The sequence below is a fragment of the Cyprinodon tularosa genome, unplaced genomic scaffold, assembly GCF_016077235.1.
Source record: "Cyprinodon tularosa strain WSP-4 unplaced genomic scaffold, ASM1607723v1 ctg228, whole genome shotgun sequence".
NCBI classification, from domain to species: domain Eukaryota; kingdom Metazoa; phylum Chordata; class Actinopteri; order Cyprinodontiformes; family Cyprinodontidae; genus Cyprinodon; species Cyprinodon tularosa.
This window is the reverse complement of record NW_024038851.1, coordinates 1661074-1805000: the sequence shown is the minus strand read 5'-3', so window position 1 is coordinate 1805000 and position 143927 is coordinate 1661074. Positions and strand designations below refer to the sequence as shown.

At 38.7% G+C, this 143927-nt stretch overlaps 4 protein-coding genes and 1 long non-coding RNA gene across 7 annotated transcripts; 3 read left to right on the top strand and 2 right to left on the bottom strand.

Annotated features, from left to right (window-relative positions):
- The first annotated feature begins 2247 nt into the window (after window positions 1–2247).
- pmt (phosphoethanolamine methyltransferase) lies at window positions 2248–11090 on the top strand. Of its 3 annotated transcripts, XM_038286539.1 has the most exons (13): window positions 2262–2400; window positions 2473–2567; window positions 3692–3863; window positions 4330–4485; window positions 4748–4884; window positions 4997–5148; window positions 5273–5461; window positions 7871–7960; window positions 8048–8137; window positions 8252–8374; window positions 8521–8652; window positions 10605–10721; window positions 10809–11090. In XM_038286539.1, the coding sequence occupies exons 3-13, from the start codon at window positions 3703–3705 to the stop codon at window positions 10917–10919; spliced, it is 1458 nt and encodes a 485-aa protein (XP_038142467.1). In that variant the 5' UTR covers window positions 2262–2400; window positions 2473–2567; window positions 3692–3702; the 3' UTR covers window positions 10920–11090. The 3 variants fall into 3 exon arrangements, with proteins under 3 accessions (XP_038142466.1, XP_038142467.1, XP_038142465.1); XM_038286538.1 differs by lacking the exon at window positions 2473–2567 and having other exon boundaries at window positions 2248–2400; XM_038286537.1 differs by lacking the exons at window positions 2262–2400; window positions 2473–2567 and adding an exon at window positions 2629–2787.
- Window positions 11091–22363: 11273 nt separating this feature from the next.
- zgc:152774 (uncharacterized protein LOC553526 homolog) lies at window positions 22364–59603 on the top strand. The gene is made up of 17 exons (XM_038286631.1): window positions 22364–22480; window positions 22587–22659; window positions 31242–31374; window positions 31525–31745; window positions 33436–33583; window positions 34002–34155; window positions 39858–39986; window positions 40722–40841; window positions 40949–41052; window positions 41232–41360; window positions 45577–45693; window positions 45893–45970; window positions 53078–53117; window positions 53196–53578; window positions 53715–54195; window positions 54440–54543; window positions 58324–59603. Exons 1-17 carry the CDS (start codon window positions 22442–22444, stop codon window positions 58478–58480), a joined length of 2610 nt encoding a protein of 869 aa, XP_038142559.1. The 5' UTR covers window positions 22364–22441; the 3' UTR covers window positions 58481–59603.
- Window positions 50181–53556, bottom strand: LOC119784538. The gene is made up of 3 exons (XR_005280942.1): window positions 53388–53556; window positions 53181–53283; window positions 50181–50360 (listed from the first exon to the last, which is right to left on the bottom strand). It is a non-coding gene; the product is annotated as an uncharacterized LOC119784538 (long non-coding RNA).
- Window positions 59604–69935: 10332 nt separating the features above from the next.
- f8 (coagulation factor VIII, procoagulant component) lies at window positions 69936–92924 on the top strand. The gene is made up of 27 exons (XM_038286540.1): window positions 69936–70145; window positions 70268–70368; window positions 74573–74695; window positions 75577–75789; window positions 75948–76130; window positions 76229–76332; window positions 76518–76638; window positions 76709–76967; window positions 77053–77218; window positions 77296–77377; window positions 79493–79710; window positions 79800–79944; window positions 80035–80244; window positions 82112–82791; window positions 82885–83027; window positions 85591–85756; window positions 85957–86187; window positions 86264–86492; window positions 86577–86759; window positions 87012–87128; window positions 87502–87573; window positions 87763–87848; window positions 87965–88120; window positions 88217–88361; window positions 88452–88600; window positions 91043–91225; window positions 92396–92924. The coding sequence occupies exons 1-27, from the start codon at window positions 69988–69990 to the stop codon at window positions 92573–92575; spliced, it is 4803 nt and encodes a 1600-aa protein (XP_038142468.1). The 5' UTR covers window positions 69936–69987; the 3' UTR covers window positions 92576–92924.
- A 16213-nt stretch (window positions 92925–109137) lies between these two features.
- slc16a2 (solute carrier family 16 member 2) lies at window positions 109138–134982 on the bottom strand. The gene is made up of 7 exons (XM_038286565.1): window positions 134021–134982; window positions 120068–120212; window positions 119063–119555; window positions 116980–117123; window positions 112221–112449; window positions 110491–110757; window positions 109138–110401 (listed from the first exon to the last, which is right to left on the bottom strand). Exons 1-6 carry the CDS (start codon window positions 134382–134384, stop codon window positions 110507–110509), a joined length of 1626 nt encoding a protein of 541 aa, XP_038142493.1. The 5' UTR covers window positions 134385–134982; the 3' UTR covers window positions 109138–110401; window positions 110491–110506.
- Between the last annotated feature and the right edge of the window lie 8945 nt (window positions 134983–143927).

The following is a 143927-nucleotide window of genomic DNA, read 5'->3' as shown; positions in this document are numbered from 1 at the left end:
TGTATCAAAGTCTACATATTTTATCATGTTGCAAACACAAATCTACTTTGTTGAAAATTAATGCAATATAACAACACAGAGACATATGATATACACTATATTGCCAAAAGTATTTGCTCACCTGCCTTGACTCACATATGAGCTTAAGTGACATCCCGTTCCTAATCCATAGGGTTCAATATGACGTCGGTCCACCCTTTGCAGCTAGAACAGCTTCAACTCTTCTGGGAAGGCTGTCCACAAGGTTTAGGAGTGTGTTTATGGGAATTTTTGACCATTCTTCCAGAAGCGCATTTGTGAGGTCGCACACTGATGTTGGACGAGAAGGCCTGGCTCTCAGTCTCCGCTCTAATTCATCCCAAAGGTGTTCTATCGGGTTGAGGTCAGGACTCTGTGCAGGCCAGTCAAGTTCATCCACACCAGACTCTGTCATCCATGTCTTTATGGACCTTGCTTTGTGCACTGGTGCACAGTCATGTTGGAAGAGGAAGGGGCCAGCTCCAAACTGTTCCCACAAAGTTGGGAGCATGGAATTGTCCAAAATGTCTTGGTATGCTGAAGCATTCAGAGTTCCTTTCACTGGAACTAAGGGGCCAAGCCCAGCTCCTGAAAAACAACCTCACACCATAATCCCCCCTCCACCAAACTTTACACTTGGCACAATGCAGTCAGACAAGTACCGTTCTCCTGGCAACCGCCAAACCCAGACCCGTCCATCAGATTGCCAGATGGAGAAGCGCGATTCGTCACTCCAGAGAACGCGTCTCCACTGCTCTAGAGTCCAGTGGCGGCGTGCTTTACACCACCGCATCCGACGCTTTGCATTGCACTTGGTGATGTATGGCTTGGATGCAGCTGCTCGACCATGGAAACCCATTCCATGAAGCTCTCTGCGCACTGTTCTTGAGCTAATCTGAAGGCCACATGAAGTTTGGAGGTCTGTAGTGATTGACTCTGCAGAAAGTTGGCGACCTCTTCGCACTATGCGCGTCAGCATCCGCTGACCCCGCTCCGTCAGTTTACGTGGCCTACCACTTCGTGGCTGAGTTGCTGTCGTTCCCAAACACTTCCATTTTCTTATAATACAGCTGACAGTTGACTGTGGAATATTTAGGAGCGAGGAAATTTCACGACTGGATTTGTTGCACAGGTGGCATCCTATCACAGTTCCACGCTGGAATTCACTGAGCTCCTGAGAGCGACCCATTCTTTCACAAATGTTTGTAAAAACAGTCTGCATGCCTAGGTGCTTGAATTTATACACCTGTGGCCATGGAAGTGATTGGAACACCTGATTCCAATAATTTGGATGGGTGAGCAAATACTTTTGGCAATATAGTGTATGTTTTTCAGATATTTTCAACATAGAAATTTGCAAAAGTTTAGCATGCTTCTGCTCCTTCTAGCCTTTTTACTCTTGAGGAAACTTTAGTGTAACTAGTTTGTCAGTGTCCCTAATGTCACCTCAGCATCTATTTTATATATATATATATATATTTTAGAGGACTACAGCAGGATATATAAGTGTGCATTTGCAGCCTGACATGAAAGATGTCAAATACTTCACAAACAAAAGTTGGGCAAATGCCTTGTAGAGGACACAGCAAGGATAAAGCAGAAGACACTCTGGTCAGGAGAGATCAAAACTGAACTGTTGATCTAGTCTATATACAGAATTCTATAGCTGTCAATAAACATATTGCCAATTATCGTGAACTCACCATCCCAAATATGAAACATGGTGATAGCAGCATTATGTTATGGGCAAGCATTTATTTGGCAGAGCCAGTAAGAGTCTCCAGAACTGATTTGATGATGAATAGAGCTAAAAAAAAAAAAATAAAAAAGATGGTTTTAGGAAATACTGACTCAAGAAGAGAGTGTCTTGAACAAATTTGAAAATCAAAAAATAAATTTCAAACGTTGGGAATGTTGTCCTTCTGTTTCAGATTTTTAGGCAAGCTTCTGGTGCTCTTGCATATAAAATTCTAAAATAAATACATTTTAAAACATATGATTTGAGGTTGAAATGTGAAGAAGTGTCTTAAATCTGTATGTATTGTTTTTATTTCAGGAGAAAAACTACAATAGGCATTTTCACAATCTGGTAACTAAATGAATTTTAATATCTATAAATAGAACAGTTACGTTCAACAGTTTGTGTAAACGATCCTTTGAGCTGAAAATTATGAAATCTAAAGATAAAGAAACTTCTGCAGCTTTAAACCTCACACGGCTCAGTGCAGCAGTCCTGGCTCTGAGCCTGAGCTGGATGAGGCAATGTTGCGTAATTCACACATGCCACGAGACATTTCCTCTGGTGTCAGCACAACCTCCATGAGGTGAGACAAAACCAGTTAGGCAGAACATCACACAGATCTACCGACGGCAAAAAGAGAGGTAAGTTTTCATCACAGGGACTCTTTTTTTGCCTTAGGCTGACAGCTATCACAGGTGTTTTTTCTTTATTAGAAAGTCTGAATCATGGGCACTACAGGAACCCTTGTCCTTGTTTGATTATTCATATGCATCCCCTCCCCTGCTGTCGCATTGGGCGCATCCTAATGGTCAGTTTTCAAATGCAGACCACCTCCTAGTCGCGCCACTTGACCTTTTTATTTAAAGAGCGACCACACAAACTGAAATCTGCACTTTGTCTGGGAGGGGCTGCAAGTAGTAAAAAAGTCTAGTTTGAGACTACATTATTCATTATCTGCCTTATTAAATGGACATTGGGAATTAATTTTTATCCTGCACCATATCAACCACAGACCACCATGGAAAAAGGTATGAGGAGATTATAATGGTCTGCTGTCTTTGGATGGAAATGATGACACCAAAGTTTGGATACAGCTGGAGCTGCCTCTTGTGGTTTTGGAGGAATTGTTCATTCAGCTGGTGGAAATAATCCTCCTGGGATCATTGAGCTGCCAAAACATCCTTCCAGCTTTGTCAGGTTTAGAGTGGTAACAAGTAGTTGTCCCCTGCTCTCTTAGACAATGAATTAATCTGATTTTCCTGCTAATTAAGGATGATTATTAATTAATAATTATAATTTAAGAGGGGATCTTATGTACAAAGTAAACAATGGTCAGAATTTCATGTCTATTTTCAGTTCATTTTTCATGCATTTGTTTATCTAATATTACAGACATGCTGCTGTAAATCTTCCCTTTGAATTAATTTCACAAATTTATTTTATGATTTCTGAAAGCGTCTTCTATCTTAGTAAGTTCAAACATGAGAACTTTGTAAAAAAAGTCCAGATGGATTTCCATCTGCGAGTGCAGCGCACCACTGTACTGCTTTAAGATTACCTAATCTATTAATGGTTAATCTGTGTGCTCTACAGCGTTAGGGTAGATTTATGGTTAAAAGATTCCAGCTCATATCTGCCTGTTTAAAAATATAGTAATTGAATTGAAGACATAAGCTGGTTTTAATATGAATGACAAGATTTTAACAAGTAATTATTTTTATCCCCATGCCGACAGCCTTTGACACATGAAAGAGTTCAGTAGTTAAAATTACTACTTATTACTAACTTATTATTGATGTGGCAGTAAAATAATTTACATCTGTCCAAACATGTTTTTGTTGATAGTTTTTTTTTTTTTCCTAACCTTTATTAAATCCTTAGGTTCCACACTAACAGTTGTTTTCCTTCCCTATTCCCCTATTTGCTTTACAGTACGTAGCAACATGACAGAGTTTTGGAAGGAGCACTCGAAGGCTGCCACTGTGGAGGAAATGATGCTGGATACTCGTGCCAAAGAGCTGACTGAGCATGAGCTGCCCGAAATCCTCTCCATGCTGCCTCCCCTGGATGGATGCAGGGTCCTGGAGCTGGGAGCAGGAATTGGGTCGGTGAAAGTGCACTTTAAAACTATTTTACCTCTTTGTTTGAGCATTGTAATTGTACCAAATAAAATGAGTTTATTTGTAGGGTATATCATGAGTAATACACATGATAAATGTTGGTGTTTTTCTTGGAAATAAAGGAACAAAGAGGTAAAAAAAAATAAGAAAAATAAAAGAAATAGGAGAAACACAAGTGAGATTTTGAAAAGCAATCATTAAACAGAAATGGATTTAGGCCAAGACTGTTAATTTCACAAACACAGGCAGGACAATCATTTAAGAAGTTGTGTGATAATATCCAATCTCCTGCTGCGAGTCAGCATGCTTTCTTTTGTGAGCTTGTAAGAATCTCAGATACTATTTTAGATTGTTTTGATAATAGTAATCACGTTACACAAAATTTTGGTCTTGATCTGTGAAGAAAAACAAAATAAATATAAAGATAAAGTTTTGTATGTGCCTCTACAGCCGCTACACCAGTCACCTGCTGACCAAAGCGACCCACGTGACCGCAGTGGACTTCATGCAAAGCTTTGTGGAGAAGAACAGGGAGACCAACGGTCACCATAGCAACGTCACCTTTATCCAAGCTGATGTCACAAAGCTGGACATCCCCCAGCACAGGTGTGAAAAGAACAGACAAGTTAAAGGTTAAACAAGTTGGATTACAAAAAATCTTGTCTCAAACTGTGAATCAGTGGTGAAACAAGTGATCCTTTACTATTACTGTTACCCAAAAAAAAAAACTCATCTCTACCGTTTTCTGTAAAGTGTACTGATAAGTTGGGAATCAATTTTAGTAAATTGAATTGTGATCACCTCAATATATTCATAATTTCTCACCAAGAGGCTAATTTTTTAGTAAGTTATTTAATTGTTTCCTCAGTGTCAACTTTATCTTCTCAAACTGGCTGCTGATGTATCTAAGTGATGAGGAGCTAAAATCCTTTATGGAGAAAATGCTGAACTGGCTGCAGCCTGGTGGCTTTCTCTTCTTCAGAGAGTCATGCAATCACCGTTCAGGTGCTAAGCTAACAGGATTATGACTTTTCTTATTATTTGAATTTACATTTATTTTTTTTTAAAAATACATATGGTATTCAAAAGAAAGATAATTTTTACATTTTTTGTACAGGTGACTGCAAGAGAGATTTCAACCCCACCTGTTACCGCACTGAAGCACAGTACACTCACCTGGCCACCTCAGTACAAGTGGAAGCACCAGAGGGGGACCAAAACTTTGGTTTCGACATTGTCTTTAAAAGGAGAGTTCGGACTTATATTGAGGTACTTCTAGAATCTTATCTACAGATAGTTCCTTAATTTCATTGTTCCTTCATTTTAAAGCAGTAAAGGGGTTTATGATATGGACATATCCTTCTTCTTATCCCCCTCACCTCCACCTTATCAGATGAAAAACAATCCAAACCAGATGTGCTGGCTGCTGCAGAAGCTCCCCCGCTCCTCAAACGCCCAGAGCGGCTACGGCACATTCCAGCAGTTCCTGGACAACCAACAGTACACTAGAAGAGGCATCCTGCGCTATGAAAAGATGTTTGGGTCTGGTTATGTTAGCACAGGTGGACCCAGCACTACAAAGGTAAGAAACAAAAAGGGGTAAAATTCATACACTATCAAGAACACATATATCTGATGATACAGTTCAGACATCACTCTGCCTTATATTTAAAGTAATATGTTAATTATTCCCTATCTTCTAACCGGATAGTAATGTTTTGGATGTGTCCAGCAAAGGCCCTGTTTAAATCAGAAAGAAAATACTTGTACCAAGCTAAAGGCAGAGGGTGATGGAGGCCTTTACAATACAAAGACATAGAAACTAATTTAAAAGAAAATTTGTCAAAAGGCCAGTGGATTCATGCTTCCAAAAAATACATATTCAATAATTACTGACAAGGGTATACAGGTGCTGGTCATAAAATTAGAATATCATGAAAAAGTAGATTGATTTCAGTAATTCCATTTAAAAAGTGAAACTTGTATATTATATTCATACATTACATACAAACTCATATATTTCAGATGTTTATTTTGTTTAATTTTGATGATTACAAATGACAACAAATGAAAATCTCAAATTCATCATATCAGAAAATTAGAATATTGTGAAAAGGTTCAAAATTGATGGCCCCTGGTGCCACACTCTAATCAGCTAATTAACTCAAACCACCTGCAAAAGCCTTTAAATGGTCTTTCAGTCTAGTTCTATAGGCTACACAATCATGGGGAAGACTGCTGACTTGACAGTTGTCCAAAAGACGACCATCGACACCTTGCACAAGGAGGGCAAGACACAAAAGGTCATCGCTAAAGAGGCTGGCTATTCACAGAGCTCAGTGTCCAAGCACATTAATAGAGAGGCGAAGGGAAGGAAAAGATGTGGTCGAAAAAAGTGTACAAGCAAGAGAGATAACCGCACCCTGGAGAGGATTGTGAAACAAAACCCATTCAAAAATGTGGGGGAGATTCACAAAGAGTGGACTGCAGCTGGAGTGAGTGCTTCAAGAACCACCACACACAGACGTATGAAAGACATGGGTTTCTGCTGTCGCATTCCTTGTGTCAAGCCACTCTTGAACCACAGACAGCGTCAGAAGCGTCTTGCCTGGGCTAAAGAGAAACAGGACTGGACTGCTGGTGAGTGGTCCAAAGTCATGTTCTCTGATGAAAGTAAATTTTGCATTTCCTTTGGAAATCAAGGTCCCAGAGTCTGGAGGAAAAGAAGAGAGGCACTTCATCCACGTTGCTTGAAGTCCAGTGTAAAGTTTCCACAGTCAGTGATGGTTTGGGGTGCCATGTCATCTGCTGGTGTTGGTCCATTGTGTTTTCTGAGGTCCAGGGTCAACGCAGCCACATACCAGGAAGTTTTAGAGCACTTCATGCTTCCTGCAGCTGACCAACTTTTTGGAGATGCAGATTTCATTTTCCAACAGGACTTGGCACCTGCACACAGTGCCAAAGCTACCAGTACCTGGTTGAAGGACCATGGTATCCCTGTTCTTAATTGGCCAGCAAACTCTCCTGACCTTAACCCCATAGAAAATCTATGGGGTATTGTGAAGAAGAAGATGCAATACACCAGACCCAACAATTCAGAAGAGCTAAAAGCCACTATTAGAGCAACCTGGGCTATCATAACACCTGAGCAGTGCCACAGACTGATCGACTCCATGCCACGCCGCATTGCTGCAGTAATACAGGCCAAAGGAGGCCCAACTAAATACTGAGTGCTGTACATGCTCATACTTTTCATGTTCATACTTTTCAGTTGGCCAACATTTCTATAAATCCTTTGTTTTTATTGGTCTTCAGTAATATTCTAATTTTCTGATATGATGAATTTGAGATTTTCATTTGTTGTCATTTGTAATCATCAAAATTAAACAAAATAAACATCTGAAATATGAGTTTGTATGTAATGTATGAATATAATATACAAGTTTCACTTTTTAAATGGAATTACTGAAATCAATCTACTTTTTCATGATATTCTAATTTTATGACCAGCACCTGTATATCTAATATGATGGCAATTTTAAACGTTTTTACATCTAAATACAAACATTTTCTTACTTTTTCCCATCAAAACTGATCATTAACAGTTTTTAATAAGGTTTAGAAATGCATGTCTAAATAAAAAGAACTCTAAATCTGCCTTTATCTATGTAAAGTAATGAGATTTGTAAGTTTCCTAAAACAATTGCATTGCCATCAGTTTAAGTATTGCTTTACTATTGCAAATGGCTTCCAGTAGTAATGGAAAGATGTTTTTTATGATCAAATATAATAATGTCTTAATTTTTGCCATTACTTAATAAAGTAAGAAGGGATGAATATTTTTAAGTGATTTGCACTTCATCTTGCCATGCGAATTATGTAGGCGTGTTCGAAAACATGTTAGCATAACATAAGGAAGGTGTTTTACAAGAGTGATGGGACTTTTAGCTTTAAATAAAGGAAATTATTTACGTATAAATTACCCCACCAGGAATTTGTGGACCTACTGAACCTTAAGCCTGGACAGAAGGTTCTGGATGTTGGCTGTGGCATTGGTGGAGGAGACTTTTATATGGCAAAGGTACATTTGGGACAGCCTAACATTGATTGGTTTTGATTTTTGGTTTAGGAAAACTAAAAGTAAGGCAACGATTCTGTTATTCTTTAGATGTTTGGGGTGGAAGTGCTTGGCTTGGATCTGTCAGACAACATGGTAGACATTGCCTTAGAGAGAGCAAAAACAGAAAAACTGCAAACAGTAAGTAGCGTTTATTTCCATTTCCTTATCAATTGAATATACACTCAGGTTGATAGAAGTTTGAACCGCTGAACAGCGATTATATGCATCCCTAAGCTGTCAGCTTTTCCTCAGGTGCAGTTTGAGGTGGCAGATGCCACCAAGAGGACATTTCCTGAAGGTTCCTTTAATGTGATCTACAGCAGAGACACAATTTTGCACATAGATGACAAACTTGCCCTTTTCAAGCGCTTCCACGTAAGCGATGTATTTATCTCATTATTTCAAAAACTGATTGATTGATCTCCTGTTTATTGTGAGAGACATATATGAAAAAACTAAATAACTAAATAAAGAACTGTTTTTCCTTATCATCAGTAATCTTTCTTCTTCCTTGCATCCAGTCCTGGTTGAAGCCAGGCGGTCAGCTGCTAATCAGTGACTACTGCTGTGGGGAGAAACCATGGACTCCAGTGTTTGAAGCTTATGTCAAACAGAGAGGTTACATCCTCTACACGCCGTCAGAGTACGGCAAGGTAAGCCAGTATGCTGAACCAAGCCATTTAGATATGACAATTTTCCACTGCATCTGGTTCATAGCGGGGCTGGCGATCTAGTTTAAATCTATTACAATTTTAATTGAAGTTTTTCCATTTTATTTGTCTAAGCTTCAAATAAGGTGGCAATAAATTAGTTACTCTGACACCCATTTCATAAGCTTATTAATGCATAATAGATTTGTTTTACTTATTTCTATGCCTTTTTGTCATTATCATTACCTATTGCACAAACAGCAATAATATGTTTGAACAGTTAGCTTTCCTGACAAACATCCACATATTTAAACGTGGTTTGAGAAAGAAAGATAAAGTATTGATTAGATAAAAGGTGAAAGGTTAAAAGGCTTTTCCAAAAGCAATGAGTGAAAAATTCAACTGAAACTAACATTCCCTGATAGTACATTAGTTTGTTGATCTGCTTATTGATGTGACTGGGACCAATAATATGACTAAGAGGAATAGCAGCACTTGGACCAGCTATTGAGGATATAGATCGATCTTAGCCAAGAGCTTCCCCAGCTATGTTCTCTCAGTAATATCAAAACCTTTGAACTGTAGGATTTAGTTAAATCAATTCATAATTAAATGACTCTATTAATCATCAGCAAAGAAGGAGCAATAAAGTCAAAGTTCAAGACACATCATCTGTATCAGTTAAAGCGACTCTTAACAGGGTAGCAACACTACAACAAATTTATTATACTCATGACGTAAAGCTTCCTTCTACCAGCCAAACCTTTTCAGGTTATTTGGTTGTTTAAGGTGATGAGAATATGACTGTATTTTTAAATAATTTTCTTCATAGTGGATTGAATATGAATCTGTAATACTAGTGATTACATTAAGGATGAAAATTCTGTAAATTTAAAAAGTCCTTAATCACTTTTTTAGGAAATGGGTGATCGACTGCTACTAGAGCTAAATGCAGAGGTATAAAAACATATACATGGAGTCAAATTATTAAACTAATTATAGAGGGTATGTTGCTAATGATTTTATAAATTGTTAGTTTTTGATGGTTGAAAAATTATTCTGTCTTCAAAAAATGTTGAAGACCAATGTTTTCACCTTTGAAGAGTAATGCAGTCACAATCCACATATGTTGAGTTATGCCAAAAACAGTTGAACAACGTGTGATTTATTTATTTATTTTTGTCTACAGTTCAGCTGTGGATATCTTGTATTGTATCTTATCTTACTGTATGCTGTAGGAACATATCTCCACCAAAGTGTAAGATTTATCCTGTTTGAGTGTGAATATCTGCAGTAATGTTTACCAGAAGCAGCAGGCATCAAAATAAGAGCCATGTGAAGATGGCCTAAAGGGATAATAGTGAATTTACAGTATTTAGCTTTTGATGTTTATATTCTATTTGCAAAATTGGCATTTCTATTTGATCTTTACATTATAAACTAGTAATGATTATTTGAACTGCGCCTTATTGGCCAGGTCTGTCGGTCAGTTAGATTAATCTTGTTATATCAAGGCTAAATTAAAAAATGAAAATTACTCTGACTGTTCCTAATGGAAGATCTGTCTGTCAGGGTTGGATGGAAGTTGGTTGAGGACCCAAATGCAGAGATGAGGAGGCAGAGATGAGTTCTTGCAGATTTATTTGGATGCAGATGGAAACAGAAACACAAATCTAGCCACCAAAAACAAGAAATCAAAACCGGGAGACGCCACGGGGGGAAGCACACATGAGGGGGTCAATGAAGCCAAAACTGTTTGGGATTACTGTGAGCTTAATCCAAAGCCTTTTGCATCTTTTGTGAGGAAAAAAAACTCTAGACAGACATGTGATACCACTATGTTTTACTAATAAAATACAAGTTTATTTTGGTTTCTTTAGGTGAAGTAATACTAAACAAATGCCAGCAGATGGCGCTCGTCACAAACTTTCTCATTCCCCCTCTCTCTAATGCAGTTCATTCAGGAGGCTGGTTTCTGCAATGTTCAGGTCCAGGACAGAACCTCCCAGTTCATCCAAGTGATCCAGACTGAGCTGCAGAGAGCAGAGACTATAAAGGAGGAATTTATTCAGGTTAGTTTGCATTATTTTCCTGTTTAAATTGACAACTAACATATTACCTGCATCACATACATATTTATTTTGTTATCTCTTTTGTAGGAGTTTTCTGAGGAGGACTACTTTGCAATAGTTAATGGATGGAGGGAAAAGCTGGAACGCTCTAAAAGTGGAGATCAGCGATGGGGACTCTTCCATGCTACAAGGAACTGAATGAATTCACAAGAATTGGAATTAAAATTTAAAGGAGAATAATTATAGCTCTTTTTTATATGAAAGACCCCAACAACTATGTTTTTAATTTTTAAAATATCTCTAAAGTGTCAGAGATGATTTTGAATATGATATGATGACAAAAAATAAAGAAACCTGTTTTAGATCTAACTATATGTTTTTTCGAGACATTTTTTGAAAAGTTTTTGTATGCTCAGCCAACTGTAGACACTTCTACCCAGGATTCACAAGCAAGACAACAGATAATCTTGCTGCTTTTTGGTGCAAGATTATTTTCCAGGCAACATTTGGCCTTGTTTATATAGAATTCATGAAGGAATGAGTAATTTTGGTTCCAGAACACAGATTTTATACAGAGATATAGCAAACATGTTTCTGCTTATGGAAACCTGGGAGCAGGATTTCCTTTTGTGACACATTTGTTGCTCTTGGCTTAACTTGTTTTTATCATCTATTCAAGAGTTTCACAGACCTCATAATGAGTGACAATTACCTTGTCCTATTTTTTCATTGCCTACATAAAAATGATTTAACAACTTTACTTTTAAGTCCAGTGTCCTCTAGGACAGCAGAATTGGGGGCAACTTAGTGAATTAGTGAATTTCTCCGCTGTGAGATCAATAAAGCTCATCTAACTTCTCAGTCTTTTACAGTAATTCCAGTGAGCAATCCTCAGGGCATCACTAGTTTCAACACAACCATTCTTGTACAAACCCAGCAGCTGCACCTTATAGAAATACCTCTGGCGGGACTGAAAAGCTTTTCAGCCTGTTTGTCATGGACATGTGGTTGGTTGTAGTATTGCTGTTGATACTGTTGTACCATAAAAAAAGGACTGTTTACAGATAGGGATAGGTTACATAATTCATTATTTAATGCTAACTATTTTTGGAAAATAAACAGAGGAAGTTTTTACACACAACTAAATACATTGATCTCAGCCTCAGTATGGTTTGCATTTAATTTAGTTCCTGTAAATATTACATTAAAAAATCAGTAGAACTGTTGTTACTTTTTCCTAAATGGGCTCATTATACAACCAACCAAGCAGTCAACTCCAAAAACATCGTATAAAAATAAAAATGCCACAGGCACTAGTTCAGTTGGATGAACCCAGAACACCCCCAGTATTTTATCTGTCCATCTTCAAAGGATAGGTGGGATTAACTCTGCCATAAATATCCACATTAGCAACTCATCTAATCATTTTCCATCCTACATTTTCTTAGGAAGCAGCTATAATACTCTATATCCATACAATTGCCTTTTGTTTGTATTTCAGAATCAAAACAAGTTTATTACCAAGTAGGTTTGTACTTACAAGGAATTGGACTTGGTGTTGATGCTGCAGACAAATTAGATATATATACAGAATATCGAATCTATAGCTATATCCAATATAAAACATACACGATGCTATATACTGTATACTGTACACAGTAGGCTGTGCGTTAATGTAATACAGAAGGTCTGGAGATGGTACGTTAGTGTAGCTTCTAGGTCCTGAACGGGGGAGCCAGTGTCAGTGTCACTGGGGTCTCTGGGCCTTATTGATAAGGCTGGTAGTGGATGGGAAGAAACTGTTCTTATGGCATGAGGTTTTGGTCCTGATGTGCCGCAGCCTCCTACCAGAGGGTCATGACTGAAGTTTGTGGCTGGGGTGCGAAAGATCAGCCACAATCTTTCCTGTACAGATCCTGGAGAGATGGAAGATTGCAGCCAATAATCTTCTCTGCAGACTGGATGAAACGCTGCAGTCTGGCCCTGTCCTTGGAGGTGACACCAGTGTACCAGTTGGTGGTGGAGGAGGTGAGTAAGGACTCAATGATGGAGGAGTAAGGGGAAAGACTCCACAGTGTCAATTGTGAAGTCACAGAGAGTGACGGAGATAGCTGCTGATGGATTTACTAACAAGGTGGGCCCTACATTGCAAACTTTGCAAAGTGTACACATGAAAAAATATAATCTATTTGTAGTAAAAAGCATAATTACAAAATCATTTAATAAAAATATGTTTTTATTATCACACACAAACACGTTTACACCATATATGAAAACAGATTCAAAGTTAGCAGAACTATAAAGCCCAATGTGGAGAAGCTATATGATGCTTTGCACTAAGGTTTTGATTGTGTGTTGTGTCTGTGCAATACATGACACACCAAAATATAAAGAAGGTGGAATTAAGTACATATAAAAATAAAAGTGATTTTAAAAGTACTTCATGAATTAAAATCTGAAAAGTGTGGTGTTTTCATGCCTCAGGGAACCAGAGGAAGATGATAACCAAAAAAGCATGTATATAAACATTTTAGATCGTATCAATCATCAAGTTGGTGACCTGGCAGTTCAGTTCTCTAATAGAAATTAGCAGGATCCTGGAGGACGGCCAACAAAGTGGCAGTAACTGAGCAGAAAACAGATGTCCTAACAAACAATTTGTAATGTACCTCGTGGGTGTGTGGAGGAATTATAATTGCTAAGACAAATAAAGGAAGTGAAAGAGATACTCAAAAGCAAGTAGTCTTTGATCAAGTCAAACTTCTGATCAACCTTCACAACAGAGGGTGTAGTAGGAGAGGCCTCCTCTGGAAAAATATCTAAGAACTGGTTCCGCAGGGGAAAATCATGGTTCCACGGAATATGATAGAAAAAGAACAACATCCAAAATGCAAATGCTTTTATGAAGCATCTGGAAAACAAATCAAACTGTGTCTTGAAAATAACAAAGGCAATATTAATAATTGGCAATGCTTTTGGAGAAAGCCTGGTCTGATTTGAAGAGATCCCACAAAAAAAAAAAAAAAAAAGAATTTTAAAGACAGCCATATCACAGGAGAGAGAAAATCTTTCTATGTTTTAGGAAGATGAGTCCAAAAATGATCATGTAGCTAGATTATAATAAAATACATAATGCTGCATTGCTGATATTCTGGCTAGGTCCTTGGAGTTCTTCTAATTTGTTTCCCAAAGATCTCACATTGCCCATGATGACAGATGGAGGCGATGACTTACATTTCTTGTTCATCTCCTTCTTCCTGCTCTGCATCCTCAGGGCCTCCTTTTCAATTCAGCTGGTACTAGTGACAGCTTTAGAGATGTTAAAGAGCTGCTCCAGTGTGTAAAAAGTCAATTTGCTATTGTTACTGTGGTTACCCATAATAACAACTATCCAAAAATTAAATATTAATAAAAATCCTTCCAGTTTCACAGCATTGAAAACCAGAAGCTAAAAAACAACAGAAAAAGGAAACTTTGATCCACAAACTGATAAACTTAAGTTCTCTTAAAAAAGAATATCAGTCCAGCTGGCAGAGCTACTCCAACCTGCAGCCACCTTAAGCAGCAATTTTGGTAAACGTGATGAAAAGATAAAAACTGTATGTAAAATGAACAGTTGTACCACAAAGCAGGTCTTAAACATTTAAATTAATACATACCTGTAACAGTTTCCTAAACTTTTGGTTTGAATGTTTCTAATTATGTTGCTCTAAAAAGATTTTGCAGTTAAGTGAATGGGTGTGTCCAAGCCTTGTTAAGTAAAAAAGTGTTGGATGTTTGTGGCCAGACTCCCTGTATTTGTCTTGTTTTTTTACACTCATGACCTTTGTCTGACAGTATTTTGGCAGATAATGGGGTTTTAGAGTGAGGTGAAACATATTCAGCTAACATCCATCGGATGGAACTACAACGCCTGTGTCAAGGACCAAATCCTCCAAACAAGGCGTGCGCTTCTATTAATGGTCCTGGTTGATAAAAAAAAAAAAAAGTTATAACTGTAAATTTACAGTCATATATTTATATTACTGTTTTTATATATTCATTTTTTATCTATTTATTTTTTAACTATTTTTCTAGGCTGCACTTTAAAAAAAAGATGAAATTGTCCAGAGAGCTGTTCCAAATGGAATTTCTTTTTGTTTTACAATTGTGTTCACAAAATGACAAATAAATCTGTCTATATCTATATATCTATTTATAATGTTGTTAAAAATGATTTTCTTCATTTTTATTTGCATTGATTTTAAGGTGACCTAACTATTTTTTTAAATTGTACCTCATTTGTCATGGAGAAAACAGCCTTATTTAGGATAGTTTTGTGTTTTTTACACTGAAGTCTTTACTGGTATTCTTTAACACAACAAGCAACTACAGTATATTGAACAGATCTGTCTATGAAAAGCATAATATTCTTTAATCTTGTAGGTTAGTACAACCTTTAATTGTTATTTCATTCCTCATTTTTCATTTAAAGACTTTGTAGCGACTCTTTTAAAACTGTGGTCTCCAAGAAGCCATCATGAGCCCCACTTGCATTTTCTTTATCTTTTCGAAAAGGTTAGAAATTAAGATCAACTAACAAGTTTGCCAAACCTCCTCACCCAACTGCCTTGTTGGGTACAATCCTATCTCCTACAATATCAAGGGACCGCACCCCTAACTACTCACCCCAGATGTGGGGGAGATCTGAGCACCTGTGCCACCTGTCATGATTTGGTTATGGATTGTTGGCCCAAAAGCAGAGGAAGAAGGTCAGAGGTGAATTACTTGGTGATTTAATGAAGGTTTACTTAAAACAGAGGCAAGTAATCCAAAAAAATCAAAACAAGAAAACGAACCAGAAACCATGGAGATATCAGTGGATTACTATCACAAGGTGGAAGGCTCAGAGAGACGGAGTTGGAGGAAATTTGACATTGAACCAGCACTGAAGAACTGCACAGAGGGAGTATTTATAGGAGACTGAAACAAAGGGAGAGCTAACTAGCTGATTAGGAGCAGGTGTGAGCAGAGCAGAAACAAGAAAGGGGCAAGTGAAAAAAAAAAGAGAACTCAAGAGGGCAGCAGAGGGCAACAAATAAAAACCTGAGAACTGAAAATAACCAGAAAACACAACAAAATAAGAATTAAACCACTAAAGCTAGAAAACATGGAGCAAAGTAAAACCGAATACTCAAAAGAAAACATAACAGAACCAAAACTAAGACAGAAACTGAGAAAAAAAAACCCAAAGAACACAATAAAATAAGTATTAAACCATAAAAAACTAGAAAACAAGGAGCAAAGCAAAACTGAACATCCAAAAGAAAAAACATCACAGAACCAGAACTCTAACACCACCAAAGAAAAAAAACAAAATACAAACCGTTTACTTTGGCTCTTACAGTCTTGTTAAGGGTTCATTTGTACTTTTTTTTTCAATATTTTCTTGTTACCCACACACGTTTCATGTTTTTGAACAATTTCAGTGGGGTAGACATGCTCAAATTTTCTCTTTAGTTTCAAACTTACGAACTTACTATGATTACTGTGGTTGAACTCTTCGGCTCTGTTTTTGGTGCAACAGCTCTATGGACCTGTTGGATTTGTAGAACTGTTCCTACAAGTAGTTCCAGCTCATTTTAACGAGTTAATCCAAGTAGTCTGCGATGGGGTCTTTATTGAAGACACAGAGAAAGGATCTGGACATTTTTTTGCTGTGATCTTACAGCAGTATCCATGTGACTGTTTTCTTAGCTTCGTTAACACCTCTGTGTTGTATTCCCCCAGCTCTGCTGTAAAGTCTGTGGCTCAACTATATTGCGTTTTTTTTTTTTTTTTTTTGTTCCTGAAGTTTCTTGTGGTTTTCTAGAAGTTTTCAACCAATGGCTCGTCTTAGAGATGGGTTTTCAGGTGTAATTTAAGTTAATCTTTAAATGTGGAGAGCTTGTTGCAGCTTCAAATCGTAAATGTCATCACTAATGTTAGCAAAACTTTCAGAGCTTCGTTTTCTCACATTAATTTCAGCTTCACTTCTGTCAGAAATGGCTTCTCTTTAGGGTTCTGTTTTTTGGAGGGTTTTGGTATTTTTTTTAATGGGATTGCCTTTGTGAATTATTTAATTCAAGCAGTTGTTACAGTTTGTTTTCATAACAATGCATTTCTGGTAATGGAAACCTAAAATTCAGTTTTAGATTCTCCAAATGGTTTATGTCTGGCCAGTATGCTGACCAGGTAAGCACAATAATACAGCATATACAGTGGAAATCAAACAATGTTTTTTATTTTTTGTTGTTTAAGCAGGTGTCAAATCCAGCTAAAAAAAATTCTGCATTAAAGGCGCTAAGAGCTCTTGTTAGATGGCTGTGTTGACTGTGGATTTCATGCGCAAACAAATAACATGGCAGCCCAGATCATTGCTGACAGTGGACACTTTGCACTCAACCCTAAACAACTTGGATTATGTCCCCGGTCGTCCTAGGACCTTGATTTCCATAGGAAATGCAAAGTTTGCAATGGATCACAGATAATAACCGAATCCCTTCCTTGCTTCACCCAGGAAAGTTGAGAGAAGCATTGTACCTGGGATAAAGAGTCTATGTTGTAAACTAGGCTTAGATATGTTTGTGTTTCAGATTTCTTGAGCAGGGCAAGGTAATTTTCTTTGTATAGCACAATTCAGTACATAGACAAAGTGCTTTACATAAATTTGATTATAAAATAAAAAATAAACAACATAATGAAAGCAAAAACATTTTTAAAACAAATGAGTCAATTAGACCAAAAAAAAAAAAGCAGAACAAAAGCGAGTAAAAAAACACAAAGAAAGTAAAACAGTTGAATCACAACCTTAAAGTATTATCCAGTTAGCTGTTTAACTTCTGGGAGTTTGTTCCAGATCAGCAGATCATACAGTAGGAACTAATACTGCTTCTCCATGTTTGGAACGAGAAGACCTTAGTGGTCTGGGTAGTTGATTCACTGACAACAAATCTGTTATGTGTTGAGGTCCTGATCCATTCAGTGATTTATTGACTAAAAGAAGGATTTTAAAGTCTATTCTCTGAGCTACAGGGAGCCAGTGTAAGGACTTCAGAAGCAGACTGATGTGCTTTACTTTCTTAGTTATAGTGAGAACACTGGCAGCAGTGATTTGGATCAGCTGCAGCTGTCTGATGGACTTTTTAGGCAAACCTGTTATTAAGGTTGAACACCTAAACACTTATCAAATAACCTGGGGAAGAAGGACAAGAGACGTTAGATTATTTTTACCCGTGGGAAGTGACCCTTGCAAAGATGTCCTCAGTTACAAACTCCTACCGCTCTCTGAAGCACCTCTGCTGTCTTCAACACTGTTTATTGGAAAAAGGGAGTCCCTAGTTACAATGGATCACGTCGAAACACTCAAGGAATTTGTGGGGAGTAAGTTGCAGCGTGATACAATGATGCACATACATTTCTTTATGCAGACAGTGACCTTGAGTTATGAAAAACATTCAGTTCCTGGCACCTGCAAAGAAATACTTTCCCCAGAGTCTAATAAAGATCATAGAAAGAATAAAAAAGGTTAATGTAGGATAAGATAAAATAAAAAAGCTCCAACACCTAAGAAGACACTGTTGCAGTAATCAGTTATACTAAAGATAAATGCATGAATAAGATTTCCTAGATCCTGTTAGACATTAATTAGACATTTAATTCTAGAGATGTTCTTCAGGTGATAAAATGTTGCCTTTGTGTCTCTCCCAAACTCTCACATGGTCTTTATTTTACAGCCAAGGCTGCTTTTTTTCCTAATAATTGTGAACATTATCTTTTACACATTTTGAACTCAAGATTAAGCTAAACATTTCAGTTGTTTGCTAGTTTATTAACATGTTGTTTGGGGTCCTTCTATTTATTGCATTAAAAAAATGAAAGATTATCCATAATTGTTTTGGCAATCCCAATTCAGGTTCTTAAGTCAGGTAATATAACAATTTAATTGAATAGAAGAGTTGGGTTTTAACTTCAGGGGGCCTCAGGGGACTTTATCCTATGACCTTTGGATAGGGATAGGAAGCCACCATAACTGAGTTATCTGGTTTGTGCTTTGACATTTGTGGAGTTTAAATCTAACTAGGGACAAGGTAAACTGTTGTGTGAAATTTATTTTCCCTTAAATATTCTGTTCCCCTGACTTCTTTAGTTTACATGTTGTGATGTCATATTGTGATGTCAGACTGGTGAGGAGAACACGCTTTTACTGCAAGCATGTAAACCGATGGTGCCTGCTCTGCAAACCGGAGAATATGACTAGTTCTGAAACATATTTTTATACTTATGGTCCCGTTTGTCTCTGCATACAAATCAACATAAAGTTTGAGCACTTTCTTAATGCAGCTTGCCTCATGCCTTATTTTCAATTTTAGGATAACTGTTATTTTAAGGAAAAATAAAGATAAGATAAACCGAATATTCTGATATGCAAGTTTTTATATTATCTGGTAACTACACAATTTAATAAAGTTCTCAAAGTACATGAAAATTAAATGTACAAGATATGCCTCATAGGTCCAACTGATTTTTTTTATATCTTTATCTACACATTATTATTAAATTCTCTTTAAGACCTTAAACAGTAGTGTAACTTAATATGCCTCAATAGATCCAAGAGAAGCCATATCTATTTTTATCTGTATAAATCAAAAGTTGCCAACATTTAATTTTGAACTTCATGTCGCTCAGTCTGTGTCTCTTTTTTATTTATTTATTTATTTTAAATCTTTGTAAGCATGTCAGCTGCATTTCTAAAATATTCTATAGCATGGGCAGCTGTAGACAGGGGACAACGGGGGCCAGTGCCCCTGTAAATCATGTCCTGGCACCTGCTATGGCCCATAGATATCCATAATAAAGGCTAGATGTCTCGTCCGCGCTGCTGGCCAATGGGGGTCGACGTCCGCACGTGGCGGCCATCTTGCCACAGGCAGCTCGCTCATTCGTAACATTGTGTTTTAAAGGCGCATGTACTTAAATAACCATAACTTCCTCAATTGTCTAACTGTTTGGTTTGTTAAACAAAAGTCAGACATGTAGTTATGATACTGCACACTTATGAATAATTATAACCATGGTATTTCATATGAAAAGAACATTGAATAGAACATACAGGTGCAATAAATATACACATGCACAAGGTATTTATGTTAAATCAATATATGCTATTAAAACTCAGTGTACTGAATGGCAACATGATATATAGATATATCTATAGATATCTATATAGATATAGATACCTATATATATAAATATGTGTGTGTATGTATATATGTATATATGTGTATGTATATATATATATATATATATATATATATATATATATATATATATATATATATATATACACATACATATAAATAAACACTTTTATTTCACAGTCCTAATTTATTTATATTTACATACATACTTTTATAATATGAATATTATTGTTATAATAAAATATGAAATACTGACAAAAAAGGCTTATTGTGTGGCAACCTCTTGGTGTAGAAGCATAATCCAGGTTTCAAATTAAAGGTAACACTGAAGTTTCATGTAGACTATTCGGATTATATATCAGGGGTAATTACACAAAAGTTCTTATTTTTAAACCATTATAAAGGTGACATTTATTTGCTATTAAAATTGGTACAATAGTCCCCTTCACAAGTATATACAGATGTAGCATGTTGAAATCCCCACCTACACTACTGTGATGGTATACACATGGAAGACAGAGATTTAAAAAATGACCCAAAAAACATAGCTTGGCTAATGCCCTTTGAAAAGGACAGTTTTATTGAGCTTCTGTATAATGTACAAGAGAGCGTTGTCCACAAGGCCATCAAAGCGGACAGGAAGGTAGCTGTGGTCATGTACTAGTGCAGGAATGTCAGCAAACGGGGATGGAAGATCTTCTCCTCCTGCTTACACATTATATAACCTGCAGAAACAAAAACAAAAGTGACCAACAACAATTCACAGTGTATAAGATTGGTATATCAATATGTGATTAAATTTCAATGATACACATGCCCTTTGAAGATGAGCTGGAAAGTTGAAAATGTTTGGCACAACACCATCTTTAAGTTGTCCAAATGAAACTAATACAAACTTATAAAAGCTTTGAGTCAACAACAGTCTTGTAATACAATTATGGCATAGCAAAAGTCTGGCATCTTCCTTTTAATAAACCCAGCAAATTCCTGTAACATAATGTAAGATGTGTTGACAGACCAAATCGATTGGAAATCATGTTAAATTCTGCCTCTTCCACTGATGTAAAGTTGCTGGTTAACGTTAGCAGCTAGCTAAACTGTAACGTTAGCTGCTAACTTACTAACGTTAGGTCTCACTTTGCAGCTTCTTGTTATTAGCCAGCTAATGTTAGGCTAATAATGAAAATACAACAACACTCAGATTATTGTTATTAGCCAACTAATAACTACAACCACATCCACAAATATTGTAATTTACACCAAAGATTAATTGTCATACAATCGTTATTGGTGTCAGTAAAACCTATATAATTGACTAATAATCTCAGCCTTGATAACTTGCGCAAGTAGCCGTGATGCACAACTATGCTGCATGATTAAGTAATTTTTCGACAAGAAAATCTGCAGTTTCGACATGTTCAAGCATCTAGAATTATAGCCACGTTCATAATGTTTGTAAGAAACCAAACTGTTTGTAAATCCGTCAAGAATTCAGTGAGGTAGGAGTATTTGTGTTCGTGCTGATCACTCACCTTACATTAGGTACCACAGAGCACAACAGAAAGCCTGCCTGAGGTAAGATGGCCGCCGGTGATGACGTTTGAGACTCCGCCGTAAGACATCTAGCCTTTATTATGGATATCTATGCTATGGCCCCTGTACTGAAGACATAATACTTAAAAGAAATTCTAATGATGACATGCACTGGGACAGACACAGTTACTGATAGGTACTTTGGATCTATTTAATTTTTTTTCTGTACAAATTATGTTTTACCAATTATTTAAAAACAATAAGGTGATAGCTTCAAAGGTATTGAGACAGGATCCCAGTTTTCATCTACTAAATGTTTTTTTTTTTTCAAAACAAATAAAAAAATTCTTTAACTTTTACAGCTGAATTTATCAGTTAAAATACTAATATTGTATATTGTATATTGACCTCATAAGAATTTGAATTTTTATTAAACCTAATTGAAAAGAAATTTCACTTCATGCAGCTATATTAATATATCTGAATTCTTTGCCCTGATTTTTATTTCATGCTTTTCTGTGCCCCCATGAAAACACTCTGGCCCCCTCCTACATTTGGTCTAGAACCGCCCCTGTTCTATAGAACTTTTATAACAGTAAAATCAGTTTATTCTTGTGGTATAAGTGGTAAGTTTTTTCTTGTTTTATCTTCTGTAAATGCTGCTTCCAGATTTACTTTGTAGCAGATAGGAAAATAAGGTTGATGCCCCCAAAGCGCACTCATAAACATCAGATCATTTCAGATCAAACAAGTTAAACTATTTCATTCATCTGCAGATACATCAAAAGAAAAGCAAGGGAAAAAAAACAGCAAAAGATGCTTTAGGATTTGGAAGATGAGTCATTAGTCAATTTAAAGTATGCTCGTGCAGCACTTCCTTGTGTGGAGGCAGCGCACAGGACGCGCCCACTGCGCTGCCGTGTGAAGTTACGTACCTGCTCCCACAAGCAATATCATCACAGAGAAAACATGGCGAGGTTAAGCGAGCACGGGATTCGCCTCAGTTCTGTAAGTCTTTCTAATATACAATGAAGCATTTTTCCTCTCTAAAATCATTTCTGATTTAGACAGAAACGATCCTGGCTGATTGATTATTCTGCTTTTGTTTTATCAGATGAGCCCTTCTTTCCTGAACAGCAACTCCACCAGTCACACCTGGCCGTTCAGCGCGGTGGCAGAGTTAATAGGTAAACTACCAGACACGATGACATGAGAAGTTTGCATAGAGCAGCGCACCTGCAGCCTGTGTTATTGAGCTCCTTGCAAACTATCCTGGTTTCATTTTGATCGCTCTTCCGCTGTCGCACATTGAAAGCTGCGCGTTTCACCAACTTTGTGCCAAATTAGAGCGTTGAACTTCCTCTATAACACTTCAGACTTAAAGCAAAATTTGTTTGCATCTAAATTAGTTTGAATCCCTTGTATTTTCTAAACATTGCCCTGTCCGTCTTTCAAGAGTTTCAAATAGGCTGTTATGCTGCAACGTGACTTTATAGAGTCTGTCTGGGCTGTCATGCCTCCACTCTGTGTGCTCTCATTGGCTCAGACCCAACCGCCATTATTTGCCTGTCTGGTTTTTAAACAGGAACTGTCACAGAGCAGCAAAGAAGATGTGCAATTACATCACTGCATTTCATATCAGTGCTGTGTGTTGTGGTCAGATAATGCATTGCCCATCTGAGGCTATTGGATGACTTTAGATAGAAAAGTGTCACACAGTCAAACTTATTTCCTGCAGTCCAGATGTGCTCTCCTCTGTAAATATTTATTTGTTTGTTTAAGGAAACATTTGTTCTTCAAAACTAACCCAATATCATATATCTCTTACCACTTTATAGGCACTCAGTGAAATACTTTGAAACTCAAAATTTTAAGCCATTAGTGTTATAGGAATCAGGACAAGATCTTACACTGCAAAAATGATCTAGAAATGAGTAATAAATGTCCTAAATTAAGTGTATTTACCCTTAATGTAGGTGGGTTAATAAGAGGATTTGCCAAAGGCATTAGAATTTTACTCTTAAAATAAGATAATTAATTACTTGAAATAAGACAAAAGGTATTTTTTCGCATTTTAAATGTAAATTGTCTTGTACCATTGATAAAGTGTCTTACTTTACTCCTCAATTCAAGAGAAAATGCACTTATATTAAGAAAAAAATACTTATTTATTAAATTCTATTTTTTCCAGTGTATTACCTTAGTAACATTTAAAAAAATATGGATATTTTGATGGCAAACATTAATGTCAATATAATAACAAGAAACGCCAACTTGCCAGAATATATTAGGAAAAATAACAAAAGGGCTTCTATAAGAAATTCATGAAAAACACATTTTTTGGTCCAACATTTTGGTCCAGTATCAGCATTAATACTGATACTTGAACTTACCTTTTTTAGTTTATATACTGTTATAAACTGTTAACTAGGGTTAGTAACTTTTTACCTTTTCAATTAGCTTTTTACCTTTTTTTCTTGACTTGTAACTTTTCCTTTTCCAGCTTAATTAAGTAGGTAATATATCATTTAATCTTTGCTGAATGGCTAGATATAGATCTTGTGCTTCTAGACCTCATTGAGGGATGGGGGGGGGGTCCATTTGTAAGGGGTATGCAAGTGATCAAAAACAGTAACTTGCCCTATAAGGGGTTTAGGAAGAATGCAGGATTTCTGAATGGAGGTTCTACTGAGAGTTTGCGAGTTGTTAGTATCTAACACTCCTGAGGACTTTTTTTATTTACTGTATACATCCAAACTAGCATCTATTATCTTAAAACAACTCTGATATTAAAAGTTTTGAAGTATATCATATTCTACTAGTTCCTTTACTGTTAAGAAAGTACCTTTATAGCTGGGTGTTACTCTAAATACTTTACATAAAACATTCCTCAGTAGTTCCTAACAGGAAGACCAAGGGCAGTGCACTGCTTGCAGCCTCTAATTTTCACAGGAAACATTTTTCCGTTTCTGAGTGAACACCATTAAATGCAAATATGTTGAATGTTTAAAGATAAAACAAACAGCAACAAAATCAAAAGCATTAAAAAATGCTGTGACTATTGAGTTTTACGGTGGTTTTTAAAACAGCATAGGTCCAATATGGTTGCATTGGTTTGGAAATGAGGTGATTTAATTGTTATAAGCATTGTTGTAAACAGTTGTAAGCAGGTAATCTCTTAGCTGCAGTTTAGGGGCCTCTTGGCACCTTCAGCCAAGAGACTGAAGCTAATGGCTGTTCCAAGAGCAGCAAAGACAAGGACAATCTTTTTCCATGGCAACACAGCTTTAATCAATTGGGGTACACTGATGTTATCTTAATCAATAGTTGTGTAATTTACACTAGAAATGGAGATAAGAAGTGGTACAACACTAGCAATGCTTCTGTGTAAAATGCTTAAAAGAGAATTCAAAAATACATAAAAAGCAAACATATATTGATTCCTGTGAATCTTTATTTAATTTGTTAAACGCTACCCTAGGAGTGACTCAGAAGAGCTCCATCCTCAGTTGTTTTATTGTAAGATATTAGGCACCTCACACCTACTTATACCAGTTAAATAGGACATTTAATTTTATTGTTAACTAGATAATTTAATTATTCAATCAATTTCTAACCAAATGGCAAGTTTAATTTATAAGGGGATATTTAATTGTTCCTTTTTTTTAGCTTAATTTAGGGCTAAAACTATTGATTATCGATTAGTAATTAATTAATCTGGTAATTCTTTTTTTATTTTATTTAACTGATCTAAAAAGAGATACCCTTAGTGAATAAATATACATTAATAAATAGTAAGGTATGGTTTGTAAAACAAAAAAGTTATTTCACATTTATATGAATAGTAATTGTGAAAAAAATATGTCTGAATTGTTTGACCAAAGGAGAAAATGACAAAGATAACCCGAGCAGGGTGTCGAACTAGCAACCCACCAGTAACAGGACAAACCACTACATTCAGAGCCACGGTCCACATAATTATACAAAGATAATTATCTCAATTTCCAATTTCTGTCATTAATAATCACTCCTCAATCACTTATTAAAATATTTTACCTCACTTGTTCTAGTCTACTCACTGTAAAATGTCCCACAGTGGAAGATCCAGCATTCCAGTCTATTTAAAACCTTCATGAATAAAAAGACATAAATATGAATTTGAAATGTTATTGACTTCATTTGTTTTAACAATTATGCTTCTATCAAAAAGGATAATATGTTTAACTGATAGAAAGTCGAATAAAAAAGCATTTGCAAAGAAAATCCTACAAGTCTTTAGCAGCTTGATCCTGGCTAATAAGGACTTTTAGGCTTATGTGAACTTATAAACACGTTCTGCAGTCAGATTTCCCCTTTAATAAAAAAAGAAACAAATGAATCATATCCAAATATACTTTACAGCTCTACAGTAAGATATAAGTTAGATATATTAACTATCCTGTTGGGTAGCTTCATATGTAGACCACTAAATATTATCTGACTAGAATATAACTACATTTACCTTCCATGATGCTAAAAGTCAGTGTTGGTTTCAACACACTGTGGCATGACAATGCAATGAAATCTCAGTTTACTTTTGCAATTTGGTGATCATTATGAACAAATCAGACTTTTCACGTTTATACTTCTATGTTCCTGGCTGAAAAATGTAAAACTTTATTTTTTGTCAGAGAAAAGACATCATCAAACTTTACTCAAAGTTTTAGCCCAGACTAAAAAAAAAAAAAAAATCAATATAATTTTTTTTTATTTGTAAAGGCATCACTTTCCTGGTTTTGATATTCTATTAGTAGTTAAAGATGAACAGAGTTTAGGACAGAAGGAAAATATTTTTTTTTTCAGAAGCAGATCATTTTGTTAACATAAAACAGGCATAGATTAGTGTCAAGCATACTTAAATAACATTTTTAATGTTCCCTTTCTTACGATCCTATTCTGTTTTCCGCCATCAGTCCTCCTGTAAAACAAAAGAACTAAAAATAATACATTAGCCAGACGTTTTTTTTCTGTGGTTATCCACTAGCATGTGAGTCAAATGTCCAGTCTTCACCATAAAACAGCTTTAGGAGAGAACAACTGGTTAAATTATTGTAGTTCAAACCTAAAAATTGTCTCGTATTGTACCTCTTTTGTCATCACATTAATAATAGTCCTTATTGAATGTATACATCTTAGCTTGAGTAGCAAGTGATAACTTTATTTGATGTATTCCATGGATGGATGGATGGATGGACAGACATATATGAAAATGTATGAATAAACCTTCATGTATATCTATATATATATTTCATGTATAGCTAACTAATTAATTAATGCTACAGTGAAAACCATTTTATCTTACTTTTGCATTTACTGCTTTGTTGAACTTACACCAGTAGATGCCCTGTATCTACAGAGCAATACTTTTGCTTTTTACAGGAAGACTTGTGCTAACTGCAGCAGTGTAATGAAATGGGGTGATGTAAAGTAGTTTTTAATGTGTCTAGCTATTTTAGGATAAAAGTTTTTTATTAAACTAAAGGACCTGATCACGTTGGGAAGCCAGCTGGGAGCTCATGGAGAGAATTTCTAATATTTATACCATTACAAAGACGGTAGTTTTGGAGAAAGAACCTCAAAACGTCCCTTGAACTATATTATTCCCCATTAACTACATCTCAATTTGATTTTACAAAATATCAATTAGAAACTATTTATGACCAGCTTGCTTTTGCTTCAAATCCATCGCAGTCAAATTGAAAACACCATAAATGTCGATCACCGATCACTTTGGGGGCACCATTAGTCACAGCTTATTTTAATAGCTAATAACTGCTGCCACTGTTAAATGATTTAATTCTGGGCTTATTGTGTATATAAGCACTTTTATTGCAAGATGGCAATAGGTAGCATAAGCTTATCTTCATGTGCTATAGCATTTATCCTTCAGTTTGATAAAGCATGGTTTCTTCCTGTCTTCTGCATACAGGTGCTGGTCATAAAATTAGAATATCATGAAAAAGTAGATTGATTTCAGTAATTCCATTTAAAAAGTGAAACTTGTATATTATATTCATACATTACATACAAACTCATATATTTCAGATGTTTATTTTGTTTAATTTTGATGATTACAAATGACAACAAATGAAAATCTCAAATTCATCATATCAGAAAATTAGAATATTGTGAAAAGGTTCAAAATTGATGGCCCCTGGTGCCACACTCTAATCAGCTAATTAACTCAAACCACCTGCAAAAGCCTTTAAATGGTCTTTCAGTCTAGTTCTATAGGCTACACAATCATGGGGAAGACTGCTGACTTGACAGTTGTCCAAAAGACGACCATCGACACCTTGCACAAGGAGGGCAAGACACAAAAGGTCATCGCTAAAGAGGCTGGCTGTTCACAGAGCTCAGTGTCCAAGCACATTAGTAGAGAGGCGAAGGGAAGGAAAAGATGTGGTCGAAAAAAGTGTACAAGCAAGAGAGATAACCGCACCCTGGAGAGGATTGTGAAACAAAACCCATTCAAAAATGTGGGGGAGATTCACAAAGAGTGGACTGCAGCTGGAGTGAGTGCTTCAAGAACCACCACACACAGACGTATGAAAGACATGGGTTTCTGCTGTCGCATTCCTTGTGTCAAGCCACTCTTGAACCACAGACAGCGTCAGAAGCGTCTTGCCTGGGCTAAAGAGAAACAGGACTGGACTGCTGGTGAGTGGTCCAAAGTCATGTTCTCTGATGAAAGTAAATTTTGCATTTCCTTTGGAAATCAAGGTCCCAGAGTCTGGAGGAAAAGAAGAGAGGCACTTCATCCACGTTGCTTGAAGTCCAGTGTAAAGTTTCCACAGTCAGTGATGGTTTGGGGTGCCATGTCATCTGCTGGTGTTGGTCCATTGTGTTTTCTGAGGTCCAGGGTCAACGCAGCCACATACCAGGAAGTTTTAGAGCACTTCATGCTTCCTGCAGCTGACCAACTTTTTGGAGATGCAGATTTCATTTTCCAACAGGACTTGGCACCTGCACACAGTGCCAAAGCTACCAGTACCTGGTTGAAGGACCATGGTATCCCTGTTCTTAATTGGCCAGCAAACTCTCCTGACCTTAACCCCATAGAAAATCTATGGGGTATTGTGAAGAAGAAGATGCAATACACCAGACCCAACAATTCAGAAGAGCTAAAAGCCACTATTAGAGCAACCTGGGCTATCATAACACCTGAGCAGTGCCACAGACTGATCGACTCCATGCCACGCCGCATTGCTGCAGTAATACAGGCCAAAGGAGGCCCAACTAAATACTGAGTGCTGTACATGCTCATACTTTTCATGTTCATACTTTTCAGTTGGCCAACATTTCTATAAATCCTTTGTTTTTATTGGTCTTCAGTAATATTCTAATTTTCTGATATGATGAATTTGAGATTTTCATTTGTTGTCATTTGTAATCATCAAAATTAAACAAAATAAACATCTGAAATATATGAGTTTGTATGTAATGTATGAATATAATATACAAGTTTCACTTTTTAAATGGAATTACTGAAATCAATCTACTTTTTCATGATATTCTAATTTTATGACCAGCACCTGTATATCCTGGTTGCTTCATGTCCACAGCTTTTCTTGGCACTGCTCTTTTAGTCTTAGTCTGACAACAGCCAGAACAGAAGCAGACTGAGAGGTCTTTCTGCAAATCACATTACTTTGGACCATAGAGCTGCAAGACTATTAGACATCCATTGTAATGGAAAAAGAATCATCATTCAAAACTCGAATCATGTAAACTGATTCGAGCTGTCCCAATAGAAAACAGACAGTAGTTATCTTTTAGGTTTAGCCTGGCACGTTGTGCACGCGAGTTCTTGTGCACTCCCTCTGCTTGTTTTGCATATCTTGTTGACTCTGTGGCTACTCTCACCATGCTCCCTATTGTAGCCCTGTTCAAGAATTCAACGTGACATTCCAGGTTTAAACAAGGCAGGTTGACATACCCATATGCCATGAGCTTCTATACACCGCTCTATACCAGGAATACTGCGCCCCCCTAATCCATGTGTGTGCACATTTTAATTGTATTAACGTCTTTTTACCAGTTTAGATAGAGCAAACATTGACTAGACTATATCTAATACAACAGAAACATAGCTGTTTATTTTTAATAAAAACTTCAAAGGTAGTTTTATTACCGAAAAGCGTCTTTTTAAAAGATGTGTTACAATAAATTGAGGATTTTTACTGTGAGTGAACCATTTCAAATTTGAAGAGTGTCTGCAGTTGTAAATTGACAGAAGCCCAGATCATGGGAAGTGCAGACAGAAGTCCTGTTTTTGCTTACAAATTTTATGTTGGCAAAACTGTCCTGCACAGCATATTTTTGACCTGACCAGATGGATGGACGGACAGATGGACAGATGTTATTATTGCATAGCCTCAACCTTAGAGAACACATATGGACCTGAAGCCCAGGTGTAACCATTTACCTGCTCTTGGCTATTAGCTCGTCACTCACCAGTAGAAATGAAGCTATATTTCTCTCTGGAACCACTTTGGTGAACTGCTTGTCATTTTAAGTGCCTACTACTTAAAATTAAGTATTGAAAGACACTGTAATGGCATTAATCTTTTTTAAGCAACGCTTAGACAGATGTCATTAATTAAAAAAATTATTTGCGTCATTGCATATTTATTTTTTAATTTCTTCCCCTTTTGGTCTTCCATACACCTAAGGGGTCACATCATAGTGTTTATTATCATGTTGTAACTCCCTGCTGGGTCTCATACAACCCTTTGGGGGTCTTCAACCCCACTTAGGGAACCCCTTTGATGGGTTGCAGAGGTTCTGGGTTAATTTATCGGTTCCCAGTTTGGTTACACCCTTTGAACTTTCACCCTGCCATTTAGTCCTAACATTTCTTTTTTTATGCATGTTGATTGAACATCCATCTCACAGCAGAACTCTACAATTTCTTTCAATACATTTCAGACTTCAGCTTAATTACCTCATGTCTTATTCACCTGCCAGTAAACTATATTATTATTGTAGCTTGCAAGGTAGCAAGTCAAATTTACGGTAGCAATACTAACCTCATAAGTTTTATCAAGGGGTATTGTTGAAGTTTCCGTCATTGGCCAAACCTGCTGAGCGTGTACACGCCGAGGAGGAGGGACAGAGATGAAGGCGTCTGATTGGTCATTTTACTAAATATAACAAAAAGGGTTTCGGACAGGATTGCTTACACTAGCTGTCAATTTCAGTATTTATTCACATTAGACATTCCAGTGGTTGCCAGCTACTTTCATTGTTGGGTCCAAACAACCTGAAAGAAAAATCTGGAACAGAACAAAATGAAACGTTTCCAGCCTCAGATGTGTTACTTTATATATAGAGAGCTTTATCTTTCCTTTCAGCTGGAGGTACAGATTAAGATGTTTTCCTTTAGGTTTTTACATCTCAATATAACCAAAAAGGTTGACCTTATCAATGCACTTCCATTAGTATGTTATGTTAAGAATTTGTATTCTGGCTTAAATACGCTACATGGTGAAATATGATATCTTTTATGCAGATTATTTCTGAGGGTGCACACCTTAGGACAGCTCTCAGGTTTAGCCTTTTTGCAAATTAATATTGTTTCCTTGTGTAACCTAACAGTTGCAAAAATTGTTTCTCAGCATCTACAGGTTTTTGTTTTTTTCATCAGTCTTTCCTCTGTAATCTTAGCAATCCCTTTCATGTCTTCCTGTCCTCTTCAACTTTTGTATTTCTGCTTTTCCTCCTCCAGACAATGCTTCAGACCCTGGTGTGTGTGCCAAACAGATCTGGATAGATGTAGTTAAAATCAGCGATGAGCTTTGCTTAACGTTCACTGATAATGGCAGTGGGATGACGCCTAATAAGCTGCACAAGATGCTTAGGTGAGTCAAAAACATTTAAACTGGAAATTGTATTTGTTAAAATAATATCCAGAATCCAGAATTTAAACAAAGAACAGACTATTAAAATAAATTACCTTAATAGTAACCCATGTCAGTATGTCTTTACTAATCTCCTCCGTTTTATTCCAGCTTCGGCTTCACAGAAAAGGGCTCAGGGAAGGCCAGTCAAAATGCCATCGGCTTGTACGGAAACGGCTTCAAGTCCGGCTCCATGCGTCTCGGCCGGGACGCTCTCATTTTCACCAAAAATGGCGGCTGTCAGACAGTGGGACTTCTCTCACAGACCTACCTCCAGAACATCAAAGCCCAGGCAGTCATTGTTCCCATAGTCCCCTTCAACCAACAAACTAATATCCTTTTTAAAAGAGAAAGGTGTTACACACTATGTGCATGTGTGTGATGATGGGTATCAGTGTGAGTTGTCTTTATGGTCATCAAGGTACAGTGATGATTGTTGGATAGATATCACCCTGAACCTATCCTATATAAATGTGTAATAAAGTATATTTTATGCAGCATTATTAGATGAACAATTTGACCTTTTTTATAATCTGAATTCTTATTGGATTTACATAGTTTTGTATTGGGGAGTGTTGGCCTAGTGTTAGAGCAGTGTACTTAGTGCTCTGAAAAGGTTGCAAGTACCTGGTTTGATTGCCACAGCCTGCACTTTGGGTCCCTTAGCAAAACCTTTAACCCCTCACTGCTCTCTGGGTGCCCCACAGTGGCAGCCCACTGCTCCCCAAGGGGATGGGGTAAATGCAGTGGTAAATTTCTCCAATGTGAGATCAAAGAAAAGCAAAACGATGAACTGGATGGAGCTTTGGAGCTGGACGGAGCTAAATGATTGGGTTAGATAATCAAACCTTTTGCAACATCAGATGAAACTTTCTTCAAATGTTTGTAAAAGAAGAGGTCCTTGACTTTTGAGATGCCTTTGCCTTTTATAGCAGGTAATGCATAAAACTGCTACATGGTTATCCAGGGAGGACCTAAAGGTTCAGACATATTTTTAGTGAGACGTCATCAGACCTCAGCCTTGTTTAGAGCCCTTAAGAAACAGGAAATTTGGGGTAAAATAAAACGGTGCACCACTGTCTTATAGCTTTTTGTTTTATATACACTCTGTGCTTACAAAATGACAATCAAAGTTGTTTAAGTCTTATACCAGCTTCTGTGAGGCTGAAGTTGCTTCTGCATGAAAAGTTGCAAAAAAAAAAACCATAAAAACAAAGCTTTCATTTATTATTAGTTTATGATGTTTTCAACTTTGATTTTTTTTTTTTTGTTATTAGATGAATAAAAAGCAGCTTAGCAGTTCATTAATTAAAGTCATTCTGGAGAATACCAGTCAGCTTGTAATAAACACCTGGTTTATTTGCCCCAATTCAGATTACTGCCTTTTTTGTTGTTAAGGTTTGATTTACTGTATTTGGACTAGCATTAAAAATCAATGCTCCCTACTCTCCCACCCCATTGTTGAATGATCCTATGATCAACTTTATATTGTGACATAATGAATTATTTTGTAAGCTGTTTGGTCCTATTTCATGTTGTCAGATAATTAGTGTTAAAACTATTAGATGAACAAACACAGTGTTGGAAAAAAGATAGGGAAAGATTTTAACTTTTTTGTTTGAGGAAACATATTTTTCCATTTTGTTGCATTTTATGTTTTGTTTAACTTTTAGGCTTTTACAGCAATAACAGTGAGGTCACTTACAGTTATTTCAGTTCCATTTAAAAAGATCAACTTTAGCGTTGGTTATTTCAGGTATTTAAGGTTCTGAATTGGAAATTATCCAATTCTTTGGAAAATATTGAAGCAGCTTTTTAATTTAGAGATGTTATCAACCAGCAACGAAGCGGGGAAAGTGTATCTCACAATGCTCAACCAGAGAGTTCTTATTTAGTAGACATGCAAAATCTGCAAGAGAAATCTTTTAGAGTTATGACATTTGCCCTGGGCCTTTAGCCAGGAGGCTACCACTGTCAGAGTGTATACTAAAATGCATGATGTAAGCCTTAATTCAGCATCAGGGTCTCTGGTTGTGACTGAAGATTCAGAGGCCAGCCTGGCGGCCATCCTGGAACACTCCATCATCAAGTCCCAGGAGGAGATCCTCACTCACTTCGACTCCATTCCTTCAAAAAAAGGCACCAAGATACTGATATGGAATATCCGCAGGTCAGAAACAGATTTTTATGTTGATGTTTTTAAGCATATATCTGTATCTTAAGATATTATCATCTTTTTGGGGGGTTAAAGTCTAGTTCAAATGAATTTCAGTGTGAATAACCATGAGGATTCAAACACAGAAACATACAGACGCAGAAGTGTCATGTTTGTTTAACCAAAGTTTAATTAAATGATGACATTTCTTATCAGTAATTATTTGTTCAAGTTTTATTTTTGCACTTCCTCTTTAAAGTCCTGATCATAATCACATTGGCCTCAAGAGTGTACCACAGCAGAGAACATATTCAATTAGAATTGAATAAGTAGTTCACACTACCTGCAGTATCGTGGACTTCTTTAGCCATTTAAAGTAACTTTAGATCTGGGAAACCTAATCTAAAAGCTATTTTGTTTTGTGCCCTCAAAGAGCCAAAGATGGTAAGACTGAGATTGACTTCGACTCAGATTCATCGGACTTTCGTTTGCCCGAGATTCATCTGGAAGAGCTGAAGCAGGGTCTGAGGAACAGTGGGACCCTTAGGCCTGAGCAGAACATCCCAGACATGTATTACAGTCTAAGGGTAAGCTATTATAACACGTCTGATTACAGATACAGACTTGGCATGTCTTAAGCATGGCTTCTGTCGCCTTTGCTGAAGAACTGTAGGTGTGAAAACATCGGGGGCCCATTCAGAGCTGTTAAAAGCAGTTATTAGTGTTGCAATGTGTGGTACAACACTAGATGGGCACTAAGGTGTGAAAGTATACTACTACTGCATGTAACTTAACTAACCTAGCATTTTTGGGGGAAAAAAGGTATTCATTGCCACTTGGACAAGATAGTTAAACAACATTTTTAGATTTAAACTCTCCATAATCTGTCATATTAGTAGGGTTGGGAATTGAAAAGATTTTCACGATTCCGATTCCCTTTTCGATTCTATGAAGCGATTCGATTCTTTATCGATTCTTTTTTCTATTCCAATTTGGGGGAAAAAGGAGAACAAACAGTTTGATTATCAGAATCAACTTTGTTTACTTAACTATTGCACAATCTTACAAAATCAACAAGATCAAGATGTCCACAGGAAATGTGAAACTGGAGTAACATCTGTGTTTAAATGAAAAATGAATACAAGAACAAACTTAATAACAAACAATGTCTAATAACAAATGATGGGATTATAACCTATTTTAAATAACAAAAAGTACCAATTATAAAACAGTAGTAGGGAAAATTAACAGTTCTTTTGCAGAAAGATGAGCATATCTGCTTTTTCTGGAAGGATACGGGATCTTTCAGGGCTTAAGGTGTCTCCAGCCGTGGAGAACACCCTCTCAGATGGGGTGGAGGAAGCCTGCACACAGAGGTAGTTTTCAGCCAGTCCAGATAGCAAGGGCAGCACATCTTGCTTGTTCCACCACCACAGTGTGGCGCTATCTCTGCAGGGGATGGAGGGCAAGCTTTTATAGAGCTGGATTTCCTGATCTACCCTCTGGGCTAAGGAAAGACGGGGCTTTGATTCACAAAGTGACCGCAGCTCGTTGTCTTCCTCCTCGAATAGTTCTTCCAACTTGCGTAACTTGCGTAAGTTGCGTAAGCTGCGTAACGTACGTAAAAAACGTGACGTAAGTCGTGCTCCCCAGAGCCGGCGCGCTAGGCTCTGTTGCTGCGGGAATCGAAAAAAGAATCGTTCAGCGAGCTGCCAAACGATGCCATGGAATCGAAAAATACGGAACCGGTTCTTAACAGGAACCGGTTTTCGATTCCCATCCCTACATATTAGACTTTTTTTTTTTACATTTTAAACATTTCATGTAAATAATAGGGGGAACAGGATATAATCTTTCTGCAACTGAACCTGAGTTTTGATTTAATTAGATCATATATGTCCACCTTGGGTGATATGCCAGCTAGTACCCGCCTTCCATAATACGCTTTCAGCAAATTTTTGCAGCGGGTCATCTGCAGCTTCTTGAGTGTTTTCACAACTAGCAGAGTAAGCTGATAAATCAAACTTTTGAGGAAAACTTTCTGAAGAAAAGCAGTGACATCTTTCTTATCTTGGCTCGGAGATAGTCTGCATGGCTGTGTGTTTTCAGGACGGTGCCGCCTTTTACAATTGCTTTTTGTATCTCTGCTTCTGTCTCCTTGAATCCCAGTCGGCCTCGGCAGATGGTCGCTCACACTGAGCCTTGTTCTGTTGGAGGTTTCTTCCTGTTGAAAGAGAGTTTTTCCTCTCCACTGTCGCTACAAGCATACTTAGTGTGAGGGATTGCATTTGAGTCAATTAGTCGGTGCAATTAACTGGGTTTCCTTAGATAGAAAACTTTGAATCAATTTGACTGGATGATCTGGTCAACTGTAAAGTGCCTTGAGATGACATGTGTTGTGAATTGGCACCATTTAAATAAAACTGAATTGAATTGAATCTATAAATGCACAAAGTGCTTCTTTTTTGCTTCTTTTTTAAACAAGATTATGTCGCTATTTTAGCTAAAACCGAGTCAATTACGGTATAGACAGGTGAATCCTTCTGCATAGCCATGTTTGTAATGCCCTTGCAAGGCCCTTTTAACTATCTTCACACCTATATGTCCCGCCCTTAAAAACACTGCTGGCATGTCATTGGTCCAACTCACTGATTTTTACGAGATGGACATATAAGCGAGAGTCTTTCAAGATGGATTTGTTGTGAGACTGAAAACTCAAATCTCGCAACAATCCAGCTTGCAGAGCAAGGTTATTTCCAAAGAGGTGTTTTCAACTAAAAAGGTAGTGGCTAATCCCACAGAAGGTTTGAAAGACCTTTTAGCTACATGATTATTTGTCAAAACATGTGAAAACATCCGATTAAACACAGCATTGCCTGATGTGGGGATGCTAAAGGCAAGATTTAAATCCACTTTAAAAACTGCAACAACGCCTGGATTTGCTTGAATTTCGGATTGGAGCTGTTTAGCAAAGACAATTCAGCATTTATGTATAATTTTAGTCTAAAGACATGGATGTGTTTCAGTATGTAAATGATTTTGCTTCAGAGAGTGAATAATTTTCTTCTAATAGATCGTCTTTCTCTGATAACGCCTTCTTTTGAGGCTGCATGTATAAACAGTGTGGTTTCAAGGGAGTCCAAAGTTTGCCTTGAGGCACTGAAGAAAAAGAAACTACTGCTGCGACAGAAATGAAGCATCGCACAACCGTTTGACAGATCATCTGATCCCACTGAATAGATAACAGAAAAAAAACATATTAAACAAATAGAAAAAAAGGCTGCAATTCATGATTTAAATAATCAATTATCCTTGTTTTACAGGAAATCTGATGTTCCAACTTCTTTATTTGACTTTTATTTTTAGGTCAATTTGATTGTAAAAAAGGTTAAATAGAAATGTATCATGTGGAGCAAAGGACTTTTTTTTTTTTTTTTTTTTTTTGCTTGGCAAACAGTTTAGAAAAAACGCAGCTGAAAATCATTCATCTGTTTTTCACTTGTGACTCCAGTTTCTGATGAAGTAAGCAATCAGGTTTCCTGCAGTTAAAAAAAAAATAGCTCTGTTTTATGTTATTTTTGTGGTCACAAACAGCTCTTCCACTGCAGGAGCTCAGGGAAGAAGTAAAGATTATGTACATACTGACTAAAAAGACCACTGGGCGTGACTTTCTGTAACAGCTCAGTCCAGCTCTAAAATAAGGTCAAATGTGAAGTTCCAGACCTGGAACACCGTAACAATAACAGCGGTGAATGGAAATGAGATGGCTGCTACGTTACTCCTATTTGAAATCATGTACGTAGTTCGCTGGGCCGTTGCTGGATATATTTTAAAAGCGGTCTGCAGCACTTCCTCATCTTGCTTCCGAATGTTCTTCTCTTTACCAAAATAGCACTTGTTGCTAGGTAGCACTAAACCAGACCCTACACAGCTGTGTACAGTTACTCAAAAGTTTTTTCACTCTGAAGTAGGCAGATTCTTTCCTGCTCAAAAACATGTCAGTGATGTTTTAGGATGTTGAATTACTGCAGCTACAAGTGAGGGTCGCTCTTCTCTAAGAAGCCGTAGTTCCTACTGAGCTCTTTTTGTTCACACTGTCTGTAGTTGCTATGAAAGACTGAAGGTGACTTTAAGGAAGTAACTCTACAGTCATGTTAGCTACAGACTTAGATATCTTTTTAAGATAACAAACACATCCTATTTCATAAATTATAAAACAGTTTCAAAGGAAAATAAACATTTAACTGCACTTTTAAACGAGATTTACTTCCTTCTCTAGTATTATCACTTATATAACATTAGTTATATGACAACAGTTTTCAAATGATTAATCCAATCTTTAAGGAGAAAAAAGCCACTTAAACCAACATGACCTTATGTAAAAAACAAAACGAGTATTTTTTCCCCTAAAACTAATAACTTGAAAAAAGATTGGTGGCAAAACTGCTCTTCAGTATTTTCCATGAGTACCACACAGTCTCCTTCATTGCTTTGTGAGAATTTTGGTTCACACTTCTTTCCAGGACTGTTGTTATTCGAGCAGGAACTCATTGTTCTGCTGCGTAACCTCATGTACTCGAGTTTAAAATAGACAGGCTGATGTTTTAGGGCGGTATGGGAGAAAGCAATATTCTTGTTTCCTCCTATGATGGCAAACTGTTTAGGTCCTAAAGCAGAGAGACAACCCCAGACTGTAACAAGACACACGTTCTTTGCAAACAGATGCTAACATTAACTTACAAACCCTCTTTTAAACAATAAGTGGTGGTTATCAATGTTTTAATCACTAACAACTTTTTAAGTGGTGGTTCTTTCACATTAACCTTTAAAGACATTTGAAAGCTGTTAGTTCCTCTGGTCTAACAACAAACTGGTGCTGGTTTAGTTCTGGTCTCAGGCTAGAAGTAAATCTTAGGATATTAGACCTGTGAAGATTCTCAGTCATCCAGGTCATAGTCATCCAAAAAAGTTAAAAACCAATCCACTGGACTTTGTTTTCCAAGTTTGAAGACATTTCGCTTCCCATCCAGGAAAGTTTTTTTAATTCAAAATGTTAGAATTAGTGTTGAGTTCTAAGTAGTGTTGCGCCAATGCCATTTTTTTGGCCCCGATACCACACCGATGCCATCAGTTTGAAATTGTGTGTGTCTGTGTGTGTATATATGACAAACTGCATACTACTTGGATGTAAAATAATTGCCATCATGGCTTTGTCAAGCTGCTGCCTAACTTTGTGAAGCAGGAAAAAGACTAATACAAAGTGAATCCAGTAGAACTTTTTAATGCTACCTGGAATGGGTGGCAATGAATAAACTTTTGGCTCTCAAAATGGTATCGGTGCCCTATTTGTTGGTAGTTAGTTTGAAGCTTTATAGAACTGCCCAAACAAGGCCTTGTTTTGGCTTACAAATTGGATGAGGGTCATAGATTTTGTAAAAAGGCACCAGTTAAGTTCTGAGACTGGGGTGATGATTAAGTTCATTGGGCCAGGTTGGTTTGCATAACTGTGTTTTCATTAAATTGAAATTATCATATTTTGTTGTGAAATAGCATTGTTTGCTATCGTTCACATACTTAACAAACTGAGAATTCAAGAGAGGATTTTGAACAGCCCCAAACTGAAACAAAGTGCAGTGGTTGTGGTTAAGGTCAAGGGAAGCCTAACTTCAGCTCTAATGAGGCAGAAAGGGTGAATGTGAACAGTGAGCTGCAGTTCTTCACCACTGAAGACATCTGTGGTTTTATAGTAAGCCTGCCCCAGTTCCTTTTAACCCTTTATATGGCACTTGGTGAAATACTACATTTCAAGTCAAGAGTTTTAATGGAGGACAAACAAGACCTTTTTTTTTTTTTTTTTACATTTCTTTTTAAGTATTTTCATGGCAAAAATCAAGGTCAATGTGAATACCAAAAACAGTCACTTGCTGCAATATGATTATGAGAAATCCAAAGAGTACAATTAGAAAATGACTTACAGAAAGGGAAAAAAAAATAAAAATTTTTGTCACAATATAATTTTCAGAACATTAATGCTAATACAGGTACAATTTCTGTTCTTCTTTACTTAGCATTGTCACTTATTTTATTACAGTTTTACCTTAATTTGTCTTTTTTTTTTTTTACTTAATTTACAGTAGGTAACATATCCTACAGCATGCAGCCTTAGATTACTGGTGGTATCCTGGTTGTTACACTATGATCCCCCCGCCCACCAGAACAGTAAAAAAAAATGTTATTCTGTGAAATATATTAATCTTTTCATTTTTCCTTCATGTGCTTGTTTTCCCAGGCCTACCTCAGTATCCTGTACCTGAAGCCACGGACCCAGGTCATTCTAAGAGGGAAGAAAGTCCTGGCCAAGTTGGTGTCCAAAAGTCTGACTCACATCGAACATGACGTCTATAAACCTCAGTTTAGCGTATCTTTTTGTCATCTGCTTATTTTCTCAAACTAAAAAGAAGTACAAACCTCTTGGCCTAAAGTTTGACTCAGGCAGTTGTATATATTGGGTTCTCCCAGGATTTGTTTTCTACTTCTTTACCCATCTTGTAACAGTGTGTTACTAACTCTAAGAACTTGAGTCCTAATCCAGCTTTGTCTGTCACAGTCCCAGTTGCATTAAGCCTTTTGTTTAATTGGTGGGAAAATAAGCGTTCTTGCCGCTGATTTCCAACTTGTCAGGATTAATACTCACTGCAATAATTCAATATCATGTATTTCACATTTCACAAGAGTGCCAGAGAAAAACAAGCCTCTCTGTCATTCTCTCTGTTGTTATGTTTTTTTTTTTTTTTATAAATCATAAGGTGTGACAGTGGCATCGGATGTAGGAGTTTGCCCTGAAATCGGATTGACGGTTCAAGCCCCGGTTCCGACTTTCATTGTTGTTGTGTCCTTGGGCAAGACACTTCACCTGCATTGTCTACTGATGGTGATCAGAGGGCCCGGTGGCGCCAGTGTTCGGCAGCTGTGGCTACCTACAATGTAGCTTGCCACCATCAGTGTGTGCGTGAATGGGTGAATGACTGAATGTAGTGTAAAGCGCTTTGGTCAAGTCTCCTCAGTAGAAAAAGTGCTATATAAGTACAATAAGTAGGGTCATTTAAGGTCATTTAAGTGTAAAAATATCTCTTCCCTAACTGGTGTCTATCAGAAAGAGAAGGTGAAGGTGACTTTTGGTCTAAACCCTAAAAAGAAGGAGCACTATGGCATCATGATGTACCACAAGAACCGACTCATTAAGGCCTATGAGAAAGTTGGCTGCCAGCTCAAGGTGAACGAAAACAGTTAAACTTTGAGTTATGAATATTTCTGGTATTACACTTAGATTATAAACAATACTCTAATTATTGTTCTAAGTCATCGTTTTCTCTCCTACAGGCATCAGGTCAAAGGGTTGGCATTGGGGTAATCGGCATCATTGAGTGTAATTTTCTCAAACCAGCTCATAACAAACAGGACTTTGAGTACACTAAAGAATACAGGTACATGAGATACATACACTCTTATATGAGCTCATGCTATTTTGCAGCACTTCAATCAGAGTTTAAGTCAAGCTTAAGCAAATGTATACCATAGAGATACCTTACTTTACCTTTACTGTTTATCTAAGTAGGGAAGAAAGTGTTCAGTGTGGTAACTTTGTTTTCTTTCTGCCGTTAAGACTCACCCTTGGTGCTTTGGGTCTAAAACTTAATGATTTCTGGAAGGAGGTCACAGAAAAGAGGGCCAGAGAACGAGAGTTTCAGGCACTAGATAAAGAAGACGGTGAAGACCAAGAGGATTCTGAAATGTAAGTCTTTGGTTAAACTCTTCTGTTGTATGGGATAATGACATTCTTTACCTTATTTATTCATTTTCACTGGAAATAATTCCTTGCTGACTTAAAAGTTGCCTCATTGCTGAACCACAAAAGGTGATTGTTGAAGAAGCTGGTTGTTAAAGGTATAGTGGAGGATTTTTGCGATTTTTTTTGAGAAGTCCTGCCCTCTCCACTTTAAAAAAAAAATGCACATGCACAATTCTGTAGCCACTCGCGAGTCGGAACACCGATTAAACGTGAGAGCATGCACAAGCCCATTTCTCTTCGTGCAGGCTCTGTTTAAAAGTTGTTGTTTGCATTGCTCATACACGCTTACTTTAAAAGAAAGATTTGCAATTTTTCCACTGTGTCAGACTCACACCCGTAAGTGAAAATGGGGACAAGCATGTAGTACGGCCTTACGTGAACATATCACCAGAATGATTGAAAATTATGACAATCACTTATTTTGTTGATGCACCTGCAAAAAAAAACATCCTCCATGATACCTTTTATAATGGAAATTTAAATGGAAGGAAGCAGTCTGGCACAAGAAAGAATGCACTGTCATGAGATGACCTTAACCTTGAGATAAGTGTGAACTTAACCCCGACTGGAGGGATTTACAGGGCATAGATAGCAGCATGAGTTGGGCTCCATTTAACGCCGGGGCAGAATCTGGGGACCCGATAATTCAGCTTGACATGTGGTAAGCGTTACAAGAGTTTATGTGTAAATTGGTATTTCAGGGATAGGAATTGACTAAAACTGGAATCACTGTAGGGGGGAGAACAAGTTTAGTGGCCTGGAACAACTCATTGGTGTTGAATTAGCTCTAAAGAAAAGCCACCCAGCTCATCAGAAGCCAGGAGGCTGCGATAGCTCTGATGATTAATCCTAGTGGCTCCATGTGGATGATTTGGATCACTGAATAGCTGATCAAAATCTGGATAGGTCTAAGGCTAGACGGGGAGTTGATGTCAGTCTGGGGGTTATGCAATATAGACAGAACAATCCAGGCAGAGGCAGAGGTTGACAGACTTTGGCAGGAAGCAAGGCAGGAGGCCAATTTCCAGAGATCAGAGGTGGCCAGGGGAAGGGTGAAAGGAGACGGGCAGGAGAAAAACAAAAATAAGAATTGTCAAGGTCAGGAGGTCAAAACAAGGATTGCTGGATGTTTCACTCACACAAACGGCTTTCAAGAATCTGGCAGTTACCCACTGAGCGATCCAGAATTTTATAGTACTCCTCCTCGGTGTAGCAACTCCTGGTAATCGGAGCTGCCGCAGGTGTGAGCACTCAGGCCTGGTTGATCTACGACAGCAGAGGGAGCAGGGTGTGACATCACAGGACTGCAGCAGCTTAACAGGCAGGAACAGTCAGGGATTATTTCATGCGTTACCAGACAGATGTTTCCAGGAAAGGAATAAAAAATTTCCGTTTCTTATGTCTGGTTATTTCTGAACCAGAAAATACAACGGAAGCATTTTACCTAGGCAGGGTTGAAAGACGGGACAGTTGCTAAGTGCTCCAAACTCCTCCTCATAGGCAGAGCATTGGTTTGCATTTAATAAGTAGACTAAGATAACTGATACTATGGGTGTTACATTATCTGCTTGTGTAGTCAGCTCTTTTATCAGCTCTAAGATCAGTGCCGTCATCTGAAGGGAAATATTTTGGGTAGTACATACTTCCCTCTGTTTATAAGCTGTTTCCTTTTATAGGATGCCATGGTCCCCGCCTGAGAGGTCCAGAAGTGCCAATATGTTTATTATTGACCAAGGCATCATTTAGTCTGCCAGCATAAAATCATTGGTGATGCAGTGAAACCCTGATTCCAACAACTTGAGCTTTCTTACCTCTTCTGCAGGGCCACAGGTCTGTTGGAAAGTAGGTTTAAAATGCAAGTGGAGTGCAAGCAGAAAATCTTCATAACCAATGTTTCTGCCTCTTCCCTGCCTCTGGTGCAGGGAAGTCTAATTAAAGCCCTAAGGGCCGGTGTGCTGTTGACTTTAAATTTATTGGAATTAATGCATTTAATAGTTCCCCGACATGTCATCGCCTTCTGAAGATGCCTGTAAAAATCCACTAAGTCTTTAAGTTAGGTCTGTTAATGAAGGGAGAGGTCTAAAAACATAAAGAGATTAACCTATTAAGGATGGAGTGACCTTAACTGGGACTTTAGTTTGGCCGTAGGCATTTTAAAATCTATAACCACAGCATCTAGATTATAAAACATGTGGCCCTCTTCTTTTAACCAATATCTTTTTTTAACTTTTTTCTGTTTTAATTGTGACTATTTTTCGAGTGGAAGATAATTAACATTTGTAGTTTCTCAGAAAACAAGCTCTAAATTTTTTTTTTTTATTACTAGCCTTTGTTGGCAAACAGTACATTATGTCAGCCTTTTTTATTTTGTAAAAGCTGAATGGGAATGTTTTTCACGTCCTCTTCAAACTGATGAAAAGGCGGTAAAACTAAACATCAATCAACAAAGGCTGAACTGAAGTGAGTCAAGGAATGTGAAAACTGAAAGTTGCTCCTTTAATTTAAGAATTGATAATTTCTTGTCAAAACCAGCATAAGTTACTAGTTATATATATATATATATATATATATATATATATATATATATATATATATATATATATATATATATATATATATATATATATATATATATATATATATATATATATATATATATATATATATATATATATTCTTCAATAGTATTATTTCATATTGTGGGCCTATGATTGCTGCGGTAAGCAGTCACAGGCATACAGATACCTATGACACACCACATAGAAGAACTGTTTACATTTTTTTTTTTATCTTCGCTTTTATCGTTATAATAATTGTTTCATCCAATATCATGATATTATTTTAAGAGCATCCTGTCCAGTCGCAGTTAAGAAGGAGTACATTGTCAATGTCTGAGTAATCTAATGTGCATATATGCGTTTTTTCTTGTTAGTTCTGTCCTCTGTCCTTGCTCAGAGTAGTCTGGCAAAATATGATTAAACCATGTTTATCTGAATTTTAGGTGTTTCATTCTTTAGGTTATGCATTATATACCATAGTATTAAAACAAAAGGAAAGCGTAAAACTCAAAAAGACTAGATTTATGTTTAAATCCAAAGCCGAAAAAGTTAACTCCTGTTTCCGCTAGAGATTGGGCACAGACCAGTGATAAAACAGAAAGGCTTTTAAAGCATTTATTTTACAATTATTAACCTTTAACACATTAGATTTTAGTATGCTTACTATATTTCAGGAGGGAAATGTAATTTAGGTATTTATTGCAAAATAAATTTAAAGGCCGACCTGGATGTATATCTCGGTGCGTATATGCAAATGAGCTGATGGTATGGATTGTGCCTCCGGGATGGATCAGGTAGTTACAGTGTGTATAGATGTTAAATGAGGGAGTGATCCATCACTAAATGGGTCACATGACCCAGAGCCCAGGTTTAACACAGTCTGAGCCCCCCTGAACACTAAACCTAACTTAACTGATTAGAAATTCTTTGGTTCTCTGTCTTTCATTAGTAACTCCATGACTTCTAAACCTGCTGGTCCAAAATGATTTGCCATCAGATTTCAAAACCCAGAGAGAGACGGTTTCACTTTGTGAAAGTGCAGTCTCGCCAGCAGCCTTCAGGGGGCCTAACCCTGGAAGTTATAGTTCAAGCATCTCAATGTTGCTCTAAGAAACTAGGTTACTGCCCTTTTTCTGGGTTTGTTTTTTTCCTGCAGTTAAATTACATCTAATATGCGTCAGTTTATATGCAAAGAACATTTTGAAATTATTTAAAATAACATTAACCTCCTATTTTAACATATCTTCCATCTTTATTATGTTTTCCCTCAAGCATTTTTATAACCCTTTCCACGTGGCAGCATGAAGCAGTGATGATATACATCTCTCAATAACTTTCCTCATGCTAAAGTCTTTCAGGTTTTGGAAAACCGAAAACATATTTGGTATGAGGAGCAGTTTCTGAAGCAACATGCTGAGGCAGGCCTGTGAACACAGTTTTAAACCACAGTGAAATAGAAAAAAGTTCGAAAAATTCAGCAGATTGTATTCTATATATTATTCTTTGCTATCTAGATATAACCATAATATTTAGAAGTATAATAATTGATTATGAAATGCTTGAATTATTCTGGTAACCAGCAGCTCTGATTGCATTCACAGGGGTCCATTGTGGTTACAGTGTGAAGAATGTCTCAAATGGCGAAGTGTCCCACCACACTATTATAAGGTCACTCCTGAAAACTGGACCTGCAGCCTAAACCCCAATCGTCGTTACAGGTGGAGTATGTTTACAGTGTTTTGAAAGACTTGTTTTTCTTTTTTGTTTTAACCCAGTTCAGCAAGTAGTAGTATTTGTTGAATTGCAGGGAGAAAAAAAAAAACAACAGTTCCTTTGGCCATCAGTGTTGTGGGTTTATGCTTGCCTAACTGTACTTTAGCTGTGGCTGACCTTTTGCTGGGCCTCATGTCTTTGCAGAAGCTGCTCTTCGCCAGAGGAAACCGAGGAGAGCGAGGAACAGTTAACACCCAGCTACCAAAAAAACCACAAGAAAATGTAAATTCCTATTTCTCTAAACCTCTCACACAGACCTTTTAACACAGTCTTCTGTGCGACTGGGTGCATGTGTGCACGGTTTTGTGGTTTCCATTTGTCAGTTTCTCAGCCCTAAATTTGAAGGCTCCACTCTCCATGTGACAGCACGTGTTTCTGATAATGGAAGAAACTTTATTTCACTATGAAATCATGCTAAAGAATGACTAAGTCAGACCTCAAACCTAAAATGTCACTGATGACCCATTAGTATACACTTTTTCCGTGCTACTACACGTAGCAAGTTTTTTATTTTTCAACGCCTAAAGTTGCTGATAATGTTGCATTCAGAAACAACATAACCTGACATCAGTGCATAACACAATGCTCAGAAAAGATAAAAGTAGTAAATGTTTACTAGCAATGTCACTATCTCAGATTTAAGCTCAGAAAGCTAACAAACCAGTTCCCAACAGAGAGGTTTAATTTAACGTGTTTCACAATGCGGGTCTGTTTGTAAAACATCAGAAAAAAACAGATTAATTCAACTAGTTGTGTTCTGGGTTGGACTTGATCAGCATATTTCTTTTAAATTACTCCCAGCAGCTGTGTCACCAGATTAGCCATGCAGCGATTGTACAGAATCTACACATCATACCAAAATAAGCGCAAGAACTCCATCCATCAATTAAGTCATTTTAGATGAATCTGAACACTTAATTTATGAGTAAAATCATCTTTCTAAGCTTTAACCTTGTATTTAAAAAAATCTCTAACTTCATTTATAAATCTGCTCACTTTATCGAATCACAGTCAACTTGGTCGGTTTGTTCGGTATCACAATTTCACTGTTTTGACACAATTTTCGATAGAGTATTTTAGTTGAAGTGTCAGGCATTTAAGGCAAGGCAAGGCAAATTTATTTGTATAGCACAATTAAGTAAAAAGACAATTCAAAGTGCTTTACATGATTAGAATATAGGGACATGAAACAGAATCAAAGCAAGTAGGGAAAAAAATAAAATAGAAAATGCAGAAACAAAAAAGAACTTTAAAAACAGTTGTACTAAAGCAAATAAAAAAGTTGAACTAATGATGTTTCAGTTGAACTTTTTAACTAGAACAGTCGAAGGCAATCCTAAAAAATGTGTTTTTAGTCTTGATTTAAAGGAACTCAGGCTTTCCGCACTTTTACAGGACCTTTATACTAATTCAGGACCTTTATACTAATAGGGGAGTGTTAGCCTGGTTAGAGCAGTGCACTTGTGCTCTGAGAAGGTTGCAAGTCCAAGTCCACGGTTTGATTCCCACAGCCTGTACTCTGGGTCTGTGATCAAGACTTTTAACCCGTCACTGCTCCAGGCGACACACAATGGCAGCCCACGGCTCCCCAAGGGGATGGGTTAAATGCAGAGGTACATTTCTCCAGTGTGAAGTTCAATTACAATTATTATATTATAATAACATATTTGGACAGTTGGAGAGACTTAAACTAGCCTGACGTAGTCCTACTCAATTCTAGTCAGAATATGAGTCTGATACTGCTCCATAGAGCTGTGATTATGGGGCGTGTTTTGAATGAACCAGGGAAAAAAATGCCTCTGCACTCAATTGAATAGACCTACAACCAATAAGAACAACGGAGTGCGTGACGTATGTTAAGCGAGGCATAGTTGTTGTCAACAAAAATCAAAGCGTGCAGTTGCACGCCTATAATAAGATGAGCCTTGATCGCGTTTCTCTGTTCCTCTTTTAAAATTAATTTGCTGTCGATATCTTCTAGAACAGACCTAATAGCAGAATCTACACACCTCAACTCTCCAGCGGCAGCCATTGTTGTTGTCACACAAGCGCGCTTTGGTCCCGTGGTTGATTACGTTACTGTTGATCATCTGTCCATCATCGTATAAAGCCCGCCCTGACAATTTGATTGGCCCACCAGATATTGTGCTAGCATACTCGCGCTACTGTTGAGCAATGCCAGACCGAACCTTCCGACCTCAAACGTTGTGGGAGGGACTAAGTTCGGAATGGCACCCAGGCTAGACTTAAACAGCCTCTAATTCCCATATTTATGTATAGCTTCACAGACTAAAATGTTAAAAAATATATATATAATAAAACAAAGAATCTTGTAGGAAAGCATTTGACCGGTTACTCTGACATTGGTATTAGTTTCGGTATAAACTATGTTGTTTTCGCTTTAAGCCTACACAGGTTTGCTGAATGAAATATATTTGTAGTTCTAGAGCCCAAACATTTCCTTTACAGTTTCATCTCTAAGTAAAAGTATTTTAGTTCAGAAAACAAGTCTGTGTTAACAGAAACACAGGATGATACGCATCACGACAATGTTACAATGGACACAATATCATCATCCATATACGGTAATAACTTCCTGTTTTACTGCGCTTTAAAATTACTACCCTGTATAAAACCTCATTTGAATGCAGGGTAGAATTTCCATAGATTCAAATGTTTTCTTGTTTTGGGCTCTGAAAAGAATATCAGGTGAATTAGTTGCTTTGTTTAGATGTTGCAGTTAACTCAAAAAAAGTTGAGGCTTACAGTTTTTAGTTGCATTGAAAAAGTCTTTATTTTAAAAACTTAGCAACACAGCATCCAAATGAAGCATATATTATATGAAGTATTGATGGGATGTGTGCTCTTCTACTTGATACCCCTAATACTATTTTTTAACTAGTATTTTTTTAGCTTCAGTATTTAAAAAGTTAGATGACCAGAAATTACCTTAATGGACCAAAGAAAGGTCTATTGAGTAATGTAAGTTTGCAGTGTTGAAAAATACCAGATTTATCCATTTTTTTTTTTATTTATCTAAATTTGTTTTATTCATGTGTGCAGGTATTTGGCAACATGTTTAAAAGACACAAAATACAAGATGTTTGCACTTTCTACACTGGAAATATTACTTATATTGAAAAAAAGCTGCAATTACTGTATATTTTCCCATCTGCAGCTCCGACACAGAGGAGCCTTGTTATTGCAGGTGTGGATTACAGATGGTTCATTCACTGAGTGAGATGTTGGATTTCCAAGATATTGGCGGTGAAATGACCCGACCGGCCACCAGTTTCACAGCAGTCAGTTTCTCTGAGCATCCTATAAAATACTGATGTTAAATTTGCGGCTTGACCTGTAGGCCCAAATGGAATTGGGATCTTTCAAAAGCTGCTGTCAAGAACTCTTTGATCTTGTTGTGTTGGTAAAATCCATTTTATGTGGCATAAAGGGAAAGATCAACAGTCTGATACAGTCTAGGTAAAGAGTAAATTTTTTTTTATCCTTATGTAACCATCTTGCTTTTTTTTTAAGTGACTGGTTTACATTTGAGGGAACTCATTCGTTGGTTTCCTTAAAGAGGTCATAGAATGCAAAACCGAGTTTACATTGTCATAGATGAATAACGATAGTTCAGTGGGTGAAATGGACGTACAGAGAAGTTCCTCCTTTCTCTGCATATCTCACAATTCTAAACTTCCACCATAAAACGGGCAAACTCAAATGAAGCACCGAGTTGACGTAAACTTGGGGATGTTGCCTTATTTGGCTCTGGCCTGTACTTTTGTCATGCCCTTGGGGGGGGGGGGATTCCGGGGTTCCTGGACCAGCCCCGGAGTTTACGGCTCGGTTCTGCTGCACTGTAGTCAACCAAAATCCCGGACATTTTTTTTAGGTATGAAAACTCAGACATGTCCAGGAAAAAGAGGTAATCCTACCATACCAACAACCTCGATGTTTCAGTGAGTGAGTGCTTGTTGCTATGATGTATCTTTGCTCAGCAGCTTCCCTCTTTGTAAACCAACCAATCAGCGCACAGCTCATCTAAATATTCATGAACATACCATAAAAGGAAGAAAAGCTGTTGTTTCATTCCTGGCCTTTTAACCAGGCCTGCATTAGGGCTCAAAGAACAGAAAATATGCCATTTTCAGCCCAACCAATGTTACACACCCTATTCAGAGACCTTAAGGACTATAGTCAATAGTAAAACCAGTTTTAAACAAGTGAAGGGTACTGCTGTAGTATCAATAAACAGAACGTTTTGATGAGGAAGGTCACAAGAAAACAATCTTGAAGTCCTCTCCTGCCTTAACCAACATGCATCCAGTGAAAATGCTCCTCTTCAGAGCAGTAGATAAAGCTGCGGTTTGTAAAAGTATCCCATTAGAAGTGACCTATCACTCTAGGAAAAGGGCAATTTTTCACAAACTTGTCTTTTGCAGATTTGTTTTATCAAACAGCAAATGTATAGACATGTAGAACAAATCTATCTCCTTTAAATTTAGTTTAATGAGGGTAGGGCTAAATGCCTTCCAGTCATGGTAGTTAGAAGTTGCAGGCAGGCTCTCTCTTGCCTTCACGTCCAGGTCTGCTATGCAGCTGGAAAACCCTGCATGAAATATGTGCAAATGTTACCATGCAAAACATTTTTAAGACATTTTCTGCACAACAGGCGTAGAGGTGAGTATCGGCATGAGTGTTGCGATTCAATACATGTCGCGATACTTGGGTCACGATACGATATTATCACGATATTGCAGTATCACTGTATATTGCCATATTTTCCCCAGCTATAAAAAAATCTAATGATGAGATAAAACAGCAAGTGCTGTATATTTTCATCAGAAAATATTGATTAGGTATTATTATCCATGTTGTTTGGGGTTTTCTTGCACTGTGACTGCCTCAAATACAGATTTGGTGCTGCACGCATAGTTAAAGGGCTCCACAGCGCTTTCTGCCAGAGTGGTGGTGCAGAGGTAGCCCATTTCCCCATCAATGTTTTATGTAACCATTTTTGTTTTTGAAAATCGATACTAAGAAGTGAAAGATCGATATTATATTGGGCAGCCGAATATCACGATATATCGCCAAAACGCTTATTTCCCACACCCCTAAATAGGCGTTAGGGATGTCCTGATACAACTTTATCATTCCCGATATGATATGCATATTGCAGCTTTCAGTCTCAACCGATATTAATCCCAATACAATATCAGCACAAATCAGGCTTATTTTTATTCCTAATTTTGAAGAGTAAAATATAAGAAAAGTGGTTAGGGCAGGGGTTACAAACCAAACTGCTCAAAGAGCCATATTGGACCAAAGAAACAAAAAAAAAATCTATCTGGAGCCCCAAAAATGTAACAGTCTTATATATGCCTCGTATGGCAACACGGGCTCAAAGTGTATTAAACCACAATACTAAAGGACTATGTGGGCTTAAATATATAATAAGCATTCATGGTTAAATGTTTATCTGGAGCAAATGTCAGTAGCATGAGGTCAGGGAGGCTCTTACTGGGTGAAATTCAACACGTGCTGCTTCACCACCCTTCTCCCCCCATTACAGCGGTTTAGGTTTTGTTGCATTGATGAAATTATAGAAACACAATAAAAAAATATTTCTATGGTGGACGTGTTTCTGGCCCTGCAATGGACTGGTGACCTATCCAGGGTGTACCCCGCCTCTCGTCCGTAGACAGCTGGAGATAGGCACCAGCACCCCTCGCAACCCCGCTTGGGATTAAGCGTGTAAGAAAATGGATGGATGGACGGATGGGTGTTTCTGTTGGGAGGAGTTGATTAAGTCATGAGGAACCAAGCAGGAACTGACATCCATCAGAGCAGAGCTCTCTAAACCCGAAATTCCCACATCCTCTGTCACCAGGGTTCCTTGGTGTTATTTTTATTTTCAGGATTTGGGAAAGAAATGGCAGAAAGTTCACATAGCTGCATCAGAGCGCTACTTGTTTGATCTGTGGACGCTTTTCCATCCTTGCAACTAAACCAGCAGCAGGAGTGGAGTTTGGAGATGCAATCCACTTCTTAAATCTATCTTTGCTATCCTCTAATTTATCCAGAAGTTCTGCAATCGCACTTTTTCTCTCATTCTCAACTTGGTGGTCGGCTGCATATTTAGCATGCCTTCCCTGGAAATGCCTTTCCAAATTTTTTCTTGTTCTTTTTTGACAACCTCTCATTACAAAGCAAACATGCAGGCAATCCTTCCGCATTGATAATGAAAGCAAATTATTCTCTGTTCTTTGAATTGTCTCTTCTCATCAGCTATCTTCCTTTTTTCCCTTTGGAATCATGGTCACACACCTGCAGCTCTGTTTGCCGGGCACCGCTTCACGCTGGTTGCAAGTTATGACCACTGATCTCTATGGCTATTACGCAAATTATTGTTTACATTTATTTATTATACAAATGTTTACAGCATTGGAAAACATAATTCATTTTTGTTTCAGCTCCTGCACACCATATTAAAATAAAAAAATTATAATTTTTTGAAAAAGCTCTAGGGAGCCGCAAGGGGGACTCTAAAGAGCCACATAAGGCTCTGAGAATCCTGAGGTTGTGAGTGGGAAACCCACTACAATAGACTGAGCAAAGACCCTTAACCCCACACCGCTCCCCGGCTGCAAATGGCAGCCCACTTCTCCCCAAGGGGATGGGTTTAAAACAGAGAGTGAATTTTGTTGCGCTGTACTTATGACAGTGTAATGACAATAAAACACTGGAAAAAAATAAAAAATATTAGCAGCAAGCAGAAACATGTGAAGACACTGATTTAGAAATGGGAAAAAAAATGTATAAAGTTCAAACGGTGCAGTTTCCTCACAAATGTCTTTGTGAGGAAAAGGGTTTGTACAAGATCTCTTCTTCCTTTTTAAGGAAATAGCTGGCAAGACTGATCAAATCTTTAAATACTTAAAGAAGCGGAACACTTCTTGAAAGATTTAAGCCTTGAGAAGTGGTTAGTGAAGCACCGTGCCAGCCGGTTCATGGGAAATTTAAACTCATTTCCAAGTATATAACTATATAAAACCAGAAAACCTTGTTAAATCAGGGCCTTCGGTGACTAATATGCTCTTACTAAGGACAGTAATGGCCCCGGCCTGGACTTGGGTTAAGTGGTCTTGACTAAAACACTAGTAAAGGACACTCAAAACAGGGTTTTAAAGTCTTAACTGACAGCAATCCAGTGTTTTATAAAGCAGAATGTGTGTGTAAACAATAAGAACATGACATAACATGTTTGCATCTGAGTTCTGTTTCCAGTGCCTTCAATGTCTCACTGTATCTATTTTTTTCCTGCAGAGACCAGTCCAGAAGTAGGAAACGAGAGAAATCACGAGAGGTGCGTAGTATTTTTAGCAACAGTTTTCAACAAGCCAGATTTGTAAAATTTTTATGAGCATACCTGGTTGTGTTTCAGGTTCATCACTCAGAGGAACTCGCAGAAAAGAATGAAACCCTGTCACCCATTTCCTCAAAGCAACCTTGTTCCCCGTCCCCAAACAAACCTGAAGACGGTACACATGAAAAGAGACTAGATCAGGACGAGGCATGTTTGCAGAAAGACAATCACGCAAACGATGAGATAAAAACTCGATTGGTTATACAATACCAAGGGAAGGTTGCTGGAAGCAAATTGGTCAATGAAGAGCTGAAGGAAGCTGAAAATGTGGAATATGACCAGAGGCTTGAAGAGAAGGAGGACGAGGACAAGCAGATGGAGACAGTGGAGAAGCAGATGGAGACAGTGGAGAAGCAGATGGAGGCAGTGGAGAGAGAGGAGGAGCACACAGAGGCTTTCAGGTGGGATACAGAGGAACTAATCACCACAGGGGGGTGCTGTTGTGTGGGAAAATTAGTTGAGTGTGACAAAAGAAAATGTTAAGACATATCTCAACGTGACAAAGTGAACTAACCACCTGTTCTTTGTTTTCTTCAGCCGCAAAAGAAAGTCTGAACCTATTTTTACCTATATAACAAAAAAGCGCTGGAGACAGCAGCAGCTGGACTCGGGGAACGCTGCAGAGCATCTGCCTCTTGAGAAACAAACAAACACGTTTAGAAAGGACAGCAGCAGCCAAGTGGAGAAACCAAACAACTTGCAGCAAAACCCAACCAACAACACCTGGACCTACTCCACACAAGCCACCCAGACCGTGGTGGTGTCCCCACTGAGGACAGAACGGCCACAGAGCAGAGCACTGCCTCCAGAGCTGGGGGAGCGGGAAGTCAAGGTGCAGAAGCTAGCTGCTTTGGAGAGGGAAGCTGAGCGGCTTAGGAGCCTTCTGGGGTTGGAGGTTTCCAAGAAAACGCAAGGCACCATGACGACTGCTGACAGTGTTGCTGAGAAAGGCGGGATGGGGAGATCGACCGCATCCACAACAAGCAAGGACGTTGGATGCCAAACTACCATGCCTGAGGTCATTATTTAAATCACATGCTGCTCTTGCAAAGAAATAGAGTTTTCTTGTGTTCCTACAGTTAATTTCTTGCCGAAAATAGGCATTTCACTAATTAAGAAAGAGGATCTCAAAAAGTGGCATCAAGTGACAAGCTAAATTTATTTATTTAAAATGCATGAAACCCAAGTATATGCAAATTAATTTTGAAAGAATCAGGAAGTATCCTGTAGCAGCCTATGAACATGCTCTTTGTGTCCAACAGTGCTCCACTTCAGCGCCAGGCATGGAGAGCAGATCAAGAAAGGAGAGGAGTGAAAGTCAGAGCCGAGTTAGAGTGAGTGACGGCGACGGCTGTGATGAAAACAGGTAAAGAGTCACACAATGACTACATACTTTATCTCACTGGGCTCAAAAGATTTTTGAAAGAAATTGGTTCTTTTTCTAACTTTGCTCGGTCTTTCACTATGGAGAATTGCCTTGGCGTGACAAACTACGGAAGCTACAATGACATCACGTCTGTTTCTGACAGACAGGTGGAGCCGTGCCCATGGCTCGACCCGCTAGCCTGAACTCATTCTCACCTTCTTCCTTTGTAAAGTCTACAGCTAAGCTCCCTCAGCGCGTTCAGGTTAGCTTGGACCTGTTTAACGGTTCTTAGGCATTTTTGCTGAACGCAATACCATGACAGGCCTGTACTGTGTACCTGTACCTGAATAGAGAGCGTTTGTGTCAGCTAAGTTAACGTGTAAAGGTAGGCTTGGTTTTTGGTTAGCGGTATATCGCTAGCATGAGAGTCTAGTTAACGCGTCGTGTCGGACGAGTTTATTTAAGAGCTAAAGTTTAACGACAAGCTCTTTTTTCGTCTAATATCATGGTTGCGGCTCCCACCCCTGCCAAAGCTTAGGTCATGCATGGGCATTAAAAACGTTCAGGCGTCGCTGGCTGACCCTCAGGGATGACAGCACTGTGCATCGATGCCGTAAAAAAATCCTGGAGAGTTGCTGGGGGTGGCTGTCGTTAACAGCCAGGACCCTTGCCCCTCCTCACCTTCAGCCGTTGCGGCGGCAGGTGAAAACCATCAGCCATAAGCTTCTAAGAGCTAGGCAGACATGATGGAGGAGGACTACCCGGGCCTTATGGACAGAGGTAAGCTTGATGCAGGCATCGACGAAACGGAGGGTGATGCTAACTCTGACCTCCTTAAACTAGACGACATGGAGCAAGAGGAGGACTCGACCTTCCCAGGTCAACACTCCAGGCCACCAAGCAGGGCAGATGACACCTCCCCAGGGGACAGTGTCCTGTACGATGTTTGCAGACAGGCGACTCTAAAGGTGAACATCCCCTGGCCAGCAGCTCAGGATTCAGAAGTAGCAGAACGGGAACTGAATGATGGTAAAAGTCTTCCATCTGCTTTACCATCAGCAAAGCAGCTTTTACCAGTCGTCCCTGCTTGCATTTAAGAGCAAGCTTCCCACAAAGCTGGAGATATAGGGCATGGGTGAGCTGGGGCTGGCAGAACCCTCAGCAGTAGGGCCTTCAGTGGCTTACTACCTCCACCAACTAATTGCAGATCGGTTTCAGCATCTTCTAGCATCTTGCTCCTAGGTAAAATGGATTGCTCATCGCCTCCATTTACCAAAGGATGTACAAATATGCTGGTCAGCCATTGTGCTCGATCAACGTTGTTACACTGCTGTCTGTGTACCAAGGCAAGATTCTGGAGGAGATGAGGTGTCAACTGGACTCGGGGACACCTAACCCCAGTCTATGGGATAAGATTTGTGTGGTGAATAATCTCATCTTATGCTCCTCTAGAGGTGCAGTCCAAGGTTGTGGTCATGTCATGGGTCTGGCTGTCTCAGGGTAAAGAGGCCTATGGTTAAACCTGTCAGGCCTGAGTGATTCCCAGATGGCTGAGATTATGGATGCAACTTATGACCCAACAAAAGGTCTATTTGGCCCCTCCTTTGAGAAGATGAGGGAGTCAACTACTATCCCCTCCGAGGATACGCGGGATCATAATATTCTCGTACATAGATGACTATCACATCTGGTCTCGATGCAGCGAGAAGGCAGCCAGCGACTTCCTCCCAGTGTTTAACCACCTCATCAGCCTTGGGTTCAGGATAAACTGGGCAAAAAGTCGCCAGATTCCTATGCAATGCACAGAGTATTTGAGTCTCAGGATAAATTCCCTCTCTTATCGTGTCACACTATCATTTACTCAGTGCATGACGCAGTTTCAGCTAGGAAACGTTGTTTCATTCAGACTGTACCTGCGGCTCCTCTGCCTTATGGCGTCCATGATTTCTTAGTCCATCTGGGGCTTCTGATGATGAGGTACTATTTAATTGTGGGTCGTGTCACTGCGACTCTGTCCCCACCATCATCTGTTAAGAGAGAGACCCTACGGTTCTCACGGTGGGCATGCCGCTGGAGTCAGTAGCATCCAGGCTTACCCTGACTACCGATGCATGCCTGACCAGTTGGAGTGCAACTATGATGGGCAGAACAGTGAATGGCATATGGTCACCGAAAATGGCACGGCTTCACATCAACATGATGGAACTGCATGTAGTGTTCTTCGCTCTGAAACACTTCATGCCGATCTGATGGGTCAACACATCTTGGTAAAGACCGAAAACTCCACTGTGGTGGCTTATATCAACCGCCAGGGCAGGACCAGTTCCCTGCAGATACACAGACTGGCCATTACATAATTATGTAGAGCAGCACTATAATTCAATCGGTCCGAGCAATGCACATACCAGGGATTTTGAACACAGGGGCCAATCTTTTATCCAAGGGGAGCCCTCTGTAGAATAGAAGCTGCATCCTTCGGTGGTGGAGCAGATCTCCCAGCGATGCGGCTGCCCTAGACCTTTTCGGCCCATTGCTCTCTCTTTTTCTCCCTGTCAGACCCAGAAGCCTGTTAGGGAAGGGTAAAACTTTCTCAAGCATTAAGGTTTATTTAGCTGCAATCTCTGCTTGTCACATTGGGTTTGGTAGTAAACCTGTGGGGCAGTACCCCTTAGTGTATTGTTTCATGAGAGCGACACAACGTAAGTTGCCCATTTCTAAGCCTCTGGTGCCATTATGGGATCTAGTTTATTTCACTGAAAATGGCCCTGCTCTTAGCCGTGGCCACAGCTGAAAGAGTGAGTGAGTTGCATGCATTTTCAGTCGGTCCGGCTTGTTTGAGGTGGGCACCCGGGCTCTTTAAGGTGGGCCTCAGACCCAACCCTGCTTTTGTGCCTAAAGAGTTGGAGTCGTCATACAGGTGTTCTATGGTGGAATTGCTGGTATTCCATCCACCCCGTTCTCTTTAACAGAAGAGCAGAAGCTTCATTGCTTATGTCCAGTGACAGCTTTAAGAGTTTATGTGGACAGGACAGCCTGTTTTAGAAGAGCTGACCATCTGGTAGGTATAGGTGCGCAGGCTCAGAGCCCCCTAAAGGGGTGAGGGCCCATTATACTAGGAGCATGGCCACCTCTTGGGCTTTTTTCCATGGTGTGTCGGTCCAGGACATCTGTGCTGCAGCCAGCTGGGCCACATTGCACACATTTGTAAAGTTTTACAGGCTGGATGTGGCCCAACCATCACTAGCACACTCAGTGCTTGAAGTGGGGATGTCAGAATCCACCTGAGACCTGAATTGGGTTTCCAATCACGCATGGCTTCGGGACTGGGCCATATTTTCCATAGTGAAACACCGAGCAAAGTTAGAAAAAGACTCTTTGATAACAGAGTGAGGTGTTTCACCAACACATCCCTTCTTATATGGGTATGGAAAGAAACCTGCTAGAATGAGTTTAGGCTGTCAGGTTGGCCGTGGTAATGGTTGGTGGGTGGGGCCACGGGTTTCTATTCTCCGGAATCCTCTACGGCTTTAAATAAACCTAATCAGACTTTTGAAGTAATTTAGTAGCAACATTTTTTATTTAGGGATTTCAGACGTACTAAATGAAAATAAATCATTATTCTGTGCTTCCTTTTGTAAAACGATTACATTTAAAGCTCATTCTAACTGCACCATTTAAATAAGAGACCAAGGCTTTACGCTCTATCTAAAATTTGAAAAATGGTATTCAAAGTGTTTTAGCAAAGCAGCGTTTGATGACCATCTTCTCTTGTCTCATCAGATCAGCTCAGCAGAATCTGTGTGACATCCGTAACAACGTGGTGGTGCTCCTAACGGCTCTGCTGCCGCAGCTGGACCTGGCTGGCATTAGTTTAGAGTCGGCAGACGTAGACAACATCCTGCAGCAGATCATAGAGGTTAACTCACTCAAACTATGAGCGCCTCTCCAGTCAAGTAGAAGATGGTCCTCCTGTGTCTCCTACAAAGGAGTACACTAAACACAGATTTCCCCCTTCATGTGATGCTCTTCCTTACCTCATGGCATCAGCACGTTCGGAGATTCCCTAATCCCCTGGAATACGATTATTTTACAGGAGCATCTTGCAGTGGATTCCCCATTTCTCTCATGTGAGTGAAAAACTGAAGCATTCTGAAGCCAAATTTGGGGATCTGCTCCAAAAGACTTTACACACTTGTAACTACAGAACCATGCAAACCAAGACAGGAATGAAAGCTGTTTGTTATGGTCTCAGTGGTGGCAAAGGGGTAGAACATTCAACCCAGATTCAGAGCCCTTAAGGCCAGAACACACCGAATCCGATTTCGTGTCCGGTCTGACAGAAAATCTTGTCGGAGGATGCTGTGGTGTTTAGCGCTCATTGAAAGTCAGCAGTTATGATCACACCTGACACGATTTTCCACAAGGGGCTTGCGTAGGTCTGACTGAGTTAGACTCCAGGTCTATTTTAGTCAAACTACGCAGCAATTCTGCAACAAGTTCATGGGTCTGACAGGAGGAGAGGTGTGGTTACAAAGTAAATCATGTCCGCTTTGGGGGGAAGATAGAAAATAAAATCTGTTTATCGCACGGGGAAAGAATCAGTTTTGGAGTCGCACAGAGCATACACAGCAAGCGGGACAGACTGGTGTAAAATCAATAAATGAAAAATAGAATAGTTTACCCACAACAGGAGATCAGGAGGATATAAAACGGATAAAGTAGTGATCCTCTTTGAGCTTCGCAAAACAACGAGGGGGCAAAAAGCTCAGTATATCGATCTCCTTGAAAAGCAATAACTTCAGGATGAGAAAAAAATCTGTATAGTAAAATAGTGATCCTCTTTGAGCCTTACAAAAAGCCAAATGAGGGGCAGACAGCAGGTAAATGCGGCGTATCTCTTTCACCTCTTAATGAAAAAACTGGGGAAAAAAACATCCCACGGCATTTATTGCTGCATCTTCCTTTTCTTTAGATGTAGATCTCATTATGTTTTTAATATAGGCATATGAGTAGGGTTGGGAATTGAAAAGATTTTCACGATTCCGATTCCCTTTTCGATTCTATGAAACGATTCGATTAATTATCGATTCTTTTTTCGATTCCAATTTGGGGGAAAAGGGAGAACAAACAGTTTGATTATCAGCATCAACTTTTTTTACCGGTACCTAACTATTGCACAATCTTACAAAATCAACAAGATCAAGATGTCCACAGGAAATGTGAAACTGGAGTAACATCTGTGTTTAAATGAAAAATGAATACAAGAACAAACTTAATAACCAACAATGTCTAATAACAAATGATGGGATAATAACCTATTTTAAATAACAAAAAATACTAATTATAAAACAGTAGGAAAAATTAACAGTTATTTTGCAGAAAGATGAGCATATCTACTTTTTCTGGAAGGATACGGGATCTTTCAGGGCTTATGGTGTCTCCAGCCGTGGAGAACACCCTCTCAGATGGGATGGAGGAAGCCTGCACACAGAGGTAGTTTTCAGCCAGTCCAGATAGCAAGGGCAGCGTATCTTGCTTGTTCCACCACCACAGTGTGGCGCTATCCCTGCAGGGGATGAAGGGGAAGCTTTTATAGAGCTGGATTTCCTGATCTACCCTCTGGGCTAAGGAAAGACGGGGCTTTGATTCACAAAGTGACCGCAGCTCGTTGTCTTCCTCCTCGAATAGTTCTTCCAACTTGCGTAACTTGCGTAACTTACGTAAAAAACGTGACGTAAGTCGTGCTCCCCAGAGCCGGCGCTCTAGGCTCTGGTGCTGCGGGAATCGAAAAAAGAATCTTTCAGCGAGCTGCCAAACGATGCCATGGAATCGGAAAATACGGAACCGGTTCTGAACAGGAACCGGTTTTCGATTCCCATCCCTACATATGAGTATTCTCTATCTGATCTGGTTTGAGATGCTGCATAGATTCATTTAGCACAGAGACAGAAGTGGGAAAAAAAGTCTGCGCAGATTTGCTCACCCTTCCTAGTTGTAGCCTCTCTATAACGCAGTCAGTGTGACATGGAAAAAAATCGGATCATAGATTAAAAAGTCGTACGCAACTGGTGTGTTCTGGCCTTTAATTTTTGACTCTGTTCCCAGCTTTCCATCCCCTTCCTATCCACCCTGTCCTTTTAGTCTTCTGTTAGTGCTTATTCATGTAGCATATGAAGGTAGTCAGTATACAATACAGATTTCTATATCTTTTGTATGAAAACATTTTCTAAGGATAGACCCATATTTTGTAAACTACTGTCTTACATTACAGCCGGTGACAAAAATTGCTTCAGTGTGATGTCTGTTTTACTTCAAAGGAGTAAAAGTTTACTTCCTCGTTATTATTGACCTTTACAATAATATTACTTATTTAACTGCTGATGTTACTTCCTATATTATTAAGTTTTGTTGAGAGTCTGCCTACTGTAAAAAAAAAGGTAATTTTTTCTTTTATAAATAGCTTCTTATCTCATGGTTTGTGTCTTTCCTTTTTGTTGGCATATGGTTTTAAAAAACTTTTTGAAATCTGATGCTGTCAGTGAACTCCGTTAGTGAGAAATGGAGAAGGGGGTTTTTATATGTGTTTTTGTTTTGTTTTTTTGTTTTTAAAAATAAACATGTTTTGTTTGACACAAGTGTTTACATTTTTTTCTTATTTTGAAGTCTCATGTTTTTTGTGAGGCAGAAGGCAGGTTTGTATTTCTGCATTTTAGCCATAAGATGGCAGCAAAGCTGTTAAGTAAAATGTTTTTTTTTCCATGTCCACATGAAGAGGTGCAGAGAATAGATTCTAAAAATAAAATCCAAATTGTATTGCTTGATTTTTACTTAATTATTAAGCAGAATTAAATTAACAATTCCCCAAGCTAGTCATTAATTCCTTAAGCAGATTGAGCAGAAATAAGATGTATTGCTGGATGTATAAAGTAGCAAATCTGAGTTATTTTCCCTACTATTTTCTATTCATATAAACCGACAAAATGAGTCAAGATTAACAGAGTTAAACACCTGGATAAAAACCAAATCTAGCTAATTTACATACACCCCGCCCTGAGGAGAAGTTCTTAAGAAGAATTTTTAAGTTGGGAAAATAGATACTAAAACCCAGCAAATCAGTTATACGATAGTAATTTTAATAAATCAGATTTTTTTATTTTTTTTTACAAAAACTGTAGGGGCGAAAATGGTAATATTAATAATCCAAACATTACAATCAGTATTACTTTGAGTATATTATATGAAATTCTTATCATAAAAAGCTTAAACCTTTTATTCTGTCCAAGTTTCCCAAGCTACTTTGCAGATGTCAGTGTTATAAAAGAAGATCTTATCATTGCTATAAAAAATACAACAAAGGTTAACTGAGGACATCATATTTGATGCATAACTAACCATCTATTAAAACCTGTTAACTGGGTGATCTGTGAAACATTTCAGGGTTGTGTTAAAACTTTGAGACAAAGACACTTTTCTTTTATCTGCAAGGGGCGTCCCCGAGTTCTGAGACCCACAGAATAATCATGTTTAGGTCAGGATGATTTTCACAGATATTTTGAGGTTAGACTTTGAAAACGACCGACTTAAAGCTTTTAACAGATCTTCATATCGCAAAACAATTAGTCCACATATTAACGCTATGGCATGGCAACACATAAAGTATGAATGGCAAGATGGAATTATTTGAAAGCATATGCCACCTGCAATGGAGTGTAACAGAGTTCATTATTAAGGCCATGGAGATGCATGGTGGAGATGTTAAAGGTATAATGGAGAATGTTCTTTTTCTGGGTGGATCATCAAAATAAGTGGTCCTCCTAATTGTCAATTATTGTGATGATATGCTTACGTAAAGCCGTCCAAAGTGCTCATCCTTATTTTCACTTACTAGTGGTGAGTCTGACATAGTGGTACAATTGCAAATCTTCTTTTGGAAAGTAAGCTTATATAAGCGATGCAAACAGCAACTTTTAAACAGAGTGCGCACGAGGAGAAATGGTGCTCCTGCATGCTCTCACACGTTTAATAGACTGTCCTTCTCGGGAGCGGGTACAGGGTTGTGCATGTGCATTTTTTTCTTTAAGGGGAGTAAAGACTTTTTAAGACAACAAGTCTTAAAGTAAAAGTCTTTTCAAAAATTCTTGAAAGTCATCCACTATACCTTTAAGACCAAAGGAGCCAACCACATCCATACTTTTTAGGAATGTCAGGTTATAACTGAAGATATGTACAGGTGCTGGTCATAAAATTAGAATATCATGAAAAAGTAGATTGATTTCAGTAATTCCATTTAAAAAGTGAAACTTGTATATTATATTCATACATTACATACAAACTCATATATTTCAGATGTTTATTTTGTTTAATTTTGATGATTACAAATGAGAACAAATGAAAATCTCAAATTCATCATATCAGAAAATTAGAATATTACTGAAGACCAATAAAAACAAAGGATTTATAGAAATGTTGGCCAACTGAAAAGTATGAACATGAAAAGTATGAGCATGTACAGCACTCAGTATTTAGTTGGGCCTCCTTTGGCCTGTATTACTGCAGCAATGCGGCGTGGCATGGAGTCGATCAGTCTGTGGCACTGCTCAGGTGTTATGATAGCCCAGGTTGCTCTAATAGTGGCTTTTAGCTCTTCTGAATTGTTGGGTCTGGTGTATTGCATCTTCTTCTTCACAATACCCCATAGATTTTCTATGGGGTTAAGGTCAGGAGAGTTTGCTGGCCAATTAAGAACAGGGATACCATGGTCCTTCAACCAGGTACTGGTAGCTTTGGCACTGTGTGCAGGTGCCAAGTCCTGTTGGAAAATGAAATCTGCATCTCCAAAAAGTTGGTCAGCTGCAGGAAGCATGAAGTGCTCTAAAACTTCCTGGTATGTGGCTGCGTTGACCCTGGACCTCAAAAAACACAATGGACCAACACACGTGGATGAAGTGCCTCTCTTCTTTTCCTCCAGACTCTGGGACCTTGATTTCCAAAGGAAATGCAAAATTTACTTTCATCAGAGAACATGACTTTGGACCACTCACCAGCAGTCCAGTCCTGTTTCTCTTTAGCCCAGGCAAGACGCTTCTGACGCTGTCTGTGGTTCAAGACTGGCTTGACACAAGGAATGCGACAGCAGAAACCCATGTCTTTCATACGTCTGTGTGTGGTGGTTCTTGAAGCACTCACTCCAGCTGCAGTCCAGGGCCGTGCAGAGACCACTAAAGGGGCAGGTGCTCAAAAAAAAAGGGCACATCTTATCGCATTTTAGGACAGAATATTAACAAAGTCACATAGCTTTCAGAGTTTAATGAACAATGATAAATTACAAAATTGTGAGACATACAATCAAAGCTAAGGGAAATCTCTACATAGAACATAGAACTATGCATATGTAAAATATTTTATTAGTAATTTCTTTCTGCAGGTCTATTTTGTTATAGGAAAGTATTACAATATTCAAACCTGCAATTTAGCCAAAGATGTAAATCAGAGCTGGACCACCAGACATATTTTGTCTTTACAGAATTAAACTGTTAAAAATGCATACAAGGGCACAATGCAACATTTTAGTGTACTGTAATCTATAAAAAAGAATGTCTGCCTGGTTTGCTGTACTGACAGTGGAGATGGAGACGGTCCATTCAGAAAAGCAGAGCTGCTGCATCAAACTTTAACGTGGAACTGCAGAAAAAAAAAGAACAAAACAAACATTTTATTAATGCATGTCACCATGAGAAAAGCCTACTCTGTTTGTGTCTTAGTGTATTTTGTAAGTACCTATATATATTTTCTTCAATCTTTCCTCTTCGTTTTTTCTTGTCAGTTTCTCTTTTCTTTTTTTCCTCATTGTCTCATCTTTTCTGTGTTGAGTGAAGGTCAATGTCTTATTTATTTCAGTCTCTTGCCTTTCTTTTTACCCCAAACTAAATTCAAGATTATGATCCAAAAACTTATTTTCCGTCATGGTGATTTAACTGTTTAAAAACAAATGTCCATCTTTTAAGCATTTTTGCTATTTTTGTTCTCTTTTGTTCATAGCAGCAGTTTTCTGTTAGCCATGTCTTTAAAAATGTTAATAACCTCACTGTGAATAATTGGCACATCCTTCTCGATTGCCAACAAAAGAAGGTCTGACAACCGATCCTCCTTGCATAAGCTGCGCAGTTTTGTTTTTAACCAGCTTCATACATTATATCTATCATGGTAGTTCTGGATGAGTTCTCCTTCAAGATACATTTACCTAACGCTAGAATAAATGAAATGTACATCATGCAGCAAAGGAAATTAGAAAATCAGACATATATCCATTATGGAGATGATAGGTTTTTGACGGGCGATGTGCCCCTACTGCATAAGTAATACTGAAGAATGTCCTACTATCATTAACGACACAGGGAAGCTTTTTAGTTATCTTGCTTTGCTAGCAAAGTCATTAGCTAGCAGCTAGCTCATAGCACAAGAACAACAGCCTAAAAATACTGAATCGATAGATAAGAACAGCTTTTCCTCACCTGGCTGTCTCCTCCCGCTCAGTAGTTCTTCAGAGAAAGAAATACTTTCCTCCGTTTAAACCGCTACTCTTTGCTAAAGTAGAGAAATTATACAACGTTCAAAGTTTTCCGTTGTCTGACAAGTAGGAAGCCTACTCCAGTATTTTCACCAAAAATTATGTTTTTTAATTCACAAAAAAACTGTTCTGTAATCATGACAGAACAGTTTTTTGTGAATTAAAAAACACAATTTTCAATGTAAAAGACTAAAAGCACAGAGTAATCAGTGTTTTAGATCAAACAATACTGCATCATGCATGGGGCTCATTTGGTTTCACTTACATGTCTATTCGGGTTGACATTGGAGAGGCGGTGCAGACTGAAGACATAGCCATCCGTCCGATCATGGTTGATCTTGCTTAGGGCCAAATGAGCAGCGGCCACAGTGTAATGTGGAATATTCGCTACCTTTAGCTCCGCAGTTAGCCGCCTTATCTGACTGTGCGAGAGGCAAGTGCGTCGTCACCGGCAAAAGGTCAAAGGTAACAATGTGATCGGAGGGCTTATTGTATTTTTTTTCTTGCCAAAAAAAAAGATAATAATAATAATTTCAGTACATGTGTCAAAAAAAAAAAAAAAAATAAAAAATAAAAAAGGGACCAAAAGGGCACATTGGGATCATGGAGCAAAAGAGGCAGGTGCTCAAGCCCCCTTAGCCCCCCCCTCTGCACGTGCCTGCTGCAGTCCACTCTTTGTGAATCTCCCCCACATTTTTGAATGGGTTTTGTTTCACAATCCTCTCCAGGGTGCGGTTATCTCTCTTGCTTGTACACTTTTTTCGACCACATCTTTTCCTTCCCTTCGCCTCTCTATTAATGTGCTTGGACACTGAGCTCTGTGAACAGCCAGCCTCTTTAGCGATGACCTTTTGTGTCTTGCCCTCCTTGTGCAAGGTGTCGATGGTCGTCTTTTGGACAACTGTCAAGTCAGCAGTCTTCCCCATGATTGTGTAGCCTATAGAACTAGACTGAAAGACCATTTAAAGGCTTTTGCAGGTGGTTTGAGTTAATTAGCTGATTAGAGTGTGGCACCAGGGGCCATCAATTTTGAACCTTTTCACAATATTCTAATTTTCTGATATGATGAATTTGAGATTTTCATTTGTTGTCATTTGTAATCATCAAAATTAAACAAAATAAACATCTGAAATATATGAGTTTGTATGTAATGTATGAATATAATATACAAGTTTCACTTTTTAAATGGAATTACTGAAATCAATCTACTTTTTCATGATATTCTAATTTTATGACCAGCACCTGTAAACAGGACAATGCATCTGAAACTGAATTAAACATTGCTAATATTACCTTGTTTTTTTTTACTGTATGTTATTCAATTCAACATTTAAACAAATAAACTTAAAAAAAAAAAAACAAGTTCAAATGATTTCAAATCCATAAAGAACAGATGGAGGAATGTTCATTTAGTGTCATGGACAAAAAGAAAGAAAAGCTAAGAATTTCAAATTCATTAAAAGACTTTGCACACATTTCCATAAGGAGGCGTCGGGACGCCAAGTGGAGGGTAGTGAGATGGTTTTCACAATCGTTGTGATGTGATCCCTGAGGTACATGGAGGGCAAAATGTATCAGGAATACTAAAAATGTGAACGTCATATTGAATGAATAAATGTCCTGTTTAATAATTAAGAATCTGTTTATATGATGAAGTAAAAATTTAAATGTCATCAGAAAAATAGATTTATATACAATGAATGTAATTATTTTGAAAATCATTATTATATTTTAGTATAATTCATTATTATTAAGTGAATTATTATATATTCACTTAATATGTATAAAATAATATAGAGTTCAATAATTATATGTTTTTAAGTAGATCATCAGTACTGAAGACAATCTCTTTTAAACTGCGTTCTCTGATCTTAAGAGAACATTGTTAAATATAGAGTTTTTAAGGAAACATAAACAGGAATAATATCAGGCCCCAAAAGATCCACAAAGCCAAACTGATCATAAGGTTGTCCCCTTGAGGTCCCTCTGTCTCAATCATTTTTAAATCGTTAACATTAACGACTGATGTATACTTAGAAGGCACTAAAGAATATTTATCAAAATAAATTTAAGATCGCTTTCATCTAGTCTGGAAATAAAACCAATGGAACCCTAGATATATAAACTCTTCTTGAGGACCAAGACAGTTGCACTTTTAAAGTCACCATAAAACAGTTAACTCTACATTGCATCATTTTCTACGTTAAATACGACATTGTCCATAACATTTCAGTTGAATTGAGTTTTTAAGTGTAGTAGGCGAAACTGTGAGAGAAAAGAGATTACATTGCAAATTAAGCAGAAATCTGATCTGTGATTTTACAGTTTCCCAGTAAAACACATGACACATGCAGGCAGGCAGTAAAAAAAAGAGTCATGCTTACCAATGAAGATAACTCCAGGAGTACCCTCTGGGGAAAAAATCTAAATAAGTCATTTTTTCTTAATACGAGTGCATTTGTACTTGAATTGAGCAGGTAAGTGAGGCACTTTGCTAATGGACAATACAATTTACATTTCAAATAGCAAAAAAAAAAACAATTGCATTGTCTTATTACACGTGCATATTATCTATTTATCTTATTTTAAGAGTAAAAATGTTCATTCCAGTGGAAAATCATCTTATTTACCTGCTTAAATTAAGAGTAAATTCAATTAATTTAAGAAATGTTGACTTATTTCTAGATTGTTTTTGTGGTGATGGATGATGGTTTGTGTTGAATCTAAGCATCCATTTGCGAAAAAACTTGTCTGAGATGTGTTCCCAAACATCTAAACTAAAGCCTTATCCACCAACACACCTGCTTCTTGTGGGAGTGGTGGACTAGTGGTTAGAGCAATTTGCTCGTGCTCTGAGAAGGTTGCAGTTACCCAGTTTGATCCCCATAGCCGGCACTTTGGGTCCCATAGCAAGACCCTTAACCCCATACAGCTCCCTGGGCGCCGCACAGTGGCAGCCCACTGCTCCCCAAGCGGATGGGTTAAATGCAGAGGTAATTTTTTTCCCAATGTGAGATGAATACAGTTCAATTATTATTTTTATTACAGTGAGGATAACGAAGAACCATTAGGTTGGACAGCCAGATAAATAGTATGCACATCAAATAAACATATGGCTACTTCTCAATAGAAAATTGGAAAAACAGGCAAAACAAAGTAAAAATTATACTCAAGCCTTCGATGTCTCTGTATATAGAAAGACATAGACTATGTAGCTTGACTGCTGTGGCTGGAGGCCTGGTGCATGTGTCAACGTCTAGAACTTTCTACAGCACTGTATTTATGCGCTAACACTTTAAAGCCTTGACCATGAAATCATGTTGAGAAAATTCACATTTCTTTCGCATTAGAGTTGTCATTGATCCTTCTGACAAAAAAAGCTTAAATCTTGTATAAAGTAAATTAGATGTTTTATATACATCATTTGTGATACACTATAGGCATGTCTATATAATCTTTTACCGATTTTCTGTTTATTACGTGTGTATGATTGTGTAAGTCAGAGTTTTCAAGAACAAAAATATCATTCTGATTATGCAGAGGTCTCACAAGTAAGATACACTTGGTTTTAAAAGCCTTTATATATAAAATAAATATATATCTGAATAGAAACGTCAGTGATTTTATTACTTGGTTGCCATATGGCTGAAAAGATACTGGGGTTTAATGGCAGTTTTATAGTTATATATATATATATATATATATATATATATATATATATATATATATATATATATATATATATATATATATATATATATAGATAGATATATAGATAGATAGATAGATAGATAGATAGATAGATAGATAGATAGATAGATAGATAGATAGATAGATAGATAGACATTTTGAATAATAAAATTTGATTGTTTTAGATTGTTTTATTCTTCATATGACAGCCTACTGTATTTTCATACTAGTTTTAGTCTTTGACATATGTATATAAGGCCTACTCATCAAAACACACAAAATATTATCACCTTTAAGCAAGACGTTTGCACCCTCCGGCTGATAAATAAAACAGACAGATGGCAGCAACACACATGCTTTCACTCAGATATAATAGTAAAGTGTGGCTGCGTTGGGTTGAATAACTGAACAGATGAATCATCCAATCAGTAACTATATCCAACAAGGATAAGTTTTAAAATTCAAAGTTAATATTTTTCTATGAGGTTTGACTGCTGTATTTTCTTATTTAAAATTAGTTTAATTCAGCTGTGAGGATGGAGAGAAAGAGAGGAAAATAGAATAAAGTCTGACAGACGAAGGTGACAGGTTGGTTTAATATCAGGTTAGAGTTTAACAGCTACTTAAATACCAAGTTATCTTTTTTTTTTATCTAATCATAGAAAAGGTGTGTTTTCTACTATGTTAGAAGAACACAGGCAAAGGCTGATGGAAACAGACATGAGGTTGGTGGTGGCATCTGCTAAAAAGGAGACAGTCAGAATGGTTTGTATTTCAGCTGATCACTCATTCTGTTTCCTTCTGGGAAAATTATTGCACGTAGACATGGAAAGTTGATCCCAAAAGAGGAAAAAATGGGGCGGCAGATCAAAGAGGGGGACAGGTAGTGAGTGTGAACAGAAATTATATAAGTCTTGAATTTTATTAGTTGAATTAGTGAATTTAATTGGGGAAGTTTTCCACTTTTCCACATTTATGTAAACATGTGTCTGCAATTAATTTGTGTAGAAATTATGGTCAGTGTGCCCTGTCATCTTCCATGTGCCTCCCACGTGTCTCAGCCTCCCTCTGCTGTCTCCTTCCTCCTCCTCTTCCTCCTCCCTTTAAATATCTGAGCCCAGAGGAGGCGCAGCAGGACCCAGCTACTGTTTGACACTGGGTTACTGGAAAGTGCGCACATAGAGAGGATGAGGACTCTGCTTTTGCTGCTGCCGCTGCTGCTCTGTCCCCCCGCCGGGGGGGCTCAGCGGCCCCCCGAGGCTGTCAGAGAGTACTTCATAGCAGCAGTAGAGATTGGTTGGGACTACATCCACCTGGCAGATGGGGACCGTGCACCGGGTCAAAGGTAAACATATCCCACTGCAACTCAGACCTTGATGCTTTATTAAACTTGCTGTCAGTCTCATAAACAGAGTTAGCCTTTAGAAATATTTTTTTTCTGCTACTTTCTGATCATATTTTTTTCAGAGGGGGATTTAAAGCTATTACTCAAAAATACATCAAGGCAGTCTACAGGGAGTACACAAATGCTACATTCACTATCCCCAGACCGAGACCAGCCTGGACAGGTAGGTGCATATATAATTTCATTTTTTCTAGATCATATTCTCATATTTAATTCATATTTGCTTTATGGTTGTATTGTATTTGTCAGCCACATTGTAAATAAATAAATGAATAAACAGGCAATTAATAGATGGGAGAGTGAATAATATGGTGGCAGCTGTAGGACAATTATCCTCAGGTGTACAGCAGGTGTAGCCAGCGCTGCAGGTCCGGCTCCGCTGCGCTGTAAACACGCAGCCCGTGTGAACCTTCAGGCTCCGGCAGGCGATGAACGGACAGCAGAACTCCACCTGGTTCTATTTTTGCCTGAGCCAGGCTGATTAAACAGAAGTCACGTCGCTCTACACTCTATAAAGAAAATTCTGCTCCAACTTAAATGAGTTGTTTCAATTGGTAATAAGTAATAGAAGTAAGTTTGCCCAACTTAATATATTTGAGTTTTATGCTGATGAAGGTTTTCAGTCATCCAGGTTTTTACGGAATATTTAAGTTTTCAACTTATAAACCTAATAAGTCAAGATAAGTTAAGATTCAATTACCAATTGGAGCAATTAATTTAAGTTGGATTTAAGTTAGTATTTTCTTTTTAATGTGAGATAGAAGAGGCGCAGAGGCGGAGACCTCGGCGACCTGATCCGCGGGCGCTTGAACTAGCTCTGGGGACGTGGAATGTCACCTCACTGGGGGGGAAGGAGCCCGAGCTTGTGCGGGAGGTGGAGCGATACCAGCTAGAAATAGTTGGGCTCTCCTCTACGCACAGCCAGGGCTCTGGAACCCAGCTCCTTGAGAGAGGCTGGACTCTCTTCTACTCTGGAGTTACCCGCGAGGAGAGGCGGAGGGCGGGGGTGGGGCTGCTTGTCTCCCCCCAGCTCAGCCGTCTCGTGTTGGAGTTCACCCCGGTAGACGAGAGGGTCGCCTCCCTTCGCCTTCGGGTTGGAGGGAGGACTCTGACAGTTGTTTCGGCCTATGGGCCGAACGGCAGTACGGAGTACCAGGCCTTCTTAGCATCCCTGGGGAGGGTGTTAGAAAGCGCCCCTCCCGGGGATTCCATCATTCTGCTGGGAGACTTCAACGCCCACGTGGGAAACGACAGTGACACCTGGAGGGGCGTGATCGGGAGGAACGGGCCCCCAGCTCTGAACCCGAGTGGTGTCTCATTATTGGACTTCTGTGCAAGTCACGGATTGTCCATAATGAACACCATGTTCAGGCATAAGGATGTCCATCGGTGCACTTGGCACCAGGACACCCTAGGCCGAAGGTCGATGATCGACTTTGTAGTCGTATCTTCTGATCTTCGGCCGCATGTCTTGGACACTCGGGTGAAGAGAGGGGCGGAGCTGTCCACCGACCACCACCTGGTGGTGAGTTGGATACGCTGGAAGAGGAGGAAGCCTGAAAGACTCGGCAGGCCCAAACGTGTAGTGAGGGTCTGCTGGGAACGTCTGGTGGAGCCCTCGGTCAGAGACGTGTTCAACTCCCACCTCCGGGAGAGCTTCTCTCAGGTTCCGAGGGAGGTTGGAGACATGGAGTCCGAATGGGCTGTGTTCTCTGCCTCTATTGTTGATGCGGCTGCCCGTAGCTGTGGCCGTAAGGTTTGCGGTGCCTGTCGTGGTGGCAATCCCCGAACCCGGTGGTGGACACCGATAGTAAGGGATGCCGTCAAGCTGAAGAAGGAGTCCTATCAAGCCTGGCTGGCTTGTGGGACTTCTGAAGCAGCAAGCAGGTACCGTGAGGCCAAGCGTGTCGCGGCCCGGGCGGTTGCAGAGGCAAAATCTCGGGCCTGGGAGGAGTTTGGAGAGGCCATGGAAAAAGACTATCGGTTGGCCTCAAAGCGATTCTGGCAAACCGTCCGGCGCCTCCGGAGGGGAAAGCAGTGCTTCACTAACACTGTTTTTAGTGGGTGTGGGGAGCTGCTGACCTTGAAGGAGGATATTGTCGGGCGGTGGAAGGAATACTTTGAGGATCTCCTCAACCCGACAGACATGCCTTCCGTGGGGGAAGAAGAGACGAGGTGCTTGGGGCTGGGTTCGTCCATCACCCAGGCTGAAGTCACCGAGGTAGTCAAAAAACTCCACGGTGGCAAGGCTTCGGGGGTGGACGAGATCCGACCTGAGTATCTCAGAGCTCTGGATGTTGTCGGGCTGTCATGGTTGACACGTCTCTTCAACATCGCGTGGAGGTCGGGGACAGTTCCCCTGGATTGGCAGACTGGGGTGGTGGTTCCCCTCCACAAGAAGGGGGACCGGAGGGTGTGTTCCAACTATCGGGGAATCACACTTCTCAGCCTCCCCGGAAAGGCCTATGCCAGGGTGCTGGAGAGGAGAGTCCGGCTGATTGTCGAACCTCGGCTGCAGGAGGAGCAGTGTGGTTTTCGTCCTGGCCGTGGAACGGTGGACCAGCTCTACACCCTCTGTAGGGTGCTTGAGGGTTCATGGGAGTTTGCCCAACCAGTCCACATGTGTTTTGTGGACTTGGAGAAGGCATTCGACCGTGTCCCTCGTGCTGCCCTGTGGGGGGTGCTCCAGGAGTATGGAGTCAGGGGCCCTTTATTAGGGGCCATCCGTTCTCTGTACAAGCGGAGCAGGAGTCTGGTTCGCATTGCCGGCATTAAGTCGGACCTGTTCCCGGTGCATGTTGGACTCCGACAGGGCTGCCCTCTGTCACCGGTCCTGTTCATAACTTTTATGGACAGGATTTCTAGGTGCAGCCAAGGACCGGAGGGGGTCTGGTTTGGGGAACAGCGGATCTCGTCCCTGCTTTTTGCGGATGACGTAGTTCTGCTGGCTCCCTCCTGCCAAGACCTACAGCGTGCGCTGGGGCGGTTCGCAGCCGAGTGTGAAGCGGCCGGGATGAGAATCAGCTCCTCCAAATCCGAGGCCATGGTTCTCGACCGGAAAAAGGTGGCTTGTCCCCTTCGGGTTGGAGGGGAGTCCTTGCCTCAAGTGGAGGAGTTCAAGTATCTTGGAGTCCTGTTCACGAGTGAGGGAAGAATGGAGCGGGAGATCGATAGACGGATCGGTGCGGCTGCTGCAATAATGCGGACGCTGCACCGGTCTGTCCTGGTGAAGAGAGAGCTGAGCGAAAAGGCAAAGCTCTCAATTTACCGGTCGGTCTACGTTCCTACCCTCACCTATGGTCATGAAATTTGGATCATGACCGAAAGAACGAGATCCCGGATACAAGCGGCTGAAATGAGCTTTCTCCGCAGGGTGGCTGGGCTCTCCCTTAGAGATAGGGTGAGGAGCTCGGTCATTCGGGAGAGGCTCAGTGTAGAGCCGGTTCTCCTCCACATCGAGAGGAGTCAGTTGAGGTGGCTCGGACATCTTCTTCGGATGCCCCCTGGACGCCTCCCTCGGGAGGTGTTCCAGGCATGTCCCACCGGGAGGAGGCCCAGGGGACGACCCAGGACACGCTGGAGAGACTATGTCTCTCGGCTGGCCTGGGAGCGCCTAGGGCTTCCCCCAACAGAGCTGGAGGAGGTGTCTGCGGAGAGGGAAGTCTGGGAGTCTCTGCTTAGCCTGCTGCCCCCGCGACCCGGTTCCGGATAAAGCGGGAGACGACGAGTACGAGTACGAGTACGAGTACGAGTACGAGAATTGAACATCCACAGCATTAAGAACTGGCTATATTGATAAATTTACTATTCACAATTACACAAATTAGATTAATTACTGGCCTGTATATATTAAAATAGGTAACCACACTATTAGGATGGAACATTAAATGTGGCAATTCATGAAATGATTACAGCTTCTCTCTGCGCAGTGTAAATTAGAGGTAATATCAGTGGTGTGATATGTTGATATAAGGACAGTTTGAAAAATATATATATATCTACAATATAGGTATTAAAAAAACAGTTATAGGTCTGTTGTTAAGGTGGGTTCAAAAAAAGTCATTTCAAAGAGACAAAAAAAAAAGCTTTTTAATATAGAACAGTTTAAATCACTGCATTAAAATTGGACTTCAGGTATAAAAAGTCATTCCATAATAAAAAAAAGTATTTAAAGTAAACATAAGTCAATAAAATAATTGTTTCATCCATTCCAAGACGTGGCCCAGTCCCCCATCCTCCCCCTCCTCCATAGGCACATTTCCAAATAAATAATATTGCAAACTTGAATCTGTTTGAAAAAAAAAAAAATAAATAAATAAATAAAATAAAAAATCCATCACATGTTTAAGGAATTTTTTTAATTGCAGGTATTCAGGGCCCGGTGATCGTGGCCCAGGCTGGTGAAAGAGTGGTGGTCCACTTCAAGAACCTGGCATCTCAGCCTTACAGCATCAGCCCTGTGGGAATCACCTACTGGAAGCAGTCTGAAGGTGAGCAACTAAAGGCTGTGATGCCCTCAGCATTGTTTCCCAAGTGTTTTTTGACAACACACTGCTACACAGGTCAAGCAAATATTGAGCAGTATTCCTCTCTCCCTGCTCAAATAATGAGCAACAGCTTGACTCAGATCGTTGACTCATGGTAGGTCTAATTCAACTGTGCTGCTGTTCAGATGAGAAAATGGAAAAAAGTAGCTAAAAATAGCTACAAGCTGGGGTCCGCTTTTCCTGTGAGTTAATACTTGTATGTTGGATTACTTTATATTCTGAGTCACTGTAGAGCAACTGAAAAACGTTATTTTATAGTAATTTTTAGGAGTCAATGAAAAATTACCTTTAATGAGCAGAAATCTGCAGCGAAGCCTCCAATTCTTAAGAAATAACAGAGAACAACGGTCGCCATTATCTGATGTGTGCAGATCCTTTGTGGGTTCGGGGCCAAACTGCTCATCGCTCTGGCTCTTCTGAGAATCTTGCACCCACATGTGGCGGGTCATGGCTAATCCCATTTACAGGTGGTCCTGGATTAGGTTTTTATGCTGCTAAACGCCACAAACCGTCACTTGTTTCAAGCAGCTTGCAGGTTGATTCCAATTTTGATTTTACGTTACAAAGGAGTAAATAGGTTAATATTGGGGAACGGGCAGGGTTAGATGATTATGGATTGTAAAGTACGAAGATGAAGGAAGAATACTGTCTCTTCGCATCTTTTTTTAATATCAAATCATCTGATTAATGTCTTTGCTGAGTCATCGATTTGAAAATGACTTTAATTTCTCCCTCCCATTTCTACTCACTGTTTCTCTTTATCTTAAGCATTCACCAACCACTTGAACAAACAGAAAACAGATGGTATGTCCTCTTTTTTCCAGGAGCTGGTTATGATGACTCCACAGCAGGCCAGGAGAAGGAGGATGATGCAGTCCCACCCGGTGGATATTATAAGTATATCTGGGACATCAGCCCCAACGATGGCCCGACCATCAGTGACCCGGACTGCCTCACATACTCCTACTCCTCCCAAGTGGACACGGTCCGTGACATGAATTCTGGACTCATCGGAGCCCTTCTCATCTGCAAACCGAGTCAGTGAGCTGCTGCTAAACACCATTGAACACTCCTCATACCTGAAACCAGCAAATTTAAACAGAGCAAATTTGAATAAAGCTCATACATACATGTGTTCCTTTTATAATATTTACTCATAACCAGATAATTTTTTTAACATTCAATGCTTCTCCAGGTGCGTTTACAGAGGACGGCCAGAGGAAATTCCAAGCATTTGTCCTTCTGTTTGCTGTATTTGATGAGACCAAAAGCTGGTATGGAGAAGTGGGGGAGAGGATGAGCAGGGAGAAGTTTAGAAGAAGCGATGGCAGGAAGGAATATCACACCATCAATGGATATGTCAACTCCACTTTATCTGGTGAACAGATGGGTTTTTGCTCAGGGTTGTTCTTAATACGTTCTGCACAGGAATTTGGCTTCATTTTTCTATTTTTGCTGCTAATTCTCCATACTCAGGTTTAACAGTGTGTCAAGGCTATGATCCGGTGTTTTGGCATATGATTGGGTTAGGCACTACGCCCGAGATCCATTCCCTCCGCTTCCAGGATCACACGCTGCAGGTAAGCAAGGACTTCACCACAGGAATTTTTAGCACTCTTCCATTGGGAAGAGTCTAGAAAAGAGCTGCTCAGCATTTGGTCAGACATTTTGAATCCTAAAATAATAGATACTAATTCCCAAATCATGAAATTGTTGTTTTGTGAAGTGTAATAAATTTGACCCTCTGGTGTTCGCTTATATCCAGGTGCTAAACCATCGTAAAGTCACAGTGGAAGTGACTCCAATGACTTTCGTCACTGCAGAAATGAGACCTGCAACTATAGGCCGGTTCCTCATCAGCTGTCAGATCCATGCGCATCGCTATGGTAACAAAGAAAGATATATACATATTAGATACAACTGCTCAACTGGCATTAACCAATATCCATCTCACAGATGGCATGAATGCGCTGTTCACGGTGGAGAAATGCCCCGATCCCGTCCCCAAGGATCTGCGACATGTCAAAACAGATGATGATTACGACGGAGGTGATGAAGAAGACGGGTTTAGTTACAATGCAATTCAGTTTCTACCTAAGGGACCACAATTGCAGGCCAGATCTGGCGGAGGACAGCAGTCCGGCATATGGAGGCATTTTATTGCTGCTGAGGAAGTCACCTGGAACTATGCTCCTCACCTGAATCCCACAGACAGGTGAGGAAAATTTAGAAACAGCCAGGAAAATACGATAAATAAAGGGTGACTAACTAACTGATTCCCTTACTTTTCTTTTTATCAGTGAGTTGCAGTCCAGAAATTTGCCTCCATCTCCACACCACCATGGATACACATATAAAAAGGTTATGTTTGTGGAATACACTGATGAATTCTTTACTGAGAAGAAAAATCCCTCTGAGTCACTGCTGGGTCCCATTTTGAAAGGAAGAGTCAACGATAAAATCTATGTGAGTAACTAAGATGTCTGACCAGCTGCTGGATTTAGGATTTTCTGTTTATCTGCTTCTTCTTGATTATTTTCCAGATTATTTTCAAAAACTTAGCCAGTCGCCCATTCAATATCTACCCCAATGGTCTTACCAAGGTCCTTCCATTCGATGTTAATGGTAAGCATAAACGCATATGGGGTTTATTTAAAGAGGGGAAAAGGTTTCTTCATCCTGTGTTTGTCAATTCACTTCTGATGCCAGCTATGTTGGAACAGGAAGAGGTGTAATTATGCTGCAATCACAGAGTGGCACCTCACCGTGGAGACATATCAAAATTTATTTAATTTTTCTTTGGAATCAATAATGCATTTCTGAATTGAATTATATTGAACATGGCTGTATTTGCAAAGGTATTGATACTCTTGCACCTTTTCAAATAATTCCACACACTTGCATTTGTATAAGGCGGTCCTCAAAGTCAAAACTCTATAGAACCACCTTCCTGGGTATGTCTACCTCCAGCTGCTAGATTTAGCACATCTAGTTGCTGACATTATTACCAATCTTTTAATTGCATAGTAAGATTGCATAGAAGTATAAAGTCTGCCATAGATTCACCCTAAAATGGGGGTCTCAATGTGCTTTAATCTTGACCGGCTCTAATCCATGTAGCCTCAACCTGCAGCTCTAGAGCTACATGTTTCAGCCTTTGGTCCTTGGACAATGGCTCCTAATAGTGACTAAATGCTGATGAAGGTTCTCAGTCATCCAGGACATAGTCATTCCGTAAAAATTCAAAAAATATCCACTGGACTTGGTTTTCAAGATTTGAAGACGTTTCGCCACCTCTCCAGGAAGCTTTCTCAATTCAAATGTCTGGATCCGCAATGAGTTTGAGTCTTATATGGACAAGGCCTTGTATTGCTTGGTTACACAACCAACCCTTAACAATCATAGACAGGTTTCAGGTATTACAGGAGACAATCCCCCCCCCCTTAATGGCAATCCCCCCTTTAACGACCGACCCCTAGAATCATAGACAGTTTCAGATATTACAGGCTAACGATGGAACTAAACGACCCATTCATCGGTTACCATTGCATGTTTCCAAGCAATACAAGGCCTTGTCCATATAAGACTCAAACTCACTGCGGATCCAGACATTTGAATTGAGAAAGCTTCCTGGAGAGGTGGCGAAGCATCTTCAAATCTTGAAAACCAAGTCCAGTGGATATTTTTTGAATTTTTACGGAATAGTGACTAAAATAATAAAGATCCAACGTTATTAACCAACTTTATCAATACTGTTCTCTTATGTGGGGTAGTGTTGGCCTAGTGCTTAGAGCAATGCGCTTGTGCCCTGAGAAGGTTGCAAGTACCAGGTTCAATTCCCACAGCCTGCACTCTGGGTTTCTGAGCAAGACCCTTAACTCAACATTGCTCCCCGGGCGCCACACAATGGCAGCCCACTGCAATTTTTTATGTTGTTTTTAGATCTTTTTTTTTTTTGTTATATTGAAAAGTTTCTTTTTTCAAAATTGTTTTCCACAAACATCGACATCCTATAGGAGAAAATCTGCACATCTTATGTTTTTTCTTCATTTCAAAACCAAAAAATACAAATAAATGGCAACAGATTTCCTATAGTGTATATTTAAATAGTTTAATCACTTTTGTTTTATTAAAAGGTTGCAGGCTGGGCGATATGGACTTTCAATCTGATAACAATAAAAATGAGGATAAAAAAAATGATCATAACTTCTTTAAGGTCTTTCTCAGGTAACTGTATGGTTGTGACTGCATGTCAAAGCAATCATAGGCCCACAAATACAGCTGCTGAAAACTGTACAGATTTAAAACAGTCAACAACAAGTTACATAAAGAACTGCAACATTTATATCACTAATCGTCCCACAGTGAACGTATTTAATCATACTCTTCCAATTTGTCAATGCCCCAATGGAAAACAACAAAAAAAGAAAATAAAATTTCCACTTTTTTAAAACATCATTGATTCCAATTTATCATTTAGACAATAAATCAAAATTCTTATCATGACAAAATGTATCATGATAACAATATAATAAATTCCCTTCCCTACTACACACTGAATTGTAAAAAGCTTGTTAAATTAAACCAATTTTGCTTAAACTGCAAACACAGCTTTCAGATAATAAAAAAAAACTGTAAGAGAATCTATAGCTATACTAGTACAGTATAAACCCCCAGAGATCGCTTTTATCAGTTTTTTACACCAACTCCATCACAATCTGCTCAAATCTCTCTAAACAGCTGCTGTGCATGACCTGCGCTCATTGGGAATTCCTCCCAACAAGACATTTGTCTACATCTGGAAGATTACCTCTGATGACGGACCCTTGGAAGGAGACCCCCAGTGTCTGACTCAGCTGTATCAAAGCACCATCTCCCCAGAGCAGGACCTGGCCTCTGGGTTGGTGGGTACCCTGCTCATCTGCAAGTCCAACGCCATCGGCACCAGAGGAAATCTGGTGAGATAACTCATTAAGCTTCAGGCCTATTGGATCCCTAATGTGCACTCTTGGATATAACCTTGTTTATGCTTGCTCTATACTTGCAGCAAAGTGGAGACAAGAAGCAGAGTCTGATATTTACTGTGTTTGATGAGAACAGAAGTTGGTACTTTAAGGAAAACATGCAGAGGTCAGTTCTAAGCTCCTACAACACCAGCGACCCAGAGTTCTACAAGTCCAACGTCATCTATAGTGAGTACACTACGCTTCCATTTGTATTTTTATTCTATATTTTCATCATAAGGAAACAAATATGTGATGTGGATGACTCTCGTCCTTCAGGTATAAACGGCATCATGTTTAGCAAGCGTCAGTTTGTCATGTGTCAGACGGATGTCTCTCTCTGGCATGTGGCCAACGTGGGAACCAGGAGCGAGTTCCTCTCCGTATATTTTACGGGAAACCTGTTTCAGTACCAAGGCCTCTACCAGTCTGTCCTTACCCTCTTCCCCATGACGGCTGTTACTATTCCCATGGAGACAGAGGTGATCGGTGAGGAAAAACGCTCACATTTACACTCAGCTTTTAGCACCGTAGCTCATTGTTTTAAGGTTCAGAGCTGAAACGTCAAGTAATTATGGACTAATTTAATCATTGTGATAGGTAAGTGGACAGAGACACTAGCTTGGTTAGAAATGTATTGGAAATGCCCTGCAAAAAAGGAGTGTCAAAAATCAAGAAAAAGAAATCTAGGGGAAAGGCTGCTCAAATAAAATTAAATTATCTGACGATGCAGCAAGATAATATTAGTTTGCGAGATTTGATTTAAGATTCTTAGTTTTAAAAGTAAGTATAGGCAACACTTAAAATTAGCAATGATGTCTTAAAACAAGATAAAATATCTAACTTCTGAATAAAGTTTTTTTTATCTTTGTAAGAACCAAATAATTTGCAGTTTGTATTTAAAGTGTTGCTGTACATCTCAAGTCCATTCACATGCTGTCCAGCTCCAACACAAGGCTTCTAATTATAGGACGTGTTAAACAACATGATTTAGATGGCAAGGGATCAGTTTACACAGCAGTTTCTACTACTTCCACTTTTCCACATTTGTTTCACGTATGGCAACAAACCTGAATGTAGTTAAAGGGCCCCTATCACACCTTGCCGGTTTAGCAAGGGTATGTCTAAAAGTCCCAGAATCTTCTAAAAAGCTAGCATACGCTGAGCTTTCTATGTATTTTTTCAATTTGGGGCATATACAGAGCGTATTCGTGAGTCCAGTACTTATGTCCAAAAACAGCCTAACTTATGCATAAAGCACGGCAGCGTAATGCCCATGAAATGATGCACAAGCATTATTTCACGCACATTACGAAGCATCAGTTAAAGCCGCCCTCCTGAGGCGCCCGGTCTGCATAAAAAGATTTCTTTGATCGGGGTATTAACCCAGCTGTTGTTTACTGCCCGCCCCCTAATTAAATGAATGAATAAAAAGAAAAAAAAAAAGAAAGAAAGAAAGAGGGTTTGCAGTGGCAGCAAATTCAACATCGTGTCTGTTAAAAAGTTTGTAGGTCGTCGAGATGAACGCAGGGAGGATCCATCACACTAACCTTCAGGCTCATCCTATGATGGGATGAAGTCTGGAGGAGTACAGATGGTTTTCTCGTGTGAACCCCCTTTTATACCAAAACACTGCAAATAAGCCATTATACAGTAGCTGTAAGTCAGAAAAACACGTTCAGCAGTCGTCTGAAACACATCAAATACGTTGATATGCATTGGAGATAAATTCTTCGATAAGTTACGCATAAGTTATGCACACGTTACTCATAGATTTTGGATAAGTTAGACACCACAACTTATTAGTAACTTAAACTTAACATATGTGAACGATCAGATAACTTACCTGTACCTTATGGTCAACATATGTGCATACGCTGGCATACGTACTTGACGTATGTCGACGTGTGCCAGCGCGCTTCAGCGTGCTCATAGCTTATACAAAACGTATCCATAACTTATCCATAGTATGCCAGCGTTTTTGCCATTAAAAGTAAAAAAACATTTTATATACTCTATACAAAGCAGCCCAAGTTTAGTCGGACTGGATGATGAGCACCTATAATCATCTGGCAAGACTTTCTCTTTTGGATTTAAGTCTGAACTTTGACTGGACCGATCAGTATGCCCTGATCAAAAGCTTCAGGGTGTAAAGATTGTTTGCTATGGAAAACAAAATAGTTATCACAAAATATACGCAGGCCACAGATAGTGATCATTTTTCTTCAATGTAACCCCAATAGATTTCAATACAACAAGCAGTTTGCAATCAAGGATTTTTGTAGAAAATGGAAATAAGTGGTCCCAGACAATGTGAAAAGGTGCATGGCAGTAAACCTTAACTTCCTTTTTGCAGGTGAGTGGGAGATAAGTGCCTTCGACAGCAACCTCAGGAGCCGGGGAATGAGCATCCGTTACACTGTCCGTCCCTGCAACGATGTAACGTATTCTCTGGTCGACAATGACTTGACTTATGAAGATATCTCTGAGTATGTGGACAGGATAGATCAGCCAAGGGGCTTGAGACCTGAAAATGGCACAGTGTTGGTTCGGGAGTGCAGGAACTCTGCCGTCAACAACACCAGTGACCAAAATGTGACTTTGGTCAGAGATAAGGAGGCCCTTTGTAAACTAAGGAGAGTGCCAGTGGCGTCGGTGAAAAGAGAACAAGTTTCTACAGACGAAGGGATCCCAGAAGATATCCTGGCGAAAGTAGAGAGAGACGGGAGTTGGAAAGCTCCTGAAAATCAGAACCAAGCAAAAGACAACAGAGGTGGGAGGCAGAAACGAGAGGCAGGTGGGAACTGGACACAAAACAACGACATCTCCCTAAACGCCAAAGCATCAACGGGAGAAAAGATCCCACCTGGAAACACAATCTCTCCAAAAGAGGACATGAGTGAAAACTACATCTATTCTGATTCTGAGAGTCTTTTAGATGATATGTTGGACGTTGACTACAACTTAACTGATGGCAACACAACAGAGGTCAATCTATCCTTAGACTATGATGACTACAACAACTACAACAGTGAGGTATGGGTTTCTAGTATTTGTTTTATTCAGGAGGATTCCCAAACATCTAAACACCTGCTACAGTGCTGTAAATTCTGTAAACTGTTTATATAGGGGAATGCTTCATCAGAAACATTTGGCACAGAGTTATACGGCCCCCGCTCTGGAGAAACAAGACCCCGTCACTACTACATCGCTGCAGAGGAAATCACCTGGGATTATGGCATCAAAACACCATACCAGCTCATTAAGCCCAGGTGGGAATGAACTTGTTGTTTACAAGCTTTAAGAATCAAATTCCATTCTTAGCATTGTGTAGTTTTCTTTTTCTTTACAGTAATTTAACATTTTAAAATAATGACTCCCATTTTGAATATTGGGTTATCTTCCTTTGGATATTTTATGCCAGCTGGTCATCATTTTGGAAAATGAAAAATACTTGCTCACCTGCCTTTACACCGATTTGAACTTGAGTAACATCCCTTTCTTTGCCCATTGGGTTAAGTTGATGCTGATGAACCGCAACATCTTGCGCTCTTTCAGGAAGATTTCCAAATGTTTGGTTTCAAGCCATTTGCCCAACAGTGCATCTGCTACCAATGTGGGGCAGTTAGTAGTCAGAAGATTTTTGGCATCCTATCACTTTAACATGCCAGACTTTAATGAGCTTCTGAGAACATTACATTTTCACAAATGTCTATAGAACCAGTCTGACCTTTGTTGATTGCAAAAATATAGGAGACCTGAATTCATTAGTTGGGATCAGGGAGCTCCGACATAAACAATATAGCAAATGTTTATGATTAATTGTTTTCTCCTTCTAATTTCTCTCACTAATTGTTGGATTTTTCTTTGTGACTAAAATTTTTTAGCAGTCCATCCATCTGAATGGGGACAGAAACAAATATTAATTTGTATTTTGTGATTAACCCCTACACCAGATTTATTTAAAGCTACAACCAAAATTCCCTGACTATTATCGCCTAATCTGTAAAATAATCCCATTGTAAATGCAGCTGCTCTCCAAAGAGTTCAGAGGTTCGTTAGCGATAGATTTGTGGATGTCAACATCCAGGGTTAGTAGAATTTGTTTAGAGGTATAATGGAGGGTTTTCTTTTTGCACATGGATCATCAAAATAAGTGGATCTCCTAATTGTCACTCATTTTTGTGATATGTTTATGTGAGGCCGTCCCACATGCTCGTCCCCAGTAGTGAGTTTGACAAAGTGGAAAAGTTGCAAGTTGCACACGCGTTTAATGGGCGTTCCCTCTCTGAAGCGAGTACAGGGTTGTGCATGTGCATTTTTTTTTAGGTGTATTATTAGTGTTCTTCTTGCAGAGCTAAAAGAGGCAGTGGAGGATGTGCTGCCCTCATTGAGGGAGCAGGGTGTCACTGGGTGTTTTTAAAATATATCCACAAAAATCCTCCGCTATACCTTTAAATAATGGCCTTTTTTCAAAAACAAAGGAAAGTATAGTTTACAGATTCCCATAAGCCATGTACAGTATGGGCCTCAGCTGACCTGGAAGAAGGTGCTCTAATCAGAAGAGACTGTACCTGAACCCAGGCTCGGACTGAGAACGTTTTTTGACCCTGGCATTTTTCCGTCTACACCAGCCCACTACACGAGCCTCCCTGAAGCTACTGTTACCTCAGGAAAGCAAGTGTAGGTTTTCACAACCTGTTGGAAGTTGGATGATTACAGCAAGAGTCCAAACCGTCACAGAAGTTGACTGCCAGCAGACAAAACAATGACCTATTCTAAGTGACACTTTGGAACTTCCACAACCTCCCTTAACAATAATTAATAATTATGGTTGAAAAAGACATATAACAAATTAGTTTTTATGTACAGATACATATGTTTAGTTTTCCTGTCATTAGGATTTTGTGCCAAATATTTCACATCCATAAGCACCCATTTAAAAAATGGATATTGCTCAAAATGAAATTTTTAGATAAAAAAAAATCAGAAAAGGTTGTGTAACATTTTAAGCTCTATATCGGTCTTTTTTTACCTGGACTAAGTGCAACAATAGCTCTTTAGGTTGTTAAAGTTGTAGACCGCTGGTTTAGAGCAAAGCACATTCATGTGCTAAAATTGCGGAGTGAAAGCACAGAAAAGTATCCGGTTTAGGGCTGGGTACCGAACTTCGGTTCTTTTATGGTACCGACTGAAATGCTTCGGTTCTACAGAGTATCGAAACATGCCTCGTCTTTCGGTAGTCAAGTTTCGGTGATTGGCTGTAACACTTAACGTGATTGGGTCATCCAGGAAAAATACACAGGTGGTCACGCCTACAGCCAGGGTTCATGTGTATCTGTTGTGAACTGGTTGCGAGCGTCGTGGAACCCCTTTAAAATGCCCCCCAGGTCAAAAGTGCGGCTTCACTTTATTAAGACTGATGCCAATAGTGCGCATGTAAGAGGAAAAATGTAAATGGGAAAATCAGAGCTTAAAATAAAATTCAAGATTTGTACTTTTTTATGTTGTGTAATTTTCTTTTTCTTCGTATTGATATTATAAAACTGGTATCGAAAAAAGTATCGTTCAGGAACCGGTATCGAAGTGAAGGTATTGGTATTGGTACCGGAACCGAAAATTTTTGAACAATACCCAGCCCTAATCCGGTTAGGAACCCATTGCATTACTTAGAAAAATGCTGCTCACATTGCTAATGCTAAACACAATCTGACCAAGCTTTGGATATTTTGCAAAGATTATTGATTTAAACAGAAGCTCTATACGAAAATGAAAAAATTATCCTTCTATCTTATTGGAACAGCAACACTGACTGCTTTATTTTCCTCTCATCAGGGAGATGCGAAGGGGGATGAGAAAATTTCTTCCAGAATATAAGAAGGTGGTTTATCGTGCTTACACGGATAAAACCTTCAAGCAGCCAGTCTATCGAGGAGAGCTTCAAGAACACTTGGGAATCATGGGACCTGTTATCAGAACTGAAGTCTATGATCTCCTCACAGTGAGTTTCCTCCTATATAAGGGAAGAAGCACAGAAAATGTATTTTGTTCTTCTCTTTTGTTTATTTACCATATTAACTTTGCATTTAGTCCAGACCACATGAACCTAAGATAGAAATAATACTTCTGTTCTGACAGGAGGATAACTACCTCTGATTGTGAAGAACCTAAGGTCTCCTTCTATGTCTGCTCCTCACTCAGATTACCTTTAAAAACAATGCAAACAGGCCCTACTCTCTTCATCTTCATGGGGTATATGACCGAAACCAACAGGCTGGCCTCATACAAAACAACGGGCCTCCTGCTGTTCCTGGAGAACCTGTTCCTCCTGGAAAGACTCAGGTTTATTACTGGAAAATAAACAAGAAACAAGGACCCTCAGATCCGGAGTTTGACTGCAAGACTGGAGCCTACTACTCCACTGTGGACAAGGTCTGCTGTTGTCTTGAAAATTTAAAAGCTGCTTCCTGAGGCAAACATCCTTACTTCATTTCTTTGTTTTCTTTAGGAAAGGGACATTCATTCTGGTCTGATCGGTCCACTTGTGATCTGTAAGCCTGCAACCCTGCAGAATAACATCAACACCCAGCCAGGTATCCAGGACTTCTCCCTGCTCTTCCACACCTTTGATGAAACTAAAAGCTGGTACCATGAAGAGAATCTGCTGAGGTACTGCGCTCCCCCCTGTCAGGCCAACACAGAGGATCCATGGTACCACACTAGCAATAAGTTTGCAGGTGACTGATTGTGTTTCTTATGATGTCTGCTTTTACTGTTTGCTGAGGTGTCCACTAACAGAGGAGATGCATGCTTCCCCTCAGCAATAAATGGTTATGTGGCCGAGACTCTACCTGGTTTGATTGTGGCCCAGCATCAGCCAGTGAGATGGCACCTTCTAAACGTCGGAGGTGACAGAGAGTACCATGCAGTCCACTTCCACGGTCTGCCTTTCACTGTCCACGCTACACAAGAACACCGAATGGGGGTCTTCAGCCTTTTTCCTGGTAAAAAAACACTATTCTTGGATGGATGGATGGATGGATGAAAATTCTATGCTTCCAACACAAATACATTTGCTTTGCATATATTTATCTATTTTAATGTTAATAAAATAAATATATAGCCAAAAACATTGCAATATTAAGTTCAACATATAATATAATTTCTTTCTTATACCTTCTGGTGAATATTTCCTTTTAATATAGACTATTTCTTTTATTACATTCTGTCTCACTGCTGTGGTTTAATTCCTGAAGGTGTTTTTGGGACGGTGGAGATGAGACCCCCCACTGTGGGGACATGGCTGGTGGAGTGCACTATCGGAGACTACCAGCTGGCTGGGATGAGAGCCAAACTCTTGGTCTATGATCCACGTAGGTCTACACCCGTCACCCTGACTCCGATGGTCAGACCCAGAAGATTGATGCTTTTGAAATGGTCTATGACTGGTTCTTGGTGGAAATGGATTCAGTAACAACTGGGGAAATGTTTGTTAATACGAAAAAGACTTAACAATACTCAAATACAACCAAAAGGATTCTTAAGCTGATGTCATTTTTGTTTCAGAATTTCATTTTTTTTGACATTATCTGAGGTTTAATTTGTTACAAAAAGGTCAAACCCTTGAAACACATTTCTAAAATTGAATTTTAAGCACTGCACAATGTCATTTGATTTAGATGTATCTATATTTTAAGAACACTGACATCATTTACTGAACATTTATGTTGATGCTCTGATACACAGGATGTGTCTTACCTCAGGGAATGAAATCAGGGCGGATCGAAGACTCCCAGATTACTGCATCAGATCACAGCGGTAAAGCACACTGGCTTTGTTTTCATTTGTGTCCAGTGGGGCAAGTGATTTTTATGAGACTGTACCCTAAGAATAATTACCTTGATACTCTGTAAATCTAAGGAAATACCATAGCTTTATGAAACACAAACATCGGGAAATGACAGGCGGAGAGATGGATTAAGGTTGTGTTTATATTTCTGTGTCCAGGTAACTGGGAGCCAAAGCTGGCCAGGCTCGATATGACTGGTTACTACAACGCCTGGATGGGAAAAGGCACCAGATCATGGCTTCAGGTGAGACTATATCTGAAGCACTAAGCCATTTTAGTCTCAAACGATCTCATTCTATCAGAGCATTATTGTTGGTTATTGATGGAAAACGTTGCATCTAAAGTCATGTATGTTTTCAGGTTGATCTGCTGAGGCCCACCCTGCTGCATGGTATACAGACTCAGGGGGTGAGCTCAAAGCTCAGGGACCACTACACGGCCATCTTTAGTGTCTCCTACAGCATCGACCGAGAGACCTGGACAACTTACAGAGGAAACAGCTCAAATTCCAAAAAGGTGTGTCCACAGATGGAGCAGCAGTGGCATAGCAGCGCTGTGCTAATCCTCCCGATCCCTTTAGTCTGAGCTGTCCTGTGTATCACTGTGTTGCAGATATTTCGTGGCAACCTGGACAGCACTAAGGTGAAGGACAACAGCTTCTCTCCACCGTTTGTGGCTCGCTACGTCAGGATTCATCCACACGGCTATAAGCAGAAACCGGCTCTAAGGCTGGAGCTGCTTGGATGTGATCTTAACAGTGAGTTTGAAGTAATCCAAGTTTTTTTGGTGGGGGGTTTCTGATGAAAATGACTCAGAGTGTATGTTTTGTATGCTTGTGTGTGACTAGGTTGCTCTTTGCCTCTGGGTCTTGAGAAGGGGTTGATTCCAGACAGCAGCTTAAATGCCTCTTCGTTCTATTGGTCTTTCACGAGAAGCTGGAGACCCAGCCTGGCTCGCCTCCACCAGAGCGGCGGAGCCAACGCCTGGAGACCAAAGGTGTGCTCACATTGTGTCATACATTGTTTCCTCCCAGATTATCGCTTTGATTTAGCCTGGAGTTTGATTAGATCATTTTAAAACATAGATATGCTTTGATCTAAACCAACTATTCTTCACCAGAGTCACTTTCCTGCACCTTTTAGATGCAATTCTGAGACATGGATTCATCTAAACAGGCAGTGGCTATCATGCTTTGGAGTTTTTTAGAGAAATACAACATTTGTTCCCATATATACCAAAAAGAGATGAAAATTCATATAAAAAAAAAATAGCATTTACGGAAGAATATCGCAGTTTGATGAGCTATAGATAAACTTAGAGGGAACTTTTTATCACAACAAAATAACATTTTACAAGACAGGTTTATTTCAAGAAAAGGTAAAGAAATATAGGCCAATTAAACCAACCCTTTTTGACTTGTCTTCTCCTTTGGGCATTTTTTCGTACAATGAGTACTCCTCTCAGTCAAAAGTACTGATGATTGTCCAAAAGTGGAACATACAATTACTGAGATAAGACTGTTCTACTTAATCTTTTAATTTGAGCATTTCATTTTTATAATTTTACTCTTTCCATCTAAAAAAAAAAAACTACATGAATATGTTGCCTGGAATAAATACAAAATAAAATCATATTATGAACCTGTATTTATAAAACTGGAGCTCCTCTGAGTAACTCCCTTATAATCACATTTAAACGATTGGGAGCAATTTACAGAACAACAATTCTAGTCAGCCTGACTTAATTAGTTTTACATTGTATGCATAAATGCTCACCTGAGCTGCTTTGTTGAGCTCCGATAGCTCAGTTTTCTACATCCAGTCTGTTCCTCTGGTTGGTTTGCTGTATGACAAACCTGAAGGTTCAAACATAAGAAAAGCATACATTTTGGTTGATAAAAGCTTGTTTCATTTTTCAATTGGATGCTCACAAAGCAAAACAGATCCCAGCCATATTTTACTTTACTACCTAAGAAATACAATATTTAGACCTAGACAAACGTTGTCTAGGTCTAAATATTGTAAGCTGCACTGAATTCCATTCAGTGCAGCTTTCAATACATTTCCATTTCTTTAACTGTAGCAGTGATAAAATGTAAACATGGTGATCATATGTAAACGTAAGACGGAGATATAATTTACAGTTTTTCCAACATTCAGTGCTTTCCCCCCCCTTTTTATTCAAAATTTAGCTTTTTATTTGTTTTTCATATTTTCTTATTTACGAGTATGAAGATATTATTAAAAGTCACTAAATACATCTGTCCCTAAATAACCTTTTCTAATTTGCCCATTGGCAGTGCGTTTTGGTCTCAGTAGCAAGAGAAAAGTGACACTCAAAGTACGGACTATTAACCTTTCTCCCTTTGCACTCTCATTATCACGATTGGCTCAGGTTTCTCCTTCCTCCCCTCTTCAGCTTATCATTTTAACACTTTCCAGAGCCGAACGGCAGCCGTGTGACCTATCCTCGTGGCAGATTGTTGAGCTGCTGTACATGTTTTCCTGTGGCACCCGAGAACAACAGAGGTCAAGCTGCCTGTGCCAGCTTTGGGCTGTTCTCAGATAACTGCCAGTGCCTGGACAAATCACACAATGTTGCATAAAACCAAAAGAATTTCAAGAATTCAGGTTTAGGGAACTGAATTTGTAACAGTTGCCCACAAGCTGTTTCCACATCCAGTGCTGTGAAATGAATGGAACATTGGTGAAAACATGTTATTTTTTTCTTAGTTTCGGTTTGTTATTCTCATCTTCTAAGGTTAAGGTAACATTGATATGTTGGTTTCCTTTCTTGACTCATATCTGGATTTTATAATCCTTATAATTAATCAAATACAGATATTTTTTAAGTGATTATTTACTATATTAAAATATATGTCAATCCTGACCAATTTGGAACTAAATAAAAAATTTAGAGAGTGCTTTTCCAACATTAAACATAATAATTAATTATTGAACTTTATTGATCTCACATTGGAGAAATGTACCTCTGCGTTTAACCCATCCTCTTGGGGAGCAGTGGGCTGCCATTGTGTGGCGCCCGGGGAGCAGTACAGGGTTAAGGTTACTGCTCAGAGACCCAGAGTGGCAGTCTGTGGGAGCGGGGCTCAAACTCAGAACCTCAGGATTACAATCTCTATGCCCTAATCACTAGGCCACCACTCCCCGCAATGATAATGCTACTGCATCACAATCAGATTAGAGGCCAGACTTTGACTAGGCCATTTCAGTGTGGAAGTCTGACCTATACAAAGACAAATGAGACCTCCAGAGGCTTTAGATGTTAAGTGATTACGATAAGCTGGTCACTCAGGGAAAACTTAATGTGGAGAAAAAGCAGATAAAATCTGTAAAGGTATAAATCCCTTTTACAGTGAAAAAGTGAGGTATTTCTTTCTAAAGTCTAAAGATGTTTCTGATATCTTGCTTTTCTCAGAATAACAACCCCCATGAGTGGCTGCAGGTGGATTTGGGGAAGATCAAACGGGTCACAGGTGTCATCACTCAAGGCGCACGTTCGATGCTGACCCAGATGATGGTGACGGAGTTTTCAGTCACATTCAGTCAGGATGGACATTCCTGGAGCAGCGTGCTGGAGAAGAGCTCTCAGAGAGAAAGGGTACGCAGAAAAACTCATAAATGGTTTTTATTTGTCTTCACATTGCAGTCAAAACCCTTTTGCAGAACTTCAGCAGAACTTCAGGAGGCAGCACAGCTTTTCCATTTATTCAGTGATTCAGAGCTCAGATGTTGTTCAAAGTTTCCTTCTGGTAGATGAGTCAACCATCAAAGCATTTTATATGCATACCAAGTGGACGAAATTAGGAAAACATTCATCATCTGTAAATAGCTTTCAGATAGAGAAATCTTGAATACTTCCGGACGCTGTGGTCTTTAAAATGTATTTAATAAATGATGCCTTGCAAAAGTATTAAGAGATCTCGAACCTTCTCACAATTTACAATTTTACAATCATAAATGTATATTTTATTGGAATCTATTATGATAGACAAATATGTTGATGAATGAAAAGTGGAAGAATAGTTAAACATAGTTTTAATGTTTTTAAATAGAAATTAAAAAGTGGAGTTAACATATAATTCGTCGCCCTTTGCCCTAAAACTCCTACTAACATCAATCACTGATCAGTAAGTTGGTTGGTCAAAGAGACAGCTATGGAGAAGTGATACTCTGTTGGGAGTAATACCTTTAGTAAAATCTTATTAGAAACTGTAAGAAAGTGACTTAGGGTTTGCTCACTGTCCACCTGGAAGACAACCCTAAACAACATAATCCATTGCTTTAGGTCCAGTCCTGCAGAGCTATCATCCTGTAACCTTTAGAAGAATCCCCCCCCAGCACACCTGGATCCTATAAGTGGCTCTTCACCAAAACTCTGCTGCGCTGAATTACATGCTGTGAAATCAGCTGTTAGATTCAGTTATTTTCTGGGAAGAGATGCACCTAGAAGTTGCAGGATGATAAGACCTAGAAGTCTGCAGTTTGGGACCCCATGTCTCAGAAGGCCATAACTGGATCTAACTGAGAATCAGTGGAAGGACCTCACCATTCCTCTAGAAAGAATTAGCAAACAGTGACTAAACCCACAAACCATAAAAGCCAGGTGGTACAAAGTATTGACTCAAAAGGACTGAATACAAAAGAATGGGAAACAATGTGAGAACCTTACTGATATAAATGCATTTCTAAGGAACTGTATGTGCTGACATGATAAATGCCATCTTTCTGTGCTGCTTCCTGGCTTCTTGCTATTCCCCTTCCGCTGCAGATCTTCACAGGCAACGACGATCCAGACGAGGAAGCTTTAACGGTTTTCGAGCCTCCTTTGTTCGCCCACTACCTTCGTATCCACCCACGGGGCTGGGTTAATGACATCGCCCTCCGCCTGGAGGTGTTGGGCTGCGACACACAGCAGGGGGTCGGACGGCAGAGGACCAACACGCCGTAGCCGGGCAGATTTAACCCCACCTGTTTTATTTCTTTGGAGAATGAGCTATGTAGTGCACTTAAGTTATGGCTGTAGCTGTTTTTTTTTTCCTGTAGCCAAAACATTGTTTACATTTTCACTTGTTTTATTGTTGCTGCTGTGATGTATGATGAAGGGCATAGTTATATTAAGACTATATAGAAGTAAATCTTTTAGGAAAGCTTAAACATTTCTATGCTGGTAACCTTTTGAATGTAAGCAGGTGTAAATATTTCAGACTTCATTGCTGTAGACTGTTTAAGTAGTTGTGTATCATTTAAAAAAAGCTGTATTTTTCTGTTTTATTTGAGGTATTAAACTATGAACTTCACAGAGTTTTCTATTTTTTCCTTTTGTTTTTCCTCACGAGTAAAATTTCACCCTTTCATTAGGTGTCTTAAGGCCAGAAACCCTCTTTTTCAGTCCTAAAGTGCATTCCTGGCAGAAATCCTGCAATGGTTAAGCTCTACCATTGTTCTGCTACAGGTTAAACGATGCAGTTCTGTTGCTCACAGGAAGTAAAAGTATTTTTACTGACAAAATGATTTGGTGAGAAGAGTAGAAGGGAAGCGTTTGGATCAACATGAAGTGTTTGAGTGTTTGGACCATAAGTCCTGACCAAAATTTATCACCTCCTTATCAGTCAGGAAGTTTCCAGTCAGGCGAAGGGGGGTGTTTAGTTTGGAGGTTGAGAGCAGAAAGGAGCGTTTATCTGACTGGACACACTACCTGCTCTCAAAAACAAAAGCAGCATCTGTATTCATCGGCAGACACATCATGGTTGGGACACAAGAATCAGATGAATCAGAGGAAAACGAAGGCAGTGGCGCTGAGATGTGATTAGATATCTGCTTCTGTGCTGGCGTTCAGTGTGCGAAAGCAGGAGCAACAACAAGAGCAGGACAGTTACACATTTAAACACTAAAATATATTGATAACCTTTGACCCTTCCCTCATTTAACACGTCTGAAAAAAGTGTTGGATGTATTTGTACAAATGAGCTCAGACTAAATAAGTGGTGCCAGTGCAATGTTACTAAAATTAAAAGGCTATTTTAGTGTATATATTTTTGTGTATATATATTTTTAGTGTATATATATTTTTCAGTTTTATCTTTAAATTTAAATGACAATTTTAGATTCACCACACTGATTCATTACAGTTTCAGGTCAGAGTATAATTTGGACATTTTTCTTTTAGGAACGGTACTAGAGAAGCAAAAACAATTGGCTTTAAGATATTAAAATTCAAAATACAATAAAAAGTGTTTCTCTTTTTCAGTTTCAAAAATAGTTGATTGAATTTTTTTATTTTCTATTTTTCGAAAAAACAAAAAATAAAATCAATATAAAAGAGAAACCAAAAAGACTAACTTTTTAATTTAGAGATTAGATTTGGTCATTTTACCAGGGCTGTATATTTAAAAGCATGGACATGTTTATTTTACCCCATGATAAAATGTTGAACCTTTATTCATTTTAGATATTGGGAAAAACAAGGCCTGTCATCCACACAGGATATTACATTTTATAGGGGAAACAAAACAATGTTCTGCAAGAGACGTGGAGAATAAGCAATGAAAAAAGATTACGTTTGACCAGACTCCCTGATTAAAAATATCAACTAGTTCATTCACACCGTTTGCCATTTCTCTAGGACTTCCAATTTTGTAAGTTTAAAAATGAAAAAGCTGTTAACTACAGTTTCCTTCTGAATATGTTTTAATGGCTAATGTTATGATTCATGCTTCTACCACACTAAGTGTTTATTCTCTATTCCTCTCACACCCTTAAAACGAAATTCTTGTGTAATATGTATCCTGTTTTTAAGAAAACATTACAGCTGTAGAAACTGCTTGATTGACAGAAACTGTTAAGCTAAGTTTATTTATTTTAATTCTTATGTTTTTTTTGTTATTTATTTGGGTGGTTCATCAGGATGTCATCTAGTGGAAAAGAAATAGATGTATGACAAGTCATGGCTGAGTACTAAAATCTGGTATCTGGTCTAAGAGATATAGACTAGCTATCATTTGTTGCACCAATAATAATGTATGCTAAATGGACAGAACATTGGCCCTCTGTCATATTTGAAACTTTTTTTTTCAAACAAAAGTTGGATAACTGCTTCTTTTTTGTAATTGTTTAAAAAAAAAAAAAAAAAAAAAAAAAAGACCATGAAACACTGACATCTTAAATTGCTGTGAGGTCTACTTTTAATACTGATGTCTTATTTAAATTCTAATGAAAACCCTGAAATAAAAAAAAAACTGTCATGATTTTTGTCCTGCCCTGTTTGTGTTCACTCTACCTCTCCTGATCAGCACTGATTGTTCCCACCTGGGCAGCTCTCTACTTAAGCTCCTGCTCTTCCCCTGCTCTGTGTGAGATCGTCTGCCTTTCACAGCTTTCAAGCCCTGCTTCATGAGCCAAGTATTTCCCTACCTGTCTTTGACCACTGCCAAAGTCCTGACCTTACCATTGAGTGAGTTCTAACCTTTCTGCTTTATGCTGCACCCTGCAAAACTCTGAAAAGGATTTCAAACTGGATTGTGGATGTCTGTACCTCTGCTCTCTTTAACCCCCACTCCCCAAGCCCTCAAGGTTCCCTACCTCTAATTGGACCCCGCCCTGCTGGAGCTGAACCTGGTCATTCTTGGTTTTTGTTTTATATATTTGAATCTTCTCCAACAGACTCTCATTTCCTTTTTTGTGTTCCAGGACCACTAGACACTCCCAGAACTGACAGAACCATTGTTTGTTATTTTCTAAAATCTTTTTACTCAATCCTGTCTTTGGCTGTGCTTTAGGTTCTGGACTCTTCTGAAACCCTGACAAAAAAACACTGTTTTTAGCATATGTGAAGTGATACTTCAAAGGTTTGGGGCAGATTATCAAGACATGGAGTTTGTCAAATACTGTGTAGTATAAAAACAAACTTTTTATAGTGGGATGGCATGTCTGCTTATATGTGGATGGGCAGTAGCTGGATGGGGTTTCCCTTAATTTTTTTCCTTAATATCAACACTTAAAATCAATAAAAATGTTCCTTAATCTATTCCCACTTGTCCTTGCAAGTTGTGGATTGATAGCGAAGAAGAGAACTGGGAAGGACAGATTACATCCAGGATAGTTCAGCAGTCCATCACATACAGTAGTCAAACCGGACAAGCAACCATGTACACATATATTCTTCTTGGCTCTACCTTTATCATGAGGTAGATACTTAGATTCTTTCTATATATAGGTTGCCATAAATTTAGGCTGCTGGAGGACGTAGGGACCACCTTTTATCATTCTGCTCATTCTGTCTCTGTTCTCCCATTCTGGAATGTTTGTTAGTACAACCCAAAACTCTATGTTCTCTCTGCTTTTTCTCATCATAGTAGCTTCATCTGTGCTGTCCCTATTTACTGCGATTCCACCCTGGATTGAAAAATCAGCTGGGCTGCTGCCATCAACACCATTGTTATATATGTTCGAGTTTCGCCTGTTTCCAGTGTAGTCCTGTTTCTTTTATTGTGACTAGAAGAAATTGGCTTAGAGCTCATCTGCCTGGCTGTGTCTTAACTGGACGGGCCCGCCTATGGAGCTGGTTAACGATTTAATATTGTATCTCTGCTGGCTTTTGTATGTCTGCCTCTATCAACAGAAGGCTGCTCATACTGAGCCTGGTCCTGCTGAAGGTTTCTTTCTGTTAAAAGTGAATTCTTCCTTTCTACTCAGAAATGCATCATCGGTGTGAGGGATTGCTGAAGAGTCAATGACAGACTGCATGCTAATATTGTCATTCCAAGCTCATCAAGGAGGGCAATTACTAGATGCAATAGGCTGGTTTTCCTTGACAGAAATGTTTAATCAATCTGACTGTGTATTTTCTTTGCGGTGTGCAATGAGATGAAAAACTGAACTGAGAATGAAATTTATAAAAAAAAAAAATAATATAAGGGCACTTTCCAATTGAAATTAGCGGATTAACGTGGGGTTTTTAAACACAGGTCATCCCGCTAACAATCAGCATGTGGATCCTTTCCCATTGACATAAAAACTCTGCCTGATCCCCCGCTGGCAAGCTGCATTAAATGAAACTATGGAGAGCAGCATGCAAGGAAGCCAGTGCGTAGTAGGTGTGCTTTATATTTTTGTCACTACAAGTCTCTCTCACCAGTGTTGCGCCATGTTTATCTAAAGTAAATAGGGATGTTTCGGCTTGTTAGATGAGACACGGCTAGCGCAATGTTTTAATGTCCAAATGTTGCATTCAATGGTATCATTAAAATTAACAGAATGACCCGGGTCGAATGCTCTCACTGTACGCCGATTGGAGCGGAGCAATTTGAAATCAATTTGCATGATACAATTGAGCGCAACATATGGACATGAAGACACGGGCCAGGAGCAAAAAAAACTCTGCTTATGTTTGATAAACATGGTGAAGCTACGATGAGAGACATTCACAGGGACAAAGGAACAAAGCAATAAAGAACATGTTCTACACTGTGGCTCCCTTCCATGTTGCCCGACATTGTTTACTTTTCTGGATTTCTGATGCACTTGTGAAAGTCATCAACATTAATCCAACATGATGGCGTCACACTTTATGAGGGAAGAACGCATGCATGGATGATAAAAGAAGAATGTGTAAGTGTGAGAGGAGAATGTATATATGTGGATGAATAAATGTATATGAGAGGAAAATGTATGTCAGAGACAAAATATATGTATATTGGGGTGGCATTGTGGGAGGTAGAATAGGTTAGATACTTTGGGAATTCTTTGTCCTCTGAATCTGCTGGCAGTTAATTTGCCATCACTGAGAAAGACTTTGTTTTTGCCATTAAACGTACAACATTCGCTCTATCATAATCAGTCATTTTTGTTGGCCATTGCAGGATCATTGAAATTATTGGTGGGATCCATCTCTGAGCCACTATGCTCAGACTCTCTGATTGGGCAGCAAGCCCCGCAACCTGCACTGTCTCTCAGTAGGGATGGCTCTCTCTGTCTCCTCCTCAAACACACAATCCCTCCGTTCCCGAAGCTGATACGCCTCAGCTGGCCCGCTCAACTCTATCTTTCATCCTGGACCTCTGCCATCTCTCGGGTTTTTGGCGCTAAGATCAAGTGCTTCTATAGAAGAAAAGGTGTTTTTCCCCTTACTGTAGCTAGCGGATGCTGTACTTTAAAATCACATTGATAAATGCACTGCTTCTTACCTGCCTTTGGATGGGCATCATTCTTCTGCCATTCCGTTCCTTGACCTGTTCCAGATTCATCCTGAGTTTATTTTTTATATTTACTACTAAAGTCCTTCAAGCCTTTGGTTTCATCTTTCCTTTTTCTCTTATCTGACACCAGACTTCTGATAACCTGACATTCGTAAGGGCTGGTTATACTCCCCGCAGCAGTGTGTTGGAGTGAGCTTGACGCAGACATTTTTGATTTAGGGCTGATTTATAATTCGAAACTAGATCGTCTGCACAGGTGTTGCAGTGACCAAAAAGACGTCCTCGTCCCCTCTGCAGAAACTAGGCTGCACTTCTCCCAAATTGCAGGTGTCCGCAGACAGTAATGTAGACAGGAGGCCTCTGATTGGTCAAATCTACATCCGTTTGCCGGCTTGTTTTGTTTGTATGACCGCAATTGTGTAAAATGACTTGTGAAGTTGGACCAGCTAGCAGAGCGAGGTGTGCTAGTACGATTGGAACTTTTTTTGTTTTCCACCTGGATCCCCGCCCTTTTTCGCCCTCATGTCCCTCCGTTGTCGGACAAACTCGCCCCCACTTCCTCACCGCCTCTGCCGTATCTCAACGTCGTTTTGTTCACTGCGACACCTATGCAGACGACCTAGTTTCGAAGTATAAATCAGCCTTTAGTTTGCACCAAAACAAACTTTAAAATTGAGATCCTGCCGCTGTCCTGGTCAAACCATTTTATGTTGGGTGGGGGGAGTTCTAATGGCCCCCTATTTAAAAAAAAAAAACATATTACATATACCTAATGCAGATATATTCATATATTTATTTACTCTAATATAATATTTTTATCACAAATAATTTCGGAAAAATTACTTTTGCCTGTATTTTTAATGGTCAGGGTGTCACTTTTGGCCCCCCCTCTGTCCTGGGCCAATTGACCCCTTTGTCCCCCCCTGTCGGCGGGCGTGGACAAGATGCCTCACATTGGACAGAGAAGGCGTTCATTCATTATCAGACCTGTACAGAGTGCACATTTGCCAGCTAGAGACGCTGGTTTACTGAGAAAAATTACTATCTTTTTGTGGAAGTTGCTGACATCTTAGCTTACTAAAGAAAAGCATTCAATAAACCCCAAATTCTTCAGGATCTATGCAGTTTCCTCTTTCTTCTTTATTCCTCTTTTTCTCCTTTTTTTTTTTTAGCTGGAAGAAACAGGAGAATAAGGTGAGGTGTTAAACTTGATGCACTTGGATAGAGGTGGACAGAAGATAACAGGATGAACTAAAACCTTGCTATAATGTTAACAACTTTAAAGGTGTTGGCCTGCTGCTGACTTTTCCATTTTTTTCAATCATCATTCCATCCTATTAATTGCAACAGAGTTTTTTTTTTTTTTTTTTTTCTGTTATAGTTGATTTCTTCTTTGGTGTAAGACTTGACTTTCCAAGCATGACCAGTTGATGACCAGTGGATGAGGTGCTGTTTCAGGGACTGTTGTATATTTTGACCCGATTGCCAAACTTAGATGTGTAACCAGAATATTTTTCTTCCTTTTGTTTGGTTGTCATGAAAAGAAACTTAGTAAAAAAAAAATATGTTGGGTAACCTGTTGAACTCTTACTTATACTTAGCATCATCTCTTACATCAGTTTGTAGTGTGGTTGTAAAATTGGAAGTTTAATTTTATCCTTCTGTGACTGTATTTCTCTCAAAAGGGGGATTTGCGACGTAGTGGTTAGGGCATAGAGCTTGGAATCCTGAGGTTGTGAGTTTGAAACTCACTCCCACAGCCTCCATTCTGGGTTCCTTAACAAGACCATTAACCCCTGATTGCTCCCTGGGCACCCCACGATTGCAACCCATGGCTCCCCAAGGGGATGGGTTAAATGCAGAGGTACATTTCTCCAATGTTAGATCAATAAAGTTCAATTATTATTAAATATAGTATATACAGTTTTAGATTTTGCAACAATCCATGAGTTTAACCTTTGAATTAAAAATTACTCATCCTTATAGTTTTGCTTTGTCACAGGAAATGATTGCATAGCATTGCAAAGCGCGGTTTGCGTTGGTTCCAATTTTCTATGATGATGACACCAGTTAATCTAAAAAACTCCTAAAAGCAGAAAGCTTGCACAACTCGTATCTTTCCATCGTTTTCTCAGAAACGAAAGGAATCACTTCTGATAATTATAAAAAATTTCATGGAAACTTGATTATATTTAATCAAAATAAGGTATTAAAAAAAAAAAGTTGTGACTTAAAATATTTAAGAAATACAAAATGTTATGTGAGGAAAACGGTAAAGAAAAGTACATGGCAAAAACATTTTTGGGAAATTATTGTCAGAGAAACTGAAAAAAACAAAGGAAAAACAGAAATGATAAAAAAAATTAATAACTTTCCAGCTGATCAATAAAAAGATGACAAAAGAATCCAGTCAAAAAAAGCCATGTTAAACTGGCTGAAATCCAAAGGACTTTCTAAAATTTTGTTTATCTATAAAAAAGTTTGTCTTTTGTAGTAAGTTTTATACAGTGATCTAATTTTCTAAGGATGCATAAATGAAAATAATTTGTGTTGCAGTAATCTAATCACATACCTTGATTTGAATAAATACCTTTTTAAGAACAATTGTCTCAAAGGGGGAAAAAATTTAATGTTTCATTTTTTTTTTAATAAAGTAATTATTACCTAGTTATTGGTGGTTCTATTATTGTTCATAAAATAAATAAAGCATTTCTAAATGTACGTTTTGAAGTTTTCTGGCTAGTTCAGAATATTTAGCCTATAACCTTCTGTTTCTATGGGATGTAAATAGGATGTGTAACATATAAGAGATAAGAAAAGTAAGGCAGATGTATGTTGATCTTCATAAATCAGAGCATGACCACAAGAACATAGCAACTTATCAATATCATATCAGAACATATATTTAAAAGGGAATAATAACGTTGGATGGATGAAACCATGTTCATCTAGTCATGGAAAAAATGTCAATGAAAATAATGTCAATGTTATGTCCTGTGTTCCTATGCAGTGGTTTTTTCCTTTCCTCCCTTAGCAGGGTGTGACAGGCAGGTCTGATCCCCAGCTGTGCCTCATCAGGGGGTGATTATCCAGATCTTAAAAGAGGAGTGGGCTCCAGAGGTGGATGCATGGAGGTTAAATCACATCCAGTGGTAATCAGGTCCCACAGTTGCCTTTTGGGATTAGATTGTTCTAAAAGTAGCCTAATACTAACATTTTGACTTCGTCTTGCCCTGCACTTCCTCCTTGCTGATTCTTCTCTGGTTCATTAGCCTTGTCCTTACTGCAGTCTGGTGTTGGAGGTCCTGATGGCTGCTCTGTCTCTGTTCCTCTTTCTGATCTCCTGCAAACATTTACCTGAATGCTCCTCAGATCTGCCACCTGCCTGTCCACCCTGCAATGCTTTCTACCACTGAAACAGTAGTAGAAACTTCCTCATATAAATCATCTCATCAGTTGTTACCTGATCCCCTTAAGAACTAACTATACTTCCACTCCTCTAGTGCGGAACCAGACTCCTTACCCTGATCAACTGTCTCCTGTCTCTTATTTTTTCAGTAAACCTTTTTTTTTTTTTTTGTCTGCAATTGCTGCCTGCATTTGAGTCTCAGCACTAATCATGATAATCGATGAGAATTTCATGAAAATAGTGAAAAATATGTGATGCTGTCTTAAAAGGCCATTATAAAAAAATAATTATAAACTGTTGATCAGAAAGCTGTTAAATTTCTGGAAATATTTAACAAAAATCTGATGGTGTTTGCAGATAAACATACTGGATATTTCACTATCAACATTTTCATTTTCAATGGATGTTTTCACCGCCAGGAAAATATTTATTCAAATTTAAAAGTTGATATTTCTCATTTCTCTCAGTTGAAATATTTTCAGGATTTCCTTTTTTTTTTTTTTTTACAAATTACTTCAGGTACCAGTAAAGAGAGGTGCTGTTTAATAGGATTAAACTACTTTATTCTCTGTTTTACAAACATGTTAAACATGATTAACTAGATTACATCAAGAAGCTTTTCTAACCTAAAAGGCATTCAGTATGAGGTAAGATCACTGTCAAAATAAACTTGTGCATAACAGTGATCTTACCTCATAATTCAGAAGGTTTTTTGAAAAAAAAAAAATGAGAGGAAGGACCCCTAGTGGACAAATTGGAGTGTTACAGACGTCTACAGCTAATGAAATACAGACTCTGCATATATGCACTGATTCTGCATTCTTGGGAGAACACATCCCTCCCTTTTATTATGTGAATAAAAGTACATTAGATTACAGTAAAAATCTTACTTTAGAGCCAAATAAGGATTATTTTGTACTTCCTCTTAATAAAAAATTGTCAAGCTTCCTTCAGTATTAGAAGCAGACTTGTTAAAATGTCAAACCTGATAAAAACCAGTTGCTTCTGAAACTTTTTAGGAGAGAAAAAATCACTTTGAGTTTTGTAGGTCGTTGAACTACACTTCCATTTAATCATGTATGTTTAGCATGTTTAACTTTAAATCTGCAAAGCAAAGCAGTGCCTGCTGATACATGTAATGATATATGAATTACACCAGATGATTCTTCAAAGGAAACAGTTGATTGAACTAACAGAGGATCATTTGTGGACTTGTCTCTTTGTTTAAAGACACAGCCTTCCCAGATCCTGATTTTATAACATTTGCTGTAAACTGTATAGTGTTTATACTGTCTCTTTCATATCAGATTTAGTCCTACTTTCTGACACATAAACAATAGTTCTCTGTTTGTATATGAAGAGCTAGGAATCAAGGGGCCCGTCCACTGACGCGTGCTCTTTACGAGTCATAATGATTGGACGGCTGTGTGTGAAACGCCGAGGGGAACCAGGAGCCGAGGAAGGAATTAGTGCTTGAATGAACTCAACCATGTTACTGTGGTGATAATGAGCAGATTACACATCTGAAAGCACACTTTCAGATGTGTCTGAATCGGAGCAGAACTTGAATTTACTCCTTGAAAGGTCTTTTTTTTTTTTTTTTTTAAACATACAAAGATAAATCCAAATATTAATGGGACTTTACTATTTATATTTTGAGATATTATAGCCTTTTTTCTAATGGTTTATACATTTTTGATGTGTCAGTTCTGTAAACAAGACCTAACTGGAAAACAATATATTATCTGATAATTTCACAACCTTATTTAAACTTATTTTAAGAGCTCTGCATACCATATTCTTTTTTTTTTTTTTTTTGCTGGTAACATTGAAACTTGAGTTATTATAAACTTCAGTTTTTTTCTACAAACTGAAGCTTACCTGTTGTAAATTCAGATGACTCAAAATGATTTGGGAAAGACCTACACCTGTTTTTGTTTCTGTTATCATGTAACTGAGGATAAACTAAGCCATTATGGAGTAAATGTATGCAGAAAGCAATGAAAGGATTATGTCAAGGCACAGATCTGGGGAAGGTAAAACTTATGCAGCACGGAAGGAAGTGTGGAGCCAGCAGTCTTCCTGGAGATGGTAGCCCTGTGAATCCCAGCAACAATTATTCACTGGGGTTCACCGGATGATCATTACGATGCACTATTGTTCTGTGGAAAGAGAAGTCTTCCGGTAAGATGATAATCTCTTTATTCATTCACTGATCATTTATCACTAATGACACGGAGGGTTACAGGATGAGACACAGTTTTTTTTTATTTGATGAAACAAAGATTGAAATGTTTAGCCTCAATGCCAGATGTCATCTCTGGTGGAAACCCGACGTTGCTCATTAATTCAATTACCCTCTTATTAATAGGCACAGTGGTGGCGGAGTCATGATGTGGTATGTTTTGTGGAAGCTGTATTAAGAGACTAGTTGAGGGTGTTAGGATACAAATATAAATCTGTTCAGACATCCTTGATATAAAGCCCCTTCAGAGCATTCTAGGATTCTGTTTCCGACCTGGAAAACGTTTATCAAGAGACAACTGTGAATGTCTTTGATAGATCAAAGCAGAAGCTAGACTTAAAACGGAACAAACGTCTCTGAAATCAATTAGCGCTCCTCTCTAACCTAATGGAGCTAGAGAGGTTTTGCTAAGATGTCACAGAGAAAGCTAGATGAGCCAAGCTTCAAGCATTAAACTCAAAAGCTGTGATTGCAATTAAAACCATTTACACATTTTAATTATGAGGTATTGGGTTGAGATCACTGTGGTATAATACAAGCTTAATTGAAAAAAAAAACTGTAAACATGAAGAAAGTAGATAGAAATGAAGCAGTTAATACTATTTAGATGCTCTGCAAGTATGGATGAAATCCTAAATATGGATGAACATCTCCTCATCTGAGCACCAAAGAAAGGATCTGCAACAAGACTTTGCATTTTATACTTTATTGAAAGTTTAATATATAAAAAAAACATTACTTCTTTGATGAAGATTTAAAATTACAACACAAAGACATTTTTTTTCCAAGCAGCATGACATAAATTCCCAATCTAATGTAGTCATATTAAATCTCCATATCAAATCATGTTTTAAACTGGATTAAACAAAAGGGTGAAATAATAAAGCTCGGGGGGGACAGAAGCGTTTAGCTTTACAAAGTGCAGAGAAGGAACAGAGGTTTTACTTTCAGCAACAACCTGGAGTTTACAGATAATCAAAAGCTTAACAGACGTCTGCACTTAAGGTCTATGCATATTTCAATGTGTAAGGCTGTAGGAAGGTCTGGGCTGAACATGAGTATAGGAGAATGAAACACAAACACCAGCAACACCAGACAGAACCGTGAAAACAAAATGTCTACAGTTGAAATAATGGTCATACATATATAAAACATTAAATAATCCATTACATATGAGAGACAAAGAAAGGTTCACATGGTGTTCAGAAATTCTGATTTTCATTGGCAAAGATACAGCGGTGTATTCTTGCTGGAAGTCCGGCAGTCTATGAGGTGAAGACACGTTGAGTATCGCGGCTCAGATTTCTATCAATCGGTCCTTCAGCTATCGGTTTCGCATATTGTGTCGAAGTGAGGTAAAGCACACCAGTTTAAACAGACCGAGGAGTCTGGAGGAATGGCACGCTGCACAACAGAGCAACAAGACTGTAACAAAAGGTCTGGACTCACTTTAAATCAGTGGGGTCCAATCATGCGACCTGATTCTCCCTTCTGTCACGATGAATTACAGGAACAGAGTAACTGTTTAAACATGCAGCGTAAAGACCTATAAGTTCACCCGACCTGTTTAGCACAAGTGTCGTAAACACTGAGGATTGTGCCCAAGGGACGTTTCACCCATGACGAGTCAGTCAGAGTATGAATTACGGTACACCTCTCTCTGACGCTTTGACCTGCACACGATGAGTCGGTATAATATAAAGAAAGCAACATGGGAGAGAAATAAAGACGTTTCTCCATGGAAAAAAAGGAAGCTTGAACGTTTTTGATTAGAAAAAAACAACATTCAAAATGATTACATAAAAATCCTAGTAGTGTTAGTCATTAAAGTGGAACACAAGGGGCCCTACTGTGGGTATCTACTTCAGAACAGGCCTAAAGTACTGAATAAATATTTACAGTGCTTTACAAACGTATTCATACTCCTTACACTGTCTTACTACTGTCTTACTTTAACCACAAACTGTAAAGTGTTTTAATAGGATCTTGCATGAGAGACCAACAGAAACTACCACAGAATAGAAGATGGCTGTGTCATAATTTTAAAGCCACACCTAATGAGTAAAAAGATCCCACCTATATCTTGAAGTAGTATAGCACCAGATAAAGTCTACCTTAAGATGAATATCTATTAAAACTGACAGGCCAGAGAAGGAATGCTCTAATTCTGGAGGAAAATGAAATCACTGGTCTAAATTATGAAACATCTCCTCTCACACCCTTCTCATGGTGTAACATGGTAATGGCAGCTTAATGCTGTGGGGTTGCTATCTGCCAGGACAGAGAATATAAGATATGGGGATAAAATGAAAGGGCCTGAAAACTACAATGGCTTAGATTGAAGCATAATGGTTCCTTTGAATGATCCGTACCCTGAATAAACCCCTGTCGAACACGACAGTGGCAGTGGCATGCTGTGGGCGGCTTCTCTAACACGATTGAAACTCATCAATGTGTTAAGAGCGGCCAAGTCAAAGTCCTGACCTAAATCCATTAGAGAAAATAGGCTCCAGGATGTCAAAGTTAAAAGCCAGACTAAGATTGAACTAATCTGCATAAAGACAGGTGAGGAAAGCTGGTACAGAAGGAAAAAGAAATGCAAAAAGTGCTTGTAACTGTTGGTCTATGATGCAAAATCATAATATAACACACTGATCTCTCATTTGTATTGTAAAAAAAAAAAGCATGAACACAATTTTAAGGCACTGTATGATCAGGAGCAGGGATGCTGCTTAGGCAAAGACTTTGGCAGATTAACTGATCAAAACACACACCCTGCAGCCATCCAAGTGCTTTCTCCAAACATCACTACTGTACATCCATTCACATCTTTCACCGTTATAAATTAGCTCTAATCTTCATTAACAAGCCGCCGCCGCAGCGACTCTCTACTGCCAGTAGTATCAATGCAAACAGCAACAAATAATAATCAAATACCAATAAAAATGAGATCCAAACTTTTTTCCATCTTAAATCTACAGTAGTTGGCATAAAAAATGAACCTAACTAGTTCTGACATAAAAACTACAGGAAATACATATCAATATTGGGAGCTTCAGTGAAAACAAAATCTGTAAAAAGACACATTGTTTAATGATATTCAGGGATTCTTCAAAACCCAATGTAAAATCTTGATCTGGTGGGCAGCTTGGCTACCAGCTAATGATTCACTTATATAAGGCAGATTTCTGTTCATAGGTTTCTCACAGGTTAAAGCTTGCATCACCAATTGGTTTTCCTCTTTAAAAAAAAACAAGAAATGCAAACACTAATTGTTCTGTATTAACATAGATCTGTACAACTCTATTGATTGGCAGATGTATTCCTAAATGGCTACCACAGGATTCAATTCGGCCTTACAAATCAAAAGTCCCTACGATACATACAGGGATCACTAAGTGCAACGTTTAATTCAGGATTTTAACAATAGTAGAATATTTCATTTCAGTGCATAGCTAAATATTAAAATACTTCTGTAATTATTTTAATTAAAACCAAACAATTCATGATAGGGGCTTTTTTAATTATGCAAGTCGAGCTGCAGCTTTTAAAGATTCTGCAGCAGGAAAACTCTGTTGTATCTTTAACGGATATAATTAGATTAAGTAATAGATGCATAGCTGAAAATTCAGCAACTCAGTTAAAAATTAGCCCAAAGTAAAAAAAAAAAATCTTCAAAATTTAGTCTGATCTCTTGTATTTACAGTCAAAATGTTACTGTTAATTCATTTAAGGATATTTGAGGTTAATCTAAATACTTATTTACAATGAGGACATGAAAAAAAACGCTATATTACAGACGCACAGCTGTAAAAAAAAAAATCTGTGGATAAGAAGGTGAAAGGTAGGAGTTAATGAACGCTGCACGGTCAGGAGGAAGCACAAACCCAACAACTCTGGCGCATGGAAGCAAAAATTTGGCATGATCAATTACACAAAACATTAATAAACCACATTAATAGGAAAAGATTAGAAGGAGAGAAAGTCAGGATGACTTTCAACTGGATTGCTGAGGATAATTTGATTACTGAGGTATAGGTGTTCTAGAGCTGTCAGTCCTATGGCAAAGCCACCAGAGAACCTCTTTAGAAATGAGGCTCTAAACTTTTGTAACAGAAGATCTGATAGGCAAAATGTCAAAGCAATAATGGAGCAAAAGCATTCTTTTTTTCCCCACTTCACCTTTTCCTCTTCTTGTTTATCTTCAGTCTTACTGCAGCTTTGCTTCACATTAAACTCTCCTTTGCAGCACTGCAAATTGGTCTGCTGGGTTCACCAGGGATGTGATGCTGTGCTTCATTACTGCATGAGCACTAATCAGTGGCCTCGAGTGAGACTGATGAAAAGCAGCAAATTAATCTAATTATCTAGAAAACGGCCCAAGCTTGGCCTGTTTGGCAGATTCATTACAAGTAGTTTACCATCATCAGCATGCGTATTCTAATCAGCCATTACTTTATAACTAATAGATAATACTGCAACAGTCAGCTGTCATTAGCCATTCAGCTAGAAGACAGGCTGAATCACAACTTTTGGATCCTGGTGTGGGTGTCAGATTTTTTAAGGTTGAGCTTTTCAGAGACCTTACTAATACTTTATGATAATTTAAATGATCAGAATCTCAACAAAATTGAAAAAAGTCAAAATAAATAAACAACATATAAGTTTTGTGAGGTTCAGCACATTTCTGCAGGGTCACCTTTTAAACGAAGATACTCTATATCCTGTTTTTCCAGCTCTCATTGTCACATTTGCTCACCGATCCAACATAAACTGGCTGTCAGTGAACCTGACAACGCATCACTTGTAAGTTTTTATGACTGCTTAAAGGACATTTATCATTATATTTACAAAGCATAAAATCTAAAAATGTGAACATATTTCACATACATAAATGAAATTGGAGGAGTTTGAAAAATATCCTCATCCTGAAACACAAATATAACACGGCTTGTAAATGTAAAGCAGGGGTCTTCAAAGTTTTCCAGGCCAAGGACCCCCAAACTGATGGTGAGATGGAGCGGGGACCCACTAATTTTATATTTGTTATAAAATTCTGTTATATCAAACTGGTCCTATAGTTACTCTATTACATATGGAGTCATGTAATGAAAGTAATTTCTCCCTGGGATTATTAAAGTATTTCTGATTCTGATTCCTGGTTGATGGGACAGGTGTTGTGCATGAAACGGTGCCCAGCTTGAAAGAGCTCCTGTGTGTTTCTGAATGTGTGCACTGATAAATGAAAGACATCTTCTGCCTCCATTTATCTGTTTACTACAGTGTGTTGAATCCATTTTAATGTGTATTTGAAGACGTTTCAATTAGTGGAAAAAATTGCAGGGGGGAATATAAAAAACCTGTAACATAAAATTACAGGTTAAAGGTATAGAGGAGGATGTTCTTTTTCCGTGTGGATCATCAAAATAACTGGCTCTCCTACTTGTCAATCACTCTGGTGAGATGTTTCCGGCTTATGCGCTCTTTTAGGTGTATAGGCGTGGTGAGCTACGGTTTCAGTCAGTCATTGAAGCTAGCCTTTGTCACTGCAGTTCTTTGAAAATGGCCGAGGGTTGCAAGAGAAAAAGTGTCTACGAAGAGTATAAGAAGAAAAGAAAGACCAAGACCAGAGTGTTTTTGGGAGATTCTTTGATGCGATGAGCATTTCTATGGAAAGCTTAACATTACTGGATAGAGATAGTTGTATAGATGATGTTGGCTGTGTAGTGACTGTGCCAGCATTGTGTGACCCAGCTGTTAAACCTTCCTAAAGAGCATTGAGAAATACTTTATATCCTCTGAACTGTCCCACTATAGGAAGTTAGTACTACTCTACTGACCTATTATAGTTATTTTTAATTGTTGCTTAGTGGTCTCAAGGTAACTGATGCCTGTGAAAAAGTAAAAAAGTTAATGTTTTAAGTTCAACTTTCTTTGAATGCCTCTGATATTAAAGCAAAAAACCTAATAGAAGGTACAATTAATAACTAATAGCTTCAGAGCAAAAGGTATAGATTCAAACATTGTAGATGTAGACCGGTGTAGCACCCTTTAAAATGTTAAAGGCTAAGAAAACTGAAGCTTTGATGTCTGGATGTCTCTCTACTTTTCATCAACTCTAGCTGCAGATGCTCAACCTTTTTTAGTTTGGACTGTGAGTCTTTACTTGTACCCATGTACTGAGAAGGAACAGATTAAAACTAATATGAAAGAAGTAATTAAAAAACTTTACATACTAAAAGCTGCCAGATCTACGCATCTTTCTCCTTGGATGAGAAGATCAAACCGTTCCACTGATGTTTGTTATTCCACGGCAAAAAGGTCAGGACCTAAAAGTTGTCTGCGGCTAGTTTGAGGTGATCGTGTTTAGTGGCTCATCTAAGAGTGGAATAGCCCGTTTACTGATCAGGTTTAGGAAAGATGAGTATGTTTAGCAGAGAGCAAAAGCTGCAGGATAAAGCGGAGCTTATAACGCTACAAAATGGTAAGACTGTTTAAGCAACACAAACTAAATAAAAGACATGTTTCCTATCCTCTATGTGTGAGGTACTACAAATAATAATCAAATAAATGCAACTCCTGCTTAGCTTTTTCATCCTATTAAGGACTTTAAAAAAAAGAAAAAGAAAAAATGCAATGTTTTCATAAAAAAATGCTGTAAAAACTGCAGATGTGTCAGTAATTTCTCCCATTTGGAGGTTTGTCTTCCTACATAGATTCATTAGAAAATGGTTCTAGATGATCCAGCACCGCACTCACATCTTCCGGCCCTCTGTACAGGTTATAAACTTGAACTAATTTCTGAACTTTTCTTTGCACAGAAAAAAAAATGTTACAACCAGCAGCGATTTGGATTAAAGGTAAACTAGAGTGAAGACCAAAGGTGAGATGATCTGAGCAGAAGGAAAGTGCTGGTGGGCGGAATCCCTGGGAAAAGCAAAAAGACAACCAAATATTAGACAAATACAGTAAATATTATACTTATTAGAACCTGCAGGTTTAAAAAAGGGAGGTACCTTTGTGAGACGTGAGTCAGATGTGCGTCTCTACGTCGGTATAACCAGGCAGGATGTCTCCATTGGAGCAACTCTTGGGTTCCCCAATAGGTGGGGCGGTGGGCAGCATGTGGGTAGTCGTAGATATTTCCTCGGGCGATGCCTGCTTCCGCTGGATCCTGCGGTGGATCAGGGGCACAAAGAACAGCACCACGCCCCCAACCATAGGAGGTACTCCAGCCAGGGAGAACGCTACTGTGTAGTTACCGAAGTAGCCATGAAGAAGACCTGAGCAGAAGATCCACGAGAGAATGTTAAACATAATCTATTTGAAGGTTTGGAAAAGCTTTGGAAAGTTTTGGAAAAGCAAGCCTAGAAAGGCCTCCGTTTTCCCAAATAGTGTCATGGAAAAATATTAATACTCCTTGAACATTTGAAATGTTTACGTCTAGTCAGATTACACGCACATACCCTCATGTTTTTAGAGTATTAGAGAAATATTAAGTCAGATAGGAATCTAGAAAGTATGGTAGGCTTTTTTTTTCTTACTTTCTTTTTCTTCAAGGCTCTCGTGGTCTATATTTAAAAAATATATATATGTTTAAACCACTTAAGTTTTAATAATCTAGACTTAGACTTTCACAACTTTTACTGTCATTTTGTATACACAGACTGTATACAAAAAAATTCATTTAGTACAGCTTTCAGAAAGAAAATGAACTTTTCCATTCCATAAAGTGCAGCAGTTCATAAGTGTCTGCTTTGCTTTTTTCTAAAAAAGAACAAAGCAGACACTTTTTATTTTATAAATTAGTGGCCCTTAAGGCTTTCCATACCTGTTGCTGGCCCTAATGTTCCCATTTATAGGACTCTGCTTATGTGAAATGTTTAGATTTGAGCTGAAAATGTTATGAACGGAACATCTCTTTAGCATTTAAAAGTTATATTACAGAATTTTCTTTTTGTTAGCAGCCTCTCTCCTGTTGAACTATGTGCTGAATGTGGATCTGTTAGACAGTTTTCTGTCCCAGATGCACCCAAGCTCAGAGGGATGCATCTAAAAAAGGCCCTTCTTACGACAGAAAAGCTTTATTCAGCTTTTCAGGATCTTTTTTCAATGGTTTGCTCATTTGCACACTAAAGGTTAACCGGTTAAACAACCAGCACCTATGTTGCAATAAGTGTCAGGAGTGAATAAGGTAACTGGACGAGATTGCTGAACACTATTTCAAGCATCTTGCTGCAATAATTGCAACCTTCCAGACTAAATCTTTGTCCAGCCAAAAGCAGACATTGTATATGTATGTTCTTTCTTGTATTGTTTATACTTTGGCATCTGTTATGTCTATTTCTGCTTTGGTATGTTAGCAGAGATATTGTGTGTATTTCAGCAAAGGAGAAGTAACAGGAGTAAGTAATAAATAAATTAGGCTGCCAAGGCCATGCCTGAGTCATCAAAGAAGTGTTTAGTGGTTCGTTTTCAGGAACAATGAAAGAAGCATCTTTTGTTATGATGGTAAAGTGATGACTTTCACCCTTGTGTGCTTTTACCCTCAACACAAATGCTTTGAGTAGCCTGCAGTTGGCTACAGTCCCAGCAATCTGAGCTGCAAGGCTTTTGTCCCACTTCACCTTTACTTCTCACATCCTGTCTGAAAGTTTTCCCAGTGAACATTTGTCAGCTAAGATTTTGTAATGTTTAATTCTTTACAGAAGAAATATTAAATCTCAGAAACAAGGCGGACAGATACCTGCAATGGGTGGACCCGCCATCATGGGAAGGGACATAAGGCCCAGAAGGTAACCTATGGCTTGTGAGGCCTGCATGGGACCGACCAGCTCGAAGGCGATGGGAGCCATCATGGTGAGAAAGCAGCCATCACAGAGCCCCAGGAACACACACACCACCACCAGCGCCTCGAACACCGAGCACTGAGGAATCATCATGGACATCAGGCCCAGAGCTATGAAGGAAACAACCTGGAACACAGGAAAAGCAGCAAGATCTCTTTATGTTAAAGCTCCTGATTCTTTAAGAGTGAACTTAACTGAGAACATAAAAAACATCTTTTATAGGTTTCAAGACAAAACTTACTTAAAGCTACAGTGTGTAATAATTACAGGGATATACAGTCAGAAATGTAATATATTATACATAACTATGTTATTTATCATCATCTACGAGCTCAGCCTCTTAACCTTAATATTTGTGTTGCCTTAGAATTCGTTATTTATAATTACAAAGGAGCGGGTCTCGCAGCCATGGAGGCAGACATCTTTGCGCTACGGCAGCGCAGAACCAACAAACTAGCGATTGCGAGATCGCCAAAACGTCACAACGATGTAGAAAAAATAACGGGTATATTTATTATCTTAAGTCTACATGAAATCTATACCCTACACAGACTAATGAAATATTATCTGTAAAATAATCTATGTAAACAAACCTCATCACTTGAGAAGGTAGGTGATGCGGACGTGTTGGAAGACATTTTGTCCCGTAACGCTCGCCTTACTGTTGGGGGGTAGAAGCGGTGGGGGGGAGATGTTCATGTTGCTGCAGTCTGCAGCCTGATCGCTAGATGTCGCTAAAAGTTACACACTGTAACTTTAATTCCAATATTCATTTATTGCTTAATTCATTTTACATAATTAATTGAATTGATTTTCATGCAGTTCCAACATTTTTTAAATTGTAAATAAAGGCTTGCATAAAACAAAATATATTTTGTATAATTTCCAGCAGTAAAGTGTGAAGTAATAATATGTTTTAGTTGCCATCAGCAAAGTCCTTGACTATTTTAAGACCTAAAAACTGTCTAAACACTATGGCTGTACAACAACACTGAATCTCGTCATTTTCCCCCGATGATTTCCTCTTTATAGTTTCAGCTGTGAAATGTAGCATTACAAATCTGGCTGTCAATTTTCACAGCTCCTTGTCTTTTGACAATCAATGTAAGATACTTTTATCACTTAGGAAACATTTCCCAGTTGAGTGCATATATTCAAGCAACCATTTCCTTGACTACTAAAACAGTCTGTTTAGTTTTTTGAAGAAAACCTCCTTTGCTTGCATTCAGTCTGTTTAGTTTTTGTTGCAGCAAGGCTGCTGATGAAGACCAAAAAAGTGACATACCTCCTGTTCTGGCCTGCCTTTACTTGCTCCCTGCACACCTCAGATAAAAATGTAAACGTCCTCAAAGGTATTATTGGGAAGTTCTTCAGGTAGTTCATTGTGATGTTAATGTCTGTGCAAGGTGATGTCAAAACAAAATATGTTAAACCAATTATTTTCACTCAAAAACCTTTTTAAAGGACGCATACCACGCTTTTTTGAAGCATATTAAACTATTGCCTTAGGACTTAAGGAAGATTTGTTTGTAGGAAATGTATTTTTCAGTTCATATTTTTTTAACCTGGAGAAAAGGCTCTTCATTGCAAAGCTGCTTCTACCGTGCTTATTGCTGGCATGTTTTCTTTTATCATCTGAAAAACTTTTTGCATATTACTTTTCTATCATCACATCCTCACCTTCGACGAAAAGGATTTTTTACAGTGTTGCACTGTTTCTGCCGACAGTCAAAGTTAAAATATGATGCAGACTAGTTTTTTTATTAATTTTCAAAATGAAGAAAACCACAATTTATTAATTTTACATTAGAGCAAAATCATTACATTTATTGTCAGTCCCTGAGTGAACCACCACTGTCCAGAATACAGCAGCTAACATCAGTTCTCCTAAATTACATTATAATCTCAGCTGGGCACATATCAGATGCTGTAATTTTCCTTTAACCTGAGGAGGGCACCAAACGGGTGGTTTTACAGACAAAGCAGGATTTCAACATTTAAATAAATAAGTGATAAATAATTGTAAATGTACAGTGTGTGCCTGGGCTCGTCATGGTGAAACATCCATGTTCAAATCAATCATCTGGCTTATTTGAGGAGCAGATAAAGAATGGTGAGGTCAGTGTTTGAGCAATGTAGCACTGGCAGTAAACCAATCCCACAGCATGATGCTAACACTATCATGATTTACAGTAATGTACAGTTTCCTAAGCCTTCCTGTAGTCCTTGAAATGCACATCTAGTCAATTCAGCCAAATAGCTCAAAGTTTTTCTCCACTGACCTGAAGGTTTCTCCATATGGGAAGATTTAAAAAAATTACTTTATGGCTGAACGTGTCTTTTTCTTTTTCTTGTTTTCTTTCTTCTTTTCTTAAATGTTCCAGACCTCCTGATTATTGTAAATGTATATTGATTATACTTAAAGTCCAAGTTTAAATTAAATTACCAAATTCTCCATGGTTCTCCATGTTTTTACAAATAATTGTGTTAAATATTTATTTAAAATAGTTAAATTATACCTTGATTGAATTTTCCTGGACCGGTTTGTTTTGTGTTACTATTATCAAATGGCGCCTGTGACTCAGTCTCTGCCAGATCAAGCCAATCTGTAAATGTTGTATTCCTGTGTATACAGCAGGGAGAAATAAGCCCTGCTTGTATCCGCATGCTTCCTTTGCCCCCTCCTGTTTTCTAAGAAGCAAACAATCAGTGCCAATAAGCAGTGATGATACTCTTTGGTAACAGCAAAGCTGCTTCTCATCTTAAAAGAGAAAGCAAAATAAAACAAAAAAACTATTGTATTAAATCATTTATTTTAAGGATACATTCCCGTTATGGTATCTTGCAATATCCTTCACCTTCTTTAACTTGAATTTATTTGATTTAATGTGTTAAACTAGCCTGACGTAGTCCGACTCAATTCTAGTAAGAATATGAGTCTGATACTGCTCCATAGAGCTGTGATTATGGGGCGTGTTTCGAACGAACCAGGAAAAAAAATGCCTCTGCACTCAATTGGAAAGACCTACAACCAATAAGAGCAACGGAGTGCGTGACGTATGTTAAGTGATGCATAGTTGTTGTCCACAAAAATCAAAGCGTGCAGTTGCACGCCTATAATAAGAAGATGAGACTTGATCGCGTTTCTCTGTTCCTCTTTTAAAATTAATTTGCTGTCGATATCTTCTAGAACAGACCTAATAGCAGAATCTACTCACCTAAACTCTCCAGCGGCAGCCATTATTGTTGTCACCCAAGCGCACATTGGTCACGTGGTTGATTACGTGACTGTTGGTGATCTGTCCATCATCGTATAAAGCCCGCCCTGACAATTTGATTGGATCGCCTGACAGTGGGCGATAATACTCGCGCTATGGAGCAGAGCCAGACCGAACTTCCCCGACCTCAAACTTTGTGGGCGGGACTAAGTTCGGAATGGCACCCAGGCTAGTGTTAAACCAAGACCAAGACATAATTGTGAAGTGTGTTTTAATAAAAAGTAAATAAATCTCAACATCCTTAATACCATCATTGTTTTTTACAGTGTCTGTACAAAGCTCAGTCATGTTGTGTATGTTTTGCAATAATGTTTTGCAATATATGTTTTTCTAGCACATCATGTCAGGTATTGGTATTGACAATTCAATTTTTCCAGGACTTGACTCTGGCAGAGGGGAATCAGGAAGAAGCTAACAAAGCCAGCTTATAAAGGTTGCCTGACTCTTATCTTTATATTTAACTTGGTTTATTTTCTTCTCGTTATTTTTAAACTTTTATTGGTATCACTTTGAGATACTGTCACAATCAATAATAGTTATCGATATTACCATTGATTTTACGCATTTCTACGCATGCATGAATTAAAAGATGAATTAAATGTAGGCATGCATTTACGCAGAACTGGATAAATGCATAAAAGAAATCATTGCATTGATGTGCCAACATTTTCTGCAGTAATTTTTGTAGATCAACTGAAACGTGGCCACTCATTGCAATCACAATGTTTTTTATTTTTTTGCACAATTTAACCTTACTTATTTTGATTCTTCAGAGATCAGGCCCTTTAAGTGTTTAAAAACAACACCCTGAATAAACCACCCACACAGTGAAACATGGTGGAGGCAGTATCATGCTTTTGGAACACGGACAGTGAAGCAGCCGTTCTTTGTAGAAGAATACATGAAGTTAAATACAGGGCACTCTTAGACAAAGAGGCATGGTTCCAGTTGTAGCAGGATATTTCTTTAAAAACAGCAATAGCTATGATGATGCAGTTTAGATAATGGGGTATTAATGTGCTACTGTGGCCTTTGGTTCAAATCTACTATGAGAGTAAGAACAGGCAAAGATTCCTGTCTTTGGATGTGAGAAGTGTGCAGAAATATACCTCAGAATACAGTCAGCTGTATTAAATGCTGTATAAAATGCAAAGATATGTTTTTCTATCAGTTCCCTATAAGATTGCTACTTTGTTATTGTTCATAACATAATATGTAATATCTGATATTATATATATATATATATGTAATATCTTAAAGTGGCAAAATCTGAAAAAGTGATTAGGTGAGCAAATTAGCACCATGCAGGTAATGTTACATCTCAGTGTTGAAATCAGAAAATACTTCTAGCATCTCTCATGTTGCACCAATTTCTCACCTGCATGTAGATCTTCCACAGACCAGGAATAAGGTCTCCAATCTTCCCAAAGCCGAGCCGTCCCACCCCCGATGAAGCTCCGATGCAGACGAGAAGCACCCATTCCTTTTCATTCTCCTTGAAATTCTCCTTCACAAACTTTATCTGAAAAAGACCAGAAAAAAAAACTGTAAACTGCAAGAAGATAACATTCATATGTGACACGAGTCTCTGTTCGATTTTTGACCTGAAACAATCTGTGAACATCTCAGTGGAAAGAAGTTCATCCCAAGCCCCAAATAAAGGTCTTACAAAAACAAAATGTTCTGAGCAACAGAGTTTTGGAACAGCTGCACAGGAAGAACCAGTGCATATTCATCACAGTCTTTCTTGAGCCTCCTGGTCCTTGTGAAATATTTGCTCGCCTTTGAAGAGCTCCGCATCACTCGGTGGCCATAGGATAAGCATGTTTAGGGATACAGAGAGGCCATACAGGAGAGGCTTCCTGAGGTGGTGGAGCCATACAAAGGCCGGGGCTGTGTTTACATCTGGGCCCAGGCCTGAAACAACAGGCTGGTCAGAGGGAGGCCGGAGCTGGAACATCAGACATCTGGATGGAGGGAGATCAACTTCACAGCTTTGCACTAAAACTTTTACATTCCCATCCCTTACTATCTAATCCATCTAGATATGCTTTAAAGTCATATTTTGCAGTCACATAATCCAATGGTATCATTGCTAAAAGCTAAAGAGCTTAAGTCGATCAGGGACAGTGACGTTTGTTGGACAGTTATATACTCTCAGTAAAAAAAAAAAAATCTATTTTATTTTCTGAGAGCAGAAGGAAATCTAAAAGTAAACAAAGTTGTGGAAGGTGTGGAGAAATTAATGCTTTATACCAATGTGGCACAGCACAAATTCATAAAGGTTAGCAGTCAGCAGTGCAAAGATGTAAGCTGAATTCATCTCTAAAATCTCACCACACAGAAGTCGTTTAATGATAAAATATCTATCTTTACGGGAAGCAAAGACATTTTTAACAACAGTCATATGACTTTTTAGTGACTTACATACAGTCAACCATTGTTTTTGGAAGTGACAGACCAACAATCAGTAAGAGGAGAAATTATACTTCATTTTAAAATAATGTATACCCTAATGTTTGCAAAGTGTTGCATGGATCGTCTCATGTATTCATCCTCTGAACATTTATAGTGTACAGCACTGAGCCAGCTCTGGAGGAGCTCTGGAGGAGCTGCCTCAGTGGGAGAATCTGTTAGTAGTGTACTCCACAGTTCTCCATGAAAGGCTGGTAAATAAAAAGCCTTGCATAAAAGTAAGTCAAAGGTCAACAAACCAAAGTAAAATCAATTGATCATAAAACCTGCAAACCTGACAGAGAAGGAGCCACCATCATATATACAGCAAACTGGGCTCTAAACAGCCGGAGTCACCTCTAGCATCTCCCTTTACTTTCTGTAATGGTTCTTACTGAGTGGCTGTTGATATCCCAAAATAATTAAGCTCCCGGTTTTGGTTTACTTGCATAAAGATTGTCTGCAGCTCTGTTGTAATAAACAGAACAACTTTGTGAAGATGTACTTTTCCCCACTAATCTTATTCTTCTGTTGTTGTTTGAAATTGGTCGAATTGGTCATTAAACACCTGATCTGCATATGAAAAAAGGCTCACCTGCAAAATAGGTTTACACATGCTGCCTGCTGAACTGCACACCCAAATCGCTTTATACTTCATATGAAGATCGGCTCTGTGCGTGTAAACAGGTTTGCACATTTAGATCATGCACATCTACTTTAGTAGTTTAAAACGTAGAAACAAAAGCAAAAGGCTTCCTGCTGTAACAGGAGCAAAAAGGGGGCTCTTTAAAATATTGGTATATCGATCTGCTTTTCAGATTTTTATTTTTTTTTTTAAATAAACATGCATCCTTTTTCTCCCAGTTGAAAGCTATTTTGTTAGTTTAGTATAGTGTCAGTCTATCAAATAAAATCCCAATAAAATACATGTTAGGATTAAGGCATGAGGCTGATGTTCACTTTTAATTTATGAAGCTACAAGAGGCCGTCATGTGGGAAACTCTTACCAGATGGACATATGGCACAAAGTATCCTAGCACAGCGGTTGCTACTCCAAATGCCCAAACACGGTAGGTCACAATGTAAAACACACGCAGGTTGAAGTATTTCCTAACCCCAGCAACCGCCTTGCTCCACTTGCTCATCCCCTGAGCCGTAGCCTGGGTCTGGGATTCAGCAGGGCCCGGGTCCATCCCTGGAGGGCCCATGCCTCCCCTAATGGGGAGCAAGGGTTTGAATGTTAATGCTAGAAGGGCCTGCACCAGCATGAAGAGGCTGAGAATCTGGAAGGTTCTGCTTAGACCCAGAGGTTCAACCAGCTTTTTCAGAAACACAGGCAGTCCCATAGAGAAGAGGCTGGCTCCGGCCGTCACCACGCCGTTGACCAAGCCCAGCCGCTGCCGAAAGTAGTGTCCGAGGATTACTAAGGACGGCTGGAAGGCGAAGGAGGAGCCACAGCCGAACAGTATCCCGTATGTGAAGTAGCGGAGGATTAGGGAGCTGCAAGCACAAAGAAAAGAAAAAAGATTTAAATGCAAGAGACAAAAACATCATCAAAGCTTGTAAATAATCGAAAATGTGTTTGTTCCTATCAATAAAATGTTTTAATTGTAGGTATGGTAGGAGTATGTATGAACATTGGCATAGTTGCAGCATTGTGGCCAAAATTTTTGACAGGAAATAAAAATGTAAAAATGTTAAGTAATAGCTTGTTAAATCCATATTTTGTCTCAGCTATGAACTGACTGAGCAGGCTCCTCCCACTAAGCTGTACTTTTGGAACAAAACAGAAAGCTAAATATTTTTCGATGATACTTTCAGCAAACATCTCTTTTTGACCATTTTCATTTGTTCTTCGTTCTTTAATGGATTCACCATGTCTCGCCATGCCGTGTGAATAGCCCTTTTTTTGTCATGTCAGGGCTGAGAAGCATTTTTTCCCAGACTGAGGTTGTGTTTAAGCGTGGTTAATGAGATACTTGTGAGTGACAGAGTCACCAGGAGCGTCTTACTTTGCAAATGATGTAGTGAGAAGCCCTATAAAAGCCACTGCTGCCCCGCAGACGGCGGTCTTCCTGCAGCCGAAGCGGTCTGTGAACATGCTGACCACAGGAGAGCAGAAGAAGATCATCCCCATGGCAAGGGCCCCGACCAAGGCTGCAGAAGATAACAGATAGGAGAGAAACCCATCATAAAGTGGGAACTGCATGTGGCAATCACTAAAAGCAAATATGGCCCTCTGTGTAAACAGAACAAAGATCAGAGTCCTTACACCATCACATTTTCATCTTACTTCATACTTTCATGATTCCTCCAGGCTGGTGTTCAATATGGTAATAGATCATATGTAGAAGTTATTTCATTAAGATGTACACTTTCGTATCTCTTCCTTCACATGTTTGCCTTTATGTTTGGCCTACTTGGTTATTCTTTTATAAATACATTAGAGCATTTAGTGCACTAGCACGGTACTGGCATCGGCTGATCTCAGCCACAAAAACCTCAATATGGTGCAAATCTATAGATTTACAGAGTTGAAAATGCAATAAATAACTGAGTCTTCTGCCATTCATTAAATCAGGATAGTTTATAATATTTCTCCCAGCAGCTGATTGGTTAAGGTTTATAACAAGTTAACAGCACATAAGCGACTAAACTAATTCCTTGAGTGTTTTAACGAGGTCCAATATTCTGAAAAGGTGAGGTTAAAGACTGGATTTAAAATAATCAAATAAATCTTAAGAAATGTTCCTCTGTGGCTCTAACCAGATCAAACAGTGTATCAAAGTTTATATTTGTTAAGTATTAAGAGTGTCCAAGCAAAACAAACCAAGCGGCTCTCAGAGACACAGCGTGCGCTGTAGAGCAAACAAAGATACGCGCATGAGGCCCGTCTCCAAGGGAGCAAAGGTAGCTCAGTGTCCACCATGCTGTCCTGGTTGTGGGTCAAACTGAGCTGGGGGTTCAATGGAAAACGTGATGGCCTCATCTGACTTCTTAGACTTACTATACTGTAAACGGAAAATTAAGTTGTAGGCTCAATACAAACTCCATCCCCTACGTTATTTAGACTAAACACGTCCAGGCCATCATGCAGATCCATAAATCCTGGTTTACCTTAATTTTCTATTTTATGACCCCTTTTGGGACTGTATTTTTTAACCAACTACCGAGATGAGTTTGTGTGGCCTTGGTTCAGATCTACAAGCTGTCTGATATTTATCTGCTCATAATTATTCAAAAAGAGTTCAATCAGAACCCAGTGGAGATAAAATAGCATCAATGCTCCCTCCATCTAATTTTTTTTTTTTAGCAGTTACAATAAAGCTAATCAATTAAAACTAGCGTTGCACCGATACCGATACCAGTATCGGGCGGGGCCCAGATACTGCACTAAAATGGTGTTATCAGTATTGTATGTTTCTACATACATAGAGACATATCTAAAAGACAAGAGCATTTCAAGTGTCTCAATCCCAAAAGAAAGCAAAGACAAGTTAAATTTAGCAAACAAGGCATAGGTCAAAACCTTTATGAAGGAAAAGCATCCCTTGCTTACAAATCTGAAATTCCATCAGTAAAAGAACATCCAGCAGCATTACCTCGTTATTCCTGAAAAACTGAACATTTTTATTCATTTTTCTAAAAGTTATCTTGTTTATTCAAAAAAAACAGTCAATTTCTTTTTTTTTTCCTAGGTGAATGCAATAAACTTCCTTACTAATGAGGAAAAGTCAGTTTTTTTCTTATAAAACTGGTAATAACCTTTATGGGTTTTTAACAAAAGCAGCATTTAATCAAAGTTTGAAAACTTCCAACCCTTTTTCAGCCCCTTTGTACAGATCAAATAGAAAATAAGCTAAGCCCATCACCCCATCATCAAAAACAAGAGCCCTCTCTGAACCGAGCAAAAGTCGGGATGTAAATGGAGTACGGTGTTCTCATTAGAGAGGATTAGGTCAACACACTCCGGGACGAAAAGAATAAGAACACAAAGAACAGGACTTGTTTCCGTGCAGGTTTGAAAGCATCTCTTTCTGCCTTAAAGGCAAGTCTCTTCAAACACAATGTGAAGAGGCTGTTTAGTATGTTCTCCAAAACAGTTAAAGCGTGCACACATTTAAACAGGAATTACAGGGAATCTTTTTTTGTAAGCGCAGAATATTTTTGTTGTGGTCTCTTTTTTTTTTTCTTCTTCTTTTTTAAGCAGGGCCGAAACAAACCCAACATCGTTTATACACTATATTGCCAAAAGTATTTGCTCACCCATCCAAATTATTGGAATCAGGTGTTCCAATCACTTCCATGGCCACAGGTGTATAAATTCAAGCACCTAGGCATGCAGACTGTTTTTACAAACATTTGTGAAAGAATGGGTCGCTCTCAGGAGCTCAGTGAATTCCAGCGTGGAACTGTGATAGGATGCCACCTGTGCAACAAATCCAGTCGTGAAATTTCCTCGCTCCTAAATATTCCACAGTCAACTGTCAGCTGTATTATAAGAAAATGGAAGTGTTTGGGAACGACAGCAACTCAGCCACGAAGAGGTAGGCCACGTAAACTGACGGAGCGGGGTCAGCGGATGCTGACGCGCATAGTGCGAAGAGGTCGCCAACTTTCTGCAGAGTCAATCACTACAGACCTCCAAACTTCATGTGGCCTTCAGATTAGCTCAAGAACAGTGCGCAGAGAGCTTCATGGAATGGGTTTCCATGGTCGAGCAGCTGCATCCAAGCCATACATCACCAAGTGCAATGCAAAGCGTCGGATGCGGTGGTGTAAAGCACGCCGCCACTGGACTCTAGAGCAGTGGAGACGCGTTCTCTGGAGTGACGAATCGCGCTTCTCCATCTGGCAATCTGATGGACGGGTCTGGGTTTGGCGGTTGCCAGGAGAACGGTACTTGTCTGACTGCATTGTGCCAAGTGTAAAGTTTGGTGGAGGGGGGATTATGGTGTGAGGTTGTTTTTCAGGAGCTGGGCTTGGCCCCTTAGTTCCAGTGAAAGGAACTCTGAATGCTTCAGCATACCAAGACATTTTGGACAATTCCATGCTCCCAACTTTGTGGGAACAGTTTGGAGCTGGCCCCTTCCTCTTCCAACATGACTGTGCACCAGTGCACAAAGCAAGGTCCATAAAGACATGGATGACAGAGTCTGGTGTGGATGAACTTGACTGGCCTGCACAGAGTCCTGACCTCAACCCGATAGAACACCTTTGGGATGAATTAGAGCGGAGACTGAGAGCCAGGCCTTCTCGTCCAACATCAGTGTGCGACCTCACAAATGCGCTTCTGGAAGAATGGTCAAAAATTCCCATAAACACACTCCTAAACCTTGTGGACAGCCTTCCCAGAAGAGTTGAAGCTGTTCTAGCTGCAAAGGGTGGACCGACGTCATATTGAACCCTATGGATTAGGAACGGGATGTCACTTAAGCTCATATGTGAGTCAAGGCAGGTGAGCAAATACTTTTGGCAATATAGTGTACATGTGCATGAATCTGACTCCTTTGATCTATGCAAAGCAAATGGCGAGGCAACTGTGCCTTCATAAACATCATGTATGCCAGACCAATCAACACTTTTAGCATTGAAGTTTAGCTCAAGTGAGTTAAAAAACAGAGCATATGAAAAAAGGATCTAATCCAGCTTCACATGGTAATTAAGTTTAACTTTTTGCACAAGGTGCTGCCAAACAATCGGAAACAGCTCATTGTAAAGAACCTCTCCGACATTATTGTTTGTGGCTTATCCAGACATAAGAGGAAATATTCAGTCACGGAGACAATGCCGCCGACTGTGGCTGGCATTGAGTCAAGTTCTCACTGTAAGAGAGAAACAATAGCCATCCATGTTTTTGCACTATTATTGGCAACATGGATTTACGGGAATGTAAGGTTTATATAGAAATCATTTTCCACAAGGCCGAACAAAATGTCCTTAGCAGGTGCCAGAGGTGGAACATAGCCCAGTATATGACGTAGAAGCTGTTTTGCTCTTAAACGGTAGACTCTTACCAAAGAAATTGTAGAAATCAAAATGAGTAGAAAGCTTTTTTATGCTAACATTTAGCAATAAAGCTACATAGATGATTGACCTGCGATTGCTGATCGTTAATGGGAAAATAAACAACTACTTTTTTATATGTGAACCGATTAGGTCTTTCCTGGCCAACACAGAAACAAATATCCAGTTTCCTTTGCACCATTGTTTAAAAGAGAAGTAATGATCAACAGAAAAATTAAGGAATAAGAAGACTGCATCTAGATACACAGTTCATATGCAGGGCTTTTTGAAGTAAAAATTAAGACCGTAATTGACCATTTAAAGTCCACTTTAAGCATGATTTTAACCTGCTTAATAAAAAAAACGTAATTTTAGAAAAAAATAGTTGCAATAACATGGTTGTTAGATCCAACAACCTCTTTGGTTTGGTGGCATGCTGGGGCTTGACATGATGTAGAAAAACTGAAACCAACCTCTGGCAAGTTTTGGAGTCATTTCTATTTAAAACTGCTCATAATTTGATTTAGTTACTTCTGAAGAAAAGCTACTCCACAGCATAATGCTGCCACCACCGTGTTTCACAGAGGGAACTGTGTTCTTTAGATGTGCTCTTATTTTTGACTAAGACTGCAATATTTATTTTTATCCGACTCCAAAACATTGCAAAGATTTTACATCCATATTATTATGTTCTTTAAAATAAATTTCTGGTGAATTAAGGATTTCTTTAATTTAACTTTAAATGTTTTAAAGACAATATCAATATCTGGATGTTTTCTTTGATAAGATTTCATTATTTAATCAATTTTTTATTTTTCACTTGTTAAAAAATAAAAAATAGATATCTACAAGCAGCCATGTGGGCACTTCCGAGCTTCACCAAAACGTATTATTACAACTAGCTGAGAAATCTAGTGTTAAATTATATCCAGAGTTATGTAGACATCCTTTGCGCTTTGAATGTTATGCCCCTCTGTGGGCCCCTGGAAAATAAGACACACACCTAAAGGGGTGTCCATTCATTCAAATCCATTCTTATCAGTCCACAGTGGCTCGTATTGAGCAATTCACTGAGCTGTTAAACAATGCTGCTCCCTATGTGGGTAAAGAATAACACCAGACTAAGACGCAGGTTGTTTGAGAACAATACAAGCAAAAAGAAACAGTTTAAAATACTTCTTGTAGATTAGCAGAGGTGGTGGCATACTGTAGAAAAAAACAACAGACCAGGGGCCTTGTAAAAACACCTTCATTCTTTTTATGTAGGCTAATTCTTAATTTTTTCATCATCAAGAGGAAGAGGTATTTACACAATTCCACGCCTCAGATGCAATGACGTCTATGGAGCGATTTTAAAAAAAACAAAACAAAAGCGTTGAACGAAACGTTTGCAAATCAGCAGTAAAATAAAGAGGGGAGTATCTTCAAAGGGGTTTGGTTCAACGCTGAGTTTTGACAGCAGAAATGGCAGGATGCATCATGACGTGTTTGCTTTCTGCAACGTTAAATCCCTCATGACTTAGGATTGTGAGTAACCTCAAGCTGTCGGTCAGTGGAAGCTATAGCTGTTTGGTCCTAATTTGAATGCAAAATAAGATGAACTTACTGTAACTTATAGAGGTTCTGTTTCTGATTATCAGATATTTTATCAATTTATAATACTGAAAATGAGATTTTATGATGGTCAGGTGGACGTTTGTTTAATGTATTTCTACCTCCTCTGTTATCCAGCCTTATTTAGGCAAAAGTCCAAAGAAAGAAAACACACACTCGTAAAAAAGCAAATCCTTACCATCTGTATCTATCTGCCGTGTGAAGGCTAATGAGACCATGATCCAACCTGAACCCATTCCCCTTCTCTCTGGAATGCCAAAAAGCCAACTGTGCTTTTGGACCTGCTAATCCTGGATGTGGAGCAGGAAGGAGAAACGCTGGAGAAATCTCAGGCAGTGAAGATCCAATGCTGATCATTTACAGCTAATCAAGGCTGTAATGAAACTCCTCTTGTGCTGGGTGGATGTTTTTCATTACAATAACACCAACAACTGGATATGTTGGTAATATCTGCCAACGTTTAAAAATAACAAAAAAAATACTTAGGTAGCCTAATTGTCCAACTGACAATCAGATTATGAGATTATGAGAGAAAAGGGTATTTGTTCAGTTCTGTGGAGCAGACTGTCTTTAAGCTCTTGTTTCTGACAATAACCTTTAAAAAGACAGATAATCTATTTAGGGACGATTACACAATGTGTTGAAGATCATAGATATTATAATTTTTTGGACTAATGTTAAAGCCCAGCTAAAAGCATAATTGTTTCTTCATCTTCCAGTCATGGACAATGCACTAAGCTAATGGGCATTTTGTATGTGGTCTGTACATCTAGTTTTATGATGATTTTCTGTGGGTTTTTGATTTGCGTTTTATTCGTTTTGTGTCGCTTTGTGTTTAAAATAAGTTTGGTAGGATAAAAAGATAACATATTATGATAATGATACAGTAGATCAAACCAAATGTGTCAGTCTCTTTCACAACATTGCTCTTCTTTATTTTCCATAAAGCCGAGACCAAACAGACGGTCACAGCAGCACTGACTCTGGGTGTTTTTACTATTCCTTTAAACCTAAATGACACTTAGAAAGAGAGACGACTATAACTTTTTAAAACGTTCGTATGCCTCAGAGCGGTTCAGCATCAAGGGCCAAAATAAATACCAGCAGTAGTTCAAAGATCTGCATGTTTTAAATAACTTAAACTTCTCACAACAAAAATCGAAAGATTTTATTATTTTAATATCAGTTCATCTTATTTTTTTAAAAATCAGCTTAAGCCACAAAATGTCCTCAGGATCACCCCTTCTTTGGACCAAGCTGTAAAAAGGTGCAGATTTAAACTTAAGAATGTCAGAGTGGTTGGAAAAGCAATCAGATATTTATTAAACTCTTTGCATTTAGTTTAATATTTTCTCTACCCCTCCATGTGTATTTTTTCTTAGCTTTGCTTTCCTGAGATGGGTACTCACTAAATACATTCACTTGAGTAACTTTATGAATAAAATGTACTTCTGTGGTAGTTTGACACCACTATTATTCTTGCTTTTACTTATTTGAGTACAATTTCTTGCTGCTCACCTCTAGTAACTTCATGAAATGATGAGCAAACACGTGATAATCTAAAATGCTCCAGACCCATGCCCTAGATTTCGTGTTTGTAAACACGTTTCATTGTGGTGCGTGTTGTCCCACTTGGAGGTCAAGTGGAAATGCAGTAAAACAGTAACTGTTCTCTGCAAGTTGTTTAATTTTGTACTGTAAGTGCTGGTTTCTAGTCTTTTAGGCTGTAGAAACTGCAAACTTAAAGGTGTCCTTAACTGACAATATTATCTTTAAATGGATGTTTAGATCATCTGCAGAGAGGTAGTTGAGGCTGCAAAGTATTTTTCTGTCCTTTGGTGTGGAAGAGGAGGGAGTGGGCTTTCAGCTGACTTTCTGGTTTAACTATGTTAATTTTCCTTCAGTTCAAATAGCAGCAAAACAGTTGAATAAAGTGCAGTAAGGTGTGTAAAGCTGGACAGACATGTTTTTAATCTAAACTGCTTCCTAAACTGAATTAAATCCAGGGCTGGGCAGTGAATTGCATTTGGAATTAGGGCTGCAACTAACAATTATTTTGCAAAGCGATTCATCTGTCTATTATTTTTTTTTATTAATAATCGGAGAGCTAAAGGGTTTTTATTTTTTACATATTCAAGGAGGTGAAACTAAAACTTCTCCACTTGTGGAATTCTAGATACTGATAGCTAAAAAAGTTTTTTTGAATCTTAAATGCAAAATGCTGATAAACTTTTTACAAATTTTATATAATTACTGGTTAAAGTGGGTCGCTATGTCTGCTAAAGGCCTTATACACCAGTAAAGGGTTAATTGAGTAGTAAAATACGTAGTTGATGATTATTTCAATAACTGATTAATCACGATTAATCCGATTAATTGTTTCAGCTCTATAATACAGCAATTCAGCAATATAATCGCAATTCAATTTTCAAAACACAAAGGTTCTCAATTTTAACCACACTACATTAAACCAGAGTAAGACACACCATTTCTCCCTCCAGCCCTTTAGGTGGGGGTAAAACACTTGAAGTGTGTTTGTCGCCACAAAGAAAGGTAGATATTTTTGCAGCTAGCATGCAGGTTCATGCACGCAAGTAGAAGTAAACACCTTTTTCACAGAAAGAATACAGTAAAATCCTGGGGTGAAAAAAAGACAACAAGTTTGGGGTTAGGGCAAAGGAAAATCTAAATAAAATCGCAGTTTAGATTTTTTGCTACATCGTTCCGGCCTACAGTAATTAAGACAAAAACCTTTGACTGATCACTTCAGTTGTGTGAGCCAAACGTTCGCAAGCCCTGCATTAGAAGAATGAATTCAACTAGAGCTGCAACTAATTATTATTTTGCAAATTGATTTACCTGTCAATTACTTTTTCAATTAATTGATTTATTAGATTGCCAAAGGTTTCCAAAAACAAATTTTTTGCAAAAGAAAACCAGAGGAATTCTGGTCTTTTTTACAATTTTGATATAATTAGAGCTTTAAGTGAGTTGCTCTGTCAGCTAAAGGTACATTTTACAGTCTCTATACTCCAGTTAATGATTAAACGATTACTAAATTAGTTTAAAGATTATATAGGAGATTATTTCAATAATCGATTAATCTAATTTAATGTTTTTAGCCCTACTTTAAACACACAGTTTTATACCATTAAGGCTTTAAAAGTTGAATCCTAACCCTGAGATGACACAGAGCAACGCAACATACCAGCAGGAGTGTGAATGTATTTAACAATTTAAAAGACAACCTAGGTGATGGTTTTATGAGTACATCTCAGACTAGTCTCACAAGATTCTACTAGCTTTTTAACTACTCTGCCTGAAATCAAGGCTCCTGTTTGATAGGTGATTTATAAACAGATAATTTACCCAAAACTTTTAGCTGAAAGTCTCCTCTTTATCAAACAAGGAAATAAATTCAAAAGAAACTAGGAAGGAATGTGCTTTTTTGTTGAGTGCAACCCTCCTTCCGCTCTGTTTCATATCAGTGGCTCACAGACCAATATTACTTCAGGCGTTGATAAAATATTAATCCCCCCGCCTGCCGAGCCTTTCTACAGCCCCTGTCTCACACATTCCCCTGATTTACAAACCATGCGTCCACCACAGCGAGCTGTGTGTGGGACTTCTCTCCTTCGTTTTGCACGACAGTGTCTTTTGCAAGTTTAAGATCGGGTCGCTTCCCACTGATCGTGAAAGCAGCTTTATAACGTATCTCATACTGTGCGTTTGGCTAGAGAAGGAAAGAAAGGGAGACTTGCTGCAATCTTTAGGGAAATGAACACCATCTGTGTTTCGCAACCTTCCAACTTGACGACCATTGTCAAAGAACCCTCCATTGGTGTTTTAAAAACTTCCTTCTGTACCCCCTGAAGGTCTGATTAAACAAAGATTTAAGTGAAGCATGAAGGTGACAACCTATAAAGGAAAATATACTGTATTATTATTCATTTAAAAGCAGCCTGTAACATCTCCCCCTCAAGGCTAGTCTAGTTAAGGATTTGAATTTCTGCCTCTCAAATCCCAGATCTAATATGCCTCATCTAAATACATAAAAGTAATAAAACAAAATAGTTTTTCTCTCTTTTTTTCCACTTGTAACAATAAAGGGGTTAATTTGTTCCAGGCAGCCGTTTAATCTCCTCCCACACACAGCCCTTAACCTTAGCTGGTGATTGTGAAACATGAAAAGAACTTTAGAAAAATACCCTCTTGTGTTATCATACAGGGAGAACAGGACAGCGAAGAAGGAAGGGCGCCAAAACTAACACCAGCAAAAGAAATGATTCACACAGCAGCAGTTTACATCTACACTTTCAACTTTACACTATCCATAGAATTGCAGGCAGAATAGTTACAGAGGAATCTCTGCTGTTATTCTGATTATGGAGATTATAATCACTGATATAGATATTTCCTTAAATGTCAGTGTTTGACGCATTTGTTTTTGAGTAACATTTTAATGTGCAATGATAAAAGAAAAAACAGATTTCTATCAGATTTCCTATGAACAGCACACATAAGGTCAGTGAAAGGCATGTAATACATTACATTTACTGTTAGTATTTAGAAAGTCATCTGATCAATCCAAGCATTAGACTGAGGAATGTGAAGTTCAAACAGAAAATCTGACATATTTTGGCACTTTGACTAATCCCGTTGGAATTAGTTGAATTTGGGCAATATCATGTATAAAAAGGTTACAGGATCAAAGATGATCAATGTTTCCATTTAACAAACTACAATTAAACGACAAGTTAAATGGATTACTGAGAAAGAGGGTGACTGGAGTTTTCTTAGCCTTTATCTTTTAATGAAACATGGAGTATTATGGCGCCAAAATAGGGACAAAATCATTTAAAACAAAAAAATTAAACACTGTAGAAAAGGATTTGAAGCTGAAGAGTACTAAAAAATGTTTGAAAGTACTTTTTGGGTTTTAAATGACTCCTCATCCGCACATTTTATTACAAATGTTTGATTCAATAAAATTTATATTTATGCTAAACATCCGTTGTCAAGAGAAATTATGAAAATCAGGTAGTAAAGCTGTTAGAAAACAGTTGGACCACAAACTTAATAATACCTCAGTTATACCCAGAGAAAGCAGCTGATCTGTTGACTCGCTCCTGTCATGATTTTGGTTATGTTGTGCTTTACTTTGCTCCTTTTCTAGTTTTATTGGTTGAATTCCTATTTTGTTGTAATTTCTAGATTTATGTTAGTTCTCATGTTTTTCTGTTGTCCTCTGTTGCCATCTTGTGTGTGTGTGTGTTCCTTTCCCCTTGGCTCCCTCGTTGTCTCCTCACACCTGCTCCTTGTCAGCTCGTTAGCCCTCCCTTTGTCTCTGTCAGCTATTTATGCTCACTCTTTGTTGGTTCCTCTGTTGTTGCTGGTCCTGTCATCGCTGCAATCGCCTCCCCTCGTCTCTCCCTGGCTCCTTCTACGTGTTTTCCCTTGATGTCTCCATGGTTCTGGTCTGTTACATTTTAGTTGGATTTTTGGACTGCCTTTGTTAACCATTTTTTCATTAAAACTACAAGTATTCACCTCAGCCTCTCTGCCTCTGCATTTGGGTCCTCCAAACCTCAACAATACGTGACAGCTCCTCTTACACACAGTAGTTCACTTAGGGACTGACTGTAAGTTAAATGATTTCTTTATAATGGAACATGAAAAAAGTATTTAATTTCTTCATAATAAAAAAGAAAATAATTCAAATTGGACAGAAAAAGAGTGGGCCTCATCTTTCTTCTCTAAAAAAAGGACTTGACAATTTTGTGTCAGTGGTGTGTGAATATTTTTTGTTTTTATTTATTTGGATATTGGTCTAGATATTTATTTATGATCCCTACAAGCAGCCAGACAGAATCTTTAAGTCAGCAGGTCAAACCGAGAAAAAAACAGCTCAACTATTTATTAAAGAATGTACAAAAAAAACACAGTGAAACTTTTAGCCACTGGGGGCGCTAGCCTTGCAACCTTCAGGCTCAACCCCCTGTAAAACTGCTAGCAACACTGCACTGTTGTAACGTTAAACTAAAACTAAGCTAAGAGATCACAAACCACCAGCTAGCAGCAAATTTTTCCCCATATTGTGACCTATAGCTAAAAGTCGCAAATTAAGTGTTCCTTGGCATGAGGTGCACCTTTGGTAACAATTTGCTAAAAATCCTTTTATACGTTTATAAAAAAAGGCACAGCACCTGTCTGCAGCCTCTGGTGTTTGTTCTGCTCTCACCTTCTTCATTCACTCTGCTTTCTTGTTTGATCAGTGGATTGAGACTTCAAGCGAGGCATGATTCACCTTTCCTGTTTTTGTCTTCAGTATACTACTTTAGGATTATTTTGAGTCCAATGCTGAAGCTGTCATTGCTCACTGCTGCCACTCTCTGGTTTAGAGGGGAACTGCTTGCTCCACCAAATCATTTTAAAGAATCATCTAAAAAAAATCCTAATGTGGATCATCACCAAGATTTAATTAACCGTGGACTGAGATTCACCTTTGGTAAAAATATCATTAAAATATGTGCATAACTTTTAAAGTTTTCTTGTACATAGATAGACAGACAGATAAACAAACAACAACTTGACTAAAAACATGAAATCCTTGGCGGAGGTCACAATGTAACAACAACCCCTCTAGATTCCACCCTACATCAGAGAACCGAATATATGTCTGATCATGTAAGTGTCATAACTGCTTCATCCACTAGCAACATCTTTTAGCGTATTTAGCAGTCACATTTAAGGAGAGCTCAGGTTGCCTTTGGGTCACATAACCCAGTCAGTGATCCTCTAACGTTACATAGGTGGAATGTTGAGAAGGTCGTCCCACATGGGGCATCGATACATGCCAACTGCTGTATACTGACCACAGAAATGATTTGATATATCTCAAATTAAGCTAATACTTTGATCAAAAGTTAGGAAGTGTTTTTTTTTTATTTCAGACAATTCATCACTGAATACAGAGTAATTTCTGACCTGTCTGACAGGCTCGATGAGTTGTAAAACAATAAATATACTTATATTCTAAAGTAATACAAGATTTGTACTATGTTTTAGTGTGCTGTAAGTCAAAGGAATGTACTTTCTAGAGTCACTTTAATTTCTCCAATCTAAACTGCAAGAACATTATCATGTGGCCTTTTGCCACTGGGTTTTAGTAGTAGGGGGGGGGGGGTGAGGTTTAGATCACATAAACATAAGATTTATATGATTTTTTAAAGACCTGTCTAGTTCCCATGGTTCTTGAACGCACCAGCTGGGAATATTTTGTTTAGGCACCTCAGCTGCCAATCATCATTCCACACCGCATATTATCTAATGCTGGGGGGCACTTTGAAATTTAAAAAAGTAGTTTTAAACATTTCTTTTCAGTTTCATTTTTATTTGTAGTTTTAAACCTTTTTATTCGACTCAAAAATATTTCTCAGAGTAGCATAGCACTCTGAGCACTGCCCAGTAGCTGGCTGAAAGAAGTCTTCCGCAGACATATCTGGCTGTTTATTCTCTGCAATACTGAATTATCAAACCAATGCCATGTATTCAATTCAGTTTATTTATATCGCGCCAATTCACAACACATGTCATCTTAAGGCACTTTACAGTTCACCAGATAATACAGCCAAACTGATTCAAAGTTTTCTATCTAAAGAAAACCAGTTGCTTGCGTCGACTCAGTAACTGGGATGCAATCCCTCACACTAAGCATGCTTGTAGCAACAGTGGAGAGAAAAAAATCCCTTTTAACAGGAAGAAACCTCCAGCAGAACCGTATTAGAGTTTTGTTTACTCTTTAATACTAGGCTATCTATTAGATAGCATGTTCTCTAAATGCAGAGATTTTGGAGCACCTCATGCCAGTTTATTCTTAAATAATCCTAAACATCAGGGTTCATTTTCACTTTAATGATTGAACTCTGAGAATCCTGGCTTTTTTTTCAGTTAGGCTTGTGAAAGCATTATATATAGCACTCTGCATAGATTTCCATAATGCAACCTTTAAGGTCATATATAGCACACATGCATTAATCTGGCTTTTAAAGTCTAAAGCATCAGTTCAGATTTTTTGTTTGAGATTATATTTCTAGAAAAAATGTACTAGAGCACATGCATTGAAAAAAAGAATAATAAATACATATATTTATTGTAAATCCAACACAAAGTAAAGTAGATTTTTATTTATGTATTAATATATTAAAAACCAAATCTAAACTAAAGAAGTGGTTTTAAATGTTAACTGTTGAAATGTTCAGGTTAGATGTGTGTCTCTAAACTACATGCATCTTGAACAGAGTGCACCACAGCCCCACTTGTTGATTTTTCTTAGAGGTACTCACCCACTTTGAACTGAGAAGTTTGGCCATTTGGGTCTTTGTGTTCCTCCAACAGCATCGTATGAAGAATACCAAAAGAGTTTTGAATCCCGAATATGGACCCGTTGCACCAGGTTGCAGCAAAAACCACAAGCCAGCCCCAGCCTCCCTCTGGCGGGACAAACCCGGCTCCCTGACCGTGTGTCTCCAGCTTTGCTCCAGCTTCAGCATCAGGCTTGAACTCCCCCTCGATCAGCTGGACGGAACTCTCCTCCTTGGCGATTTTGCTCTCGCTCCCCGCTGGTTGATCATCCTTGCTCCCATCCACCTCCAGCTCCGCCCGGGACATGTCGGTGGACGGCTGCGCCTCTAATCCGTTGATCCCCATGCTGTCTGGACTGGAGGAGAGGTTACTGCTGGATTTTGGAGTTCATGCCTTGCATATAGGTCACTGACATAATAGCGGCGATTTGAATAACAGATTTGATTGGCTATCTGTCAAACGTGTAAGACGGATGGTTCACTGGCACACCAGCCTCCTACACGAAGCCGAAGTCTGAGCGTCAACTTCTGAGAATGAACCCCAGGCTAGGAGCGATGCATTTCCCATTCTAGGCTCCAGGAATTCACTGGCCTAATAATCTCCCTTGTTTTACAGAAGTTTTTTTTTTTTCTGCCTGCAGAGAGTTAACCCAGATATTTATTTACTTGTGCTACTGGTTCCGCTCGCTGCGTCCGCTTCGATTCGGCAGCGCGTCGTCTTGTCACGCAGAGCGCACCCGGTCCGTAACATGTCGCAGGAAACCCGAACATGAGCGATTTTCCCCTGACACATTGAGGCCGCTGCAGATATAGGAAGGCCTGTGGGAGTCCCGCTGGTGGGCCGAGTCGGCTCTCAACTGTCAACACAGGTTCTACCGTCATTGAGCTGCTGCTTCCCTCCGCCTCTTTCCTCCTCTCCCTGGCGGACAGACTGCTGGAGCCAATGGCTTCCAAGCTATTCGCGTCCGATACTTCGGAGCGACGGAAAGAGACGAGTGTTTCCGAAGGGACTGCAACGGTCGTAAGCATGCTTTAGCTATCAGTAAATTTATCAGTAAACCTGATGCGGTTTTATCTCTACAAAGTGAACTGGAATAATAAGGTTTTTTTGTTTTTTACATTATAAACACCATGAACGAGCCTCAATAAGGAGGCTGCAGCAGCCTACTAGTCTCTTGGTCAGAGGCGGAGCTAGATGGGGGGCCAGTGGTGGCCACCATACACATAATATAAGAATAGACCCAGCATCGACCACTTTTATCTATGAGCACTGACGTGATTTGGTGGCACCATCTTGGGGCGGTTGACAGCTCCGCTCAGTGTAATTGTTGAGCAGGAACAGGATCAGTTTGAATCAACTTTAACTCTCTGAATATCGTAAAATTTTCACAGTTTAGTTTTTTTTTCTGAAAACACATAAATAGTTCAGTTTATTTAAATATTCTTCTCTATACAGGTATGTATATATATATATATATATATATATATATATATATATATATATATATATATATATATATATATATAAACAAACTATTTTCTCACACCTCATGGGGTGGTATGTGTCATCCTCAAGCTCGGGTCCTCTACCAGAGGCCTGGGAGTTTGAGGGTTATGCGCAGTATCTTAGCTGTTCGTAGAACTGGACTTTTCTGGACAGAGACCTCTGATGTTTTTCCTGGAATCTGCTGTAGTCACTCTCCCAATTTGGGGGTCACAGCCCCCAGTGCTCCAATTACCACTGGCACCACTGCTGCTCTTACTTTCCACATCTTTTCTAGCTCCTCTATATATTTTTAAATAAATATATATATATATATATATATATATAGACACATCTCCACATGTCTATATATATTTATATATACATATATGTATATAGACACATCTCCACATGTCTATATATATTTATATATACATCTCTCTCTCTCTCAATATATATAGATATACATCAATATATAGATATATACATATATTTTTATATATATTCTGTAAAAAATATTGTTAAATACTGTAAAAATGTCCACCGCCGTATTAATGATCTATTCTTCAGATGAACAGTATTTATGTGTTTTGGCTGTTTTTATTTTTTTATTTTTAGTGTTTTATGTTTGATTTATTTATTTGTATTTACAGCACTTTGGGCAGCTGTGTTTTTTTTTTAAGTGCTTAACAAATAAAATTGGATTGGATTTTTTTTTTTTTTTACTCTGTCACTTATGCTATTATTTTTATGCACTTTATAAGGTCCAAATTTGTGTGACCACATTTGCTGTACTAATTTGTTGCTGGAACGCCACAATTTACCCACTGTGGGACAACAGAAGGAGTTTCTATTCTATATAGTGTATATCTGCTGTTTATTTAGTAATGTCTTCCAAACCTCTGATGCCTTCATGAAGTTATCCCTTGAGGTCTGATGTTAACAGCCTGTTGATTTAGACAGAAATCTGTGGAAGTGCTCAGGCATCCTTCTTCTGTTCTGCTTTAAGCAGCAGGTTAGGGTCGCAGATCGACCTCCCCAGAATGGCACCCCTAATTCCTGCGCCGCAACAGTCAATGTGGAGTCTACTCTTATATTATGTCTATGATGGCCACCCTGACCCAATCATTGGCCACCCCTACTATTTTTTCCCCTAGTACAGATGGTGGCAGCAGTAATACTCTCTAATACTTTACCAACATCAAAGATGATAAATAAAGATTTCATGCTTTTTTCAGACAAAGATTTTGTGTTATATGGGGTAAAGAAAAAATGTGTCTCTGCAAATCATCTGGGAGTCTTCAGTGAAATTATAGATAAATAACAATTTTAATAAAAACTTATCAAATAAACTATTTATGTAAATATTAGTGCTTGTAAATATCAATTCTATGCAGAATGTTTATTGATACAAGTAGATAAGTAACGACGATGGAAAAGATTTACACCCCAGATCTCAAAACTGAAAGAATTTTATCCACTATACCTTTTAATTGGAAAGCACGGATGTTTAAATATATAACTCTTGTTAGAAAAAGGCTGTAGGAAAGTATAGTTTGTCTTTATTTAGAAAACATGGATGTTTTCCTTTTTAATTTTCCTTTTGGAATAGTGTAGATTGACCCTGAGGTTCTGGCGCCTATCCGCTTTCGGCAACCCCTCAGTGTACGATGGTTATTGCCTGGCCCCCTTAAAAAAATGTTCGGGTTACGCCTCTGGTCTTCGTGAATAAGAATCTAATTTAAAAAAACATAATTTTGATTTATTTGAGCCTAGAAAACTAAAAGTCACAAATGTTCACTATTTCCCTCAGTTATTTTTGTGGTGATATTTGTGTTCCACGTCTTACCACAGGGGGTCAGTACTGGTTCTATCAAGGGGTGATTACCATCGTAAGGGGCAGAGCAAGACAGACAGACAGGAAGTTGCATGTAAGATGTCTGAGATACAAAACAATAAATGGCTAACTGCTGGAAAAAAGTTTCTTTATTTGAATGAAGAACAAAACAATTTTAGATTATTATCCAGCCAAGAACCCCACATTTCAGTGTAGGATTAATACTGGAGCTAACACAATGCAATTATGGCCTTAATTTAAATTTCAGCTTATGTATATCCTGTAGTCTAATTGAAAAAAAAAAAAAAAAAAGTTAGAATTTTTTTTTGAAAGCATACATAGCAATAATTAATATATTCTATTAACCTAAAGCAATATGCATTGTATGGCGGTTACATGTCAGGTACGCCGGTCTTTGACCTTGACCACCTTACAGTAGAACTGCAGTCAGTCCCTGGACTGGCATGCTACATAGTTTGGGACAAATTTCCCACTGGGATCAGCTTCATAGTCATTGTAGGACACGTCTTTGATTTGATTTATTTTGCTCAGGCTTCTCGTAAGCCCACACATCGAATGTTGAAAGGGAAATATTATTGCCATTTCTTTTAATATATAAATTTTACACATCCAGTAATAAAATGTCACAGGAGATGGTATGGAGGGATGGTCATTTAAGAAGGGGGTGGATTTTTAAGATTTCTTTTTAAAACGAGGGATGGCGTCCCCCCAATCCCCACTCAACTTGAGTACTGTTTATATCGCTCGAATTTACTACACGTCATCTCAAGGCTCTTTACACAAACAATGCAATCAAATCATACAGATAGATTGGTTAAAAGTTTTATATCTAAGGAAACCCTGCTGATTGCATTGAGTCATTTACTTTAACAGCATTTGCTCCTCTTGCATTTGTTCCTGTTTAACACATTTAAGGTGAAGAGTTATGAATTTACAGCTGTCCAGCAGACACTCTCCAGTATTATAGGCTGAGATGCAATGATTGTTACCACTGTTTCTGGCTGGTCACAAATTTATGTTTTGAATCATAATAATAGAAAATTAGTTGGAAGGAAAATGTGGTTAAAAAAAACAACTGCCACAAGAAACAAGTATAAACCCATCCTTGTATGTATTTTTCCATCCCCTTTGTGTTCGTTTGGGGGGTAAATAAAATGGAGTGGGTATACGTGTATAAATATCTGGGCGTCCTCATTTTTAAACCCCATGTACAGTATTGCTTCTTCTCAATGTCTCAGGATGCTGTACTACATCTCCTCTCTAAGGTTTAACAACAAACTGGTAAACGTCAACACACCATAGTGATTTATACTTACGGGTGAGATGGTCTGGTTTGGCTGCTCGAAGGAATTCCCAGTAGTTAACTTTTATTTATAAGGCATCAATTTGGACTGCTCTTGGCCTATATATGTTCTGCAATTAGTCTGAAAAATCTCGACTCATATAGAATTGACTCACACAACATGCTGTTTCTTTCTGTCCCTTTTCCTCGGACTCAATAAGGCAAAAAAGCCTTTGGTGAGTTATTTCTGTCCTCCTGCAACACGTATCAGCAAACTTAGATATTAACTTTTAATTTCAAACTAAGTTTTTGAGGCTGATTCAGTAACATAACAAGTGCAATAACCCAAGTCAACTACTATGTAGTCTTTCCTTAGCTTTCTTTAGCAGATATTTTTATATCTAAGGGTATTATATATTCCAGGGTATTACAACTTTTTTCTTCTCTTTTTATGCTTTTCTGGTACTATATATACTCTTTTTATATTGTCTGTCATATTTTATTCTTAAATGGCATTTTGCTTTAACTCTTAGTACTCTATATGACTACTGGAACCAGAATTTCCCTGAAGGAGTAATCCAAAGGGATGAATTAATTTGAGTCTAAGTCTTACATGGACCAATTTTACATAATTGGTTTTTGTTTTCTTTTTAATATGTGTTTCTACCTCTCCTGTTGGCTCCTCTAAAGTTAGCTTCTTGCTAGCTAGTTCATTATTAATATGTCTGTTGTGAAGTAATCAACTCAAGTACATAGAAATCTGAGTTAGCAGTTTTTTTCTTGTCACATTCAAAACAAAAATGTACTCATACTCATTGTATTCTGCTGTATTCATGACCCGGTCGCGGGGGCAGCAGTCTCAGGAGAGTCTCCCAGACTTTCCGCTCCCCAAACGCCTTCAGCTCTTCCGGGGTCAGCTCACAGCGCTCCCAGGCCAGCCGAGAGACATTGTCCCTCCAGTGTCCTTAGTCGTACTCCCAGACTCATTCCAGTGGACTTGCCTGAAACATCTCCCAAAGGAGGCACATAAGACATCTGGAAAAGATGTCTGAGCCACCTCAACCAGCTCCTCTCAGTGACCGCCTGTTAGCACCCAACATGCACTGGGAACAGGTCTGATTTAATGTCAATGTGGACCAAACAACTGCTCCACTTGTAAAATGACCAAGGGCCCCTAATTAAGGGCCCCTGACCCAGTACTCTAGGAGTGCCCTACACAGGGCACCTATGCCTACATTTCATAGGTTCACTGGGTGTTGAATATACAAGTGAATGAATCTCTCTTAAAGCAATGGTAAGCCAACGTTTCTACATATTTACTTCATTTATTTCTTTTTACAAAAACAGAGGAACTTCTTGACGAAAACGGTTTTCCTATGTGTTGACTGTGAATACCAGAACTCTATTGTTACTTAATCATTAAATCAATCAGTGATACCTTGTTTCCATGATCAGGGTCATTGTGAAAATAAGCACTCCATATTTCATGTCCAATTTGGGGTTTTGTATGAATGTATGTGCGTTTTTTACACGTTAGTCCTACCTATAGTCTGCTGTCTCATAATGTCAATGTTGCCAGCATTCTGATTGTTGCCTCCCTTCAAAACACTAATAGACAACTGAAGAAGAGTTCTCAAATAGACTGTAGGGCAAGCCACTTCCAGCAGCATGGCACTTTTCAAAAATGGCACATGCCAGTTGAAAATTGTCATATGCCACTTCAACTGGCATATATCATTTTTCAAAAGTGGCATGCAATATATCACTTTTGCCTTTCAAGTATACAGGCTCCAATATCGACATACATATCTACATCAATTTGTTAAGATGCCTGTATCCATGTTGTAGCTTGTTTGTAGCCATCATCAACTTTGTTGTATAATTTGGGGTAATTAGTCAAAGAGATGATCAGAAGTCGATTGGTTTTGGTTTAGAACGGCTTTTTAGGCTTGCTTTAAAGATGTCCTTAATGATAGATGTCATGGCTTTTAAGTTATTTTGTAACGTGTTTTGAGTTTCTTGACTCTTAATTATCTGATGCAAACTGTTACACTTAAATAAAAGGACATTAATTTAGATGTTTAAAAGAATACCCACCCAAGCTAAAAGCCTGCAGTATAAACAAGAGTTTGTTGGAACTGAAAAGTCAGAGTTCATTGTCCAGCTAGATTTACATCATCACAAAGAAGGTTTGTCCAAAGTCAACACGAAAGGACTGAAATCTGTAACTTCCCACACGAATACGCCAAACTGAGTCTGGAGAAATGTTTATATAGTAAGTTAAGAAATTATTAAGAAATTATGCGAAAGGTCTTGTTTATGTTGTAACAAAGAGCAAAAAGAAAAAAGGACCTCATTTAAATCCTTTAACTTGATCTTAGTTAAGCTGCTTGGTGGTAGAAACTTGTGTCCCACTGTCAGCAAGAATGTATTTATTTTTCTAAGCCTGTATATCTAAATTGGGAGCTATCTGGATTGCAGGAATTTTGAAATCAATAAATATATATATATATATATATATATATATATATATATATATATATATATATATATATATATATATATATATATATATATATATATATATATATATATATATATATATATATATATATATATATATATATATAACCTTAAAAACCTAAGTGTAAATAAGTAAATACGAAAACCTCCAAAATTCATCTGACCTTTGCACTCATGGTGAGGGTGAAGCATAATATTGCTGCTGATCAGAATTTATCAGCAATGGGACTTAACAACCAGTGGTCATTGTTTCTTTACTTTATTTGAATTCTTGAATTCTAGATACTTACTTGAACCAAGGAACCTCACTTGGCAAGAAAACCAAACATAGATACACACCCACACACAAAGACTTGAAAATTTAAGAATATATATATATATATATATATATATATATATATACACTATATTGCCAAAAGTATTTGCTCACCCATCCAAATTATTGGAATCAGGTGTTCCAATCACTTCCATGGCCACAGGTGTATAAATTCAAGCACCTAGGCATGCAGACTGTTTTTACAAACATTTGTGAAAGAATGGGTCGCTCTCAGGAGCTCAGTGAATTCCAGCGTGGAACTGTGATAGGATGCCACCTGTGCAACAAATCCAGTCGTGAAATTTCCTCACTCCTAAATATTCCACAGTCAACTGTCAGCTGTATTATAAGAAAATGGAAGTGTTTGGGAACGACAGCAACTCAGCCACGAAGTGGTAGGCCACGTAAACTGACGGAGCGGGGTCAGCGGATGCTGACGCGCATAGTGCGAAGAGGTCGCCAACTTTCTGCAGAGTCAATCACTACAGACCTCCAAACTTCATGTGGCCTTCAGATTAGCTCAAGAACAGTGCGCAGAGAGCTTCATGGAATGGGTTTCCATGGTCGAGCAGCTGCATCCAAGCCATACATCACCAAGTGCAATGCAAAGCGTCGGATGCGGTGGTGTAAAGCACGCCGCCACTGGACTCTAGAGCAGTGGAGACGCGTTCTCTGGAGTGACGAATCGCGCTTCTCCATCTGGCAATCTGATGGACGGGTCTGGGTTTGGCGGTTGCCAGGAGAACGGTACTTGTCTGACTGCATTGTGCCAAGTGTAAAGTTTGGTGGAGGGGGGATTATGGTGTGGGGTTGTTTTTCAGGAGCTGGGCTTGGCCCCTTAGTTCCAGTGAAAGGAACTCTGAATGCTTCAGCATACCAAGACATTTTGGACAATTCCATGCTCCCAACTTTGTGGGAACAGTTTGGAGCTGGCCCCTTCCTCTTCCAACATGACTGTGCACCAGTGCACAAAGCAAGGTCCATAAAGACATGGATGACAGAGTCTGGTGTGGATGAACTTGACTGGCCTGCACAGAGTCCTGACCTCAACCCGATAGAACACCTTTGGGATGAATTAGAGCGGAGACTGAGAGCCAGGCCTTCTCGTCCAACATCAGTGTGCGACCTCACAAATGCGCTTCTGGAAGAATGGTCAAAAATTCCCATAAACACACTCCTAAACCTTGTGGACAGCCTTCCCAGAAGAGTTGAAGCTGTTCTAGCTGCAAAGGGTGGACCGACGTCATATTGAACCCTATGGATTAGGAACGGGATGTCACTTAAGCTCATATGTGAGTCAAGGCAGGTGAGCAAATACTTTTGGCAATATAGTGTATATGGCTGCAAAGCACCTTAATGTGGCAGCAATAGCAAGGATCAACCACTGAGGGGAGCTACCAACAAGTGCAAAATGTCCAGGACTACAGAGCTAAAACCTTCATCACCTTAGATATGTCATCACACGGATGGTTCGTAAATTTTCAAGTCTTTGGGGTTGTACCAGTCCCAGTTTTGCAAATCTAGACTGAGATAATACCTGTTGTGAAATACATTTAATTTATTCATCATCTCATTAACTGAAATGACCAGTTTTAATGAGGAATCTATGGCAAACTAGACTACAGCGTGATACCGTCATGGTTATGCCACAGTTCTAATGTGGTGCTCAGGTTGATATCTAGTATTAGTTTTTAGAACAACTTCTTTCAACTGTTTGCCGTTTACTTTTGTGAGAAAACAACAGTCAAGTCTTTCTTTCAATAATCACCTTTATCTAGCAACTTAAACACCAAATGTGATTAATACTTGTCAACATATTCTCCCTATATTTTTCAAAACCATGCAACCTTTTCATTCCTTTTCAAAATAGATCACTATGAGTTGCTCCATCCAAAAAAACACCCTTGCAGTTTGTGGTTTTAACAAGAAACTATTTGAATGATGCATATTTGCAGTTTACTGGATTGCATATAATCAGAACTCATCATCAACAGCTCAGAGGGCTCTTAGACTTAGACACAGACAGAACTTTATTGATCCCCTGGGAAGACTCCCTCCGGGAATTAAGGTTACCAGCAGCTTACAGGGCAAAAAAGTATTAAGTTAAATTAAAATTAAGCAACAAAAAAGTATTAAGTTAAATTAAAATTAAGCAAAATACAAATACAAATAAATATGGAGTTCACATTTAACAGAAAAAATAAAAAAAATACAAGTGTTGCTACTCCTCCCTTCTTCCCCCTGTCCTGTGTCGCCTCCTCGCCCCCAGTGAGGTGTTGTACAGTCTGATGGCATGGGGGACAAAAGAGTTCTAAATTCTATTGGTCCGGCACTTGGGAAGCAGCAGTCTATCACAGAACAGGCTCCTCTGGCTGCTGATGACGGCGTGCAGAGGGTGGCTGCTGTTGTCCATGATGTCCATCAGTT

Bases quoted from the DNA above. Each gene is read 5' to 3' on its own strand.
- pmt (XM_038286537.1), top strand. The intron at 4,486-4,747 runs GTGTGAAAAGAA...TTGTTTCCTCAG, and splicing joins CTGGACATCCCCCAGCACAG to TGTCAACTTTATCTTCTCAA. The intron at 8,653-10,604 runs GTAAGCCAGTAT...TCTCTAATGCAG, and splicing joins CGCCGTCAGAGTACGGCAAG to TTCATTCAGGAGGCTGGTTT.
- zgc:152774 (XM_038286631.1), top strand. From the start codon at position 22,442: ATGGCGAGGTTAAGCGAGCACGGGATTCGCCTCAGTTCT. The intron at 31,746-33,435 runs ATATCCTTTTTA...ATTCAGCATCAG, and splicing joins CCCCTTCAACCAACAAACTA to GGTCTCTGGTTGTGACTGAA. The intron at 41,053-41,231 runs GTACATGAGATA...TCTGCCGTTAAG, and splicing joins GAGTACACTAAAGAATACAG to ACTCACCCTTGGTGCTTTGG.
- f8 (XM_038286540.1), top strand. From the start codon at position 69,988: ATGAGGACTCTGCTTTTGCTGCTGCCGCTGCTGCTCTGTCCCCCCGCC. The intron at 76,131-76,228 runs GTGAACAGATGG...CTCCATACTCAG, and splicing joins TGTCAACTCCACTTTATCTG to GTTTAACAGTGTGTCAAGGC. The intron at 83,028-85,590 runs GTGGGAATGAAC...TCCTCTCATCAG, and splicing joins TACCAGCTCATTAAGCCCAG to GGAGATGCGAAGGGGGATGA.
- slc16a2 (XM_038286565.1), bottom strand. From the start codon at position 134,384: ATGGGGATCAACGGATTAGAGGCGCAGCCGTCCACCGACATGTCCCGG. The intron at 119,556-120,067 runs GTAAGACGCTCC...TTGTGCTTGCAG, and splicing joins CTCACTACATCATTTGCAAA to CTCCCTAATCCTCCGCTACT. The intron at 112,450-116,979 runs GTGAGAAATTGG...CCTGTGTTCCAG, and splicing joins TGTGGAAGATCTACATGCAG to GTTGTTTCCTTCATAGCTCT.